This window comes from Mirounga leonina, unplaced genomic scaffold (genome assembly GCF_011800145.1).
Source record: "Mirounga leonina isolate KUSES-001 unplaced genomic scaffold, KU_Mleo_1.0 Mir_170, whole genome shotgun sequence".
Lineage (NCBI taxonomy): Eukaryota > Metazoa > Chordata > Mammalia > Carnivora > Phocidae > Mirounga > Mirounga leonina.
The window spans coordinates 19,003,908-19,146,099 of record NW_023270433.1 but is presented as its reverse complement, the minus strand read 5'-3'; the positions used below and the strand labels follow the sequence as shown (position 1 = coordinate 19,146,099).

General features: G+C 52.1%; 2 protein-coding genes across 9 annotated transcripts in view; both read right to left on the bottom strand.

Moving 5' to 3' along the window:
• The window catches only part of AKNA (AT-hook transcription factor), a 43,174-nt gene extending 21,276 nt beyond the window's left edge, over nucleotides 1-21,898 (bottom strand). For both annotated transcript variants that reach the window (XR_004681237.1, XM_035015991.1), the window contains exons 1-7: nucleotides 21,680-21,898; nucleotides 16,456-16,830; nucleotides 12,452-13,512; nucleotides 10,655-10,729; nucleotides 4,698-4,854; nucleotides 3,851-3,993; nucleotides 1,223-1,282 (exon numbers count right to left, since the gene is read on the bottom strand). Coding sequence is in view for 1 of the 2 variants with exons in the window: in XM_035015991.1 (XP_034871882.1) it covers nucleotides 1,223-1,282; nucleotides 3,851-3,993; nucleotides 4,698-4,854; nucleotides 10,655-10,729; nucleotides 12,452-13,512; nucleotides 16,456-16,717 (1,758 nt within the window). In the remaining variant the exon portion in view is untranslated. The remainder of the gene's footprint in view (nucleotides 1-1,222; nucleotides 1,283-3,850; nucleotides 3,994-4,697; nucleotides 4,855-10,654; nucleotides 10,730-12,451; nucleotides 13,513-16,455; nucleotides 16,831-21,679) is intronic.
• Nucleotides 21,899-34,945: 13,047 nt separating this feature from the next.
• On the bottom strand, nucleotides 34,946-125,028 carry WHRN (whirlin). 7 transcript variants are annotated; one of them, XM_035015986.1, is made up of 13 exons: nucleotides 124,328-125,028; nucleotides 101,464-101,682; nucleotides 89,581-89,706; nucleotides 55,542-55,744; nucleotides 54,568-54,604; nucleotides 53,151-53,363; nucleotides 52,178-52,387; nucleotides 49,700-49,732; nucleotides 40,505-40,576; nucleotides 38,687-39,209; nucleotides 36,705-36,886; nucleotides 36,027-36,149; nucleotides 34,946-35,735 (listed from the first exon to the last, which is right to left on the bottom strand). In XM_035015986.1, the coding sequence occupies exons 1-13, from the start codon at nucleotides 124,943-124,945 to the stop codon at nucleotides 35,553-35,555; spliced, it is 2,742 nt and encodes a 913-aa protein (XP_034871877.1). In that variant the 5' UTR covers nucleotides 124,946-125,028; the 3' UTR covers nucleotides 34,946-35,552. The 7 variants fall into 7 exon arrangements, with proteins under 7 accessions (XP_034871877.1, XP_034871881.1, XP_034871874.1 ...); XM_035015990.1 differs by adding an exon at nucleotides 97,702-97,768 and having other exon boundaries at nucleotides 34,946-36,149; nucleotides 124,328-124,382; XM_035015983.1 differs by having other exon boundaries at nucleotides 34,946-36,149.
• Between the last annotated feature and the right edge of the window lie 17,164 nt (nucleotides 125,029-142,192).

The following is a 142,192-nucleotide window of genomic DNA, read 5'->3' as shown; positions in this document are numbered from 1 at the left end:
TTAAGTTGGTGAAGGTCACACAGTGAGCGAGCAAGCAAACTGTAGTCGGAATTTGAACCCAGGTCCTCTAGCTCTAGAGCTCATGGGCCTAGCAATGATGCTAGGCCTCCGTAGCAAATGTGGTGAGAGCTAACAGCCAGCTAAGACTGTGGGAGGTTGGATCATCATCCCTGACTTATTATCATCCCCATCCTACTCATTCTATACAGAGGGCAGACTGAATTCAAGGGCAACCTAGAGTCTAGTTCCCGGGCAAGCTTGATCTTCCAACAGCTCTCGACCTCCCCGGATACGGGGGAATGAAGATAGAGGGGAAGAAAAGGAATGGTTTTTGATGTTCAAGGTCCTTGCTCACCCTCTCAATGAGATACTATAACACAAAGCACACATTTTGCAATTGGAAAAACGGATGACGTCTACATGCTAACACCGTCATTAGGAACATAGTAATGACACAGTGAAATACGGTATTGTTTTTACAAACCAAGTGTGCTGCATTTGCCCCTCTCCACCCCTCCTGGGCTCTTCTCCCCACCTCCTCTGTGCCTCCGGTGACACCTAGCTCCCCACCTGCTGGGAACAGTCAGTCCTGGGCTTCCTGGATGCTGCCCACAGCCCTGCTAACCGCCCCTGCCTCAACCCCCTCACTCCCAGCTTCCAGAGCCCCACCTGCTCCTTCCCAGGATCCCGGCTGATGCAGCAGAAATCTAGATTTTATACATGACTATAGTTCATCTAGAAATACCAAAGTCCAAAAGGAAATAAGCCAATAATGGTTAGATTAAGGCTCTCCTCCCCTTTTCCCCTTGGTTTTCATATATTGGGCAATTACTTTTATAATAAAGAAAAGTAAAGAAAAGAGAAAGGCTTTCTGGTGGCTGAGAAGCAGCATAGTCAGTGGGAAGCAGTGCCAGCCAGTGATGACCACGCTGGACTTGGGGTCTGGGCTGCCCCATTCCATTCCAGTTAAAGGGGGTGATGACTGTAACTGCCTTACTGGTTTTCTACGAGAAAATGAAACCATGGGCATCCGAGGCTCGCCACGGTGCCTGGCCCACCGTCATCGCCGCCTAAGGAGCGGTAATCCCGCGCTATCATGATCGTGGTCCTGGCAAGCTAAGCAGTGTGTCTGCGATTCTCTGGCCTGTCCTGGGGCAGGCAAGGCTTCGGGGACGCGTCTGTGGGAGACAGCTCCAAGGGCATCTCCCACAGTGGCCGGTACCTTGAGTTGGTCCTGGGCTGTCAGCCGTCCCGCCTGCATCAGTCCTGCAAAGGCCTCTACCTGGGCATTGGGACAAAAGGAAACACGGTCCATTAGTCCAGACCCTGGAAGATGGGCCCTGCAGGATGTCGCATTCATGCTTTGGCACCAGGAACCGGGCCCCGCCTCAGGACGTGGGTTTTCTGCCAAGCACGGAAAGGCGGATGCCAGACATTGACTCCACCATGGGCCTCGGCCCTGGCAGCGTTTGAAAAAAATCAAAGTGGAGCCTCCCAGAATTTATTGATCGCAAAGCACACTCACTCACGTGCATGAAGGCCTATGAGCCAGGAATGTTCACTGCAGCATAACTGGGGGGCAATGGGAAACGATATAAAAGCCTACCCGTGGAATAGTATGCAGCCATCAAAAAGAGGAAGGGCTCTGTGTACCTGCTCCTGTATAAAGTAAGACCTACTTTTCAGTGTCAAATCAAGGGACAGGCCAGTCTTTATAATACGCTACCATCTGTATAAAATATCCAGAGAATAAAAAAGGAAAAATATAAATACACATTTGCCTGTATATTATAAACGACCTCTAGAAGGATGCAAGAAACTAAAACATTGATTGTTTCTGGGGCAGAGAACTGGGTGGCAGGGGCAGGGTGGGGGACAGGGATGGGGGGAGGCGTTTCTACTAATCGCATCTTTTGAACTTTGAACAAAGTGAATTCATTGCCTACCCAGAAATATTCAACTTCGGGATATTAAAAAAGTCAGGGTACAGCATAGCATACAAATGTGACCATTTCTATAAACACATGTGTGTGTGTGTGTGTGGAACTTTTTTGCACAAAACAGAAGGGCAAGTACAGGAAAACAGGGTTTTTACTGAATATGCCCTTTGTACTATGTGAGGGTCTTTACCATGTACGTCTATTACCTTTACAAAAAAATTGTTAACTAGGCAAAAAAGGGCAAAGGTGATTTGGGAATTTCTGGGATTTCTAGGAAAGCTCTAGGTTAGTGCCAAAATATAATATAGAAATTTATATAATACAATGATATTACATAACATATATATAAAATAGAAGTGTAATGCAAGCTACCTATACAATTTAAAATTTTCTATAAAATAAAATTTTCTAATAACCATATTTAAAATGTAAAGAAGTAACCAGTGAATTAATTTTAATAATACATTTTATGACCCTAAACTATTATTTTGACATGTAATCAGTGAAAAAATTACCAATGAGATATTTTATATTCTTTTGTCACATTACGTCTCTGAGATCCAGCATATGTTTTCCATTGACAGAACATCTCAGTTTGGACCGGCCACCTGTCAAGTACTCAGGAGCCACATGACCTGTGGCTCCTATTCAAACAAGACAGCTCTAGATCATCAGGGGTCAGCTGGTGGCCCAGCTCCTGTTCAATGTGATGACCTTGGCTTTGCTTTAGAACACACAGGACAAGAAGCCGCATCCCTCCAGCGACGGGACTCAGAACGGTGGCGATTACACAGGATAAAGTACCTGTTCATGTTACTACGATACATGTGTAAAGACATTCGGATCAGCCAAAGAAGCCGGATACAAAAGGACAACTATTCTAGGACTCTATTTATATGTAATGTCCAGAAGAGGCAAACCCATGGAGACAAAGTAGGTGAGCAGCCGCTGGGGGCCGGGACAGGGGGAATGGGGAGTGACCCCTTCATGAACATGGAGTCTCTTATTGGGTGATGAAAATGTTCTAAGGCCGACTGTGGGGATGGCTGCATGACTGAATAGAGTAAAACCCACTGAAGCATTAACTTTAACACAGAAAATGTGTGATATGTGAATTCTATCTCAGTAAAACTGTTACCAAAAAAATAAATAAATAATGGTATTTCTCTGAAGGAATTTTTTTATGGACACGGTAATATATGTAACTGTTGCATTTCCCTTTTTGCATTGACAGCTGGGAAGCTCAAAGCATTCAGGGTCCAACAGGACATTTTGTTTATTCACTTTACGCTAAGTTCACTCTGGTTTTTTCTACCCTTACTTCCCCTTTGCCCCCAGTTTCCTTCCTTCCGTCTTCAGAAGGTGGTTATAATGCAAGTTTTTTTCTCAGCTGCTCTAAAGCCCTTTTGGCAGAAGGCCAAGTGTATAGTTATAAATAGACCTGCAAACAACTCATAGTTACTTGGACTGTTTGGTGAAAATATAAAGGCCCTTTGAGAAGGGACTGAGAATGGATGTCTGTAATGAATTAATTAAGAAAGTGGGGTGATTTATCCTGAAGAGGAACAGGTAGAGTGGAGGTTCTGTTATCCTTCCAGAATCCTTGGAAGGGCTGAGAGTCTACCCTGGCGGGGGACACAGGAGATACTTTCAAGCACAGCTGGAGAGAGTCTGATGAGACACGGTGCCAACAGAGGGAGTGAAACCCAGCGCTGAGTGACAAGGAGGAGGCTCTAGACCGAATGGTCTCTAAACCAGGGCAGAGGCTCACGTTTTCGAGATGGCCAAGTTACCTCCAGCAGGGGAGGAACAAGGGAGCCTTGTGGAGAGCTTCTTACTCAAGCAGGCAGAGGCTCTGCTTTCTCCAGGTGAGTTGTGTCTCCCCGGAGCAAAGCTGGGCTTCCCCTCACCTTGGCCATGAACCGGCTGGCCTGAGCGGCCAACTCCTGGGTCCGCTCTGCTGATGGCTGGTCCTGGGTGATGCCTGGGTTCTCCAGAAGCCACGCTGGGGCAGACGAGGAGGGATTCAGGTCTCCTTGAGCTGACGGCCACCCTAGAATGCACAACCACTCAATGCTGGGGCCAAGAACTGTCCTTCCTGGGGTGAGGGACTCAGCAAACCTCAGAACCACACCTGCCATCATCAAGCTACAACTGTCATATCGCAATCACGCTGTCCTCACATGGGCCCCAGGATGCGGGATGGGTGGTGTAGTCCCAGGTACAGGGGAGAACAAGGTCTGGCTCTGCCCTAGAACGCACAGCTGGGGCCAAGACAGGCCTCTGGTTTCCCGGTCAGTGGGTCAGGCTCTAACTCAGAAAGACTCGGGTTCAAATCCCCACCCTCTCCCTTCCCCTATAGCAGTGTGACCTTCAGCATGTCCTCGCCTCTCTGAGCCTTGGTTTCCTTGACTCTCAGTGGGACTGACGGGGAGATTAACTGGGATCATGCATGGCAAGCCTTGGCACAGAGCCTGGCCCCGTGGGGGCTCCATAGTGACAGTGCTCTCTGTTCTGCAATGGGCCCAAGATCACCCAACTGCCAAGTGCAGAGTTGGGCTTTTCCCAGGCTGCTCTGGCTCCAGGCAAGATGCTTTCCACATCTCCATTTGCCCTCTTCAACTCAAAGGTCCCAGAGAACTCATCTCCCTCCCTCCCCTGGCCTGAAGCCAGTGTCACTCCAAGGAGAACCAAGTGCCCCCAGAGCAGAATCACAGGCAGAAGGCCCTCCAGTCCCATTTCCTCTCGCAGGCTCACCTGAGGTCCCAGAGGTCTGTGGGGCTTCGGCAGGGCCCGACCACTGCAGCACAGAGTGGGGCTGTGGGATGCTGAAGGACAAGACCTTGGTCCCCTGGGGCACTGTCCCTGTGTGCATGCTGTGGCTGGGCTGGGGCTGGTCCGAGTACAGGTTCACCTGTCCGGGAGGGGAGGCATGAGCAGAGCCAAGTCAGGGATGGGGCAAGCCTCCCAACAGGCCTCCCTTTCATTCACACCATCACTTAGGCCCTCAACAAACATGCCTTGTAATAATAAATACTACCATTAGTGGAGCCCTTGGGTGGGGGCCAAACACTGGGTCAAGGACTTACAGGCCCTTTCATCCTCTCTTTATGGCAGCTCTGAAGGGGAGGCAAGGCAGGAACTATCATCCCCATTTCACAGAATAGGAAACTGAGACTCTGGTTAAGTCACTCACTCAAAATCTCCAGCTATAAATCCTTGGGCTCAGATTGTAACCTGCTGTGACCCTAAAGACTATGGTTTTCCAAATAATCATTTTTAATATTTGTTATAATTCACAATGTAACCACAATTATAATTAGTATGGTATTTAACATACAGCAAATATAAATATAGTTATATACTATTTGTTATTAATAAAAGTATTTCAATCATAATTATCACATTGATAATAATAACAGCAATTGATGGCTGTTTGAATGAGTGTGTAAACCAACAAGTGAACAAACTAATCTCTCAGCTATAGCAGGTCTCCATCCCTTGAAGGTGGATTTCAAATGGTAACCAGCCCAGTCTGGAATCAGGCCGATGGCCAAGGAAGACCATGTGAAGCACAAGATTAGAGGAGACCCATGTAGGGATGGTGGTCCAGTGCAGGGGTTGGCCAACTATGGTCTGTTTTTGTGAATACTGTTCTAGTGGACACAGCTATGCTTGCTTATGTATTATCTATGGTCTTTCATGCTACCACGGCGGCGCTGAGTCATTACCACAGAGGCTGTATGGCCCACAAAGCTAAAAATATTCACCAGTGGCCTTTACCACTGGCCACTTCTGAGTCCTAGAACAGGTGATTTAACTAAGTTCTCTGTGCACAAAATGAGTTCTCAATAAACAGAAGCCACCATCCTCATATTCATCATCACCATTATTATTGTTGTTACCATCGTTACACATCACAATTCCCAACATCACCATCACTATCATCATCACCATCACTATCACCAGCGCCATCATCATCCCCATCATCATCACTATCACCATTATCACCACCACCATCGTCACCACCATCATTGCCATCATCATCATCATGATCATCATCACAATCACCACCATCATCACCATCACCATTATCACCATCACCATCACCACCATCATCACCATCACTGTCACCAGCACCATCATCATCATCACCACCATCATCACCATCATTGCCATCATCATCATCATGATCATCATCACAATCACCACCATCATCACCATCACCATTATCACCATCACCATCACCACCATCATCACCATCACTATCACCAGCACCATCATCATCATCACCACCATCATCACCATCATTGCCATCATCATCATCACAATCATCATCACTATCACCATCATCAGCATCACCACCATCATCACCATCACCATCACCATCATCACCATCATCATCACCATCACCATCATCACCATCACCATCAACACCATCACCATCACCATCATCAGCATCACCACCATCATCACCATCACCATCACCATCATCATCACCATCATCACCATCACCATCATCACCATCATCACCATCACCATCAACACCATCACCATCACCATCATCAGCATCACCACCACCCTCACCATTATCACCATCATCACCATCACCACCATCACTATCCTTATCACCATCACCTCCATCTTCACCATCACCACCGTTATCACCATCACCATCATCACCACTATCATGGTCACCATCACCATCATCACCACCACTATCATTATATTTACCACCATTACCACCATCATCACCATCACCATCATCACCATCATCATTCTCTCCATCATCATCACATCACCCTTATCATCACCATTGTCATTTATGGGGACATCATGGAGGCAGGTCCCTGGAAAAGCTATTCCCCTGTGGTGCCTCAGTGCCCTCCAGCTGGTCAGGCAGCTTATCTTGCTGCTCCCTGCTGCCCCAGGGTCAGGAGTGGGCAGTTCAGGGTACGCCTGATAGACGGAGCTCCCTAGTCCCCAGGCAGGCAGCCTCTCCCTGCTTAAGCTGCTCTTCACGTCCTAGCTGTGGCAGAAAAATCTACTCCAAAGTGAGGGACAATGGCCCAGCATTGCCTGGCCCCCATCGCCTCCCCCTCCTTCAGACCCAGCCTCTGATGAGAACAAAGCTGGATTTTAATAATCCTCTCCGCCATCTGCTCAGACCCGCCTGTGGGGGTTTTCCCACTAGCACCCCTTTCCTCCCATGGTGACCCAAATCTGGGGAGGCCCTCCTGCATACTTCCCCTGCCCCACCCTGCCCCTCCCCCCGCCTCAGGCCCTGCCCACCAAGGCCCAACCTGGGGAGCAACAGGAAAGCACTGTTTCAGCCTAGGGGCCTAAAGCCCTTATAGGGGCCTGGGAAGGGGAAGGGGGGGGCGGTGAGGGAGGGGTGGGGGGTGGGGAGTGGGGTGCGGGGGGTGAGTACAGATAATTTGAAGCTGCTTAGGCCCCTCCCTCTCGGGGTCTGTCTCTGGACTTAGCCAGCACCCACGCCAGCGCCCCAGGGCACCCCTTTTAAGCCAGGGTGTCCTGTGGAGCTCCCTGAGGCTGGATTAGCTCCCTCAGGGGGGTTAATCAGTGAACAGTAGACCAGCAAGGGTGGGCAACACAGGGTTAAATAACTGACTAGTCTTTGCACAGATGGGTTTCTCACAGCCTTTAAAATGCTAATGGGCTTTATGAATGGGGCGAGGAGCAGGGGAGTAGAGAGAATAGGAAATGTTTCCCCCAGCTCCTCTGAAGACTAACCTCCATGCTCCCCCCCCACCGCCCCCAACATCTCTATCAGGGTCTCTGGGACCAACTAGTGGTCAGCAGAACACACATTTTAGGAAAGGCAGTTTTCTGCAACCTCCTCCCCCAACTCTTTCTGGGGTAGTTTCTGGTCTCCTCAGCCCCTCCAGATGCCCCTGCAGCTGAGCCCAGGGACAGCAGCTGGGGGGAGGTGACAGCGTGGCAGCAAATCAGTGAGATCACCATCAACTGTGGCCCTGAGCTGGGGGAGAGAAGAGAGCCCTGGCTCCCTGGCCCACCCCCAGTGCGGTTCCAGGGGTGCCCCCAGGCCAGGCCTTGGGACACCGCCCCCCCCCCCAGCTTCCCCAGCTGCAGGGCCCACCACTGCCTAGTCTGGTTCTGCTAGAGAAGGTGGGGTTAATAGTGGGCTTAGGAGCCAGACTGCTGGGCTCAAGGCCCAGCTCTTGCACCTGCTTGTTGAGCGATGGGCAAATTTCTTAGCTTCCCCGTGCCTCAGTTTCCCCAGTGGTAAATAACTCCGGACAGTGTTCAGTAAACATTGCTATCACTGCTGCTACTATAACATCGTCATTCTGCCTCATCCCTGTGCCCCTATCACATGCCCGGCACCAGAGCCCAAATCCTGCTCACCCAGGTGTGGGCAAAAGAGCGCCCATCCTGCAATCAGGCAGACATTGGTTTAATCCCCAACTTTTAATCCCTTACCAGCTGTGGGGTGTTGAACAAACCACGGCCTGGCTGTGCCTCAGTTTTCTCTTGTGCAGATCAAATGAGGTGACCCTGGTAATACTTAGCCTGGGGCCTGACAGCTTTTTACTGCTCAGTACATGCCAGTAGCTTTCCCCTAGGTCCCCACCCATTGCTGCCCACCACTGCCGGGCTGGCCTGGGTGTCCTGAGGGCAATGTCCCCAGCCTGGCTCCCTCCCACATGGGTCCACCCACACCCTTGGGCTCTGAGCAGAGTAGGGGGGGTGGCGCGCTCAGCAAGTCCCTGGGGTGTCCACTTCCACCGGCTTAGTCTGAGGGAGCAGTAACACTTCTGCCTCCATGAACTGGCCTCCCCGGCAAGGGATCTGAGCAGGAAGCCACACCGGGGTCTCCTGAGTCTTCAGGGTGGAGTCTACAGAGCTGGAGACAGGGTGAAAAGCCTGGCTGACCCATGGGACCATGCCATCCCCTCCCTGATCGGGTTCCGTGTCCTCTTCAGCCCACCGGGATGGTAAGCTTTGCCTGTACGGCCCGGCAGGGGAGACTGGGGGACCGGGAGAGAATCATCCTGCTTCTGGAAGAGTCTAGCTGACCTATGCTCACCCTTCTCTTGAGGAGAACCCCCAAACTAAGGAGTCATTTTTCCAGAAAGTGAGAGTGGGTGAGCTGGTACTGAACCATTCCCAGCCTCTCCCACCTTCCCTCCTATGCTCCTTTCGCACACAAGAGATGGGTCTGGGTCATCAGCCGGAACAAGGTGACCGCCCAGGGGGAGACTTCGGGTCCCCACCGGGCTGGGGGAGCACCCATGACAGGAGGCCCCCCGGCTATGCTCCCTTGGTGTCCACGCCTGCCCTGTCCTTGGCGCACATGGGCACCCAATAAACAGCTTCATATTAATAATATTCAAAAGAAGAGTCCCCATCTCTTTGGAAGTATTTGCCAGGCCCTGGTACATGCTTTTCATATAGTGACTCACTCGGAGGAAGCAAGGAGAAGAGGGAGGGAGGAGTTGCTCTAAGGCTCTGCCCCTGACCTTGAACTCTGGCAGCCTCTGCCCGTCCTGGGGACCCAATTCCCAATTTGTTAGCCAGGGGAGCTGAGCGTTTGGATTTAATGGCCAGTTCCTCTCTCCTTGGAACTTCTAGGAGTCTGCAGCCATGTGGGCATGGATCCCCCAGGGAGGATGCCTCACCAAGCCCCACCTGCGTCCTCCCCAACGTCCCCTGCCCTCCCACCCTGACTCTGGCTCCGGAGTTCAGAGAGCTAGAAGGAGCCTTAAGACATCGGGGGGAACCCACTGGCTCCCAGGATTTCGCCGATGTACCCAAGGAGGCCAGGATGGAAGGGACCTGCCCGCATCCTGACGGGTGTGGGGACACAGGAGAACTGCTCCCAGAACAGGACCTCTTCCGTTTTCTTATCAGGGCTGCCTCAGAGACACTTCACCGAAGTGCCTCTGGAGGCTGGACAGCAACCTGTGGCAGGGGAGGGGTCCTGGAGCACGACAGGGACAGGCCAGGTGGGGGCCTTGAGAGAGCAGGCAAGGGAGAGGGGAAGGTCTGCGTCTCTGCACCTCAGCTCCCATCCCCCCCCCACTGTGGCCTGATGCAGCAAGAGGTGGGGGAGGGGACGCAGGAAGCCATGAGGGGCTGTAAGAGGCCCCACTTCCTGCCTCACCCCCAGAAAGGGGAAGGCCCCAAGTGAGAATTCACAGCCTCCTCCCCAGGCAGGGTGGGGGCTGAGCAGGATGGGTGTGGATGGATTTCCCCCTCCTCACTCCCTCTGCTACAATACTGGACATTCAGTCAGGGTGTGAGTGGGGAGGCTGTGCATGAGACATTGGGGAAGGATCAGGCCCAGGAAATAAGCACCAGGAGCCGAGCAGAAACTCTGTGCTACTCCCTTGAGGCTCAGAGAGCCCAAGAAACTTGCTTGGGGTCACACAGCCACTCAGTAATGGAGCCAGGAGCGGAGCCCAAGTGGTATGACCCCAGAGCTGCTCTGGTGAAAATCCTGGGAACCCAGATTCTAGGATTCAAGGACATCAAAGTTCATCAATGATAAAGGAGATGGAGCCCAGAGAGGGCAAGGTCAATGCCCAAGGTCACAGAGGGACCCTGTGGTAGACTGAGGATTGGGTTCTTCTATATCCCCGGGGTCTCAGGAGGTAGGAGCAAAGACTGTGGGGGAGTGTCATCTCTCGGGGGCCAGGCCCCCACCGCCACCCTACCCCAGCCAGTACCTTGGCCCCAAGGCGCAGCTGGTCAATGGTGTTCTCAGCCTCAGCGTACTTGGTGAGGAGCTTGTGGTAATCCTCCTGCGGGAGAGGGGGAGCAACAGGGTCATGCACCCATACCCCTCACCATGAGACCCCTCAGGGGAGCCCAGCCTCCAAAGGGTTCCTCAGAGTGCAAGAGCTCAGAGGTGGGAGCTAAGCCAAGCCCGGCAGGCTCACGTGCAACCCACGCCCCCACGGCCAAATTCTGAGTGGGAGAGGCGCAGGACAGCCTGCTAACTTCGCTGACAGTAAATCAGGGATGAGGGCTTCTGGGCTGGTTTACCTTGATGCATAACCCCTGTCACCAAGGACTGCAACTACGTGCTCATCCATCCTAACTCCCTGTGCGTCTGTCAGCTCTGTGGGCTGAGGCCCACATCCGTCTTCCCCACTGCTCTATTCCCAGCGCTTGAGGAGCATGCGCTTCCTAAGTGGGATTTTAATGGTGGATGGAATGAATCATCCAAGGGTCCCATAGAAGATTTGGAAATCACAATCGCATGTACTCAGAGTCACTACTTGCCCCAGACAAAACTGAACAGCTTCATCAAACAAGTCACGGCAGGGAAAAGGCGAAAACAAATGGCACCTGCCGTCTTTGAAGGATATCGGGGAACAGATGCATTGCTCTGAAAACTGGGGAGTAGAAGGACAGATGCAAGCATTTCTCCTGTGTTTCCCACATGAACAAGACCTTGGTAACCAAACAGTCGATGAGGGAAAATTTTACTTTATAGAAGATTTCCAGCAAGTAAATGCAGAAGGAACGATAGCATTAGGATACTACCACTTTGTCACCCCAAAGGGAGGACTGCATCAAGGCCATGGCCATCGGTGGCCATAGACATCACAAATGAGAGATGAGCAAGCATCCCGTGACTAACCACCTGTGACATGCTCTTGCCAAAAAAAGAAAAAAAAAAAAAATCCTACCCGCATGGAGCTGGTGGTCTGGAGGGGAAATAAGCAGATGGTTGCAACCCAAAAAAGCTTCGAGCTCTAGACTGACAACATACAGGACAAGGAGAGGACAGTGGAACATAGGAAGAGATACGAGACGGTGTGTCGGCAAACTCCAGAATGTGGAAGCCTCTAGAGGACAGGACTGGTTTCCTCAACAAATAAACTAAAAGGAAGAAGGAGATCTGAAAAAAACGGGGGTGGGATAGGGGAGACTTGAAAGGCACATTTGGACCGTGATTAGGACCAACTGAAATAAACAAGCCGTTTATGAGACACAGGGGAGATCTGAACATGGACCGGATATTGGATAATATTAAGGAATTGGGGTTGGCTTTTAGGTATGCTAATGGGATCGTGATGTTTCAGAGAGTCCTGATCTTTAGACATACACACTAAAATATTTCTGGGTAAGACGATTTGAGGCCTGAAATTTGCTTCGAAATATTCCAGTATGGTGAGTGGGGGAAGAGGTGAGGCCACAGGTGAAAAAGGCTGCTGGGGGCGGGGTGGCGGGTACCCGGGGGTTCATTATACCATTTTCTGTCTTGCATATGTTTTGAATTTCTCACAGTAGAAGTTAAAAACAAACACACACACGCAGATTATCCTTGCGGCGTGAGTGTAAGCGCTGCTCTTCTTGAGCAAAGGGCTTAGGACTATGTTCCCAGCTCAGGTACAGCCCTCGCTCTACCAGCAGGGGATTCTTGGCCCAGTCCTAAGACTTCCTATCCAAACTGCCTCAAACTCTGGGCCAACAGGTGCCTTGGTGACATGCCTATAGACATGAGTCCAGCTTACCTGGAGCTGATGGACCAGCTTGGTGGCTTGTTCGGGCGTCTGAAATTCTTGGGGTACCCTGGTGATGGGGTGTGTAGGAGGTGGGTCCTTGGCCGGGCAGGTTTCTCCACTGCTCAACAGTACCTCCTGCACAATCTCAGCCGGTGACTTGAAGATCAGCGGCCTGGCAGGGCTCTGAGGCTGCCCGTTGTAGCTCCTGGCCTTGGGGGGGTGATAGCTCTCATCTTTGGGGAACCTTACGCGGGGTCCCACCTTGGAAAAATCAGGGAGCGGGTAGTTCAGCTGCCCCCGCCCATACTTGGAGGCATCAGAAGATGAGTGGCCAGCCAGAGTGGCTCCCTGCCTGGGTGGTAGCCTGTCTTGTCGGCCTGGCCTAGGTGGATTCAGCGGGCTGATGGAGCCAGTGAATCGAGAAGGGAGTGGCTTAGGGGATGCCCGTGTCCGTTTCCAGGCTTGGTCCCCCAACTGAGGGCAGGAGAGGTTGGTACTTTCTTTCCACTTATCTGCCGGACACTGGAGGCTCTGGGCCTGGGGTACTGAGGAGTCCTGGAATTCCGTGGGGGTTGCCGGAGCAACACTTCCTCCAGTTCTGGTGTCTGGGTTTAGGAGGTGGTGGCTGGAGCTCTGTGGTAAGGTTTCTGCCAGCGCGACGGGCTGGGGGACATCAGTTTCTCCTTCCCAGGTAGAATCAAGGTTATCATTAGGGTGGTCGAGGCTCACGGTCCCACTGCTCCAGGACCTTGCAGAGCTGAGGTCAACAGTTGGGTTGTCCTCAGAATGTTCTGGAAGTTTGTCTCCACTGGCTTGTTTGCCAGAGGCTACCCAGCCCATGTCCTGACCCCACCCCAGAGCGCTGGGGCTGGTATTTCCATTGTCCCCTGAGCTGAGACCAGTCTCATACTCCAATCTTGGGGAGCTCTCTCCAGCTCCCCCCACCTCAGGATCTCCAAGGGCTTCCTCCGGATCCTCTTCAGTCATGGCCAGGTGAGGATCCTGCTGGGGGAGCCAGTTGAGAGGCAAGTTGGAACTTTCTGGGCTGTCCACATCCTCTGCTTCAAACTCTGGAAAGACAGGTCATTGCTCAGGATATACCAGGTCTGGAGTCACTGTGTATCATTACCAGAGTCATTTCACCCCTCTGGGCTTTCATTTCCTCATCCTGTGGTGACGGCAAGAATCCCAGTGATCCCCCCCAATATGGCCAAGTACTCACCTAGCACCTCCTCTAGTTGTCTCCAGCCCTCCAAACCTGATCCTCAAACCTGGTTGCCCCTCAGTATTTCCTGTCTCAGCAAATGGAAACACCATTCCATCCAGTTGCACAAGCCAGAACCTTGGGCAGCACCTTGGCCACCACCCCACCACCCCCTCACCTCCACCCAATCCCCATTATCCATTCTGTCCCCTGATCCTGTCATGATCACCTACAGAGCTCTCAAACTCACCTAATGCTCTTAATCCTGCACTACCTTTGCTCGAGCCAGCATCCTCTCTTGCCTGGACTATTGCCTTCATCCTCTATCTGATGACTCAGCATTATCTTCCTGTTCCCAGGACAGAGTATGGTCCTAAGATCCGGGTTTCCATACCCCGTTAGCTCTCCTAAATCCATCTCTTTCCTATGGTCCCCCTCAGTCTCTCCCTGCTCTACCCATGCCACATTGCTCCAACCACAGGGCCTTTGCCCATGCTGATCTCTCTGCCAGGGTCCTCTCTCCCTCCCTTTGCCTAGTTAACTCCTAACTGTCCTTCAGGCATTAGCTCAACCTTGACTTCATCAGGGAAATCTCAGATCTCCTAACTAGGTCAGATTCTCCCTTCTACAGGTTTTCATAAGACTGAATACCTCTACTTTGAAACACTTATCATAGCCCCTGTTTTCCATTTGTTTTCATGATCATTTCATTAATATTTGTCTCCCCCACTACACTGTAATCTCCATGAGGGCAAGGATACCCTCTGTTTTTGTTTACTATTGTATATGCAGAGTAGGTGCTCAATATTTGTTGACTGAATGGAAGGAAGGAAAGAAGCAAGGGAGGGAGGACAATATGGTAAAAAAATATCCATCCACCCATCCATTCACTATCCTTCCAACCCCGTACCCATCCAACACCTGTTCACCCATTGATCCAACCATCCACCATCCATCTATCCATCCACCTGTCGACCACCCACTCACCTATCCGTCACCCACTCACCCATCTATACATCCAACTATCCACCCATCTCTCCCTTCCTCTATCTACCCACCTATCCACTCACCCACTTACCGACCTAGCCATCCATCTATCCATCCACCCATCCATCTATCTATCCACCTATTCACCACCCACTCATCTATCCATCACCCACTCACCCATCCATTACCCACCCACCCATTCATGCATATATCTATGCATCATCCATGCAGTCAATGTTTATTGAGCACCTACTTTGTCCTAGAACCTATGTCAGCCTCTGGGATAGATCCAAAGTTTCATGAGACACAGTCTGGGACCATCAAACACAGACTCTCCGCTCTGGGCAGATACACCTTTGTCATCACCCTTGTATCACTCTCTGCTCCCATGTGGCCTTTCCCCTGGCACCTCTACATCCTTCAACTCCTTCAGCAAGTCTCTCTTCTTTACAGCAGCACACGTGAAGCCCAGAGAGGTTAAGTAACTTGCCAAAGATCATGCAGTGGCTCACAGCAATCCTGGACTTGGGACCAAGGTCCCAGCCATGCTGGCGAGTTAGTCTCTGCAGCTGGGGGTCATGCAGCATGGTGAGGAAAACAGGCTTTGGAGCCAGGGATCCCTGGGTTCAATCTTGGCCCCTCTGATCCCTTCCTGGGGCCCATGGGCAAGTTGCTGCCCTCTTTGGCAACCCTTACTTGGACTGGAGGCTCACCTCTCATACCTGGCAGAAGATGGTGAGGAGAGAAGGAAACACGGCTTGCACCCTGCTCAGCCCTGCGCCTGGCACACAGTAAGGGCAAAGGACATTGGCAGTGGCTATTATGTCATAGCAAGGGGTTACCATGTGACCTTAGGAAGGGATACGTCTGCCCTCTCCTCCCAGTGTATGTCGGTCACCTCTCCCTGACAGGCTGGAAGTGGCTCCTGAGTGGGTAGCTGTGAGCAAGCAGACCCGGCATAAAGAACTTTGGGTCATGGCACAATCTGCTTCCAGTTTACTGCCTTCGCCACGATGCCCGGGGGCCTGCCCGATTCACAGAATCTGAAGTCAGGGCATTTCGTGTTCATGTTGTAAGCGTAACTGGCACCACATCACCAAGCTCGTGCTATTCTCAGTGGTATTACTGCTCCCATTTCACAGATGGGCAAACCAAGATTCAGAGACAAGGGACTTCTCAGCAAAACTAGGAATTTAGTCTGAGATGGGCTCCATGCAAAGGAAACACTCATTTTAGAAAACAAGGCATGGCCGCATTGTCATTGCTAATTGGGATTTTTAGAAAATCTTAAAACTGGGCATAACCCTGGGACCAAGCAGTTTAAATGACCAAGGTTATTATCAAATCACATGTGCAAAGATGTACTAATGATATGCATCTCTGTATTATCTATAATAGCAAGAGATTGGGCCCCAGATTACAGACTATCCACCCCATGGAATTGCTTTGCATGCATTAGGAATGACTTGTGGAGGGACATACGACGAGCTGGGAAGATGTTCATGTCTATTAAGTTACAAAAAAGCAGGTTATCCTAGCGTTTGTAGAGTACTGTTCCATATGCATATTACATTTGCATATTTATAAGGAAAAGAGCAGTTATCTGGGTAATAAGTAATTTTTCTCTTTCGCTTATATTTGCCGATTTTTCTGCAATGAACATTACAACTTATGTAATTCAAATCATTTAAAATTTTAAATTATAGGCTTTATGGATTTTAATTTTAAAAAATCGCTAAAACACCCTCCACTCCCCGCCTCCCACCAGAAGGTGGGATGGTCAGGGGGCACCCTGTGGGGTGGGGTTGGGGGTCAGTCTTACCCTCTCCTGCAGACTCTCCCGATTCAGAATCCTGGCGTTCAGCGGCCCGTGGGTCCGGGTCCCACTCCAGTGGCTGAAGGCGCTGCTGGGCCAGCCGGAAGTCCTCCAGGAGCTCGGGGCTGGTGGCATTGGGAAAGGCCACCTCTTTTCCCCCGCTCCCCTCGGCATCCTTTTCCTCTTCGGCCCAGGCCCAGCGCCGCCGCTGGGGCCCCCTCCCCAGGCCCAGCTCGGCCCAGTGCACCTCTGTCCTGGAGCTGGCCATTGGGCCTAGCCTGCCCTTCACCTGGGCCACTTCATCTTCAGGAGACAGAGCTGCCACTGTGGGCACCCAGGTCACCACCAGCTTCTCTCAGTACCAGCCATCCTGCCTGCTGCCTGTGGGGGACACAATCAAGGGACAGCCTTACTCCTCCAGTCCCCTCCCAGCTTCCGAGCAGGTTACCAGCAGGAACGCTGGAATCAGACAGGCCTGGGGCAGCTCCTGACTCCAACCCGAGGAAGCTGTGTGACCTTGGGTGAGTCACACCACCTTCATTTTCTTTAGCAAAACCAGGAGCCTAATTCTTCTCTCCCTCAAGACTCGTATAAATTACTTGAGATACAGGGTAAGGAGTAGGAGGCCGGCCCTGGCGAGAGTCCCTTGTGTGTTAGCGATTGTCACTGTGTCCCAGGCTCTGTGCATGAGCCCAGGAGGAAGCAGACAAACAGGCAGCGACTACCAACCAAGGTGAGCACGACAGGGAAGCACAGGGCGGGGGCTGGTGGGGGGCACGGCCGGCCTAAGAAGGAGGCAAGGCTTAGTCCAGGAGCTACTTCCTCTGGGAACCTTCCCTGACCCCCCTCGGGTAAGAATGCAGACTCGGGGGGGGGGGGGGGGCGGCGGATGAAAAGAACATTCCAGTCCTCCAAATAATTGAAAACAGGTACTCAAACCAACACCCATACACACGCGTTCAGAGCAGCTCTACTCGCAAAAGGCGAAAAGGGGAAACGGCCTGAATGCCGATTGACAGATGAGCGGATAAACACTGTGCGGGGTACACGCCATCGAAAGGAAAAAGGTGGTTGTACAACACTATACATATACTAAATGAATGGTTCCTTTTGAAATTGTTAATTTTATGGTATGTGAATTTCACCTAAATTAAAAAAAGAGAGAGAGGGAGGGAGAGAGAGAGCATGTCCAGGCAGGGGCGCCCCAGGCACCATGGCGGCAGGAGGGGGCGACACGGCAGTGGTGTCCCCGACGGCTGTGGGGTTGGGGCAGGGCCTGGGGGCTCTGACAGCAGAGCGTGGGCAAGGAGAGGTGGTGGCCAGAGCCAGGAGGACCTCTCGGGTCCCCTTCAGTGCATCCCACGCTCAGGACAGCACAACCAGGCTGCTGCTTAGAAGCTTCTCTCTGAAGGCTCAGGGAGAAGGAACCAGAAGAGAGAGTCTGGCTGCAGAGGGACCTTCTTCCTTCTATCCTCTCCTCCTTTCCCTCTTTTCCTTCGCTCTCTCTCATCTCCCGTCGCCTTTCTTTCCCAGCCCCGTGCCATGGCCAACACTCCCCAAGCGCCCAGCCGACAGAGCAGCGGCCTGGTCCCCCATAGTCGCTCTGGGTTAGCTCATACAAAAGCTTGACTCTGCAGGTGGGAAAACTGAGGCCCAGACAGCAGCAGGCTGGCGCCTGAAGCCACCCATCGGGCAGGACAAGGCTGGGGTGACAGGTCACCTCACAGCCCAGGCCCGGGCTCTACACCCCATGCAGTGGACACAGTGGTCTATAATCCTAGGCCTCCCTGGAGGACAGACAGGTCTGTGTCCCTGCAGCCTCGTGAGCACTCGGGGCTTGGTCAGAGCCTTGATTTATACGGTTGAGAAAAGTCAGCAGGCAACTATTTCTGGATAGAAAGTTCCCCGGGGAACTTTCATCACAAGAAAGGCTACAGCCTTCTCAAGGGCTGGGGTAGGGACAGGGGAGGAATCACATTGCACGGCTTCTGGCTGCAGCCCCTGTGCCTGCAGCAGGCCTGGGGTGCAGGGGCTCATCCCCTCCCCCATACCCCGTCTTCCTCTCTCGCCCCAGAACTGCCCCCAGATCACCCTGCGGGCCTCCCCACCACCCCCACCACAGATGCCTGCTCTGTGCCAGCCTGCGTGTTCTCCATCTGCCCTCACCCCAAACAGGGAAGCAGGTCACAGGAAAAGCCTGGCCTGGAGCAGTGACTTGGCCAAGATCACCCAGCTGGTGAGTGACAGAGCAAGATCTGAGACCATTCATTTGGGCCAGTAATCTCCCATTTTCTGTCGTAACACTCATCAGAAACATGTATTTGCTCTCATGCTCTCTCGCTCTACAGATATCTTGAGACCTTGACACAAATGCATCCTCATGCTGATGTATTAGAAAAAATACATGTATTAGGAAAAATATATCCAAAACAACTTTTTTTAAAAAGATGCAATAATAAATAAATCTTTTAAGGAGAAACTCTAATCCTTGCTTCCCATATCCTCTGGGGGGCCTGCATCCCTCTCGGGAATCCCTGCCAGTGGGCCTTTAGCTTGAGTGTTCTTAAGAATTCTCTAAGAATGCAGGGACGCCTGGGTGGCTCAGTTGGTTAAGCGTCTGCCTTCAGCTCAGGTCATGATCCCAGGGTCCTGGGATCGAGTCCTGCATCGCGCTCCTTGCTCAGCGAAGAGCATGCTTCTCGCTCTGCCTGCCATTCTCCCTGCTTGTGCTCGCTCTTTTTCTCTCTCTGACAAAGAAGTAAATAAAATCTTAAAAAAAAAAAGTTCTCTAAGAATGCAGATTCCTAGGTCGACCCAGAGAGAACTAGACTCTGTGGCCCTGGGATAGGGCTCAGGAATCTGCATTAAGCAAATGCCCCAGGCAAGCCCCACCTTCTGGGGTGGACTAGGCCTCTGGGCCCTGCTGCTTGGGGAGGTATGGGAGGTGCTAGGGGCCACTGCTTTTCTCTTCCTGAAATCACTGAGGAAGGGGCTGGGGAGGCATGCGGTTTTTTGACTTTTTAAAGGGCTTTTTTCTAGCCAGGCCGCAAAGCCGGCTGCCCAATCACAGGGGCCCCTGGGTGCACAAAGAGGAACATCCTGTCTCCTGGGATGACTCAGTCCTCGCCAAAACCCAGTGAGAGGCAGAGGCGGCTGCGGTCACCAGCTGGAGTTGTGCACATGCTCCCCAGGCCCTGAAGCCTGGGAGCCTCTCCTGAACAAGGCCTCTGTCTTCTGTGCAAGCCACAGCCCTTAGGGCCACTGAGCCCGGGCCCAGCCAGCCAGTCAGCGGGTCAGTCAACAAACACACTCAGGTGCCAACCTCAGGACACGCCCTCGCTGGGCGGCCGAGAAAGAGAGGTCACTGGGTATGTAGAGACCAGGTTCCAGGTTTGGTGTTCTTGTTTCATCGTCAACGGCTGTGCTGAACCTCCCCTCACCGGAAGATGGGGGAAGCACGACCTGCTCTGGCTTCTGCAAGGAGTTACTGTCCCGTGAGCGTGGCCTGGGTGGTAGCTGAATGAACTTTGAGGTTCCTGGTTGACCATGGCTCCCGAGGGCAACAGCTTCACAACTGTTAACTCCCTCCTCCATCCTGAGGACCCACCACAGAGTCACAAAGATGTATATTGAACACCCAGTGGGTGCAAATTAACTTTAAAACACCTATGACTTTCTGCTGTGTGCCAAGCACTCTAGAAGACACAAGGAATACTGAAATGGGCCAAAGTGTCCCAAAGTTTCAACTTGGGGAGGTCAGTAACAATATACAGGGTTATATGAAGGAAGCATTGAGCTGGGCAAAGAGGATTTGGGGGAGAAGAATGGGGAAAGGCAAAGGGAAGAGCATAGGCAAAGGCACGGAGGTCTGAACCTATGAACAGAACTTGACGAACAGCTACGGGCAGGGGCTCTTGAATGGCAGTCAAAGGCTGGGTTTCTCCTGAAAGGCAGTGGGGTTGGGTGAAGGCTCTAGCCATATGAACTGGGGGCTGAACCCAAAGAAGTCCTGTGAGCACTAAATTCCCCCAGGCACTGGATTGTCAGGTTCAGGGTCCCTGCCTTGAGGAACCCGCCCAGGGAAGCACCGACTACTCCCTCCTCCTTTTGTATGGCTCCTCTCTCCCCACCATTGGCCCTGTCCCCGGCTCTCTCAAGGGACTACGAGCCCCTTCTGGTCTCTTTCTCCGGTTCCCGAGTGGGTCTGCCCCCCGCCCCCTAGGGCTTCTCTGCCCCCCTCAGCCACTCCAAAATGAGGACCCTTGTCTTTGTGGCTCCATCTCTCAGGTTGTCCTATGCCAACTACAGCCATGGAGCCTGGCTTCGTCTCCCCAGGCCTTCTGAAGCCAGGGCTGTGCAGGGGGCCCCCCTCCCCGCTCCCGCCTTGACCCTGACATCTCCCAGATGAGAAAACGGAGTCGTAGAGAGGTGGCTGGCTCTCGCAAGACCTGGTGGACAGGAAGTGCGGCCCGGGGATTCAAACCCAGGGACCATGACTCTGAAACCAAGTCCATCAGACTTATGGGAAGGACGTGAGGAAGGGGAAGGAAGACTCCCCATAGCAAGTGTCTGGGCCCCTCCAAAAAGGCTGAGCTCAGAGCCCCAAACTCGGCCGCCCTCCCTGAGCAGCTGGCTGGGCACAGACCTAACTGTGCTCAAGGGGTTCCCGCCAAAAACTAGTCCTTTGAGGAGGCCCCAGCTGCTCCCCCCTCCGGATGTGCCCCCTCCTGCCCCCAGCTGTCTCCCAACATCAGAGGCCGAGGAGAAGGAGGGCAGGTGCCCTGGCTGCTGCGGGCTCTAGTCCTGCTGGCCTGAAGAGCTCCCCTCAGGGCCCTTACATGTGGCAGAGGGGGCCGCTCTTTAGTGGGGACCCCCCCCCCGCTGCCTCCTGGCCTGCCCCTCATCCGAGCATCATCTCGATGCAGTCTGAGGACCAACTCTCTGTGTGCTGAGGAGGACGCCGCAGGCCCAGAGAGGGACCAGCGCGTGCCCAGCTTCATAGAGATCAGAATCAGAGCTCGGACTGGCATCCAGCGCCCGGAAGCTCGACGAAATCCCCCGAAAAATCCACCCATGGCCCCGGGGGGCCAGACTCCCTAAGAGAAGTAGGAACAGCTGCTGAAGCTGGAACTTCCTGGCTGGGGGGCTCTAGGTGCCCTGACCGTCCCGGAGAGTCTGACAGGCCAGCCCAGAGGGCCAGCGGCCTCCCCTGCCCGCCTCGCTCCCTTACCTCTCTTGGGCTCCAGCACCAGCCCGCCGGCCCAGGCTCAGGGTACCTGCCTGTGAGGTCTTTGTTCCAAACCTGGGCAGCCCCCTGCCTCCATGGCGCCCTGGCCCGCCTCCAGGCCGCTCTGCCGGCCCGAGCTCTTGCTCACACACAAGCATCGCTCCCCACTTCTCCCCGCCCCTGCTGCGGCTGAGGCCGCCTCGCCTGGGCAGGAAGCGCCCAGCCTGATTTCCTACAAGTGTGTGTCAGAAGGAGGGGGTTTGTCTGCGAGCAGCCTGAGAGTCAGCAGGAGGAGCTTAACCCCTTGCAGGCGCTCTGTGGGTCTGGCTGCGCAGGGAAGGACTCGCAGGGACTCCCAAACGTCAAGGATCGGGACCATCTGGGCCGAAGTACTGATTGAGGAGACTGAAGTCCAGGGAAGGTCAGAGGCTTGGCCAAAGTCACACAGCATGCTGAGCCTGGAAGGAGGCCTCCAGCAGCTTCGACCTTCTAGGAGCTTTTTTCTGCAGACTCTACCCTCTAAGGCATGGCCTGGGCTGAGGCCCCCTCCCTCACCAGGCCTGGGTGCCCATCTGCACAATGGGAGCTCAGACCGGATGCTTCCAGCTCTTTCTATCCTGTCTGCCATCGTGAAACCCAACATCTTAGGGAGGCTGCAGTAATCCCTGCCGTCCCACCCACTGTCCTCACCCCAAGCTGGTCCTGTAGCTCCTGGGGGGATTTTGTAGGCACCACCGGAGCTGGGGGTGAATGCCTGAGGAGCTGAATTTCTCCTCTTGTCCCCAGGACTTATCAGAGGGCAAGCTAGCTTTTCCCAAGCTTCCCTCATCCCATTCATTCACTGGACAGGTACTTGCTGACTACTCTGCTGGGTGCTTGTCAAGGTGTTGGGAACATGGCAAGGTACAAGATAGGCCGAGTCCTTGCTCCACTCTCAACAGAACACAGGACAATAAAACAAACGTGGAGAGAGGTAGGGACAAGACCCACAAAGGTGGGATGGAGTGGTGATCCATATCCCAGGCTGCTTTTTGTGATCCTGACGCCTGAGGCTCACCCAGACCAACAATCTCTGGGCATTAGCAACTTTAAAGTATCCCAGGTGACTGGGATGTGTGGCCCAGGTCGAGAATCTGTGGGTCAGAGAGTAGCAGGTTGGGGAGGAGGGTTTGGGGATGGCTAGGAAGGTCTCTGTGGGAAGGTGACATTCGAACAAGGGACAGAAGGAAGAGAGGGGCAGGAGCAAGCCCCAGCAAGAGCTGGCAGCAGTCTTCTGGAAAGGCAAGTGCAAAGGGCAAGGTGGGAACCTACTGGGCCTTCCCTGAGAACAGCAAGGCTGTGTACCCAGAGCAGAGTGAGCCAAAGGGAAGAGGCAGGAGCAGGGGTGGAGGGGCAGGCTCAGGGTCTGGGTCCCCTTCTCCCGCCCATGTATGCAACTCCTCGCATTGGTCCTGTGGGGGATCCAGGGGATCTGATTCAGGAAACAAAAAGAAAAAGGAAAAACTCTGGCCTCTGTATTGTCCAAAAAGCCCTCCAGGCAATTCTGACGAGCAGCCAGGTTTGGGAACCAGCAGTGTAGGAGAAGAAAATGGATCCTGAGTCAGTGTAGACCTGGGTCCCAATCCCAGCCCCACCTCTTGCTAGCTCTGTGGCCTTGGAGGCTTCACGGCTCTAAGGCTTTCTTCATCTGTAACACGGGGTAAGAAGGGTAGCCATCCCACAGGGCTGCTGTCTGATTCCATGAGGTCACACCTGCACCGTGCAGAGCTGGGGGCCCGGAACATGCGTGAGCGAGTGAACAGTTTTTCTCAAGGTCAGCTTGTGAGTATCTGTCAAAGCCAGGGCTGGAACCAGGTGCCCTCATCAAACTGTCAACTCATCCCCCCCGCCGCCACCTCCCTGCCTTCTACCCACATCTGGATGGCGAGGCTCTACCCACAGCCCACAGCCCAATGTGGAGCAGAGCCAAATCCTGAGGAGGCCCTTCCCTGCCAGCTCTGGTGACCATGTGGGCCATTGTGCAAGGGGCGGGCTCCCCTGATGGGCCTGTCACTCACTCACCCTCCCTCCCTGGTCATTAACCCAGGCAGCACCACCATCAACCCGTCAACGCCAGGTGGCTGCCACTGCCAGGCACGCCCCACGGCCACTGGATCACCCCAAACCCATCTTAGGGGCAGCCACCTAACACCAAGGAAGACAGCCTCCCAAGCATCTCCTTGCCCCCTGCCCCCCAAGCCTTACCAACCCTACTTAACCAAAGCAAGGCGTCCCAAAGTGACCGCAGGACATCGCCGCCCTCCAAACCCACCCCTCCATAGTTTGGCCCATCTCTTGCCCAGGTGTGCAAGCCACAAGCGACCGTCATTCTGGACCTTTCCCTCTCCCTTACACCCCACAACAATCCATCACCAACTCCTCAATCTCACCAGAACCTGCCCCACCTCTGCATCCACGCATGGCTCCTGCAACAGCCTCTCCTGAGAAGCTCTGAGGTCCCTCCAGTCCATTCCTCACACTGCCCCACAAGGATGGTACCAAAACAGAAGCGTGCAAACATGGTCCACCTGGGCTTAACACCCTCCGATCCTGCCCACTGCTCTGAGAAGGACAGTGAAGAAGGCGCTGCTCCAGCTTCTCCCCCACTCTCCACCCTCCTCAGGGTGCTCCCTGCTGTTCCTAGGACAAATGCATGGTGCTCCTCTCATTACCCAACCCCACTTCTCCTTGGGAACTTCCAGGCGACCTGTAGATCTCACCCCAAGGGCCCTCCTCGGGGATCGTTTGGGAATTAGACCTTGGGTCTTTCTGGCAATTGGGAGCTCTAAAGCATTCACCATTATACTCCCAGTGCCCAGCAACAGCGCTTGCTACACCGTAGAAGCACAGTAAATACATGCTGGATCATCTACTGATGCTAGCCAGTCACCCAAGCCTGGCTGGGTGACAGGCAGGCTCGTGTGACGTCCCCATTTTACAGGTGGGTAAACAGAGGCCCTGAGAGCCCGAGAGACTTGCGCAGTCACAAAGCTGGGGAGTGCCAGTGGAGACTGAAGCATGCAAAGATCCGCCTCTTAACCACAATGCTCACACCATGGCGGCCTGCAGAGATAATTAATACCTGTGCATGATAAAATTGGGAGTGGAGCTTATTACCAACTAATTGCAAGTCACTAAGCCAATGTTCTACCTCGATAATGAAGCTCCGGTTCCACACAGAGCCTTTCAGGGGCTTTTCTAAACTGCTTGCTTGTCCTTGCACCAGATGCTTTAAGAATAGCCTTGGGAAGTGGGCAGGACAGGAGTGTGATCGCGTTTACAGGTAAGGAAACTGAGGCCCAGAGATGCGGAAGGGATTAGTTCCCGGTCACCCGACAAAATGAAAACAAACAACAACAAAACCCAGGTTTGAGTACTTTTACCAGAAACACGCCCACATCCTGCTGCCTTCGCAAACCCTGCCTTTCTGACCGCAGAGGCCCTGTGAGCCTCCGGCCACTCGTTCTCTCTAGCCCCTGGGTCCTGACGCTCCCGCACGGTAACAGCATCCTCACCCTCTCTCCCTCTGCCCACCACTCAGCCATCCCCTCCGGCCTCCCTCCACATTCCCTCTTGAGCCCCACCTAAGTGCCCGGCATGGTAACCAGAATGGAAGGTAGGTCAGCCTTTCTTCAAGCCTTCTGGTGCAGCCCAGCACATGGGCCGGGACCGAGGATGGGCACTGCTTTTTGGCATGATGTGCCCTGAACACAACATCCTGGGGCCCAGGGGTCAAAGGGGCCCATGAGGCTACCCAGCCATCAGGGGAGAGAATAGCAGCTCCCTTCCTTGGGAAAAGAAATGAAAACCCTCTCTAAGGTCACCCACTCCTTCTGGCCCATGTTGCTGATTTTACCCTGTAGTTAAAATCCACAGGGAATCTGGGGGCAGGGGGGCAGGTGAGGATTGCAGAGCCGGCCAAGAAGAACTGGGGAAGTGGAGACCCAAGTTATAGCCTGAGTGATAATGAACACGTGCCTTCCCCGCTCTTAGCTTGGGAACCTTGGGGCTTAATGAGATGATCTCTGAGGTTATCAGAAATGACCTTCTAGCACTAAATCTCCTGGGTTCTTGGATTCCACTTGCCAACACAGGTAGAAATGCCAGGGTGATGGGAGGCTACAGGGTACAGGGGTTTATGGAACGTATGCTTCGTGGGCAGAGACCTCCAGGTTCTCTTTGAAAGCTGTGTGGCCTTGGGCAAGCAACTTAACCTCTCTGAACCCAGATTTTTTTCCCCATAAAATGAGGGGTAATACTGACTTCACAGAATCATTGGGATGATAAATGAGACTACGTACCTGAAGTCCTGGCCCATGGCCCAGCTGGCTCACAGCTCATGAATAAATGACTTTGGCCAGATCTGTGAAACACCCATATGGCCTTCTCCCTGAAGGACCGAGTTTAATTTTCCTGGCTCTGGAGCCTCCCTAATATCAGTCACAGCCCTCGCTCTGGGTCTTGCACAGAAAAAGAGATGGCTAGCTCTCCCAAGTGGAGAGAAATGCTGCCATTTCCCTGTGACCCTCTTCCCTGTGGCCTCCAAACGATTCCAGGGGTCACCAATCCAGATTGACATCGTGTCTGCAGCCTGAATAGGGAAGGAGGGGAGGAGGCAGGCCTTCCTCAGCCAACCAAAACATGGGTCACGAGGAGAATGTGGCCATATGGAGGAAAACACACACATGCACACACACTTGCCCACAGACACCCACACTCTTAAATTCATGCTCCATGAAAAGAGTCCAATGACAAAAAAAATGCCTATGTGCCAGGAATGCACTGCTAACATTAAAGTAAATTTTATTGTGCACCTATTACGTAAGGCCTTTCCATGGATTCGGATGTCATTATTTAATCCCTGTGCCAATCCAAGGATGCAGGATTTAGTATCCCCATTTCACAGGAGAGGAAGCTGGCTTTGAACCAAGCTGTCTGAATCCAGACAGTACGGTCTTCATCATTTGCGACTGAACCTTGCAGTACGTGAAAAGATTGAAAGCAATCTCAGTGTCCAGTAACAGGAGATCATGGAAATAAATCATGATAGTTCCACTCAAAGGCATTTACTTATTTATGCAGCTATTGTTAGTCTTACTGTGGCAGAAGATGCCGTCATGTAAAAAAGGGTGATATGCTGAGTGAACAAGCCAGTTATAAAATATCTCTAGCCAGTTTGAACCCCTTCAAGAAGAAATGAAACAGTAAAATAGGGAGGAAGAGAAGGAACTGAGGGAGGAAGGGAGAAGGGAGGCGAGAGATGCTCCCAAATGTTTACAGTAATTAGTAGCAAGCAGTACAATTATAGCAAGTTTACTTTTTTGTTACAGTGTATTTTCTAAAAATAACAGTTGCTCTACAAAAAAGAGTAAAATGAATATCTACTGTTCTTTTTTTTAAGATCCTGATTTTTTAAAAAGATTTTATTTATTTATTTGAGAAGCGGTGAGAGCACATGAGCAGGGGGAAGGGCAGAGGGAATCTCAAGCAGAATCTCAAGCAGACTCCTAACTGAGCTTGGAGCCCGACAGGAGGCTCAATCTCACCACCCTGAGATCATGACCTGAGCTGAAATTATGAGTCAGCAGCTTAACTAACTGAGCCACCCAGGAGCCCCAAGTATTTACTATTCTTAAAAAAAACAACAACAAGCAAAATAAACAAAAGCCCCCACTGCACACCCGTGTAGTGTTTCGTTCTGATGAGACCTTGGGCATGCCCTGCCTCAGTTTCCCTGCCTGTGCAAGTCAGGAAGAGTGGGTAGGCCCTTTGAGGCCCTTTGGAGCGCTGACACTCTGTGACATTCTGTAATTCCTTTCCCACGCTTTCTCTCTTCCTCTTTCCAAACTCTGATACTATGTGCTCTTTTCTGCACATATAGCCATTATGCAACATGTGGGAACATACGAAAAATCACAAAAGGGAAAGGAAGTGATCTTAGCCTTAGCCACGCTTCACATTTTGGGGTACAGCATGTGTTGTCTGCTTGGATCCTCATAATCAGGCATTTAACAAATGAGGAAAGGCCCAGAGAGGTTATACAACTTGCCCAGAGTCACACAGCACATTACCGGCAGAGTTGGATCTGCACCCACAAGTAAAGCATTATCCTCCAAATGAATCCTTGACCTAGGGGGGCTGAGTGCAGCCTCCTGGCCCCTGAGGCCCTTCCTGGTCCTTGGTCCTTGGCTGTGGACTCCAGACTCCGAGAAGACTGCCTCTCCCCCAGAACAGGGAATGCTGGGAAGCATCCAGGGGCTGGTGGGGGGACCAGGCCTGGGAGCCAGGGGTCGCTCTTGACAACCGAACTGGCATTTGGCCGGCACTTGGCCGGCACTTGGCCAGGAGTCGGGATTGGAATGAAGGAGGGACCCAGGAATTAAAACTGTAAGGGGTTGAGGCAGAAAGGCCTGGGTCCCGATCTGGTAGCTCGTCTAAACCCCTCTGATAGCCTCATCACCAGAGGGTAACACTTTCCTCAGGGGTGTGCCTGTAAAGTAAGGGGACAATGTGCCCACACCGCGCACTTGCGCGCATGCGCGCACACAGGAGGTACTCAAAAAACACAGGAGGGGCGCTGTGAGCCTCCTCCTGGCTCCCAGGTCATCCTGTGCCTCTTCCCAGCCGCTCCGCCCCTGGCTCAGCCTCCCCTCCCTTGGGCACAAGCTGCTGGATAAATCTTCCCAGAGCATCATTCTGGTCAAGCCTTTCCCTGCTTAAAGAACACTGATGGCTGTTGTCACTTTCAGGTTCAAGGCCGGACACTTTGGCCCGGAATTCAGGCTCACACTGATCTGCTCCCAAGTCTGACAGCAGCTGCACTGCACGATTCACATGACGGACTAGGAGCCTCCTCTCACAAGGGTTTCCTTCCCCAAATCCCACACTTCGGGGGAGCTACCGTGGGGTGTGGGCCTTCTGGCCTGGCACCCCTGGGGCCTCCTGCACTGTCAGAAACCCTCTACCTCCTGCTGCCATGCACAGCAATGCTGGCCTTCCAGGCCAGCAACACCCTTCACATGCAGCTCTCTTAAAAAAAAAAAAGAAAAGAAAAGAAAAGGAAAGGAAAGGAAATGCCCGACTTGTGGCTTGATTTGCTGATTTCCATAGTGTAAATAGCCGTCTGATGGCCAATTTCAAGCTACCAATGTGATATTCACTAGCACAGCCCTGGAAAGAGATGCACACAATCAGCTCTCACAAGATGACGCACCCCAAAGTAAGGACCAACTAACCCCCATGAAAAGCTGTGTGGCCTCAGGTGAGTGACTTAAACTCTCTGAACCTCGGGCTTCTCTGTAAAATGAGGACAATAACAGCACCCACTTCGTGGCAACAATGTGAACACTAAGTGCTAGGACCTAGGAGATCAAGGACAGTGCACGGAACACCTGCTATGTGCAGGGCTCTGTACTGGGCACCCGGAAGGTGACTGGTGACAAAAACTCCTGCCCTCCCAGACCTCAGTCACTGCAGTAAAACCCTGGGCGCCGTGGCTAGAATACAGCAAGCAACAACCAATAACTGGTGTCAATGTTATTGAAACTTCCTTTCTCTGGGCCTGAGATTCCTCCTCTCCAAATTTGGAATGTGGGCTGAATGAAACTTTCTATGATTCCACGTCACTTCAGCCTTAAAGCCGCACTTGAGTGGGTGTTACCACGCCCATTTTACGGAGGGGAAAACTGAGGAGTTCAGAACGCACGCTGGGCTGGGGATTCAAACCAAGGTCTTCTAACTCCCGAACCCCAGATCTGTCCCACCCTCAGGACTGAGGAAACATAAAAAGGACCCGGCATTTGCCTGGTGATTCAGCTGGATGCTTTAAAAAGACTTTCTTTCCCCCCTCCTGGGGGTAAATTGAAATGTCCTTGGCAGGCACCAGTTTCCAAAATACGCTCTCAGCATGACAGCACCAGTGCCCGGGAGCATCCCCAGCCTCCCTGCTAACCCCAACCATGGTGCCTCTCTGGCAGGATGTGCGGGCTGGTGGGAGCTGATGAAATCCCCTCGCAAGAACGGCTCACATCACATGTTTCAAATGCAAACCAACTGGACTTTGGGAGGCGAAGTCCCCACGTGGGCACCTTCTCCCTCCTGCAGAAGAACTGAGACCGCCTGTGAGAATAAACTCAAAAAGCACCCAAAACACCATGGGATCCATCCTCCTAAGCCAGACTTAGGCCCCCTCAAACAGAGGGGCAGAGATTCTGTTTTCTTGACAAAACAAAAGCAACAGCCAAAAATTAAAACCCACCAACTCCAAAGGTGGTGCCTGGAAAATTCTCTTGGGAAGTCCCTGTTAGGTGTCTAACCTCAGTCCTTCACGCTTTGGTTTCCACAATTTCTTCTCCTTCTGTTCTAGAGGACAGAAACAATGTCTCTTTTCTCTGCAACCTGTCCCAGCAACTCTTCGCCGCTCCAAAATAGCCCGGGTTTGTTATCAACAACCTTCCTTTCCAACTTTATCACTGAGAAGTACAAGCTTTTGAAACGTAGGTAATGATCCTCTCCAACCGGTCACGGCTTTCAACAAAAGCCGGCGAAAGGAACCGGGAAGAGTCTCGTCCAAGATCGCCCACCGCCCGCGCCAGCCCCATCACACTGGGGAGAGGCCCGCTCTGCGCCTGCCTTGCTGTGCGCTTCGGGCAAGACGCGCCCCTTCTCTGGGCCTCGGTCTCCCCATCTGTGTACCAAGAAAGGCTGGCCTGATTTCTCAGTCCATTCCAGTTCCTACCACTGTCGGAGCTGCCCACCCTCACTGCTGGCCCTTGCTCGACCTCCGTCCCCTTGCCAAAAAGAGGAAAAGAAACTTGCGGTAGGCGTACGGGGAGGCTGTGCGGCTCGGAGTTGTCAGGCTACGCGGGTTGTTGCCGGGTGAACGAACCTCGCACAAATCCCAGGACAGAGAAGTCCCACCTCCCCGGTAACCACAGCTACCCGGGCCACACCTCCAACCCAAACACAGCCCGAGGCCCCGCCAAGGACCACCCCCGGATTCCCTCGGGACCCCTCCCCGCCCAGAGACCAGCCCCAGCTGGAGAGAGAGAGAGAGGGAGAGAGAAAGCCAACGCCCCCATTGTGCGGAGGTGGAGACTGAGGCCGAAGGTGGGGACTGCGGCACCCCGCAGCCGGCGGGGTTAGGACTGGACCCTAATCGCCGGTCCAGGGCTCCCTCCCATTCCGGGAGTGGCGGGTCTCCTTCCCGCGCGCGTGGGGTTTCCACGTGGGAGAGGCCGAAAGCAGCGCAGTCCCTGTGGATCGGAGCCCGCCGGCGCTGTCCACTCTCCTCCCCATTCCCCAGACCGAGAAACTGAGACCCAGCGAGGGGCCGGCACCCGCCCGGGACCCACCGCGAGCCCCTCCCCGCGCCTCACCTGCTGGCTGTCGCCGCGCGCCGGTGGTTTCCTGGAGTTGAGCGGCAAACAAAGGCCTCCAATCCCGGCGCGGGGCGGGGCGGTGACTTTTTGCTTAATCCCCGAGGCGGGCCTGTGACGGGCGGGGAGGGCCCCGGGAGGCGGGGCCTCGGGAAGCTCCACCAATCACAGAGAGGCGGCCGCGGGCGGCCCGCCCTCAGGGACTCGGACTCGGCCCCGGCGCTGAGAAGCTCACATCTGGGAGGTTCGTGTCCCTCCTGGAACCCGCCCCGGTGCATAAAGGGGTCTGAGGCCCAGAGCTAGGACATTTGTGCAAGGTCGCATGGAGCCACAGTGAGGAAGAAACCACAAACGTTCGTCGCTGAAACGGGCTGCTCCGCAACAGTAATAAGAACCTTAATAATAAACTTTTCTTGAGTTCCGATGGGTCAAGAACTGTCGTAAGCTCTTCCTATGCTCTGTCGTCTCCTGTGAGGTAGGTAGGTGTGGGCGCTGCCCTCCAAGTCTGTTCGAGTCCAAACCCCCATTAGCAAGCGGGAAAACCCAGGTCTCCAGAGGGACAAGAACTTGCCCGGGGTGCCGCGGGGAGTGCAGGACAGAAGATCCGTCGTCCGCTGAGAGCTCACCCTGAAGGAAGGCGGTGTAAAGTGTCAACCTGACCTCGGCTCCCGCCCCAGTTCTGCCACTGAACTTCGGGTAAATGGGATCCCTGAGGCCAGCCTCACAGAGCTGCAGAGGGGAGGGGTAAAATAAACACAGAGCCAAGCCCAGAAGAAAGAAATCAATGGCCCTCACTTCAAGAGCTCCTCCACCAACCCTATTTCACAAGGGGGTTGATAGGCCCCAAGACAGGAAGACTTTTCCCCCAGGGACCCGCGCCCCGTTGTGTTGCAGCCAGTTCTCTGTCCTCCCGGCAGAATGCTCTTCCGCTTCCCCAGGGGGCCCGAGGCTCCTACAGGCACCCAGTAATAATCACAGGGGCACTTCTGTGCACTGGACGTGTCATCTGTACCAGCAGCGAACATTTTAGCAAATCCTTATAATAACCTACAAGCTAGACGAATACTGTGCCCTCCATTTCAAAAATGGTGAAACTGAGGCTCAGAGAAGTTAAGTGACTTGCCCCAGATCACACAGCCAGGAAATAGTAGAGGTGGAATTTGATTGCAGATGTCAGACTCTGAAGCGTGGCCCCCTTGAGCGGGGTCTTGTTCTCTATGCTTGTACTCCTCACATGGGGCTCTTCTATCCCTCACCCTGTTTTCTCCCAAGCAGAGCGAGCTCCAGGTAATCTGAAGGCCAACTCAGCCCTTGCTTGGGCAGGCCCTGGCTCAGGCCAAAAACACACGCTCTTCCTGCCTTCTTGTCTAGCAACAGACCCTGAGATTCTCTAGCAATACCGTCCCCTCACCACCCTCTGCCCTAATTCTGGCATCATGAATAAAGTCGTGAGGGCCACAGGTATGTGTGGCCAGGGTGGACCTCTGACCCCTCCCTCCTCCATTATTCAAAGTTGCCTTAACCCATGGTATGGGGTCCCTTCAGAAGACAGCAGGACACAATGCTTGTCCTTGGCTTTATGATGTGGACTTCAAGCAGCCATGGGTCCAAATTTGGCCTCTACTACCCACTAGCTATGCAACTTTGGGCAAGAAACTTGACCTTTCTCAGCCCACTGGCAAAGGAATATTTTTAAAGTTTGTTTAAAATTCCACTGGGAGGGGGACCCTAACGCCCAATGGGCCACAGCCCAGAGTAGGGCCCAAGAATTCTAGAAACGACAGCTCCAGAAACTCATTCTTGCCCTGCTTTTTCAGAGTTCAAACCTGGAGCAGTGGGCAGCAGCTGCTGGGAGCTTTCTAGTCTCCTGGAGTTGGACCCTGTGGAGAGTTGGCTGGTTCAAGGCACGGATGGTCACGAGGTCACGACCTGCCCAGAGTTCATAGAGTGGGTCAGCAGCTGGGCTGAAATTCACTGTGGGCTGGTGATAGACGAAAACCTCTCAGTTCAGAACAAGATGCATGAGGACTTGAGACTGCAAAAGGTGTGGCATTTCTAAGGCCAGAGGGCCCTTGGTTCACCATCACCATCATCCTGACTGCCATGGTCTTCCCCGGGGCTGACTCTAAGCCTGACTCTGAGCCTGGTGTGGGGGGCCCATGCCCAGCATCCCAGCCTCCATCAGAGGCAAGTAGTCGTGGCCCCACTCCATTTGTTTCCTGGGGTGGTTGTAACAGATTATCCCCAGTTCTTGGCTTCAAACAGCCCTCATTTGTTCTCTTACAAAGAGAGGTCGAAGTCCAAAGTCAGTCTGTCCTCATGGTGTCAGGAGGGCGGGTTCCTTCTGCAGGCTCTGAGGGGAGAATCTCTTTCCCTGACTTTTTCAGCATCTAGTAGCTGCCTGTATTCCTGGTCTGGTAGGTCCCTCCCTCCATCTTCAGAGCACATCCCAACCTCTACTTCCTTACCCGCAACACCAACACTTCCCTCCTCCCATCAAGTCTCCCTCTGTCTCCCTCTTACAAGGACCCTTGGGATTACATGGGGCCCGCCCACAAAATCCAGCTCAAACTCCCCATCTAAATGCCTTAATCCCATAGGCCAAGTCCCTTCGCCACAAAAGGGAACATCCACACATCGCAGGAACCTGGATACCTTTGAGGTCATTATTCAGTTTACCACAGCCATTTTCCCTGACTCCTCCCATGCCAGGAGATCTGGGGCCTGACAGCCAGGTGGGAGTTATTCCCTGCAGGGGTATTAGGACTGGGAAGGGGCATACAGAGTTCCTGCAGGAGAGGCTGGGGTTTCAGAGATAATGGCTGCTTCAGAGGTCAAGTGGAATCCTGGGCCCTGGCCTCAGGTCGTCTCCTTGGGCTGGGGAGAGGGCAGGGGCAGCTAAAAGCAAGATCTGGTGCAGGTCTGTGGAATCAGCTGCCCTAACCCACCTCTGGCTGACCTCTGAACACAGGGGCTGCACAAAGCAGGACTTCTCAGAGTCTTCTTGTCCCAGAGAAACCCTGGGGTTGAAGGAAATGGGCCTGGGGGCTGTGCAGAAGACCATTTTTTGCCCCCCTCCCCTCTCTGCAACCCCCCCCCCCATGTGTTTTTGCCTCTAACACCCCCTGCCCTTGGCTCCTGGAACAGCTTGGCCTGCACAGGTGAAGAATGGGAATGTGATTGGGAATTTACTGCCTCTCTCCCCCTTCTCCTCCCCAGGCCTTATCCAAAGACTGACAGCACGAAAGCCCTGTCCCCTTGCCCTGAGTGGGGATGACTCTGGGCTCAATTAGACTCCAGAGCCCCCTGTGGGATCAGGTCGCTGCCACCCTCCAGGGACTTGCCCTGAAATCCCCCCCTGCTTGGCTTCCTCCCTTTCCCCATCCGGATTTCTCCACTCCCTACGGGTCTAACTAAAGCGCTGCCTTCATGAATCACCTGCATACGGTGACTCATCACAGAGTCCGATTCTGGGATCCCCCTGAGGCAGGCCACCTCCCTGTGTCTGAAAACCTCCCTGCACATTGTGCATTCGGTCCCACGACACACCTGTGTGTTTTAATTTAAAAGTATTTTCTGTGAACGACCTTCAAGTAAGGCGCTCCAAGATGTGGGTGTGGCTCGGGTGCCCCCACATACCTGCTGTGTGTCCCACACGGAGCCGTGGGGGGCGGGGGAGAGGCCGGTGGTGTGTGTTGCTCTGTTCTAACCCCCCTCCTCAGGTGGAGCAATCAAAACCCAGCCACAAAGGCAGGCCACACAGCACGCTGGACCCTAACCTTGTTCAGGTTTCTTTATTGAAAAATTAAAGACATAAGCTCTGTATATAAATACACTGACATCACTCGTCCCCTGCAAGGCCTCTGGGTTAGGCTGGGCACGGGGTGGGAAGCTGGGGTCTTGGGGTCCCCAGGGGTGAGGAGAGGGAAATAAATAATAAATACTATGGGGGGATGAGGAGCCAGGAAGAATGGGGGTGTGAATAGGGGGGGTGCTTGATGCTTATTTGTGGCACTATAGGTCCTTCGAAATGCCCCCTGGGTTGGGGGCCGTGTCCACGAATTCTCGCGTGGCCTCACTCCACATAAAGGCTCAGACATCTGGAGGATGGGCCAGGTCCTAGCTGGCGGGGTAACGGGGACCAGTGCCCCTCCCCAACCCAGGGGAACAGGCCCTAGCAGGCCTCAGGTGGACTTTCTCTCCTTCCTGACACCCGCTGCTTATACTGAGCGCCTACCGTGTACCCCACGCATGGCACCAGATCCCGACCTGACCTTCTGTTTGCCTCCCCCGGCTTTCTTCTCCTGGTTCCGGGCCAGTGGGCCGGGAAAGAGTGGGGGGACGTCTTCTTGCTCCCTGGCTATGCAGCTCGGGCCCTCAAGGAGCTTAACAGTGCCAGGAGGGAGGAGGGGCCGGGGCCGGGGACTGGGCAACAGTGGGAGGCCTCCGGGCCTCCGCCTCTAGAGCATCACATTGAACTCGGTGACCAGAAAGTCGACGTAGTCTCGCTCCTTGGTCTTGAAGGCCTCCGCGATGACGCGCGCCGCCTCCCGATGCTCCTTGCCCCGAAGTGTCCGCCCGTTCACTTCCAGGATCACGTGGCCCACCTTGAGCTGCCCACAGTTGTGGGCTGAACCACCTCGCTGCAGGGGCGAGACACAGGGCAGGGGCACTCGGGGCAGCTGAGGGCGAGGCTGGCCTGCCTTAAACACCCGCCAGGTCAGGCCCAACACCGCCAAGCAGGCTACAATCTGGGTGTCCGCTGCCCTGACGAGGAAAACAGGCTCAGGGAGGGCAAAGGGCCTGGGTCTGCCTTTGGCGGCCGGGTCATCCCCGGGGGGTGGGGGTGGGCGTCTGTGGCAGAACCCTGGGGATGCTGAGAGAGGGGCCCTCAGGGGTAGGGAGAGATGGTCGAGTGGGGCCCACGGAGGTACCTGAATCGTGACGATCCGAGGCAGGGGCTGGCGGGTGTTGGCACCACCCTCGATGGCAATGCCCAGGGTGGCCGCGCTTTTCTTCACGCGGACCAGGGTGGACGTGGGCTCCAGGAGTCCAGGCTGTGCGTGTGAGCAAGGAGACCAGTGCTGAGGCCTTCTCAGTGGACAGGCCTGGCTGGGGGCGGGGGGAGGGGGCTGGGCTGGCCATGACATGCCACTGGGTCAAAAGGGCTCAGACTCCAGCCCCGGGCTGGGAGCGCCAGAATGCGAGCACTAAGCTAAGAACTGGTGTTCCCAGCTCTCTGATTGCTACAATAACCCCCGAGGCTCGGGAGGTTAAGGGGAAGGCCCAAGGCTGCCTGGTGGTGGTACTAGGACTCGGACCCAGGCCTGACTGCCTTAGCCAGCACGCCAACTCAGACCCGAGCTGGAAGACCCTCAAGGCCAAATTTTAGTGCTTGGCTTGTCAATGTCAGTGGCCAAAGTGGGACCTAAACTGGGCCTCCAGACTCCTGATCCAGTGTTTGCTCTGGGGACCCACATCCTTCTGGTGATGGGGGCTCACTTCCTCCCCATGGTGGTCACTTGTCAAGCTGAATCCTGCTCGGGGACCTGCTGTTCCCCACCTGGGGCTGCCCTCCCCTCAGTCCTCTGCATCCCCTCCTCCTCACTCACCGGTTTGGCAGCCCCCTCTGTGGTCCTCTCGTCCCGAGGTGGCTCCTTGCTACTCCTACTCTTGGTGGGTGCCGTCTGTCTGCCTCGGCCCGGGGCGCTGGCTTCTGCCTCACCGGCGTCCACACCGCTGTCCTCGCTCAGGGTCTGCCCGCTGTCCGAGAGCTGGGAGAGTGTGGAGCCTGCTGGGAGGGGGAACGGGAGGAGAGTGGCAGTTTATACCGCTGGGGTCAGGGAGGGTTTCCTGGAGGAGGTGATGGGGCTGCAGGCTGGAAGGCTGTGGGGATTCCCCAGGCATGGACTAGGGAGGAATGAAGGGATCACAGGGCCGGAGGGAGGCGAGACTCCCCACCACCTTTCCACCACTGAGATCTGCCCTTCCACTCGGGGCTGGTCCCGAGGCTGCCAAGACTTCTGCTCTGACCACCCAGTTCTCAGCCCATGGCATAGTGATGAAAACAGAGGTCAGGAGGCAAACCCAGCCTACAGATGTGGGTTATTATTATTTTTTTTAACTTGCACAATGCTGTCAAATTTTAATAATGAACCAACACATTCAAATTAGGGTATTTCACAGAAAAAAAAATTTCTAGCTTCTCAATAAAACAAGGGAAGGTTTGTCATGCCTAGTCTGTACCCTCCACAACCCCACTGGCCTGAGCTGAGTGGTGGGCACATACCCTCATTCACCAGTCAAACCCCAGCTGCTTTGCTGTGTGTGTGACGGCTGGGCCCCTGAATCTGAGACAGTCTAGAGACCAGCAGGTCAGGTCTGAATCCTCTGTGCCCAGCTCGAGCAACGCCAGGTGAGTTACATAGCTTCTCTGAGCCTCCCTGGTTTTGTTCCAACATAGGAGCAATGATGCCCATCTAGAAGCATTATCATAAGGACTTAATTAGATACGATGTATAGAGTGAAGCCTGCAAGAGAACAGACTTGCGCAAGACTGCCCCACAGTTAACTTTCTGTGACTCAGCTTTTTCATCTGTAAAATGGGGACAACAGTACCAGCCTCACAGGGCTGCTGAGAGGGTTAGGCGAGTTGCTAACAGAGGCAGGGCCCCCAGAACCGTATCTGGTGCCCAGGAAACCCTGCACAACAGGCGGATTTTATTATCGTGTGTTGGGCTCAGGGCCAGGTGATACCTCCGGTTTGTCTCATCACATCCTGCCTGCTGTCCCCTCAGCTGCCTTCCCTCACCGAGCTCCTGAGCCCAGGGACCCTGCACTCTGCATCCTAGTGTGCCCACTGTTTGGCATACAGCAGGCACTCAGTTCACAGCCCCTGGCCACGGCTGGACCTATACATCCCATTAGCCACAAGATGGCAGCAGAATCCAGCAAAACGCACACAACTTGCTAAGGGGAGGGAGGCGATCTAGAGCCAGATCTAGGGCCTGCCAAGGTTTCCGGCTTTCTGTGAGGGAAAAACCGGCCTTATACTGCTGTCCACCTCCTCAGCTGGACACCCTCTGGAAACTCTGGGGCCGCAGCCTCGTCCCAGGTGTCTGCAAGGCCGAGCCTGCACTCTGACCCTGCAGCCCCCCGGATCTGGAGACCTCTGGGGGTCCAGGGACAGTACTTTCCATACCTGCTTTTCTCCCAGCCCTCGCCTTATGCCAGGTCCTGGGAACAGAGATCACAGAGGCCACCCCTGTCCTCAAGGAGCCCAGTCTCACTGGGGAGATGGAGACTGCAGGGTGGCCAGGACTGGGGGCGCTGGAAGAGGAGCCCAACCCTCCCAGACACCCGGCGGGGCTGTCACCGAATCTCCATCCCATGGCTTGTCCGTGGTCACACAATTCTTAAGTGGCAGAGCTAGGGCTCACACCCACATCCACACGGGCTCAGGACCCTGTTCCCGGGGCACTCTGACCCTGCGCACACTTCCACTCTATGCGGATGGGCAGATCGGCCTGGATGGCCCCGGGACGGCTCAGGGGGCGCCCCGAGCCCAGCCCCCGCGGGGGCGGCCAGTACTCACTGCGCGCCTGGGGCAGCGCCCTCACTTCGTTCACGTCCGGCTCGCTGTCGGGCTGGTGCACCTCCACCATGACAAAGTGCTGGTTTGTGCCCGCCGCGTCGGGCTGGCCGGAGGGGGAGGGTGGCGGGAGGCAGCCACCCTCTGCAGGGGGGCTCTTCAGGTGCGGGGGCGACTGGACTCGCGGGAAGGGGCCGATGCGGTGCTGGCTGACCAGGGCCAGGTGGGCGTCCAGCGGTCTCTTAGAGCCGGGCTTGGCAGGGGGCACAGAGGCATAGATGGGGGAGGAGGGCGAGTCTTGTGCTGAGGCGGCCCCCGGGGCAGGCGCGGTGCCCGCCGCTGGGCTGCGGTTCCTGGGGGCCGAGAAGACGATGCCCGAGTGGGAAGACGCGGAGGACGGTGGCTGGAGGTCCTCTTTCCCCGGCTTCCTCGGCTGGGCGGGCGGCCTGTTGTGGCCTTGGGACAGAGGCGGTGGGGGAGGCGGCGGCTTGGAGCTCGGCAGCGCCTCGGAGGCTTTCACATCGTCCTGCCAAAAGACCCAACAGGAGTGGAAGGAGTCAGAGCCCATTGCAGCTGGTGGAGGGGAGCCCCGAGTGGCCCAGGCCGCGGCTGGAATGCTGTCCCGCTCTATCAGCTCTTGGCCACGCTACTCTGAATAATGCAACACCCCAATGGAAAACTGCTCCCCCCATCTCGGCAGCTGATAAGCGTCGGCATCTTGGCGTGCATCTCCCTGGATGGCAACGTTACCTGTGGGAACTGAAGCTCTTGGCATCAGCCAGGCCTTGTCACAGGGAACAAGACTTAATTAGAGGTAGATGCGGAGAATGGGAAAAAACAAAACAAAACAAAACAGAAAAAGCATTTCTTTGGCTTTTCTTTTGGGAAGATTATCGTGGCTCCTAGAGACAGGAGATGCACGGGGCTGGAGGGAGAGAGAATGGACGGAAGGGGACAGTCACATGGGCTCGGGGGGCTGTGTGGCCCTGGGCAAGGCACAGAGCCTCTCGGAGCGCCTCTCTGGGCAGTGGGGAACCTGCACCTGCGCAGCGGGAGTGTGGGGACGTGAGAAGCCCCGTGCGCCACGGGTTTGCAGGTGCCTGCCGTCCAGCAGGTGCACGGTGAGCAGCAGTGGCGGAGACGGGCATTGCCATTTTCCCTCTGCCTAGGCCAACATCCAGCACTTGAAAGCTCTGACATCAGAGCAGGCACTGTCCCAAACGCTTTACTTAAATGGACTCATTTACCCCTGGCCACAAACTGTGGGGCGGGTACACAATTATTATCCCCATGTTACAGAGGGGAAAACTAAGGCACCGAGAGGTTAAGAAACTTGCCCGAAGTCACAGAGTCAGTGGCAGAGGTGGGATATGAACCCAGGCAGCTGGTTCCAGAGTCCAGGCCATTCAGAAGTTATTTGGGTCAGAATCAGAGTGATGCTGCCCAGGCTGTGGATGTGCACACAGGGGTCCAAGGTCACATTTAACTTCCCTTTCCGGTGTGGTGTGGTCACATGGCCTCTTCAGGGAGTTCACACACTCCGTGTGTCAGTTATGATAACATTCAGATAACACATCAAAAGTAACACCTACTTGGCAAACAAACAGCCTGACTCCCTGCCTGAAATCCCCAGAAAGGGATGAGAGTAGTCCTGGCTCCCGCCGCCGGAGAGGGCTGAGCGACGCCCTTGTGCACAGGCCTGGGGCCGGGTCTGAGAGCCTCTGTCCCCTCCCCATGGCTCTCACTGAGGAGCCAGCCCCCCAGGGCCTCAGGCAGACCAGGGAGGGCAAAACTCAGGGAAAGAGCCAGAGAGGGCCTTACCAGGGAAACATCTGGGAGGGTGTTCATATTGCCCTGGACAACCTCACCAGTTTCCTCCAGGTCCAGAGTGTTCTAGAAATGAAGAAAGCAATCTGAGCAAATATAAACTGAGAGGGAGAAAGCAGTTTTGCCCTCCGAGATACCACAACCCATGATGGGCCCCGTGACACCTTCTTGTGGTTCTGCTTGTCCTGACATGCCCCGCTCTTGGGAAATTTACACATTAAAATTAATGTCAATTTTCCTGCCGGTCATTTTGAAATCAATTTTTCTTTGAGGCTTTCCAGGCCTCCCCTGAACTATCTGTGGGGTGGCTCTGGCCTGGGCTGGGAACTCCCGGAGCTGGGCCCCAGGTGCCACACTCCACACGCTCAGAGCCTTCCAAAATCCAAAGGTGCTCGCAGACAGAAGCCCAGGAAGGTGTGACAATGGCAGGATGCAAGTGAGAGGTAGAGTCTCTCTCTTTTTTAATTTTAATGGTTTTAATTGTGAGGCAGGTAGTTAAGGTTTAAACATACCTTATTTTGCAAAAATGCCCATTTCTTGCTTCCTTCTCTAACTCACCGGAAGAAGCCTCACGCTCCCTCAAGTGACACTGAGCTGCCGTTAGGTCATGTGCAGGCCGTCCCTGGGAGGCTGAGCAGCACCCCTCTCTAAAGTAGCTCTCTTGAGGGCTCAGGGGAGCCATTTCTCCACCCCACAGAGCCCAGGATGGCAACGAGCCTCCGCCACCAACACCTGGTTCACGTCTCAAGTGCAGCCATCAACGCTGGACTGATGAGGGCCTGGGGCCACAGAGGAGGGGAGACACCACCCCTGCCTTCAGGAGCCTCGAGGAAGTGGGTTCAACACAAGCAAGCAAGGAGGAGACTGTGCACAGAGTGAGGAGTTACAGGCATATAAACAGCTGGGGAGGGGTTATCAAGGAAGGCTTCCTGGAGTAGGGAGCATGGCTTAAAGTTGATTCTTGTGGGTGAGTTGGGCAGGGGAGGCAATGATGGTGTTTCAGAGGGTAGGGCATGCATAAAGCAGGAAGGAGGTATGAGAATCTTCGAGCTGTTCCACATGACTCAAGCATGGAGCTGCTGGGACTTGAGGCTGAGGGCAGTGGGTTGCCATGGCGACATGGTCAATTTGTCTTCTGTGAAGATTCCCTTTACTCACTCCCTCTCCAGCCACACGGGAACAATGCAGGCACGTCAGGGCCTTCACACTGCCTGTCCCCTCTGCCTGGAACATGCTCCCACTCAGCTATCCACAAGGCACACTCCGTTCTTACCTCCTTCAAGACCTTCCCCAAATATCTCCTCCTCCAAGAAGTCTACCCTGACGACCCCACCTAAAATCACAACCCCTACGCCCCGCCCTGGTTTATTTTTCTCCTTTACACGTCCTTCACCCAACAGCCAGGATGCAATCCTTGAAACATCAGTCAGATAATATCTCGCCCCAGCTCCTAACCCTCCAGGGTCTTTCCATTTTCCCTGGAGAAAATTCCAAAGCCTGCACTCATTGTGCCTCGTGACGGGGCCTTTTCTTGCTACTCCTCCAACAGGATGGGATGGTTCCTACCCCAGGGCCTTGGCACTCACTGCTCTCCCTGCCCCCACAGACTCATTCCCTCACTTCATTTAGCTCTGACCTCAGTGAGGCCTTCCTGGACCAGCCCTGTCTAAAACAGCACCCCTCCACACCCCCACACCCCCGTCTAACCCCTGACCCTGCTTCACTTCTCTGTATAAGATTTACCACCACCTGAGGTTATATTATTGATTTGCTTCTTGTTTGTCTCTCCTATTAGGGTAAAAACTCTTCAAAGGCAGGACTTGTGACTACCTGGTCCCTACTCTATCCTCAGTGTTTAGCACTGTGGCTGCTTGATAAATATTTACTAAGTAAATGAATCGTGAATGAATTGATGGGTGAATGAATCCATCAATCACTCAGGCTGGCATGAAGGGGGCCCCAGCAGGCAGAGAATTAGGCAAGGCAGCTACTGCAGACCATCGTGGAGAGCAGTCATGGTGGCTCGGATTAGGGTGAAGGCAGTGGGTAGCGAGGGAGGGGTCCCCTGACACCATACTCCCTGGGACACAGGCTGCCAGGTCACTCCACACTGATCCCCATCTCGAATGATGCTCCTGGAGCCTTGAACATCCTGGGCAGGCAAAGGACACGTAATCACGAAGACCAGTCATGGGAACCCTCCAACCCTCCCGGCTTAGAGCCTTTTGTACCCAGGCCTCTTCATCTGGTCCTGTGATGTCAGGCTGGGACACCTGCCTCATTTTACCAACAAAGCTGAGGCTTCCATGCAAACTTCAGCGTCCCGACTATCTCCAACCCTGTCCCCTGTATACTGGCTCACGGGAAGGTGCTGCCGGCAGCCTCAGGGATGCAAAGACAGGAGGGGATCCTCGGGAGGGGCAGTGATAGGGCTGCCCTCCCATGCACTGCGTAAGCGGCACCACTCCTGGCTTCTCTGAGATCACCCCCAGCTCTGCCCCTCACAGCCAGGGGACGGAGGGCAAATCCCTGGTCCGCTCCATGCTGGTTTCCTCATCTGCAGAATGGGCTCACGGCAGTCCCTCTCGCGTGGGCCTGACGTATTAACACCTAAGGAGCGCTCAGGCAGGAGGGGCCTCTGCCACACTCAGATGCAGCCACTGCCGCCTGTCCCTGGGCTCAACCTGCAGGCACCCGGGGGGGCTCAGGGGACAGTCCACGGTGGGCCCAAAGACACAGCATTCTGTCCTGTTCTGGTACATTCAGAGCTTTGGGCACTTATTTAGTCAACAAGCATTTACCAGGCAGCCCTGGCTCACGGGGGTAAATGATGGGCAGGTCACTGCATCCCCAACAGCCTGCAGAGGGCCATGCACACAGCAGGTGCCCACACACTGTTGTTCAGGATCACTGATGTGGCCGACAGTGGCAACTGGGCCCCTGGGAGAGAGAGAGGAAGGATCCAGAGCCCTGACAGCACAAGCATGTCTTTGCCACAGACCACAGAGCAGGTGTGACTTTCGCTTAGAGGTACGGCAGAGAACTAACCACCAACTGGGGAGCACCAGGCCTCGGCCGGGCGTTTTACTTACAGGATCTCATTTGATTCTCCTTGTGAGGCAGGCCCTGGCATCCTCCCCGGTTCACAGCTTCTACATTTAAGCTCAGAGAGGGAAGTGACCTGTCCAAGACCACACAGACGTTCTACAGTGGATCAGGTTTCTAACCCGGGTGGGGGTAGCCCCAAAGCCCGTGCAGCACTACCCTGACCCCAGAATGAGATAGGGCCCCGATATCGTAGGAGCCAGAAGGCCCTGGGAGTCAGCTCCTTGCTGACCCGAAACAATATAGCCATCACTGGCCCCTGGCCTCAGCCTGTCCTTGCTATTAATAGCATCCTGGAGCCGACTCAGAAGGCAGGGATGGAAAGTCTGGAGGGTGAGGATGGAGGGGCGGGGAGGAGCGGGGAGAAATCTCCAGCCCTGGGAGGAAGGCCTGAAGTGGAGCAAATAGCAGACGGGTCAGAGCCAGGCCCTGCCAGACCCCATCTGCCAGATCCAGACGCTCAGGAGCCCCGAGTCCCCGAGCCATGTTCCTTGTGCATCTGAAATAGCTACAGACAGCAGGCTAAGAACCCTGGGGATGCGTCAGCAGAAACGCTCGAGGAACAGGCTTCGAGAGGAGGATCAAGGTCAGAGCTCACGCAGGAGCCAGCCTGTGCATCCTGGCCTCCTCATCGTGCCCCCCCACAAAAGCCAGCTGGTTGGGGCCCCCCTCTTCCTTCACCCACTGAGGCCAGAGACCGGCTGAGGGTTTAGACTCAGTGGCTCAATGAGTCCTGCTAGAGGGAGCCCTTCATCCGTTCTACAGCTGAGGTCACTGAGGCTCAGAGAGGGAAGGCCACCTGCCCAAGGTCACACAGCAAGGATGAGGCGGGAAGCAGAGCCATATTCAAGGTCTGACTCTGCTATTCAGACTGCTTGCTGCAAGAGCCAGGACGCCCTCAGGACCAGCTGCTCCCTCCATCTCCTTCCTCCGCAAATCAGTGATGGTTCAGAAAATCCCTTCCTCTCAGAGAAAAAAACTTCTTTTTGTCTGAGCTGGCCCAGTCTGGACCCGGATATCCCAGGAGTCTGGTCTGAGGGAACTATGGGGCCAAAATAAAATGAAATGATGGAGGGCAGCCACCCATGCTGACCTCTGCCAGGGGGACTCGTGATTCTGGAAGTGGTGATGCTTCCAGGTGATTGCTGGCCCAGGTGTCACCTCAGCAAAACGAGGCCCTCCTCTTCCTTCCCCCCTGCTCCAGCCCAGTTCCCTGGTATCTCCTCCTTCATCCCCTCATTACACAGGGAAGGCTCTTATATAAAGGTGCTATTTTCAGCTCTTTGTTCTTCTGGCTTCTTTACTCTGATGTCAGGACAACAGGCTCCCCCCCAACTCTGCTCCTAAATGCACCAGAGGCCTGAGGCTAATGGGCCTCCCCTCTCTGTAGATGGGAAATGGAGACCCTGTCACAGAAGTTCTTGGAAGGTCATCATGGGGTTGAGATTTCTGCCCGAGGCCAGGTGGATGGACAGAGGAGGGGAAAGCAGAGAGGGGTGTGGGAGTAAGAGAGAAGGAAGACAGGAGGGGGAGGTAGAGAGGGAGAAAGAGGAAAGAGCTGGAGCTGGGGGACAAGACCATCACCCCAGGAAGGTCCGGGTGGGGGAGGGGACCAGCTAGGTAGAGCCAGAGTCCTGGCATTCCTGGGGGGGGGGGTGGCAGTGGGGCTGCTTGGAGTGAAGGGGACAGGACTGGGATCCAAAAGGATCATGGAGCCAGATCCTGGGCTGATGGCCATGCTGGTGAAGACTGGACGGTCTTGCTCCCGAGCTCCCCAAGCATGGGGTGGGGCCGGAAGTCTGGAAGCTCACAGGGAAGGGCAGAGGGGTGGACCGGGAGAGACAGGGTCCCCAAACAGAGGGCTGAACCCACACCCACTCGCGTGGCCGAGACCATGGGAACTGCGCCGGCTCCTGGCTGGCTCTGGGCACTTTTACCAGCTGTCCACTCCTGCCATCATGTTTGCTCACCAAAGCACAGAAGTCCCCCGTAGGCCTGTGCGGCGCAGACAGACCGTGCTACCTTCTGCCCCCATGCATCTCCCTCCCAGCGGTCTCAGGAAACGGACTTCATTCAGTGGACAGAGCGCATGACCCAGAATCTCCAGGTCAGGGCTGGAAGGGCCCTCAGGACAGGCGCAGGAGAGCAGGGCTCCAGGAGGGGTGCGGTGACCCAAGAACCCAGCTGAGGGAAAACACTGCCTCTCTCTTTTCGTGAACCTCCAGCCCATACGTGACATTTCCTTCCTTATAAACGGAGGCGACGCCGCCCAGCAGAATCAGCAGCGCCGGAAACACTGTCGCCGGCAGAAGTCCTAGGTCTTTCCCATCACATCCCGGCTGCTGCAGATTCCACCAAACCCCACTTGGGCTCAGCCCGGCTTCACAGTAACAGGCTCGCTGACCCGGTCAGACCTTGCTACTGCGCGGGCTCATCAGGAAGCGCCCGGTTTCCAATCGGTTTGGTATTCCGAAAACGGCGTTCTGCTATATGATTTGGTTTTTTTTTTGGTAACCCTTATGTATTTTCTTTTAAACACTTAAGACTGTTCTTTTGAGAAGGGGTGCCAGGGCTTGCCAGCCTGCCAGAGGGGGTTCATGGCACAGGAAAGGTAAAAACCCCCGTCTTAGGTCAATGCCTGGTCTGACCCGTTTTATACCCCGGGGACTGCAGGCTCCGGAGGAGCAGGGCTGGCCTCTGTGGACTTGGTTCTGTTTGCTGGAAACAGCTTCCAGCACTCCCCCAAGTCCCCACACGGGGAGGCAGATGCACCGCAAAGGGCTGGCAGCGAGGACTGTTGCTTATTTCAGACACCCTGAGGCTCACTGAAGCCTCTGAGGAATTTATGGTTCTGAGGATGCGGGGCGCTCGTGCTGAGGCCTCTTAGGGGGGGAATGGGCTGTTCTACTCAAGCAGAAAAACGAACTCCAGCCGTGCCGTGCCCCGATCTGGGCACCGAGCAGCTTCCTGGGACAGGGGCTGCAGGGCCAGTCTGCCCGACGACAGACCTGCATGCCCGGACCGCAGCAGTGGCCCCGCCGAGTCACCCCATCCACCCGCGCCCCTGAGCTCTCTCCACACACAGGGGAAGCATCTTAAAAGATGCAGACAAGATCATGTCACTTCCTGCCTGAAGACCCTCAGTGGCGTTCCACGGTTTCAGGATTAATGCCCGAGTCCCCGGTGCCTCCTGCTACTAATCCTGTACCCTCTCCCTTTCACCCCTGGCATTCTGGCCCTCCTGACCTCCCACGGTTCCTTCCAGGGTCCACAAACCTTGAGCTCAGGGCCTTTGCAGATGCCGATCTGGCCCCCTCAGCTCCTTGCCTTGTGGATTGCCCGGTTGATGCCAATGACTTTAGATCTCAGCTCAAGCATCTCCTCCCTGACGGCCTGCATTGGTCAGGGCCTGAGTCCTCGACCCACTTCTCAGGGCGTGATTTATGTAGGTGATTTGATCTGAGGCTGCCCTCCCGACAGGACTTGCTAAGCCTCCTGGCAGCAGGTGCGGTCATCTCAGAGCCCGGGATAGGGGGGTGGGGGTGTTTGGGGTGCTCAGTGAGTGCTTGTCACAGGACTGGCTGATGAATGAGCCAATAGTTGGGCTCCTTCCTGCTCCCCCACTGCGGGAGGGCTCGCCCAGCAGAGGACTCTCTAAACCCATCCAGTCACAACACGGGAGGTGGGAAAAGGTCCTCTGATCGTTTGCTCCCTGTTTCTGGGAAGAGCTACCTTCACTAGGGGTCCCTGCAGCCGGAAGGGCCTGAGGCAGGCCTGAGCTTCTCCACCCTCCTTTCGTCCCAGATTTTTCCCTCCTCAGATGAGGAGGAAAGCATAGAGGCCATAGGGGAGCAAAGCGCTGACAGCCATGCTGGGCCAGCACCCACTTCTCACCTTACGGCCTGGGGACAGGGACAGTAAGGCTTTTAGAGGCAGGGCCCCGGGCCCAGCATCCTTTGGTGGGCCCAGGGTGCCCCTTTCCAGACACACGAGAGGCTTGGAGTGCAAACCTCTCTATTCCAGGTGGAAAGGGGCTGAGGTGAAGGTGGGGCCGTCCCAGCAGTCACCCCTGACCTCAACGACACCTGCTTCGTAGGTAGAAGGCTGGCCTTGGCCTCTACAACCCCCTTTCCCCCGCAATCCCCCGCAGTGCCCTATGCCAGCCTTTAGTGTCAGAAGAATAGGCTCCCAAGTACTCCACGCCTGCAAGTCCACTCCCGAGCTCACTGAATTTTCACGACAACCCACAGATGACTGGTCTTATCGGCTAGTGTACAGATGTGGAAACTGAGGTTCCAAAATCTTCAGTCACCTGCCCAAGGTGACAGGGCTAGCACTTGGGGAGAGCCAGCCCCGGTCTGCGGGACTCCCCAGCCTGTGCACTCAAGCCCCTCTGCCCCCGGCTGGCTTGTACCACCTGAAGAACTCAAGAAATGGCAGGCAGGCCGTGCTTCTGCTAAGCTCTCCCAGCTGACATCCATATGGGAAGGAATGACATTGTTGGGAGGCAGGAAAAATTCCCAGGGCTGGCTCTCATTAGACAAATGGAAAAGAAACACAATTTGTCAATGGCGGAAGGCTGCATCTGATCTCCTCTGATCGATTCTGTCTGGTTTAAGGGAAAACGGCTGCAGAATGAGCCACGCTTAACCTGTGATCGCTAACTGCACAGCGTGGCCCGCCGAATTTGGGCTAAATGGAAACTGGCTCCATTTGGGGCCACTGTCTGGGGCATCTGGATCACGTGAGCCAGCTGCCTGCCGCTCTGCCCGTCTGAACGCCAGAGCAAAGGACATTTGCCTACCATGTGGGAGGTAGAGGGTTAGAAGGCTGGGATGTTAGAAGATAATCCTGAGTAGCCAGGGCGGGCGGATTCATTTCAGTTTCTGCTCCACATTTCCTGGGCCCCAAGTCACTTCCAGAGCCTGGGCAGGCACTGGGCATACAGATGGGAGAAAGACGTTGTCCCTGCCTGGTCCCCGGTCCCTCCTGTTTACCAGGGAAGACAAACCCAGGAAGAGGTGAGAGCCAGGTGACAGGCGTTTGAGCAGAGACAGGAAAGCAGGTGAGCTCCATGAGGGACAGGATTTGGGTCACAAGAAAGAAATGCTTTGGATTATTGTCCATCCAGATTTGGGGGTCCAGCATCATTGCAGTGAAAGCTCATGGACCCGTGCTGGGGCCGCAGACCAGTGCCTGGCACTTGGTGGTGAGCAGATGAATACCGAATCCTGACTCCACCACTCACTAGTTGAGTGACCTGGACCAAGTCGCTTCTCTCTCTGACTTTGGTTTTCTCCTCTGTGCAGTGGGGATCGTGGCGGTACCTGCCACTCCTAGCTACTGGGAAGGTCAAAGAAGACACAACTGGAAAGCATTATCACAATGCCACGAAGACCTCTTGACAAATGCCAACAATGATGATTATTAGGAAAGGCCCCAGTTGCTCCTATGGGCCAGGCTCTGGGCCAGACACTAGGGACTGGAGAGTCATTGGTGACTCTAGACACAATCGCTGCTGTGGTCAGGGGAGTAGCTAGCCAGGCTGGTACATGTTATTAGAATATAATGAGACAAGAGTCAGGACAATGGGACACCCAGGGGGCTAGAGGAGCATAGGGAAGTCAGAGAATCAGGGAAGCCTTCTGGGAAGAGGTGGCATGTGAGCGTAGGGCTGATGCACACGTAGGAGACAGCCAGGCCATGTGAAGTGGGAAAGAGAACACTCCAGACAGAGTTTATAGCATGTGAAAAGACAAGAGGTCTCTCAACAGCTCCACAGTGCAGAAATTGTCATCCTCATCTGTCAGATCCTAAAACTGAGCTGAGAGAGGTAAAATCCCTTTCTGAGGTCACACAGCAAGGAAGTGGTAGGGCTGAGGGTTAAGCGGAGAGAATTCTCACCCCAGAGCCTGAGGAAATCTGATGGACTGGCCAACAGGAGGGACAGTGAGCACCAAGAAGCATCCCAGTTCCCACCAGGGCTGGGCGCAGACATAAGGGGGTGGCAGGAAGGCCACGGCCCCCTACCTCCACCCTGGCTAAGGGACTCCCAACGGCCCCGCCCGGCAGGAAGGACGGTACCTCCATCAGGTCTATAAGCCACAGCAGCCGCTCCTGGGGAGGAAGGGTGGGCAAAAGGCAAAAAGAAAAATACATCGAATAAATATTAGGGATGGGGCGGGTGTAGCAGCCACCCCTCTGCCAAACATGCACGCATGCACACACACACAGAAAGGCAAAGTGAGCACGATTCTCCAAGATCCCTTTTCTGTTTCCTCTAGACGCTTGGGGCGAGCATAAAGGAGGGATGAAGTAAAGGTCCTGTTGCCACAACCAGCCGTCCTTCATGATGACTGCCTCCTTGAAGGAAAGCCTGGGACTTGCCAGCAGGCGAGGCTGGGATCGTCACTCCCATTTGGCAGATGGAAAAATGGGAGGCCCGGGGAAGAGAAGTGACTTGTCCAAGGTCACACCTGCTAATGGAAGGCAGAGCCTGAAGGAGGACCTTGTTCAAAAGACTGGATCAGAGAAAACCTGCATTAAAGAGAGGCCCAAGCCTTGTGCCGACAGCGAAGCTCTGAGTCTGAGGGATGGAGCCCCAGGCTGTGCGTGTGAGGGTGCCAGAGGCAGGAAAAGAGTGAAGGAGGGTAGCAAAGCCTCAACCTAGTGCTTTCCAGAAGCCTCCAGGTGTCTGCAAGGCCCCGGCTGCAAATCCTCAAGGTGGTTTTCTCCAGCCAGGTTCGGGGAAGTCAGTGAGAGCAGAGGCTTCACCTGCCCTCGGGGTCTGGACGGTATTTCTGGGATGCTGGCACCAATAGGCAGGTTACTCCTCATTTAATTCTCCCAACAAGCTGGGCATAGCAGCACCGCTGCCCAAGTGCAGGTGGGGAAACTGAGGCACTGGCCAGTGAAGCATAGGGCCGAGACTGGTGGGGGCCAGCACTTCTCAGGTTTGGGGGAGATCCCTGGGCTGGGCAAGGTCACGGCAGGCCAGTGCTGGGCTGGACATAATCATTACCCTGACTGCCATCAGAACCTCGGGCAAAGACTTTGGGCCATTCTACTCACGGGGAAACTGAGGCCCAGAGAAGCCAGGGGTTAAACATAAAGGTCCTGCCTCCCAGGCTAAAACACACCCCATCCCCCCCACCGGCTCTCTCATCCCCCATTCTAAAGGGACCTGCAGTCCCCCAGGTCTCAGAGCAGTGGCTCACGGCTCCTGCAGCCCCACATGGGCATTACCAAGGCCAATCTCAGTGAAGCCGGACCCAGAGAGAACTGGCCCCTTGGGCCAGGTCCCTGCAACCCAAGTCAGCTCACCACCTGCGTGCCACATCAGAGCACATGCACAGAGCCAAACACGCAGGCCCAGGTGGGCAACGCCCTCTTCCCTGCCCCAGAAGGGACCTGCTCGTCCCGAAGTGTCACATTACCTCTACCACAGCCAGAGCCCTAGAGGACTGCCTGGCCGCTGCCCGACCCCCCCGACTCCCGCCCCAAGGCGGGGACAAGGACTCCTGGGGAGGACGGTGACTCAGAATGGTAGGGGTGGAAGGCAGAGGCATAGAAGTGCCCCAGAAACTCAGATCCCCAGAGCTAAGAAGAAACCAAAGCAGACGGCAAAGGAAAGGGCACTGCCCCAGGGCTGTCTCCTGCTGGTCGTGACTATCTGTGCCCACTAACCACCGGCCTGCAACCGTGGACGTCGCCACAGCCCCGGAGCTCTGCTCCTCCAGCAGGACAACTGACTGCATCTGTCCCAAGTCTACTGAGATTCCACGTGTAAGATCGCCCAATTCAGCGTCTGGGAGCAGCAGGGCTTGACAAATGCGGCTCTCCCCCGCCCTTTCCACAGGAGAGTGGAGATGAGTGATCTAAAGACAGGAGAGGAGAGCGTGAGCCACGCCAGCTCTCCTGACCTCCAGCCCCGGCTCTTCCTGCCACACGGACGGGGTAACAGGTTCCCATACCAAGCAGCAAGGCATTTCCTTTGCTCCTTCCTTGCAAAGGTCCCCTGGGGTTAATGTGCCTCTGAGCATCTGAGGGGCAAAACCCAGGATGGACCGCATGGGGAGGCTGGGGAGGCTGGGAGAAAGTCCAGGTGGACTCCAAAGACAAGAGGGTGTGTCTCGGCTAAGAGCCCATCACGGTGACGCCCATGAAGGCAGGGCCATGGCTTCTGGTGGGATCCTGCCACGGAATGTTACTATGTTTTCTATTTGTCTCATTACCTGTATTTTTCACCTTTCTTCCTGAGCCTGCCCACCCCCCCCCCCCCCCCCCCCCCCCCCCCCCCCCCCCGCAGACTGCGAGCCCAAGAGGCAGGGCCACATCCGTCTTGGTCACTAGCTGTCTCCTAGTGCCTTGCTGGGCACGCATCAGGCCTGCAACGCCGATGAGGTTTTTCCAAGGGAAGAACTGGAAGCTCAGAAAGGCGAGGGACAGAGCTGGTAAGGGGTGGGGCTGAGGTTCACGCCTAGATCCGTCTCACTGCAAAGCCACGATCTTGACGCCCCACCCCCTGGCCATCAAGCCAGGGATGGGGCAGGGGCAGCTCACCCTGGCCGAGCTCACGGTGGTGGAGGTGCCATGGCTGCCTGTCGATGAGCCCATGTCGCTGTAGGAGACCATGGAGTAGGTGTCCCCGGCCCTGGGGCCTGGGGGCTGCCGTGCCTTCATGGACTCGATCTCCCGCCTCAGCACCAGGTGGTCGAAGCGGTCCAGGTCTTGGGGGAAGATGGTGCCTCTCACCTCAGACAGGAGCGAGAACTGGGGATGGGGACAAACAGGGCACTCAGGGGGGAGACCCATCCCCTGCTACTCCAAATGACCTGCATGCAAACTTGACCGCTGGCCTCTCCCTCCTTAACCCCCTGTGGCTCCCCACTGTCCTAGGAGGAGTCCAAGCACCATGGCCTGGACGCTGGGCCAGCCTCATCTGACACCAGCTTCCCTCTCACCTCACTGGCATCTTAGCAAGCACGCACAACATGCCAGGAAGCCCGCGGCTGTCCCTCCCACCTGGAATGCCCTTCCCTACTTCTCTCCAAATCGCGTCTCGTCTGTTAAACCTCCCCACACGCAACCACTCCTCTGGGGGTTTAATCACGTCTTTCTTTATGCAGCTTCTGGACCCCAGACCTCCTCTAGAGCAGGGTTCTCAAAGCTGGCAGCACCTGGGGGCTTGGGGCAGGCTCCCATCCACAGATGTGTGTGGAGTTAACCAGCCTGGGGCGGGGCCCGGGCATCGCTTTTGAAGAGCAATCCAGATGATTCTAAATGCATGCTCAGCATCAACAGCTACTTCGTTAGGGCCCGCATCACAGGGGACTTTAACCGACTATTTCCCCAGCAGTCTGTGGGCTGCCTTCCCTGGGACAAGGGGCGCCACCTCGGTCACTAGTCTCTCCCCAGGGCCATTCCACCTGATTTCTTTGCCGGTTCTCAGGAAAGGAGTGGGGGACAGAGGGAGGCAGGGAGGAGGCAGAGCCCTCGGGAGCCGCTGCCTTGCCGGACGAGGGGCTCCGGTCACCTTGCCGTGGGTGTTGAGCAGCTCAAACAGGGCCATGGCCAGGGCCTCCACAGAGATGCTGCCGCCGCGGTATTCCTCCAGGTAGTAGGCCATGGTGGCGCACTCCTGCTCCGTCAGCAGGTGGCGCGCCTTCTCCTCCAGCAGCAGGCGTGTCTGGTTCCCCAGGCTGCTCAGCGTCACCTGGGAGCCCGCGGGCCCCTTGTAGAACCCCAGCTGAAAGACAGGAAGACAGGGGGCCGGGAATTCTGAACAGCTCTGGGGCCACGTGGCCGGGCCACGCCAGTGACCACAGTGCGGGGGCGGGGGGGGGATCCTCTGTGGCCTCGGCCTGCACGGTGCACCTGCAGGAGAGGTTATGGGTCCCTTCTCAGACTGTGCGGCCTCGTGCGGTTGTAAAGGGCTCCATGCCCTACACAGCACCGGTCCATGTCATCTCAGCTCTAATTGTTCAGAGTTGAGCGGTTTTATTACGGTTTCCAATTTATTCTCCGGGTTTCAGGATCTCCCTCGGTAAATCGGGGATAATGGTAACTTTACTTCTGAGATAGGGCGCAGATGTGCCTACAGCCCCTTCCCCTCTCTGCCACTGCCTCTGGCATCATCCGGAGCTGTGGCTAAGATGCCACCGGTGTCCCCTCTTATCCCCTCTGCCTCCCCCATCACCTACGCAGAGCTGCTGAAATGATCTTGTAAAAACAGACATCCCCTCTTCTTGCTCCCCTGATTAAGCCCTTCCATGGTATCCCACTATTTTCAGTTAGAAGCCAAACCTCTTCGGCGGCCGACAAAGCCCCGTGTGATCCAGTGACTGGGCTTGTTGTCACTCTGTTCCCACCTCCTGTTCGCTCACCACACCCCCTCGTGCTCTCCTTGCCACTGTGGGGCTCTGGCACGGGCTGCGCCCTCCGACTAGACCATCCCGTCCTGCCCCTGCACCAGACGCCGATGTGGCTACTTCTATTTAACATTCAGTGCACAGCCCAAGCATCGTGTCACCAACTCAGAGAGCCTTCGCCCTCCCCTCTGCCTCTCACCCCGCCTAAATCAGATGTCCCATCTGTTCCTCTCTCTCATGCTACCCAGCACCTGGCCCGATGGCACTGAACATCTTCTGTGATTAGATATATGGGCAGGTTTTTTTTCTGTGTGTCTCCTTCACTTGGTATAATCTCCATGAGGGCAGGGATCTGATCGGTCTGTTCAGCGCCATCTTCCCTGGGCCCTGGGGTGTCGCCCAGAACCTGGTGGTGCTCACAGACATGTGCGGAAGGGAGGATGGACGGACAGTCAGCAGACTGCCCAAATGAAATGAGAGCATGCATGTGGATGGCTGCACACCCTGCCAGGCCTGGAGCACCCCACCCCCCAAGGGATGCATGAAGAAGCCAAAGATAGCCATGGATGGGGAGCGCCCTACCTTGTTTGTCCCTTCCGTGGGAAGATCCCCAGGAAACCTATGGAGAAAGACAACTGTGTTCAGCTGCCTGACTGAGCAGTTCGGATAGGCACGAGCAAGGAAGAGGCTGATTTGGAGCGGGAGGAGGGAGCCCTGGCCTCCACCCGCTGGGGCTGCTCAAGGGGACGTGACCCCCTGGACAGCCGAGCAGCTCTGGCCTCCCAATCGACCCTGTGGGCAGCGCTTCTCAGCCGAGCAAGGTGGACTCATTTCCAACCCTACAGGACCAGGCAGGTAACACAAGGACAGGAGACAACCCATGGCCTCAGGGTCAGGCCAACCCTAGGGAGGGGGGAAGACAGGGGCAAACTGGAGACCCAGAGAGGCAACTCACAGGTGCAGCTCAGTTCCAGCCTAATCTCATGAAAAAACATGCGCTCAAGCCACCAGAACTCCTTATTTTAAAGAAGCAGCCAGAAATCGAGTTGTTTTTTTTTTTTTCCATGGGAAACCTGATGCTTTTTAAAAAGTTGGTAGCTAACTAATTTATGATACTGCGCTGGCGAAAAGGAAGGGAGGCAGGAGAGGAGGAGGAAAGGAAGGGAGAGAGATGCTGTGAGTGGATCTGGCCTGGGAGGCCACAGCCAGGCTGAGACTCCTGTTGGAAATCCAAAGGCAACACGTGACACTATCAGCAACTATAGTCACTTTATGACTTCCAAGACCCTTTTCCTCAGGTAACTCACAGGGTCCTCATTCCCAGAGGTGGATGGAGGCAGGGGTGATGATCCCCACTTTTCAGACAAAGCAACTAAGGGCCCAAGATTAAGTTAAGTGATTTGCCCGAGATGATGCAGTTTGGCTTTCCACGGGAAACAGGCCAGGAGAGGAGAAGGGATGTGCCCAAGGTCATGCCCGCAACTGCAAAGGACCCTGGGATGGGGAACCCAGACTCTCAGGATTGTTACAGATCAGAGTGAGGAGTGCAATCAGACCCTGCCGAGTTCGTGCTGGTGTCCCCAATCCGGGAACTGGCAATCCACTTGGTCTCGTCCACAGTGGTGCGGGCGTGGGGCAGCCTCCCGACGTCCTTCACCGTCAGGGTGAGGTGCTGCGAAGACTTGAGCAGCTTGACCGCCTCGTCGTGCAGGATGTTGAGAAAGCTCCGCCCATTCACCTCCAGAATCTGGTCCCCAACCTGCCGAGACCACCAAATGACACAGTCACCTGGGCTGCTTGCAGGACACCGACTCATGCCCGGGGCTTCAGAGCCCTGATCCCAGCCTGCTCAGGAGGTCACTGAGGCTCAGAGAGGTTATGTGGATGCCTGAGGGTCACACAGCAAGTCAATGGTAGAGCCAACCTTCCAATCCTAAACCTGAGCTCATGCTCCTGTTACTAAAAAGGGCCACCTCCCCTCAACCTAGCAGTGGTTTAGAGAGGTGTGTCTACAATAAGATTCCCCAAGGGTCCCCTTATCTAGGCTACAACAGCAATCCCAGAGGCCTGGTTAGGGGTGGCAGAGGGGGGGGACGAGGTGAGAGACGTGAAGGCATGCTTCCATTATTTCCCTTTTACCCTTCTACAGGGTTGAAATTTTTACCTCAAGCATGCACGTATTTCCTTAAAATACAAATAACATATTAATTTACTCAAGAAAGAAGCAATAAGTGAGAAAACTAGCCTCCCATTAAAGCAATAACATATCGCCTGGATTCTTGCAACAAGTAGGCAGTTTTGTTATGTAAAAATATTTTTTTTTTTTTTAGTGAAAGGATTAAAAAACAAAAGGAAAAAAGTAGCCTTCCCATAAAAATAAACCTGTGACAGAATCCAAGAGGCGAGAAGGACGATGCCTCAGAGTGGGATGGGGCCTCTGACAGACTCCCATTGCAGTTCCACTCGGAGGGTCCACTGCTTCTCTTCCTTGCTCTTCCTGGAGGGGGCGCTAAGCCCGCGGCGGGGAAGGGGCTGCCCAGGGCTGTTCCCCACCACGGCCTTGCAGGGCACCCTCAAAATGCCAATCGTCCCTGCCTGCTTTTCCTTCTCCCCAGCTTCCCAGCCTGCTGATGGCTCAGGATCAAGCCCCAGGGGGTTTTCCCAGCATTTTTCAAAGCAGAACTTGGAAAAGGTGAGCTACGGAGGAATTTGGAAGAAAGAGAAGATAAAAGAAGATGTGTTGATGAGATGGAGAATCAGAACCCTGGTCCCCACTTTCTCGTCTTTCCTTTAAGGCCTGGCCTGCAGGTGGGGGAGTTTCCAGGACAGAAAGCAGATGCAGACACAGACTTTGCGTCTCCCCTCTGCACCAGTTTGGATGTGCTCTGAGAAGTCCCGCGGCATCTTTGCCTCCATGAGCCCGTACAACATGGACTGCACACCTAGCAGGTGCCTCGCTCTGTGCCAGGATGCCATGCTGGGCGAGACAGCCCCGCTCCGCTCTCATGCCGCCTGTACTCGAGAGTGGGCTCCAGTTTGCGCTGTAATTGGGTTTTCCCACACTGTGTCTCCAGGGCCTGGCACACAGTGGGAATTCAACAAAAATCCCTCACATGAATGAAAAGTCAGACACCTGGTCCTTGCACCAGGACCATCTCCGCTGCAGCCCACTGGGGACCAGAACATGACACCAGCCTGGGGCCCCAAATTTCAAGCCGCCTTTTACCGGACGCTGTGTGCCAAGTACCTTGTTCATTCCTTTACACATATTTTTTCCTTATTTGATATCCTCAACATCCTGCAAAGGAGGTATCCTTGCTCTCCACTCCACCAGAGAGAAAACAGAGGTTCAGAGAGGTTAATAGTTGGCGGTCACAGAGCCAGTGAAGAGGACAGCCAGGAGACAGACCCAGGTCAGCATGGCCCCAAGGCCCTCCTGCTTTCTCCTACTGAGCTGTCTTCAGGAGCTCTGCCTGGGGACACATGGCATTGCTTCAAACCCAGCATGTTCAAAGCCATCATCCTGCCATCACTCCCTAGCCCTGCCCGCAGCACCCACATCTGAAAACTCGCCCCATCATCAACTCCGTCTTTATTCCCCGGGTAACACTTCAACAGGTCTCACCCAATCTTCTCCTCCCTCCACCCCCAGGGGCCCCCCAAACTGGGTCTCCTCCTCCTCACACGGAGGTTCCTGAGAGAGCATCTCCTCCTTGCATTAACTTCTAAACCGGCCTCAGACCTGGCACCTGATTAACTTTCCCTCAACTTCTTGTTTACATGACATCCTTTCCTGCTTCAAAACCTCAATGACACGCCCCGCCCCCAACAATCCAGGAGGTTAAGGGTTTCAAAGACATCAGACCTGGGTTCAAGTCCTGACTCTGCTACTTCTGTGCCATGTGAGCTCAAGTGAACCCCCCAAAAGCTTTTGTGCCTCAGTTTCCTCAGGTGTAAAAATAGGGTGCTGGCCCAGGATTGTCCTCCTCCAAATGTCTCCAGTCATCAGCATCTGTTTCCCAGTGCTACCAGCAATACCTACAGTTCTGTCTCCTTCCGCCTCTTTGAGCCCCCTTGTTGAGAACCCAGGCTCCTGGGAACTTCAGCGGCCCCAGCTGGCCTCCTTGGGAAGAGCCTGAGACGAGCCCCAACCCCCTGGTTCTGGGCCTGGCACACAGCCAGGGCTCCATAACTGCTTATGCATTAAGGTATGGATTTTGCCACTTCTCATCTTGCCTCGGCAGCCCCGTCCTGGCCTCTCTCCGGGTTGGCTTTCCCCGGTGTGGAGCAGCAGGGCCATGCATGACACAGGAGAACTTCCGTGGGCACGTGGGCCTCCCTGAGGGTGGAGGGTACCTCCTGCCGGGCCCCCTTGCACCCACGTCACGATACGGCCTCCACCCCTGCCCTCTGCCCGGCACAAGCCCGCTCCGCCACCCCCACCCCGCGGCCCCCACAGCTCCGGGTTGTAGCCCAGCCTGCACTCCCTGTCTGCTCAAGGGCTCCGCTTCCTTAAGTATCTCTCTCAAGAGCTCTGGCTTTTGTTAAGCTAAGGGAATCAATTTTAATCTACCCCACACACTTTATTTCCATCTCAGCAGTTTAATTAAAGGAACTAGCATCTGAGAGACCTGATCTGCCAGGGCATCGTTTTGGGCGTGAGCCTCTCCTCCAGGTCCTGGGGGCTGGGGAGGCGGGGGGAAGCCAGGGGATGGACAACCCAATTCCACCAGCAGCCACCTGGCCCTCCGGAGAGGCTTGGCGGGGAACATCTCAAATACCACACGGCACGTGGGTACCCTAAAATAAGTATCCGTTGTTTATCTGGAACTTAAAAAGGACATCCTGTATTTTGATTGGCTAAATCTGACAATCCTGGGGTGCGGTGTCAGAAACCATGGGGGGCAATGGGGTTTGTTTTGGGGGGGGCACTGATTTAGCACAGTGGTTTCCAAACTCCAGTTCCTCTCCCTGGGTCCGGAGCCGGGCACCTGTCATTTACACAATCACGTGAGTTACCCACGTGCCACTTACTCCAGCCCCGTGCTCAGCAGTAACGGCCCTGAAGTCCCAAGGCTGCTGTGCTCCTCATAGTTTCCCTTCACGCCTGCTGCATAAATACATCTCTACTGCATTTGTGGGGGGCAGCGTGGGGCTCGTGTGCAGCCCACCTGCGGAACGGGCGTGCAACGGGAGTCATGCTTGGGAACCCCCCGAGTGGGGGTACGTGCGCCCGTCTTCTCAATCTCCTTCCAATCTTCTTCTGTCTTTCTTCTTCTTCCAGCGTCTGTTTTAAAACCCAGGGTCCAGGGACGCCTGGGTGGCTCAGTCGGTTAAGCGTCTGCCTTCAGCTCAGGTCATGATCCCAGGGTCCTGGGATCGAGTCCCGCATCGGGCTCCTTGTTCCGCGGGGAGCCTGCTTCTCTCTCTGCCTCTGCCTCTCTCTCTCTCTATCTCTCATGAATAAATAAATAAAATCTTTAAAAAAATAAAATAAAATAAAAAATAAAACCCAGGGTCCAGACACGGCTGGCTTCGGGCCCCCACACAGCTGCCCACAGCATCAGGCTTGGTCTGAGATGCTCCCGCGTCTCCGAGTCCGGTCCTCTCCCCTGCTCGCCGGAACAGGGGTCTGAACGCTCACCGCCACTGAGAGTCCACAAGCCCCTTCAAACAAGCCCGGCGTCTCCCCGGCTGCTCAGAGCCCCGTGTGGCCCGCGGGGTTGTGGAGTCCCGTCCCTACAGTGCAGCAGCAAAGAAGCCCCCCGGTTCCGAAGCCAGGCAACCGTAAAATAGTAGTGGTGTGGCCCTGCACTGCTCTTGAGCACACTCTGGGTCTCAGTGTTGTCTCTGCAAAATGGGCTCGATGCTACCAACAGGGCCCAGGAGGCCACGAGAATCCAACGGGACCACCGGCACATGAGAGGCTTCTGACAGCTTTTCATTCGCCTCCCTTCCAAACGGAGGGGACTGGTTCTGAGATGTCAAGCGACTCACTCAAGGTCACACAGGATGGGAAAAACAGAGCCAGCATTTGAGCCCAGCTGTTTGCACAACCTTCCCGCTGTTGCCACCTTTATCCGGGCATGTGCTGGCTCACAGGAGACATTCAGTAAATGGTGAAGGCAAGGGAGACACCCATCCTCCCCACCTCCCACCTGCCCCCTTCCCCGGGTCTGGGCAATGTGCAGCTGGAGGTGGCAATGTTCACAGGCCTTGATTGGGCTCTTTCCCCCAAGACGAAGAGTTCGATGTGTTTGTTCCTTTCTCTGAAGCTAGCCCTGAGTTAGACGATGTGGGTAAACAAGGCAACAAGTAGGAAGGCAATGAAGCTATGACCGCCAGGGTCTTCCCTAGTCTCCTACAGATGGGGATACTGAGGCCCAGGCTGCACGGGGACGTGTCTAGGGCCACAGAGCAAGGCCACGGCAAAGCCCAGCCTCTGAGGCTAGCTGAGCAAGAAGACAGCCACGCCACCCAGAGCTCACAGGACACGAACCCCTGGAGAAAGGAGAGACAGACGCAGCGTGATCGAGTGTCTGATGGTGCTCAGCTTGCAAACAGGATGCCGGTGGGGAGGACACAGAAGGATAAACGAATAAAGGTGGCTTTATTTTATTTGTCACCACGGGCACCCTATTTATTACCAGCGATGGAGGAGCTGGGGGCGGACCACAGGAACGCCCTTTACTTTAAGGGAGAGGAAAGACTCCTCCATCATCCACAGCCCATCAAGTGACAGACTCAGATGTGGGACACTCTGAGGAGGGCACAAAAGACACCTCAACAAGGACAGGACACTGGTTTCCCCTGAACTTGGCCAACCACCAGGAAGCAGGAGTTCCCGCCCTCTGGGTCTGAGGCGGGTACAGGAGCACCGAGGGGAAGGCCCCTTGGACAGCCCAAAGGGCTTGGCAGGCTTGGGAGTGACCCACCTCGATGGGTGGTCCCCTCTTCCTCCCTGAGAGGCCCAAGGAAAACAAGTTTACTGTTCTAAACATTTCTTCCTTCAAAACAGGAATAAGGCCACCAAGTGCTATAGAATGACACAGGGCATGCTATAAGTGACAGGGCATGAGGCGTGCGGTCAGGAGAACAGACAGAGGAGTCTGCCCGCTGGGTCTAATCCCAGCTGTGTGACCTTGGGTAACTGCCCTACCCTCTCTGTGCCTCAGTTACCTTCCCTGGAAAATGGGGACAGCATCAGTGCCTACCCTTGTGGGTTTCAGGATTGAATGACTTAATAAGCTCTCCTAACCCTAAAACAGCATCTGGCACATAGTAGGTGCTCAATGAACACTTACTGAATGGACACATATAAAGCAGGGAAAACTGTATCTATAGCATCCAGTAAGTGCTCAATAAATGTTAGCTGCCATTTTTGAGAAACCATGCTTACATGGCTGAAGTGACCCCCTCCTCTGAGACTCTCAAAACTATACCCTACCTTTTCACCTGCCTCCTCCCTGGGCCCTGCCTTCAGCTTCCACTGAGTCACATTTTGACCACATCTATGAGGTACATACTTTTACCCCATTTTACAGATGAGGAGACTGAGGCCAGGAAGTGAAGCGACCAGAGCTGGGATTTAGCCCTCTTTCTCTCAGCCTGCAAAGCCCCTGCTCGAGCCAGTCACAGCTCCTTTAAGAAAGACCAGTCTATCCTTCTGTCTTCCATCTCTCAGCCCCGGGCTTCATGTCATGCACGCAGTAGGTGATCTGTTCCTGCCTGGGGAAGGGAACCGAAAACAAATGAGCCAAAAGAACCCGTGGCAGGATGGCAGGAGCTCTGAGCTCCCTTCCCAGAGTCACTCAGGAGAGAATCCTGCCAACAACTTGATCCGCGCACTGAGCTGGGAGACCATCACCTCGGGACGTGCGCCCCAGTGCCAACCGCTGGGCAAGGACCCCCCTCCATGGAAGCACTTTCAGGGCCTTCTTCACCACCTTCCCCAGCCTTTATTGAAATGGCTTTTGTAGCTTCAAACGAGGACCCCCCTGACTGTAGCATTACCACCATGAAAATTCAAATTCTACTAAAGGATTTTATTGCAATTATGAATCTTTAATAGTCTTCCATGTCAGGTATGAAACTTTAATAGGCTTTTGGGGGGTTTTTTGGGTACAAGTGAGCAATGCAATTTTAATGAGACAACATTAGTTTTTTCCAACAGTTCAGAAGTCAGTAAACCTTGTCCATATTAAAAAAAAAAAAAAAAAAAAAAAAAAGGACCAAGATAAATGGTAAGAAGGTTTCTGAAGCAAGCTGGGGGAACGGGCCGGGCCGGGCCAGGGGTGGGCTCTTCACATCAGCCTCTGGTTAGCGCTCTCACAAGGCAGGACCCCACCAGAAATACCACGGACAGCACTGGCAAAGCCGATGTACGCTGACTTCTGGTAGGTCCCCCTGCCTCCTTCTGGTGCCTTCTTCAGACACTAGCTCAGCTGCTGTCAGCACTTGCTTACTCTCTTCAGGACATGGGCCAGCCCTTAGGGAGGGGCTGCTCTAACAGCCACATCACCAGTGGGAAAACTGAGGCCAGAAAGGAGAAAGGACCTGCACAAGGTCCTACTCTGCATCAAAGTCAGAGCTAGGGTGGAGAAGCCGCTCCGGAGTTCTTTCGCCCAAGTAAACACATCAGAGCAATTACAAAGGTCAGACCCAGGGGGAGTACCAGGGATCCACCCCCACTGAGTGCCTCTCAGGGCCAGCTACCCCCCACAATTGAGCTCTAGGCTTACGCAGCACCACACAAGGCATGGAATGCAATATCCTATTTTCTAGGTAAGGGTAGTGAGACTTGGAGAGGTGAAGTCACTTGTCCAAGGACACCCAGCAAGCAAGCTGCACAGCAGGATTTGAACCTAGCCCAGCTGCTATTCTGTGCCCTAGACTTACATTTGTCCACCTAACATTTCCACTGAGATACTTAAAGGCATTTGAAACCAGCGCTGTCCAAAAGAACTTCCTGCAATAAGGCAAATATTCTCTATCTGTACTGTTTGATATAGTAACCACTGTCATTTAAATCTAAATTAACTGAGGGCGCCTGGGTGGCTCAGTTGGTTAAGCGACTGCCTTCGGCTCAGGTCATGATCCTGGAGTCCTGGGATCGAGTCCCGCATCGGGCTCCCTGCTCGGCAGGGAGCCTGCTTCTGCCTCTGACCCTCCCCCCTCTCATGTGCTCTCTCTCTCTCATTCTCTCTGTCTCAAATAAATAAATAAAACAAAATCTTTAAAAAAAAAAAATCTAAATTAACTGAATGTAGAATTTACATAAAATTAAAAATGCATTTCTCTACTCACACTAGCTTCATTTCCATAGGCACCTGAGCGTGGTGGCTGCCATATTGCACAGGACAGCTCTCCACGCTGGTGCTGACCTTCTCCAGGGCTCCCATCCCAGGGCTCAATCCCCAAACCTCCGAACCTACTAGGCCCATCATCTTCCCCTTCAAAATATTCTCTAATCCATTCACTCCCCTCCATCTCCACTCCTGCGCCCAGGTCCTGGCCGCCGAAGACCCTCGCCTGGACCACTGTCATGGCTGCTAACCCGCCTCCCTGCTCCCACCCTCAGCATCCCCTCCAACACACTCCTCTGATGGGTAATTGGGTATTTTTATGTGTCAGCTTGACTGGGCTAACAGATGCCCACATAGCTGGGAAATCATTCTTTCTGGGTGTGTCTGGGAGGGTGTTCAGGAAAAGATTAGCATCTGAATTGGTTGGCTGAGTAATAATGAAGTTTGCCCTCAGCAATGTGGGCAACAGTGTCCAATCCACTGAGGGCCTGAGGAGGACAAGAAGGCATAGGAAGGCTGAATCCACTCTCTGCTGAAGTGGAGATAGCGATCTTCTCCTGCCCCTGGAAGGCGGAGCTGCTGGTTCTCAGGCCTTAGGACTCAGACCAAGATTTACATCACCAGCCCCTGATTTTTGAGCCTTCAGACTTGGACTTACATAATCGACTCCCCTGGATCAGGCCTTTGGACTTGAACTGAATTACACCACCAGATTTCCTGGGTCTCCAGCTTGCAGATGGCAGATGGTAGGACTTCTCTGTCTCCAGAATCACATGGGTCAACTCTTATAATAAATTACATCTCTACCTACCTACCTACCTACCTACCTACCTACCCACCTCTCTCTCTCTCCTCTTGGTTCTGTTTCTCTAGAGAACCCTAACTAATATACCTCCCTATGTAGCAAAGGGATCATTTAAATTGTATTTTTTTTTTCAAGACTGTATTTATTTGAGAGAAAGTGAGATAGAGAGAGAACATGAGCAGAGGGGAGGGGCAGAGGGAGAGGGAAAAGCAGACTCCCAGTGGAGCAGGGAGCCCAATGTGGGACTTGATCCCAGGACCCTGGGATCATGACCTGAGTGGAAGGCAGATGCTTAACCAACTGAGCCACCCGGGCGCCCACAAAGTTATCAATTTAAACTGCAAATCTGATCTTGTCATACCTTCCTTAAAACTCCTCACTGACTTCTAAGATCCTTTATCTAGCCTGAGAGGGGTCTTACCTTGCTAATCCATCTCACACTTCTCTGCCCCAGCATTTTCTGATCCATCTGCACTTGTTATCTCTCAGTTCTATGAACAGAGGGAGCCTCTGGCCACCTCAGGGCCTTTCCATATGCTGTTTCTCTGCCCAAAAGATTTTTCCCTCCATTCCCTACCTGGATAACTCCTATTCGACCTTCAGATCTCAGCTCAATTCACACTTCCTCCAAGAAGCCTTCTTTGACCACCCCCTCCAAGGCAGGTATACCTGGTCCCCACCGAGAGAGCCAGGAGGCACGCCCCACAGCTCTTACCATGGCTTGCGGTCGTACTGAGCCGAAAGCATTGAGTTCAAGGCCTGTGAGCTGCATCTGCCTTGCATGGCATGGGAGAGGCACCCAATAAATGCCTGACAGCCTCAGGGAACAAATAGGTAAACAGTTCAGTGAACGATGAGCAAATACACACAAGGAGGCTCGTCCCCTTGCCCTTTCCGGTTTCTGCAGGCAGGCAGAAGACATTTCCCATTTCTGTAAAGGTTGAGTTTGACAAGGCCAGGGCATGTAGGGAGCTGGGTGCTTGCAGCAGGCCCTGTACCCTGCAGCAGGGAAAGAACGTCCATTTTTTTTTCAATCAAATGGAAGGCAAAGAGGTAAAAACACCAATCACAACTTGGTTTCGGCTGGAATTACACTCTGGGAAATGGTGCACACTTATTCAGTCCCTCATTTTGGAAGAGAGAACATGGGGTGAGGACTCGAGATGTCACAGGCCCAAGGCCTCGCAGGACCCAGCCCCATCACCTGCTTTGGGCCACTCCGCAGACCTGCAAGAATCAGAGTTATCAAGTTCAAGCCCACAGCCTTCACACACATGAGCAGTGACCAGCCAGAAGATGTGCCGGCAGGAGAAGCCCCATTTATAGTAACAACAGAAGAGAGGAGATACTTAAAAACAAACGTAACAAGAAGTGTGAAACACCTAGGTGATGAGAACTTGAAACACTCAAAATGAACTTGACAGAGAGAAAAAAATTCTCCTGTTCCTGGAAATGATTCAGCATCCCTAGGATGTCAGTTCTCGCTCAGTTGAAAGTTGAATATTATCCCAATGAAGATGCCAACAAGCTTTTGTTGGGTAAGCTGATATAAAAGTCCATGTGAAAAAATAAGTCTGCAGGAATCTTCAGTGAGTATAACTACGTGTGAAAAGGCTACGCACTGTACATTCCAACTCTAGAACATTCCAGAAAAGGCTAACTATGGAGACAGAATAAAGATCAGAGTTGCCAGGGGTCCGGAGAAGGAGGGAGGGATGATAAGGGAAGCGTGGGGGATTTTCCGGGCAGTGGAACTCTTCTGGTATGAGACTCTGATGGTGGATGAGTAACATCAGACCTTTGTTAAAACCCATAAAATGTGTACAACGCCAAGAGTGCACCCTAAAGTAAACTAGGAATTTAAATAGCAACGCATCAATATTGGTCTCAGCATGGTAATAAGTGTGCCACACCTAAGATGTTAATAATAGGGGGACTGGTTGTGGGAAGGGCTGCGGGGGAAAGACGCATACGGGAGCTCCATACTTTCTGCTCGGTCTTTCTGTTAATCTGAAATTGCTCTAAAGATGAGTCTATTAACTTTTACAGTAAAAAAAAATCAAAATGCAAAAATGTCTATGAAAACCCTGATACACAATGGCTATGAGAAGACGTGCCAGATACTAAAGTCTGCTCTAAGCCTCTATAATTCAGATGGTGGGGCATGGACTCATGAATAGAGAAACAGACAGGAGAACAAATCAGAAATAGTCCCACGGACACATGGGATGGAGTATATGATAAAAGTGACATTGCATACCTCCGTGGCAAAGCTGGGTCTTTTAATACGTAGTACAGGGATAACTATGTTGCCATTGGGAAAGAGATAAAACTGAATCTGTATCTCATACCCTACACAAGAATAAATGCCAAACAGATCAGAGATCTACAGGGAAAAATGTACTTAGGGGTATTAGAGGGGGAAAAAATGGGTACAATCCTCTCTATTTTGGGATTAAGGAAAAGTTTTCTAAAGAGAACTCAGATTTCACAAAAAAAAAGGATTGATAGGTAAGCCAAATGATGATTTAAAAAAAGCCCTTTACACTGAAAAAATGCTTTAAAAGCGAAGTAAAAAAAAAATGACAACCAGGGAGAAAAAAACATCTGTAATATAGATCATAGATAAAGGGCTAATTAGCCCTAATATATAAAGAATTCTTAAATTTTAGGGGGAAAAAATCCGAAACTCTGATCGCAAAAGGATAATGAAAGACATGAACAAGTTACAGATATTAAAAGTGGTCCTTAGTCCTATGTAAAAAAGATGTTTAACATCACTTATAAAGAAAACTGCAAGGCAAAGCTACATCAAGGTACCATCTCTTGGGGGAGCCTGGATGGCTCAGTCAGTTAAGCATCTGCCTTCGGCTCAGGTCATGATCCCAGGGTCCTGGGATCGAACCCCGCATCGGGCTCCCTGCTCCACGGGGAGCTTGCTTTTCCTTCTCCCTCTGCCTGCCGCTCCCCCTGACCTCTCTCTTGGTCAAATAAATAAATAAAATAAAAATCTTTAAAAAAAAAACAAAACGCCATCTCTCCCTTATCGGACTGGAAACAGTTAAAAACCTGACAGCACCTGCCCGGTGAGCTGTGGGGAACCCTGGGGAGCAACACTTACGGAGTGCAACTGAGCACCAGTCAACAAACTATCGATGTATTTACCACTTGACCCAGAAATCCCACTTCTAGAAATTTACCCTGAAGGTACACTTCCAAGAGTAAGAAAATACATATGTGCATAGTTATTCTTGCAGCGTTGTTTGTCATTGTGAAACACTGAAAACAGCCTAAGTGCAGGTACAGAGGACAGGGGCTGCATGAGGCACTGGTGCAGCTGCGCAGGGGTGGGGCGGGGCGGGGAGGCTACGCAGCCGTGGAAAACAATGACCGAGATTTCTGGGCACTGACAGGCAGGGATTGCCAGGACAAGCGATTCTGGAAAAACTTAAGTGCAAAAGAATCTCTGTAGCATCCTACCTTTCAGATAAGAAAGGAAGTATGTAGGTATCTGCCTATTTTTGCACAAAGACACAAGGACAGAACACAGCCTGGTTGAGTTAGTGACTTCCCAGGAGCAGGTGGGAACAGGTAGGAAGGAAGTGGCGGGGAGAAGCGGTACCCTGAGTATACCTCTTTGGGTATAGCTTTGATGTTTCAGTTACTCAAAAAGTAAAATTAAATCAACAGAGATGGGGGAAACCCTACTGAATGCCAGCAGAAACAAATGAACCCATGTCGAATGGATAACAGAACCCAGCAGCAGAAGAAAAACAGGGGAGCGTGGGTGACTCAGGTGGTTAAGCGTCTGTCTTCAGCTCAGGTCATGATCCCAGGGTCCTGGGATCAAGTCCTGAATCAGGATCGCTGCTCAGTGGGGAGTCTGCTTCTCCCTCTCCCTCCACCCTTCTTCCCTGCTCGTGCTCTCTCTCTCAAATAAATAAAAATCTTAAAAAAAGAAAAAGAAATCACCCAAGTAACACAGTCCTTTGCCTACAAGCCCTCAGTTTAGAGATAAAAGGAACTGCAAACATAGCAAAAACTCCACCTAGGAGGTTTGCTTTGCACAGGGGCACACATGGGGGCAATGCTAAGACCACTTTTTGTGTCTTGTAAGATTGGGCAAATGAGTAAACACTGAACCATCTGGATGGGAATGAAGCAACTCCTAAGGTTCAGCACGATGCTGGGTGTCAGGGATATAGTATGCACCGTATTCGTTTCCTTTACAAATTATAGGTGAAAAAATTACCCCCAAGTTAATGGCTTAAAAGCACACGAATTTATTATCCTACAGTTCTCGTGAAGTCTGACATGGATTTCACTGGGCTAAGATCAAGATGTCAGCAGGGCTGCATTCCTTCCTGGACGCTCAAGGGCACAATCCATTTCCTTGCCTTTTCCAGCTTCTGGAGGCCACCCCCATTCCTTGGCTGGTGTCCCCATTCCTCCATCTCCAGAGCCAGCCTCTTCCAGCCTAGTCCTCCTCTCACGGCCATCTCTCTGGTTCTCTCTTCTGATTTCCTCCCCAACTTTTAAGAACGCTTGTGACTCCATCGGGCCCACCTGGATAATCCAGGATCCCTCCCCCTTCTAGCTGAAGGTCAGCTGATGAACAATCTTAATTCCCCTTTGTCATATAACCCAACATAGTCACAGGCTCTGGGGATTAGGATGCAGACATCCTTGGGGCCCTTTATTCTGCCTACTACACGGATGGTACTCGAAACAGGGCAGGCACTCAGCCAAAGAGAACTGAACACTAAAGAGGTTCCTAGCATCTCAGCTGGGTGAGGAAGGGTTAACAGGGCTTCTGGCACTTTGCCAGCTGGAGGCACCTTGGGTTCAAACTTGCTAAGAAATATTTGACCAAACGGTGCAAAACCTTTGCAGCTTTACGTCTAGGAATTAACCCCAAGAAAGTCATCGTGGCTACGCAAAACAAAAAAATTACCAAAAATAATAACAGTAATTTAGATTCCCTCCTAAATGTCCAGGAATCCATCAAATACTATATGGCATATCTATACAGTGAGAGCATAAAACCATAAAGAACAGTGTTGTAGAATATTTTCAATTTTTTCCAATGAAACTTTTTAAAAATTACAAAACCAATGTAAAAAACATAGTGGAAACAAACAGTAAAAAAAAAAAAGCGGGGGGGGGGGAGGTATATAAAAACTGTACAAATTATGCTCCCTAAAGCCCCCTACTCTTAAAACCCCATCTCAGGCCCTCAGACAGAGACTAAAAAGTAATCATCAATGACAGTGTCTTGTGCATTCTCCCAGGACTTCTCTCCATCTATGTAACTGGGGATCGATGAATATGTTTCCCTTCTCCTAAAAAAAACAAAAACGAGATCCTGTAAACACCACTCTGTGCCTACTGTTCTGCAAAGGTCTTCTTGACACGGAAGAATCTTAATGCTCCACCGTCACGGAGGGTGAGGAAAAGCAAATAATCTGATCCCGGTTTTGTGGAACTACTTTTATCTGTGTGAGCGGAACGCTCCGGAAGGGTGTAAACCAAAATTGTTGCAGTGGTTTTTCCTTACGTGCGGGATTTTCTACATCTTCTCCAGTGGATGTGCTTTACTTTTGAATCCAGGTGTTAAGCTATTATCTTAACATTGCCATCTCTTGGGGTCTTCAACTGTATTAAAGGAGCAGGGAAGGAATTTGCCAAAATGTTCAAAGGAGCTGCCTCTGAGTCGTGAAGTCCAGGCGAGTTTATTATTTTTTTTTCCTAAAACATTGTACACCTTAAACGTACGCAATGTTATATGTCAGTTACATCTCAATGAAAAAGTGTTTTCCCTTTTATTTGGGTGATGCCCAAAGAAAATGTCCTAGGAAAGGCCAAACTCTAAGGTTTTCTGCTAATTCGAGAAATTAAGTTGCCAAAGAATAAAACCTGATTGCGTTAACCAGACCGTATTCAGAGATTAAAAACAAGTCCTTGATATTCTGGAATCATTCTCAGGTTAGATAAGGCAGGCAATTTTCATTTCAAGCTCTTTATTCGCTTTCTGTGCTTTCAAGATTGTATGTGCAGGCCATATTGTTGAGGAAAGAAAGAAAAACAATCCTAAAAAGAAAAGTAAAAATTATGGGGTGGGGGGGCATGGCATAACATCTCCCTCGGCATCTGGGGGTCTGGGGAAGAATGCGTTGGGCCCTTGGCAAGCCTGCTCTACCACTCTGGAGAAGAATCTTCATTTTACCACCCAGTCCAACCCATGTCTCTTAGTAATTCGGGATAAATCATTCCCATTCCCCCACTGAGCTCAGCAGCCTGCTGGCACAGATAGGCTTGGAGGCAGTTTAAGCTTTTCTGGAAAAATCCTCTGAGGTTTCTCTCATTTGTTGCTCCTTTAAAAACCTTATTTCTATTGGAAACAACTAAACAGCTGACTTCAAGGGAATAGTTAGGTAAATTATAATTCAGCCACAGGATGGAATATTATCATGCAGCTATTACAAATTGTGCTTCTGGGAAGTTCCTAATTGCGTGGGGGAAATGCAAGTGAAAAATATGGGATGCACAATAGTACATGCCGTGTAATATCGATCGTGTAGAAGCATACAGAGAAAGGGATGAAAGAGGCTGCATCGAGGGGCGCCTGGGTGGCTCAGTCGTTAAGCGTCTGCCTTCGGCTCAGGTCATGGTCCCGGGGTCCTGGGATCGAGCCCCACATTGGGCTCCCTGCTCGGCGGGAAGCCTGCTTCTCCCTCTCCCACTCCCCCTGCTTGTGTTCCTGCTCTCGCTGTCTCTCTGTCAAATAAATAAACAAAAACTTAAAAAAAAAAAAAAAGAGGCTGCATCGAGATGTAAACAGATGGAGACAACCCGAGTGTCCACTGACCAGCGCATGGACAGACAAATGTGCTTTAGCCACACATCAGAATATTATTCAGCCATAAAAAGGCATTTACTGAGATATGCTACAACATTATGCTAAGTGAACCAGACACAAAGGCCACGTCATTATGATTCATTGATATGAAATGTCCCAAATAGGCAAATCAGAGTCAGAAATGGGGAATGACTGCTTAATGGGTATAGGATTTTTTTAAGATTTTATTTATTTACTTGAGAGAGAGAAGAGAGAGCGAGTGAGCACAGAGGGAGAGGGAGAAGCAGACTCCCCGCTGAGCAGAGAGCCTGATGTGGGGCTCGATTCCAGGACCCTGAGATCATCACCTGAGCCGAAGGCAGACACTTAACCGACTGAGCCACCCAGGAGCCCCAGGATTTTTTTTTTTTTGGTGAGGGGGATGATGGAAACTTCTGGAATTGGACAGTGGTGATCGTTGCACAACCTCGGAATATACTAAAACCCACAGCTTTGTACACTTTAAAAGGGTGGAATTTATGGTATGTGAATTATATTTAAAGAAATAAAAGGTGCTGGGGCGCCTGGGTGGCTCAGTCGCTTAAGCGGCTGCCTTCAGTTCAGGTCATAATCCCAGGATCCTGGGATCGAGCCCCGCATCCGGCTCCCTGCTCGGCGGGAAGCCTGCTTCTCCCTCTCCCACTCCCCCTGCTTGTGTTCCCTCTCTCGCTGTGTCTCTGTCAAATAAATAAATAAAATCTTAAAAAAAAAAAAAGAAATAAAAGGTGCTAGTAAAGGCTGTCTTTAGGAGGTAGGACATCTGGTCCTACTTTCCGCATCTGTTTGTGTGCGTGTCATGTATTAAATCTATTACTCCAGTAGCTGGAGAAAAAAAAAGAAAAACTAAAAAAAAAACCAACACAGTTCCCCAAAGGATTTGGGGTAATATCTCCAGCACACAGCCCCACCGGGTCTGGGGACACCCAACCCTCTTGAAAGCTTGGGTCTTCTGTCTCCCTTACAGCAAAGAGCTCCTTGACTTTGGATTTAACACACTCAATCCAAGTGCTATGTGAACCTCTAGGTTTGTCTAGCCAACTGCTGAGGTCTGCGAAAAGCTGTTGGAAACTTACCCCGTGGCCCCCTCACCCCGCCTCTCCTTTCTGTCAGCTCCTCCTTCCCCCCAGCACACGAGCCCACGTCTCTGTGCCTTGCTCCTTCCAGTCCCTCCACGAAGATCCCTTCCTTCACTTGTCTGCCTGGCCTAATCTCCCGCAGTCAACACCCTGGCCAGACCACACACTCTGCAAGGGCAGAAAGCCTGGGTCTTTGGGTTTCTGCTTGCGTGTCAGGTGCACGCACACGCACTTAGCAAGTCAATGCTGACCTAGTGAATGCCCAGCAGGACCCAGCTAGAGTGGGAGTGTTCTCTCTGCAGCCACAACTGGTCCTCCTCCCTGGACTAACGGTCCCCTCCCCGGCTCCCAGTGCAGGGAGGGTAGCGCGGTGTTACCTGCGAGGACTCTGAGTCAGCCTGCCTGGGTTCAAGTCCTGGCTTCACCATTTCCTGGCTGTGTGACCTTGGGCAAGTCATTTAACCTCTCTGAGCCTCACATCTGTGAGCAAGGATAAGAATCCTTATCATAAGGTTGCTGTGAGGGTGAAAGGAGCTCATACATGCAAGGTGCCCAGAGCGGAGTATGGGTCGTGTTCTTCTAGTGTGGGGTAGTCTCAGTCTTCGGAGTACGGTAGCTAGTTTGCTATTTACCCTTCCTTCTTCCTCACTAGCCTGTCAGCAATTTTAGAGCAGCACTCTGCATCTCTGCACTCCGTGTGTCAGCCGTGGATCCATACAACCTAGGATAGGAGCTTGTGAGGAATGCAGCATCTCAGGCTCCCCCCAAATCTGCTGGGGCAGACTGCAGTTCCCCCCGATGACCGCAGCAATATCCACATCCCGTGTCCTCTCTCAGAACCTTGCCCCTCCCTATCAGGAGGCTGGCGTGGACGGTACCCCCAAAAGACATGCCCAGGCCTTAACCCCTAGTATTTGTGAACATGTCACCTTATCTGGAAAAAGGGTCTCTGCGATGTGATTAAGTTAAGGATCTCAAGATGAGATATTTTTGGACTTGGGGTGGGCCCCAAATCTGATGACTGGGACCCTTAAAAGGGGAAGCAGAGGGATAGCTAGGACACAGAGACCCAGGGCCACCTGCAGGAAGACCATGTGAAGACGGAGGCAGACCCTGGAGGGGTGCAGCCACAAACCAAGGAGGCCAGGACTCCCCCCTCCCCCAGAAGCTGCAAAAGGCAAGGGAGGGTTCTCCCCGGAGCCTCGGGAAGCAGGCGACTCTGCTGACACACCTCGATCTGCAACTTCTGGCCTCCAGAACTGCGAGAGAAAAAGTTTCTGCTGTTTTAAGGCACCAAGTCTGTGCTCCTGTATTCGAGCAGCCCTAGGCAACCCATCAGGAAGTGAGAGTGACCGCCCTCCCCCGTGAACTTGCATGGGCTCGTGCCGCCCTGAACAACAGAGCCCAGCTGAGCGCGGCTTGCTGCCTTCTGAGGTTGGGGCGTAAAAAGAGGACAGCTCGGCCTGCCTCTCTCCCAGGACCTGTGCCCCCAGACGCCCCGCGTAAGCCACCATGCTCGGAGGAAGCCCGAATTAGCTCTGTGGGAAGACGGCGTGGGGAGGCCCCCGCAGGGAAGGATGGGGACCCCAGCCAGAAGCCAACACCAACCTCCAGACACAAAAGGAAAAGAGCCTCCTAATGGCTCCAGTGCCCCGACTCTGAGCGTTCTGGCTGTGGTCTGCGACATCTTGGGGCACAGGTGAGCCGCCCCGCTGTGCCCTGTCCACCTCCTGGCCCTCAGTGGGGTGAGCTCAGTGGGGTGAGCAGCGCTGTGGTCAGTGCACGCCCCTCCCGGTTCTGCGTAGTTCTGCAGCCATAATAATCGCAACCCTTGCTGAATCATATTCTGCACTTGACAAAGACCCTGATGATTCGTGTGCATGGTCAAGTGCCCAAAGCACCGCGCAGTATGGTTACTGACCTCTCTGCAAGCCTTTCCCCTGTGCCCTATTCCACAGCAGGGGCTGAGGAGGTGCCCACTGATAATGACTTCCTTAATGAAATGGGGGAGCATGCTGACCTCAGAGTCAGCAAACCATGCACATCCTCCAGGTGCAGGCACTGAACTTGGCACAGCATGTGGGAAGCCAGAAGGGCCACGGATGCCCCTCCCCTGCCAGTCAGCTGCCACTCAGCAACTCCAGGCCCTTCCCTCAGCCACCAGGAAATGAGGGATTAGGAGACCTGCAGCCAGACCCTGTTGGCCATCTCCACCCGGTGGACAGGACAGTTTGGGGTGGGGGGGTGGCTGGGCACTTGAATGAACGCTCTCGCCTTATCCTGCGACCAGGGCAAGCCGCAGCCGGGCTCCTGCCCTGACAGGCCTCCCTGAAGAAACTAAGTGTTTCCCTTTTTGACAGTAGCCTGCCTGGGAGCAATCATTGCCCTAGCAGGGGCCCCTTTAAAGGCCAGGCAACTTCAACGTTTGCAATTCATTAACCACCCCTTCGGAGGCCAGGTCACAAACCCTGCTAAGAGAGCATCCTAAGGGAGGGTGGAGAATGTGGCACTGGCGGGGGAGGCTAAAACAGCCACCTGGTATGTGCTGGGTTTCCTGGGAAAGCAATCACCTTCCGGCTCCCTGGGAAAGATGTGCATCAGCCCGGGTTCATCAGCTGCCGGAGAGTTTCAGAGGCCAGCAAAGCCTAGTCTCACCCATCAGCAACCACACCTGGAGCGAGTGAAAATCACCCACACAATTAGAGCTACTGTTTTTGGGGTGCTTATCATGTGCCAGGCACTGGGCTTTACACACATTAGCTCATTGCATCCTGACAATACAGTATTAAGGACACAGGTGCTGGTGGTATTATTATTATTATTATTATTTTTTTTATTTATTTACTTATTTATTTACTTATTTATTTACTTACTTATTTACTTATTTACTTACTTATTTACTTATTTACTTATTTACTTATTTACTTATTTATTTATTTATTTATTTATTTATTAATTAATTAATTATCGGGAGAGGGTGTGCACTCGCCAGGGCTGGCATGCCTGTGAGGAACCGGAAGGAACACCCTTGGGGTTATTCCATCGCGGAGAGGCCATGCAGGATCCGTCCTTCGCCTGGGAGGCAGCCCACGGTGGACATCGCCTCGCTGGGGGTCAGAGGAGAGGGCCGGACCCATGGCCTTGGCCGGCCCCTTCCTGGCAAATCACTCCCACTCTCTGAGCCTCATTTTTCTCATCCACAAACAGAACTAATGCAGGCCTAGACTGAAAACCAGAAATAATGTTTAAAGTCAGTGTTTATTGAATACTTTTATTTGTGTTAAGTGCTTTATAAAGATTCTCTGGCTCTGTCCTCGCAACGGTCCAAGAGATATTATCCCAGCTTCACAGACGAAGGCGCCGAGTCCAGGGAGAGAGTGACACAGCCAGTAACTCTGACTCCAGAGTGGCTGCGTCGAGCCACCATGTGACTCGGCTTGGTAATGATGTCACAGAGCCTGGCGCACAGGGGGCCTGAGAGTGTTTGCTATTGCTAGGATTAATTTCCCCTCAAATCACACCTTCGTGCTGAAGTATGGCTGTAGCCATAAGTTCTTTTTTTTTTTTTTAAAGATTTTATTTATTCATTTGAGACACAGAGATACAGAGAGAAAGAGAGCATGAGCAGTGGGAGAGGCAGAGGGAGAGGGAGAAGCAGACTCCCTGCTAAGCCAGGAGCCCGATGTGGGGCTCGATTCCAGGACCCTGGGATCATGACCTGAGCTGAAGGCAGACGCTTAACCATCTGAGCCACCCAGGCGCCCCTGTAGCCATAAGTTCTTATTTAAATAATCTTACAAGTTGAGCTAGGCCTATGGCCTCACACGGGGACAGCATGCATCCAACCATCTGGGCCACAGGTCCCCCTTCCTGACCCACGGCAGACACCGCTCAGCAATCCTCAGCTCAGCTGAGTATTCTTTCTTGCCGAGCTGGGTTAGAACCACACGAATACAAACACGGCGCAGCCATGCTCGTGAAACGGCACTAGGATGCAAGACACCGATCATGTGCTGTCCTTGGGAGCAGAAAGAGCCGTCCGTCAGCAGATCAGTGACAGAGAATCTGGAGGCAGGGAAACGTGACAAAGCCCTTCCCAACATCAAATCAAACCTGCACTGCCGATCCCAGACCTTCGGGCTTCTGGGCTCGGCCAGGCTGTTGGCGACAGTGTGCAGAGGGGAGCACGTGGCCTCCGTGGGCCCCGCGCCTGGAATCGCCCATCCTCTGCCAATTGAGAGCATGGTATGGGGCGGGCCGCTTAATCTCACCGAGCCTCGGGTTCCTTCGTGCATAAAACGGGGATGATGACCATCAGTGCCCCTCGTGGGGCGGTGATGAAGACAGAACAGCAGGATTCAGAAAGCACCTAGGTGGGACTGTGAGTGGTCAATAGGCAGCTTCTCTCACGCCATGGTTGTTGGGCAGACTGCAGAAATATTCCTGTCTGTGCTCCTCCCTCAGTTTGCCTGAGAACCACTCCGCAAGGGGACAATCTCTGGAAGTTCTGTAAGAGCTCCCGGGTTGGCCGGAGGGGAGGGGAGGGTGGGAATGGGCCTTCTGTGACTAAGCCCCAGTCCTGCCTGAGTTCCAACACCAGCTCCTTCACCTCCTAGCTGTGTGACCTTGGGCATGTCACGTAACCTCTCTGGGCCTCGGCTGCCCGTCTCTAAAATGTGCCTCCTACAGGGTCGCTGGGAGGACTAAGTGACTCAGCGTGGGCACAGCGCTCACGGTGCACCCTGGCTGGCCCAGAGAGGGCACTCCCCAAATGCTGGTGATCACTATTATTATTACTGTCGAGTAGAAAGAGCTAGAAGACTGCTCTGCCCTAACTTCCTTCCATTATTATTGTCCCGTTATGATTATTACTAACCTCACGCTGCCGTACCTCCTGCCATTTTCACCACGCTTTTACTTAAACGCATTCTGAATGGCCAGAAGACTCCCCCAGGTTCCGAGTCCCGAGCAGGGAGGGCTGAGTGCCTGGCCCCCATCACACAGATTCAGGGTTGAAGGGTGGAGTAGTTAACAGGGGAGTCCTGGAGCCAATCCCAGCCCAGCTCTACCACTTCCTTGCTGTGTGACCTGGAGCAAGTGACAACCGCCCTGAGCCTCAGTTTGCTCATCTTTCTGTGAAGGATGATACAGCGTGGACTTACTGCAGGGACCGCCTCGGGATTCGTTAAGGTGGAACATGAAAGTCACTTTGGGGGGTGCTGGGCCCAGAATAATCACTCAGTGGATGCCGGCTGTCACCATTTCCCGCCCCAACACCTCTATTTCTCTCCCGTGGGCACCGGGAGTCTCCACTGTCGGCTGTCTCTCACGTCTATTCTGCCCGCTCAGCACAGTTTCCGTGCAATGCACGCAGGGGCCCCAAAGGCAGGTGCTATGTCACACACACCTCACTGTGTTCCCCAGACCGCCAGCACCTGGCGCCCACCTTATTGCCGGCAGTGCTCCAACAACAGGAGAGACCCACGGGGCCCTGGGGTGCTGGGGGGGTGGGGGAGGGGGGCAGGACCCAGCCAACGGGGCTCTCTCCAGACCCCACTGAAGGAAGACGAGAAAACAGGCGCACTCAGGAGACATTCTGCCCTTTTCTCCTTGGCATGTTTTCCCTCTCTCTGACTGACAGAAGAGAGAACACTGGAGGTATTCAATTACAGTACTGAACAGCGATCCTAACGAGGGTGCTAAAATACACCTTTGGGCTTTGATTTTGGGGGAGGCCCATCTCAATGCTCAGAAGCGGCGATAACTGACCCGAAGTCTGATAAATCAGAGATGTCAGGTTTTGAACCTGGGAAAGGGAAGCAATTTTCTAAGAAGCTGATGGTTGGGTCATAAAAGGAACAGAAGGAAAAGAAGAGTCGCTCGCTGAGACATTGTGGGTGCAACAGGCCAGACAGAGAAAGGTCTGGAAAGACAAGCCAGCTGCTGACAGTCGTCACGTTCTGGGGCTGGACGAAGGGAGGGCAGGCTGTCACCACAACCCGAGTCGGGGTATGACTTGACTTTTCTACAACTATCTTTACAAGTAGAAAAAGTAAAGATTTTTTTAAAATACGTATTGCACACGTAGCCGAGCTGCTATCTGCCAGGACTCTCCACGGTAGACGTATTATTTTTCCTTTTACAATTAGGAAATATTCTGGTAGAGGTATTTTCACACTATGCAAGAGAAAGAATCCTGTCTCTGCCTAAATCTCTGCCCGCCGTTTAACACCCCCTGGTGCATCTTGCCTGTGGCAACTGTTAGTATAATGTAATGTTTTAATGGCGATTTCCTCCTCCCTCATTCCTTCTGTGTTTATTAATGGGAATTTTTCCTTAGGGAAGAGTTGTTGCTTCTCCCTCATCTATTTATTCGTTCTTTATGTAATTACATTAGGACGGACTCATGGCTATCTCCTGCATTCTCCGGCCACGGGGAGCTCTTCTGATACTCTGGTGGGTTCAGCGACCGAACTTGCAGCATGTCCTTACTTTGTGGGACCTACCAGAGGATGCCCCGGGCTCCTACCTTCCCTGCCCAAGACCTGGAATCACCATTTCTACAGAGACCCCCAGCTCCTTTTTTTTTTTTATTTTAAGATTTTATTTATTTGGGGGCCTGGGTGGCTCAGTTGGTTAAGCAACTGCCTTCGGCTCAGGTCATGATCCTGGAGTCCCGGGATCGAGTCCCGCATCGGGCTCCCTGCTCAGCGGGGAGCCTGCTTCTCCCTCTGACCCTCCCCCCTCTCATGTACTCTCTCTCATTCTCACTCTCTCAAATAAATAAATAAAATCTTAAAAAAAAGATTTTATTTATTTATTAGAGAGAGTGAGCACAAGCAGGGGTGAGAGGAGAGAGAGGGAGAGCGGGGCTCGATCCCAGGACCCTGGGATCATGACCTGAGCCAAAGGCAGACGTGTAACCGACTGAGCCACCCAGGCACCACCCCCAGCCCCCAGCTCCTTTTATTTAGAAAATAGTATTTAGAAACTAAGATCTGGGCACTAGGTGTACCTATTTTTATTGGGGTTTCCCTGCTTCCAGCCCTTCTCCGTGACTAGAGCAAAGAACTATGCATAGGCGTTTGAAATCACCCATACACACACACAGCTATGTTTCCGTATCTGCATGTGTCCACATTTACATTTTGTCTCTTTTTTTGATAAATGTGTCCATATTGATACCTTTGAGTCAGTCTCACAAGGTTTATTTCCTACTTTCCTTACTTGTAATGTTTTCTGAAAGTGAGAACTTGGCTTTCATTATCTAAAACATAGTTACTTAGTTTTTCAACCCTAGAGTACAAATGAGGTAGTTTCAGAATTCCTAATCTATGTGCTTTTTTTTTTTCTTTTTTGGCGGGGAGGGGCAGAAGGAGAGGGGGAGAGAGAGAGAGAGAGAGAGAGAGAGAGAAACTCAAGGAGGCTCCACACTCAGTGCTGAGCCTGACTCGGGGCTCGATCTCATGACACTGAGATCACGACCTGAGCCAAAATCAAGAGTCAGACACTTAACCAACTGAGCCATCCAGGCGCCCCATACGCTTTTTTTTTTTTTTTAAGATTATATATTTATTTGACAGAGAGAGAGAGAGAGAGAGAGAGGGAGACAGCAAGAGAGGGAACACAAGCAGGGGGAGTGGGAGAGGGAGAAGCAGGCTTCCTGCCGAGCAGGGAGCCTTATGTGGGGCTCGATCCCAGGACCCTGGGATCATGACCTGAACCGAAGGCAGACGCTTAACGACTGAGTCACCCAGGCGCCCCCCCCATACGCTTTTGAGGAAAAAAAAAAACAAACCAAAACTGCCAACTGGAATACAGTGTTTGCGTATAGTTCTCCTTGTCTTTTGCTTTACAACATCAGTCAAAACAATGTTTCCAAAATTACTTACACGAGTGCCTTTCTTCTCCATTCTCTCAGTGTGGTGGTGTGACTCATCGGTAATAGTTAGATTCCTTTGTCTTCATGTGGCTCAGTCTGCACTCTGTCTATACCCCCCACAGCCTAGCTGATTTTTAAAAATTTACATACAGTAAAATCCACCCTTCAATGTAGGGTTCTGTGGGTTTCGACAAGTGCACGGAGTCACGCGTCCACCGCTGTTCATACAAAACTGTTTCCCAGATCTGCTGCCCATTCTGAAAGTCCTTCACAAATTCTTGAGGCAAGTCCTGGTCAAAAACCGCAGTTAGAACCCATTTCCTTCTCCAACTTCATGGCTTGTCTTTCCGTTCTCTTGAAAGTGTCTCCCGCAAAGCAGAAGTTTTTAATTTTGATAAAATCCCATTTGTCAAATTTTTCTTTTATGCAGCTTGCTTCTGATGTTGTATCTAGAAACTCTGACTTGAGGTCACACAGATCTTCTCCTGCCTTTTCCCCTAGAGGTAGTCTGGCTTTATCTTCTCCGTTTTGAGTTCATTTTCATGGAAGGTGTTGAGGTTTGGGTAAAGGTTCATTTGTTTGCCCACAGACATCCAACTGCTCCAGCACCATTTGTTGAAAGGACTATCCTTTCTCCACTGAATTACCTTTGCGCTTCTTGCCAAAAATCAGCTAAGTCTATTTGTGGAGGTTTATTTCTGGACTCACTCCTCTGGTCCGCTGAGCGATGTGTCTGTCCTCCACTAATACCGCCCGCTCTATCTTGCTTAATGCAGCCCTACAGTAAGTCCCAAAGTCAGGTAGTGAGTTCTCCAACAGTGCTCTTCTGTTTGAGAATTGTTTTGGCTTTCCTAGTTTCTCTGTCTGTCCATTTAAATGCTTAGAATCAGCTTGTAAGTATCTACAAAAAAGCCTACTAGACTTGGAAATGGGGATTGCACTGAATCCAGATCAAATTAGGGAGACCTGACATCTCAATCACACTGAGCCTTCCTGTCCACAAACACAGTGTGTCTCTCCATTTATTTACTTTTTTGTTTTATACTTGTCAGCATACAAATACGACACATATTTTGTTATTTATACCTAAGGACTTTTGGGTGCTACTCTAAATTGTATTTATGAGTTCTGAATTCCAGTAATTCATAGCCAGCCTAAAGAAATACAATTGATTTTTGTAGGCTTTGTTATCATTCCACCTTGCTAAATTCATTTATTGGTTCTAGGGGCTTTTTTGGAGATTCTTTGGAAATTTCCATGTAGACGATCAGTCTTTATAAATAGGGTCTCATTTCTTCTTTTCGTATCTGTGTGCCTTTTATTTCTTTTTATTGACTCACTGCACTGATGACAACTTCTCGAATGATACTGAACAGGAGTGGTGAGAGAAGACATTTTTGCCTCATTTCAATCTTAGAAGAAAGCACTTAGTAAAAAGCCTTTTTATTTCTTAGAAGATAGCTTTGTTGTAAATGTTTACAAGCTGATTCTGAACGTTTTTCACCATTAAGTATGTTTAGCTGGAGGTTTGTGTGGGTGCCCGTTATCGAGTCAAGGAAGTTCCCTTTGATTCCTAGTGTGCTGAGAGTTTTTATCATAACTGGACATTGAACCTTATTAAATGCTTTTTCCATTCATATGTTTTTTTTTTCCCTTTAGTCTGCTAATGACAGTGGTTTTCGCATGTTGATCCAGCCTTGCATTCCTTGGATAAAGGAATCCCCACTTGGTCACAGTATATATATCCCTTTTATAGACTGAAAGATTTGATTTGCTAATATTTTGTTGAGTATTTTTGCACTGAATATCCTGAAGGGTAGCAGTCAGTGGTCTTCTTGCAATGTATGTATTTGGTTATGGTATTACATGATGCTGGCCTCATAAAATGGGCTGGGAAGCACAGCCTTATCTTTTTTTTTTTTTTTTAAGATTTATTTATTTATTTTAGAGGAGAGACAGAGAGAGAGAGAGAGAGAGCAAGGGGGGAGGGGCAGAGGGACAGGGAGAGAGAATCTCAAGCAGACTCTCTGCTGGGCGCAGAGCCCAATCCAGGGTTTGATCTCACGACCCTGAGACCATGACCTGAGCTGAAACCAAGAGCTGGACACCCAACCGACTGAGCCACGTAGGCGCCCCGCATTGTCTCATCTTTTATTTCCAGGAAAAGATGGCATAGTATTTCTTTTCCTTAACTGTTCAAAAAGGTTCATTAGTGGGGCGCCTGGGTGGCTCAGTCGTTAAGCGTCTGCCTTCAGCTCAGGTCATGATCCTGGGGTCCTGGGATCGAGCCCCGCATCGGGCTCCCTGCTCTGCGGGAAGCCCGCTTCTCCCTCTCCCACTCCCCCTGCTTGTGTTCCCTCTCTTGCTGTCTCTCTCTGTCAAATAAATAAAATCTTTAAAAAAAAAAAAAAGTTCATTAGTGAAAGCATCCACTTTCACTAATGCGGACCTGAGTTTTCTTTTTTGGACGGTTTTTGAATACAAATTCAATTTCTCTGACACATACACAGAACTCCAGGTTCTTCTAGTTTTCTTTCTTGAGTGTTCATAGTTTACATCTTTTAAGAAATTGGTCTATTCATCTAAGTTGTAGAATTTATAGGCTGCGTATTGTTTGTAACATGCCTTAATTATCTAAGGTTTTTTTCAGCTGTCAGGCATTACATAAATATGAATATTGAATTTTTGCTATCTCATTAGGACTGCCATAAAAATCAGCCACAATCACAAATAAAAATACCCTTAGACGGTCCTCATTAAACAGGTGATACGTGGTAGCCTCACCCCTTCCCCCACCAAGAATAAGCAGGAAGCAGCCTTAGAGAGTTTGCCAAGCTCCTTCTCTCCCAGCAGAACTATTTCGGGAAAGCATGGGGACACAGTCAGCTGGCAAGGTCAAAATCCCTGATGATGCAGGTAGGGGCTCTGTGCGAGGGGTTCCGGCCCACTTCTCCATGACCCTCAGCCAGTCCCTTCCCCTCCTGCTGGCTCTTAGCACCCCCATGTATAAAATGGGAGGTTGGGGGCTGGGATCTGTCCTCACAGATGGATTTCCACCACCTACCCTCCATCAGGGAAGAGCTGGGGGTGGCACCTGAGGCCCACAGGGCCCCTGTGATGAGCAGACCTCACCGTGGGCCATGGCTGTCTCTCAGCTCCTTTCAACACAAAGGCAAGCATCCCTGAGGGAAAGGGTCTGATTGCTCAGCTCATATCCTAAGCAAGTATGACGATCACTAACACTTCTTAGTGGGATTTGATCCTTAAAAAAAGAAAAAAAAAATGCAGGCTCTGTGCTGTGTTCAGGCCAGAACGCAAATCAAACAGTGGTCAAGATCGGAGCTTTAGGGTCAAAAGACCTGGTTTGGGGCCTGCCTCGGCCAGACTCACTCCTTCATTGAAGAAATATTTCCTGAACACCTACTGTGTGCCAGGCTCTGTCGTGGGCAGGGAGATGAAGTGTTTAAAGAACCACCAGGCTCTGCCAAACAGAGACAGTCATGAAATAAATACTCCCAATTTACAATGGAATGAAAGAGTTCTCCCCCACCCCCCAGCTGTGGCGAGGGTTCAGGGGTGACGCAGGTAGATCACCTGCTATTGGTGGGTGCTCATCAAAGGGGTGTTGCCTAGGCTCAGTTTAGAGAGGGAGAGTCGGGAGAAGAGACACTGGCAAAGCCCATCCAAGGAGGGGTCAGGCTCAGCCCATCTGGCTTCACCAACGAAGCCGACACACAGTGTGGGCTCCAGCGAAGCCCAGCAAACAGGGCAGATCTGCAAGCAGCAGGCTGTCCCCAGCCACATGTCCCACAGCTGCAAGCAGCAGACTGATAACCCAAAACGTGGGACACTCTTGGGAACAGAGATCTTGCTTAGAGGGACCCCAGCCAGGATGGCAGCCTACTCCTACTAGCGGAAGCAAAATGGGCCTCCCACCCTGGCATGACCTCAGGGGTGAAGGCTGTGTGGCCGGGCAGGATCCGGACAACCGCGCTGTGCTTGAGAAGCTTGGTGACTTCTAAGAAGAACACATGTCCTTCATTTCCTCTCTCTGCATTCCTCTGTTATCTGGTCAAGTTAGGGTACTAGGGAGGTGACAGCAAAGCACGTGGCCTTTGGAGGGCCTGAGGGGCCAGGGCCCCAGATCCCTGTGTGATCCCAAGCAAGTTATTGCACCTCTCTGAGCCTCAGTTGCTCATCTATGAAACTGCACTACTGATGCCCAGCAGGGGGCTATTGGGAGGATTACGTAGGAGTGTACCCTACAGGGTTGAGCACAGTGCCTGATTTATAATAACTAGTTAATAAATAGCAACTGCCATCATTATTATCATTTTTAAATGCCAGTTGATCTGACTGTCCTCAAAGGAACAAGTAAGGTTTTATGATCCATTCTGTGACTGGGGCTAGAAGCTGGGGCGGGCGGGGGGCAGGTGCAAAGGAACAAGAGAGGTCTAAAGGTAAATGCTGAAGGAGAGTTAGCCCCTCCTGGGAGGGTGGGAACAGCTCCACGCTCCACCCCGGCCACCCCCAGGCTAAGTGCTGGGAAGTGCCTGACCTCCTCCCGAGAGCTTCTCCCCCAGTACTTGACTTGCCCTCCCCTGGACTCAGAAGCGAAGTGAGCAGCTGGAGGCCAGGCAGAAGGCAGCGTTTCCACCCCGGGAAAGCTCTGCCCAGCGGCAAGGAGCCCCACTGACAAATAAAGCCTGTTCTTGGCTCCGCCACCCACCCAGCCAAGCCCCTTTATTCCGTTTCAATATGCCTGATTCCACTGACAGCGCATTGGCAATGAACGGAATTAATCAGTCCTGGATGCCCGAGTGAGTGTGGGCAGGTGTTAGCACATTCGAGGGAACTTGGAGGGGGGACGTGAGATAGTGGCAGGGAATGTAAAGTGCTTTCCTGCGGCGGGGACCGAAGAAGGAAAGGCCTCTTCCGGGGGCGGGCATTTGATGAGCAAATAAAGCCTTTGACTGCCTGCCACTGGGTAGCAAGCCAAAATGACCGGGAAACTTCCATGGAATGTTTTTCTGCGGCCTTGTTTCAAAACGGGCACAGTTCTACTGTTGCTGCTTTCATGCTTATAAAAGTAACATTCACTCCATTCAGACCCTGCGCAGGGACGTGAAGAATAGTGAAAGTCGTCTGTCATCCTACCGCCTTCCGATAACCAGGCTGACATGTTGGTACAGGTCGGTGTGGCTGTTTCTCCGTGTTCTCTGCGCATATTTTTACACACATCTACAGTCTGAGTGAGATCCTGTTAGGTCAGCGGTTTTGCAGCCTGTGTTCCCCACTTAATAACAGACCTTGGACATCCTTCCCTATTACTAACTGCGGATCCTGAGCATCATCTTTTCACGGCTGCACGGTCTTGGGTGAACTACACACCCTGTGTGAGCGGGCTCTGTTCACTTTGTCCGCATCATCTGGCACCTTCTCCCCACCCGGCTCCCTGCATTCAGCCACACTGGCCTTCCTCTGCATCTGGGAACATTTCACTCCCATTGACTTAAGCGTTTGCTATTCTTTCTGCCTGGAATTCTCATTTCCTCCTTTACATCATTAATTTTCTTCTCTTCTTTTAAATTTCAACTGAAATGTTTCTTCCTCCAGGAAGCCTTCCCAGATATCCAAGATCAGAGCCGGTCTCCCCTGTTATATATACCCACATGGTTCCATGTGCTTTGCCCTCTTATTATTTATCCTGATTGTAATTACACAATTGAGTAATTCCACCCCTGACCCGCCCTGTCTTCCCAATAGAAAGTAAGCTCCTGGAGGTCAGAAACTCTGTCTTGCTCAGCTCAGAAGCCACAGGGCAAGCACTGTGTCTGGCACGCAGGAGTCCTCAGTATATACCTGCTGATTAAAAGGAAGGTAGAGAAGGAGGGGCAGCCATGGACACTCACTGCCTTCATATAATGTCCCCTCTCTCCCGCCCTCCCATTCTCCCTTCCTCCCTTCCTTCCTCATAAAACACCTGCCAGAAGGCTACCTGTTTCGCCATCTCTCTGTGGCTATGGGGACCCGCAGGGTTCCCCTGAAGGGGAACGGAGTATGTTCCTGGCGTCTGGGCACCCTCTGGCTCTCTCGGGCCGGGAAAATGTACAAATCCAGGCGAAAGCCTCCAAAATCATCCAGCCCAACTATTCAGCTACTTGCTGTCCATGCAGGGAGACCGAGGCCCAGTGAGGGGAAGGACACAGCCATCCTCACACAGCTGGTCGGCAGCAGGTCCTAGGGCTCCTGTCCTCCCCTACACAAGGCAAGCCCAGGCTCTGTGAGGCCTGGGTTCAAATCCCAGCTCTGACATTAGAAAGAGTTTGACCTGCAATTCCATGAGCCTCTGTCTCTTCAGCTGTAAACTGGAGACTGCGACACCTATTACCACCAGGAGGGGAGGCAGTGGAGCCTAGTGGTTAAGAACATGGAACGGAGGGGGTGGGAGGTGGGGTAACCGGGTGATGGGCATTAAGGAGGGCGCGTGATGGAATGAGCCCTGGGTGTTATGTACTACTGATCAATCACTGAACTCTGTTTCTGAAACTAATAGTGCACTATATGTTAATTGAGTTTAAATAAAATAAAATTATAAAGAAAAAACAAGGAAAAAAAAAAGAACACAGACTTAGAGTGTGCTGGGTGGGCACAGACCTAGCACGTCTCAGCTGGGTGACCTTGGGCAAGTTGCTCAACACTGCTCCCAAATCTGCCACCTGTAAAATGGGGACGAGAATATTCCTTTCTCACACCTTGTTCTAAAAATCACGTAACACTGTGAGGTGTTTAGCACAGTTCCTGGCACGGTGACTCCTCAGTAAGTGGACAACATGATAATAAAACCTGCCATCTGTCAGTGATGAGAGAGACAGATGCAGAGACAGAGACCGGGAACGTGCCCAGGGCTCTCAGGCCAGACCCTAACATGTCCTCTCCCACGCTCCCTCTCTCTTTCTTTTAACGTGGATTCAGTCAGAATGCATCTGCCACCAACAAAGTATAGAATGTGCTCATATGTTTCCTGTCACGGAGGACACGGCTCACGTCATCACAAGCATTCTCTCTATGAGAGACTAGAGGAAAATTGCTCTCAGGCCTCAGGAAGAGGAATAACTGCGCTTCTCAAGCACAGGTGGTCTGTTTTCACCTCACAGACGTCTCTGACCTGCTTCCGTCTTTGAACTGGCTGCCAGGAATCTCAGAGCCAAATCTGCGGCCTGCCTGAAGCGAGTGCTCTGGGAAAAGACCCTCACCCTGGCTTCATCCCTTTCTCTAAGCCCCCGTATTTCTTCTCCCTAATCTTCTCACTCATTTATTTAATAAAAAAAAAAAAATCCTTATTCGGTGCCGAGAAACTGCCACTCATCTTTTTTGAAATTGGGGGTGGGTGAGAAATAAATGGAATTAAAACTGCACACAGGCCAAATGCAACGTGGTCGGCTGAAGCAGACGACATTAGTGGAAAAACTGTTGACCTTGAAGAAAGTGTGTGGTTTGTCGAATAGCATCGTACCAACGTCAGTTTCTTGGCCTTGGCGGACATACCGTGGTTATTATATAAGATGTTGACGTTAGGGGAAGCTGGATGAAGGATAAACGGGAAATCCCTTTGTGACTTCTCAGTAAATCTAAAATTATCCCAAAATAACGAACTTCTTAAACAAAATGTATGCACGGGCTACTGGGAGATTGCTTCCTCTTGGGAGTCCCCCTCTCATTACCTGAGAACACGGCATGCGCTCTGGGGACCCAGGGGCATTTCAGAATCAACCAGACCCAACCAACGTTCGTGGAGCCTCTACCGCCAGCCCAGCTGGCCAGGTGCCGAGCACGGTTCTAGAACCAGAATCCCCATCCCCACGTGGGAGTCCCACTAGCTGCGCGACACTCTGAGTCTCAGCGGCTGCACCTGTAAAATGGGCTAACCCGAGAAGCTGCTCTTACGGGGGTGTTGCGGGTACGTGACTTAATGGCAGAAAGCACGGGAGAAACAGGAGCCTGTCTCAGGCTGCTGGGGCTGCTGTGACAAAGCATGGCACACTGGGTGGCTTAAAACCAGCAGACATTTATTTCTCGCAGTTCTGGAGGCTGGGAGTCTGGGATCAGGGGCCAGCACGGTCGGGTTCTGGTGGGGACCCTCTTCCCGGCTGCAGACTGCCCATTTCTTGTGGCAAGGGAGCTCCGTGGGACACGAATCCCATTCGCGAGGCTCCACCCTCATGACCTAAGCTCCTCCCAAAGGCTCCCCCTTCCTAATACCGTCATGTTGGGGGGTAGAGATTCCACAGATGAATGTAGGGGACACATGGATTCAGTCCCTAACAGCGACACTCAATAAATTTAATCTTCCTTATTAATGTCATCGTCAGCTCGTACCTCCTCTCGTCTTTTTAACAATCCTGAGAAAGAGGTGTCATTTTTGATGCTTATCTGGGAAAGGGAAGGGAAGCACAGACAGGTGGAGGGGCTCTTCAGGGTCACCCAGCTATTCAAGCTAAAACAGCAAAGCTGGGATTCGAACCCAATCTTCCGGACTCCAAGCCCAGAGCTCTTCCAACTGCATCGTACGTCCAAAAAGAAGCTGAGATTGTGAAGACACAGTCTCATCTCGTGTTCCGTTCCCCAGCCACCTGGTTACCCACGGTCAAACCTTCTGGCTCCCTCAGGGACACCCCTTTCCTCCCCAGCCCCTCTACCCCCAACCTGTCTCATTCTGCAAAGCGGGCTCAGACGCCACCTGTGCCCAAGGTCACTGCTCCCATTGCTGCTGCCTTGGCTTCCCTGGCATCAGGATTTAGCCCAAACACAGCCGCCATTTATTTAGGTGATCTGTCTCCTGGGCCCGGCGTCCTTGTCCCTGCCTCGCTCACTATCTCCACTCCGCCAAGCCCTGAGCAAGCTCTGGCAGCGGGGATGGGGCGGCGTAGCGGCTAAGGCCACGGGCTGTGGACCAGACAGTCCTGCTCTGCAACCTGTCGGCGGCGTGACCTTGGAGGTCGGTGTCACCTTCTTTACGTGTCCGCCTCCCCCACTGGAAAACGTGAGGGTCGGAGCCACCTCGCCCGAGCGGCAGCCTGAGGGTTCAATGAGATCTGCGTGAAGTCCATCACCAGTACCTGGCCCACAGTCAGCCTTCTCCAAAGCGTGAGCTAACGATACTATTTCAGCCGTTGCCGGCTGCCCTGATGGCCCGGCAGCCGGGAGCCGCTGGGTGCAAGCCCAGCCCAGCTCCCGCTTTCTCCGCTCTCCCCTCTCCACGCTCCGCGACGAACCTGAGGTCAGGGCCACGGCAGCTGCCGGCGGCGTTTGCAAACGCGGTCACGAACTCAGCTGGCCTGCCGCCCAGCTGCATGTGGGGGAGGCTGCCCTGCTCCGAGGACTGCTGGGAGGTGGGCTCAGGAGGTAGGGGCAGGCCCCTGCTGCCTGCTCTGGGCACGCAGCCAGGGGGGCTCCCGGCTGCGACCAGTCCTCAGCGGGGGCGGGGGGGGCCGGGGGTCCTGACTGCCCCGCTGCAGGTCTGACCAAAAATCAGCTGCAAAGAGCTCCACACACAGCTCCTTCCCTCCCTCAGCCCCGCGCATGCAGCCCTGGCGCCCATCCCCGCCCGTGGGAGTCCAGCTGCTCACCTTGAGTCCACTGCTTTCTGCTTCTGAGCCCAGGTCCACGCCGGTGACGTAAATGCCCAGGCCGTACTCGGCTCCCCCGCGGATTGTGAGACCCAGGGACCGGCCGTCCCCCAGCACCAGGTTCACCTGCAGGAGGGACAGATCGCTATTCGAGGGCCTGGAGGGTGACATGAACGTCATGGGAGGCGGCACAGCAGGCTCTGGAGTCCTTGGCCTACCCCAAAGGGCACGTGGGTTCAGGCCTGGAACATTCCAGATCCTCTGCTCCAGCTCTGCCTCCAACTTGCTGAGTGACCTTGAGGGAAGTCCCTCTCCCTCCTGGGGCCACAGCTGTTAAGTGCAGAAAAAGAAAGGCGATGAAGGAGGTGACCTCTTGAGATCCCCAGAGAGATGTAACATTTCAGGTTCTTACATGTTCCCCACACTGTGGGGGCCACAGACCCCCCAGCTGCCCTTCACCACACCCTTCAGCCAGGGAGAGCCTACTCTGACCCCAGGCTCCTTCACCTTCCATCCTCCTTAGGATCAAGGCTAAGTCCACTCCGCCTCCCTGGAGATCTCCCACCGGCCAGGGGTCCCCTGCCTCCCCCAGGAGTCTCCTGCTCTGCCACCCATTCCAGTGGCCCACAGCAGTGAGGCCCCCAGCTGCCCTTCCTTCTACAAACACAGGAGCACCTGCCGAGTGCAGACCCAGTGCTGGGCCAGGGGACCAAGAGACAGCACAGACCCAGTCCTGCTCCCAAGGGTCTCAGCAGAAGGGCACAGAGACCAGGAAGCAGGCCTTCACAGCACGGTGTGATCAGAGCATGATGGGGTGGCTCAGGGGCCATGACGATGCAGAGAAGATGCAAGGTCCTGACTGGGGGTGAGGGTACTGGTTGGGGGGCTTCCCGGAGAAGGTGACATCACTGATGAGATTGGAGGGTGAGCAGGTCAACTGGGCAGGGGCAGGGCAGGGGTGCAGGTACGGGCCAGCATGTGTCACTGCTTGGCCATAGGGGAGCATGCTTTGCTCAGGATAGGATGGTAGAGGTGGGTTGCTGTGGCCAAGGCGGGGAGTGCTGAGGGGTAGTTGGTGGGGGGGGGCGGCTAGGGAGGACAGGCAGGAGAGGCTGGGGGCAGATTCAGGAAGGCCCCATAATCCATGAAGGTGTCTGCAGGTTAAATGTGCCTTGAGTACGAAAGAGGAATTATGGAAAAGGAGAAGTTGCACCCAAAGAGCTGAAACCTACCCCAAAAGGACAGAAAATATCCCTCAACAGGTTAAGCCCCAGGGACATGGAAGGGACCCAAAGAGAACACAGTCTGCCCGCAGGACAGTGGGGGGCATGGGTACCTGTCAGCGTCACGGGAGGATGGAGGTCATGGAGTTACAGAAGCCACCCAATCAGCTTTCTGTTTCTGAAGTTACTCATCTACGAGTTACCAAGGGCTTGGTGCCATCATCTGAAGCCTTTTACATATATTATCCCATGTAATTTTTCAACCACCCTGGGTGGAGGTGGTGAAGAAGACAGACTCAGGTCCAAACTGCCCGATGGGGGGAACCGCGGTGTGACCTTGGGCAAGTTACTTAATCTCTCTGTGCCTCAGCCTCCTCACCTACAAAAGGAGGATGAAAATAGCCTTATAAAATAGCCTTATAGCCTTATTCTACGGAAAGGGTCACATTAAGAGACAAACACAGGCTAGTTTCTGGCCCACGGTGAATGCTTCATTAGCCACTGTTGGTTCCACTTTGCACATGACAAAACCAGACAAGGTCACATAGCCACAGCAGACTCCTGCAGGCTGACACACATCAGGAGAGAGCCTAACAGATGGGAGTGCCTCTGGGGCGTTTGCTTCTAGGACCGCAGGCTCTGGGGGTGGCCCCAGCCCCTTTAGGCTGGAGTCAGCTCCCCGGTTTGCTCCTCAGGCAGGAAGACCACATCAGAAAGGAGAACATCTGTGAGGCCCACGTTGCTCTCAGGGGGCAATGGGATTGGCCACCTGGAAGTGTCAGAGAGATGGATGTTCTGCAAGCGGCAGGCTCTGAGGACGGGCTTGACAACCCAGCCCTTGTGATCTGCCCCTCCCGGCCCAGTACAGCACCGCGGCTGGGAGAGCTTCGAGGTGACGTGGGTTCGAGGCCCGCCCTGTCTGCGATCACGCGCAGGCCTGGGCCCCCAGGGGGTGACGGTGTGTTGGTTACGGGTGCAGGCTCCGAAGCCAAACCGCTGGGGTTCATCCTGGCAGCAACACTTGCTGGGTGTGTTACCCTGAGTGGATGCCACCGCTTTCTCCTCTCTAAAGACGAGACTTTACTGGATTGTTGTTAGGGAGGAGTGGGTCCCCACATTGGGAGCATTTAGCATCGTGCCCGGCACAGCGGAGACTCTCGCTGTTGTTCTTATCTTCCCGGTGGCCCTCGCCGGCCAGCCACGGGGCTCGCTTGCACAGACAGGGTGTCCTGGAAAGAAGGCCGAGGTGTCCCCCCCGATGCTGCTGCCTCAGAGGCCGGGACGGGGTGTGCACTTGGGCTGTGGCTCGCGTTCGCTCCACTCGCTCACCCAGCCTCCCAAGTCTGGGCCTCGTGCTGGGCGCAGGATCACAGGAGTGGTGGGGACTGGTGGCTCACAGCGGAGTCCCTGCCAGGAGTTGCCTCCTCCCAGAGCAGCTCCCATCCAGGGACCGGGAGAAGACAGCAGGCGACAGCCCCACCCCTGCCTCAATTCAGGACAACCCTGCGGGCCCACTGCACCCCCAGTGCTCCCACGGGACCGGCTGAGGCCTGGGCGGGGCTCATGTCCCAGCCACTGCGCCCCCAGCCCAGCCCCGTGTCCCGTTACCAGCGTCGAACCCAGGGCACTGCCCTGCTGTGATGATAAATGACCACACACTTAGCAGCTTCAAACAGCACAGATTTATTACCTTACAAGTTCTGGAGGTCAGAAGTCTAAAGGGAGTAGACAAGACTGCATTCCTTCTAGAGGCTCTTAGCGGGGACTGTTTCCTTGCCTTTCCTAGCTTCCAGAGACCCCCTGCTTTCTTTGGCTCATGACCCATTCCTCTGTCTTCAAAGCCAGCAGGGTAGCACCTCCCACCTCTCTCTGCTCCAGGCAGCACACCCCCTTTTTCTGACTCGGACCCTCCTGCCTCCTTCTCAGGCACCTGTGATTGCACTGGGCCCACCCAGAGAATACAGGAGACTCTCCCCATCTTAAGAGCCTTAACTTACCCACCTCTGCAAAGTGTCTTTGGCCGTGGAAGGGGACCTCTTCCCAGGCTCCAGGGAAGAGGTGGTGGGTGTCTTGGATCGTCATTCTGTCGACCACAGACACTCCCCTAGAAACCTCCTTAGGGAAATCTTGGTCTCAGAGTCCATTCTGGGGAGCCTGATCTCCGTCAGAGTATCCCAGAAATATGACCTCCGAGCCGTGAAGACCTAGGGGGTCAGCCAGGGAAAGGGGGAGGGAAGACAAGTATTCCGGGGGCAGGAAGGTGTGCAAAAGCTCAGGACCCGGACACAGCACAGCCCCCAGGAATCCCGCAGGGTTCTGTTTGGCTAAAGCAAGACAGGGAAGGAGGGAAGGGACAAGATTAGCCAGTGGGGGGGCCATGAGCCAGGCCGAGAAGACTGGGCTTTAGGTGGAAGAGAGACCTGCTCAGATTCATTCGGATTTTAGGAAGACTACCGGCCAGCAGAGCGGGCCGCTTCCTGGAGATCCTTCAGGAGAGGGTGTGCACCTTGAGACAGTGGCGGGGTGGGAGTGGGGGAGGCGGGGCTCAGATCTGGGGGAGCTCAGTGAGACCGGCTGAGGACGGAGTGTGCAGCTCCCACCCGATCCCCTGCCATGCCCGCACAATGCACCCCTTCCTCCATGCTCTGCCTTCAGGGCCTGGGGTCCACACACCAAGGCTCCAGCCCAGCTCCGTCCCTCCCCTCCCCCACCTGGGCTCTCCAGCTCTAAGCGCAAAAGATTCCGGGAGGAGAGAGCCAAGAGGAGCCCACGACAGCCAGATGGCAGCGACTGTCTGCCCCCTCTGAATGCCGAGGATGGGAACACACCTCCCCACCTCCCCACTACCTCCCCGTAAATCCGTTACGCGGGAATAAAACGGAGCCCGTATCACAGGGCTGTAATAACAGTCCTATCAACCACAGCGTAATCTGCCTCAATCACTGGCTGGAATTCAACCAGTGTTTGGCAGGAAAAAAATTCACCTATGGGAAGGACACTGAGCTGCACAGCAAGAAGAACGCCACCCCCACCGATAATATGAATAACTCATTAAACTAATTATTTGCGAAACGTACTATTTCCTGAATCCCAGGCACTGGTTGCATTACCCCCATTTAATCCTTTCTCTTCCTCTGTGGTTTCTATTATTACGCCCATTTTCCCGATGAGGACACTGAGGCGGGAGGGGTGAATTGACGTGGCCAAGGCCAGACGGTCGGCAGCTGGCCAGCCTAAGGCATTTAACCAAAACGCTGCGCTGCCTCCCACAGTGCTGAGAGTTCAAGTCCTGAGTCTGCCCTTTACTCCTGGGGAACCAGGGGGCAGGGTCCACTTTGTCTCTGATTTTCACAGTTTTCCCCATCAGTAAACTGAGAATCGAACAATGTACCTGGGATAGGCACTGCCGCCACTCCCCTTCCTGCCTTGCCCTAGCACCCTGACCCTGTCCAGGAAGCAACAGAGCAGCCCCCAAAGATGAAGTCAGTCTGGGCCAAGGCTGTTCCCCTCTGCCAGGGATGTGGGTAGTCTGGGCCAGTTCTGGCCAATGGACATGATGGAGGATGTCTGCTGGCGGATGCTGGGAGCAATTCTCCCCTCAGAGAAGAAAGACACATAGGCCCAGGATGAGAAGGGCCTTCTGCGTGCCTGCCCAGCTTCCACTCTGCTTTGGACACAGCTGTGATGGCAGGAGCAGTGGCTACCATTCTGCAACTGTGAAGCAATAAGCCAAAGACAAAAGCCAACAAGAGGAAGGACAGACTCACCAACAAACCACACCTGAGGCCACCTAGCCCCACACTCCTCAAGGCATCCTATAGCCTGGAGATCCAGCCCTGGGCAGGGTGGATATATGCATGATGACTCCTTCATGGACCTCAGATCTTATGTCACCTTCTCAGGGCCCCTCCCTAGAATTATCCCACTAATATACTGCCCCCATGCCCTTTTCTTCTTTTCTTGTTTATCCCATTTACTATATACTATACATCACTATTTAAACACACACACACACACACACACACACACAGGAACATAAGCTTTTGAAGGTAGTCATCCTTGGCTATTCCCTGCTCTATTCCCAATACTCAAAACAGTTTTTGGCCCACTGGAGGTACTCAATAAACATTTCAGGGTAAAAAGATATGAAAGGTACCTAGCACCTACACCTAGTTGGCATTTGATACACGATGGTGGTTACTGGACTTAATGACCATACCCCAGGCACTATGCTCTGCACTTCTGCACGTGGTTGTCAACCCCTGAAACAATCCCACATGGCCACCATGACTATCCCTATATCGTGGAGAGGGAAGCTTAAGTGACTAACCCAAGGGCAAGTGACTTGTCTAAGGTCACACGGTCAGGAAGTTCAGGAACCAGGCTTCAAACCCAGGCCCAAAGTCCCTGCTCCCTCTGTACGAGGTTGGGCCTCAGCCTGAGCCAAGGGGCAGATCGCATCTTGTCTCTGTGGCTGATGTAGTGAGTCTGGGGCAGTTGCCACTCCCCGAGCGGGGTCTGATCACTCAGCCTGGAGTGGGGGCCGAGGGCCAAAGACACCATGGTAGCCTAGGACTTGCCCACTTGCTCAGGGAAAAATGCCCTGGGTGGGTGACCCTTGAGCCTTACGGTTGGCTGCTCCTGACCCATCGTTCTCCTAAGCGAATCCCAGGTGCTGAGCAGCCAGGCCCTGCTGTGAGTCCAGCCAGAGGGGGCCTCTCCTGAGGCTGTGTGCAGACCAGGCCTGAAGAGCCAGAGCCAGAGGACACTGGAAGAGGCGGGGGGAGAGGGGGGAGGCTCTTCCCCCTCAGGCACCAGAAGGTAAGGACGACAGAACTTAGGATCCTAGGACAACTTGGCACCACCACTCATAGGCTGTGTGGCCTGGAGCAATTCATTCAGCCTTTCTGCACCTCCATTTTCTCATCTGGAAAATGGGAATATTGCTACCATCTGCAACTACTCTCAGATTTGGCTTCAGAGTCGAATGATTCTATGCAATCGCATTGAAATCTGAAAATGGGAAGCCGCTGGGAGTCTGGGGTTCTCTTGCGCTGGTTGCCGGCATGCATCACCCAATTCATAACCCCTCTCCAAGAAAAGAGGATGACAACATATGTGTGGCCTGTGGAAACAACAGAAGCGGGAGAAAGAGCCTCTTCTGAAAGCCCTTCTCCATTTCTGTAGGGTGTTCTGCACGTGCCTTCCCAGAGCGACTGCCCCTTCGAACTAAGAACCCAAGAACAGTGCTTGTGCCCAGAAGGTTAGAATCAGTGGCAGGTCGGTAGGGAGGCGCCGACCTAGAAACACTACGCTCATTCCCTCCACCCTGAAGATGGCCCGCGACCCACCTCGCTCTTCCTTCCTTCTCTCCCACCACATCCCAGCCCCGTAAGCACGTTCAAACCACCCTCTGCTTCAAGCCATGTGAAATAATGAGCTTGCCCCCTGCCCCCCCAGCTCAAGAACAATCTTACTCTGAACAGCTCACAGAGAGAAGGCCGTCAGAGCCCTGGAAACTTCCCCAAGACCTATTTCCCACCTTTGAAATTCATCTTCTAGAACCAGAAACATCATGATTGGCTCCAGGGGCTCTTTTGGTTTTATCTTTACTACAACCAGTCCCACTTCCCTTGAAGGTGAGCTTATAGCACCCCTTTTTCCTCCCACTTTTGTAAAGGTCTTTGCAGACCTCTCATGGATGTTGCCCCTGTTCCCCTGCTGGCCAGGAGAACACTGAGTCCCTGCCGCCTACAGGAAAATGTCTCTGAGGCACACACACTCCTAGCCCACCACCCCAGCCCTGCACTCTGTGCCCCAACTGTAACTCTCACGTGACACCAGCGGGGGGGGTCCCCAGACCCACCTGGTTCTTCCTAACCTCCCTCCCCCACTGCCACACCTTTCCCTCTGCCTGGACCACCGTTCCTGCCACTGCCATGTAGCCAAACTCCAAAGGCTACCTCCTCCAGGAAGCCTTCCCAAATCTCTAGCTGGCAGGATCTCCCTCCTCTGCACACCATAGCACCCACCCTGTCCCTTTTTTTTTTTTTTTTTGAGAGAGAGAGAGAGAGAATGAGAGAGAGCACATGAGAGAGAGAAACAGACTCACTGCTGAGCAGGGAGCCCGATGCGGGACTCGATCCAGGGACTCCAGGATCATGACCTGAGCCGAAGGCAGTTGCTTAACCAACTGAGCCACCCAGGCGCCCCCTCCCTGTCCCTTTTACAGAGCATGCATCACACCGGACCTTGGGGCACCTCGGCTTGCCTCCTCTGGGCTCCTCACGCTGGGAAGGCTGCCAAGGGTGATGTCGGGACAGAGGGCTTGGAAAGAGACAGATCTGGCCTTGCCCCTGAACTCCACCCCTCCCAGGCAGGTGCTTTCGGGCACTGCCATGCTCTGCTGTGGCACCAAGGTCCGACGTGAAGACTGGGGAAGAACTCATACCAGCTCACACGCATTAGCATGGCTGCTATCGAAACAAACAAACCCCAGAAAATACCAAGTGTTGACAAGGCTGTGGAGAAACTGGAACCCTCGTGCCCTGTACGGGGGGATGTAAATTGGGCAGCCGCTGTGGAAAAACAGTATGGAGCTTCCTCAAAGCATTAAAAATACAATTACCACATGCTCCAGCCACGTCATTTCTAGGTATTTCCCTGAAAGGATTGAAAGCAGGGTCTCCGAGAAATACTTGCCCACCCACAAATAGCAGCGTTATCCACAAGAGCCAAAAGGATGACACCACCCAGGTGAACAAAATGCGGTCCCTCCGTACAGGGGAATGTTATCGGCCTTAAAAGGGAAAGAAATCTCATCACGTGCTACAACCGGGATGAACTCGGGGGTCGTGAAGGCAAAGTGAAATAAATGAGTCAGAAAAAGACAAAATACCGTCTCATGCGAGGTGCCCGGAGTGGTCCAATTCAGAGACATACAGGAGACTGGTGGCTGGCAGGGGCTGAAGAGAGAGGAAGGGCGACTGTCCTCTAACAGGTTTGAGTTTGGTTAGAGTAAAAGCATCCTAGAGATGGGGTCACACAGCAGTGCGCACGCACCTCATGCCACTGAATTTGGTACCATTTAGAATGGTGAAGAAGATACAATATATGTTACGTGTGTTCTGCCACAATTTAAAAGAAACCCCAGAGCACTGGGATTCTATCACCCTGCCCCTAAGCCACTGTTCAAGGTTTCCCAGCAGGGAGGGCCCCAGTGGGCTCCACCCCATTGGCCCCAGCTAACCAGGAAAGAACCCCAAAGAGGAAGGCCTGACACCTGCTGAGCTCGGATGAGCGTCACCTCCCTTGTGGGTAAAGGAGAGGTGACAGAGACAGAGAACGTGCCTTTCCTCCTTGGACAGTGACGGGTTGGGCAGCAGTCCCCAAGGGCACACGGTGGCAGGTGTTCACGCCCACACAACAATGCCAACTGGGGAAACAGATGGCCACATCCTCCTCTGTGACTTTGCAAAGAACAGTGTGTGAGGGTCTGATCACGCAGGACTCAGATTCACACCCAGCAAGCATTTAACGAGCTGCTACCATGCCCCGGGCTGTTGGCAAGGTGTTTTCGTTTTAATTCAGTTATTCATGTAATAAATACTGAGCGCTTACACGGTGCCAGGCACTGATCCAGGCACTGTGAGTTTGCCAGGGCACAGAATCAACATCCGTACTGCCGTGACACGTACACAGTGCTGGGGAGAGTAGCCCCACCATTGTGTCCATCTTGCAGAGGAGACCGAGGCTCAGAGCAGTTAGGCAACTTGTCCAGCGTCACACAGCTGGCAAGCGGCGGAGCCTGGCTCCGGTGTCTTACCCGCCCTGTCGTACTGACAGTATCCCGTGTAAATAAGCACGTTCCAGTTTATTGCAGCCGTGGAGGCTGAGGGATATTCTGGACTGGGAACCCGGAGTGATGAGCCCTGCTGCACCCTGCCCCTCTTTGCCTCCGAGGATGTGACCGTAACCTGAGAGCTGATGGGTCTGATTCCCAGAGATTTACATCTGTTCTTCCCTTCTGTTCCTTCCTTCAGCCTCACGGGACGGCTCTCACACTTCCGTGTGGAGAACAGCCTTACTATGAACGGCCGTAACGCTAGAACCAGCTTCAGTGGACAGCGTCAGGTGCTTTTCCCAAGTTGCTTTACGACATGTGGGATTTTTACATCCACTGTTGCCCTGGGCACTCTGTCCCTAGAAGGTGTGCGTCCACTGGGGTCGGGCTAGGAGTGTTGAAGGTTGGCACAGGAAGTCTGGGAGTCTGGTTGTGGGGATCTGGAATATTAGACAATTCCAGGACACCAGAGAGAAGAGAGTCAGAGCCCGCCAAGCTCTGGGCCCAGGGAACAGAAGTGCAGGCCCCAGAGACTTCCCCACAACCCTCACAACAGGAAATGGGGGTTTCCAGGCTGCATCCAGCGAGAAGAGGAACAGAAGGGAGGGCAGGGGCTTGTCTGGAGCTGTGAGATCTGTGAAGGCCACTCTGGTGTGGTCCAAGGTATTTCCTGCCTCCTGAGGTCTCTGGTCCTCCCCGGAGCACGATTCTCTAAGTCTCTGCCTTCCACGTTCCTACCTAGGTTATTCTAAGACTTCTAGAGGGCACCTTATCTCCTCCCAGCCCGCCCACCCACTCAATTCCAGCGACAGGGCCCTTCTTGCTAAGCCTTGAGGACGTGAGCTGGTTCCCACCTCAGGGCCTTTGCCCATGCTGTCCTTGCTGCCTGGGATTTTCCGAGTGCATGGCAGCTCCTTCTTCCTCCCCAGGTCTCAGCTCAGAAGTCATCCCCTCAGAGAGGCCCTCCTTGACCACCTCATCCGAAGCAGTGCCTCCCTCTCCGTCACTCTCCACCCCTCCCTCTCTGGATTTTACTTCCTTTCATCACTCTTCACCACCTTAATGATCTTGCTCACTCATGCTCCTTTTTGGATTACGGTCTCACGCCTCCCATGACCTCCAAACTCACTAGAAGCTTCTCCACAGCAGGACCTCATTCTCCTATCCGTTTCTCTGTTCCTCCCCCCTACCACAGCATCAAGCGCACTGCAGGTGCTCACTAAGTACTAAGTACGGGGTGACCAGGGGGGCCTGTGGAATGGGTCCTAGTTGCCACAGTCCTCTGAGTCTCTCTCGGATTCCTGCGCTTTGAAATGTAGACGAGGACAGCTACTCAGCCGGGTGGCCATGAGGATTCACTAAGACGCTGTAAGCACAGCGCCCAACACCCATCAGCGCCATGCCCTCCGCAGGAAAGGGGCTCAAGGGAAAGATAAAGCCAGTTCCCTGCCCAGTTCTGGAAGGCTGGCCTTGAAAACGACTCCACGCCTCAGGCAGCCTTGCTGGCTCAAGACCACTGCGGAGCAACATGGATCGCCTGGCGGGGAGGGGGTCCGAGCCCACCTCTGCCCCACCCAGCGGGGCCACTACAAAGAGGCCCAGGCGGCTCCGGCGGAGGGGCCTACCGCCCGGCTTCCCCGCCACTTCTCGCCCGCCACCTGCACAAAGAACACAAAGCACGCTAAATGGACGGGCGGCCTTATGGACGGGAAAGGGGAGCTGAGCAAGGGTCTCCAGAGGGCAGGCCTTGGCCTGGAACCCCAAGCCACGTGGCCCCCGGGCTGTGGGTGTCCAGGTCCTAGCACACCGGGAGAACTGCACGCAGGACTTACATTCCTGGTCTCCGGAGCAACCAGGGGGGGCGGTACAAACAGCCCCCACAGCAACGCTCAGAAACTCGGGGGAATCATCTCCCGGTGGGTGGTTTTTGTTTGTTTGGTTGTTTTTTTTATTGAAACAGTCACGATATGAGGGGAGGAGGGCTTCGATGCCCCCCCTCCCCGCCCCACCGTCTTCAGGTGACCACACCCCCTGGTGCTCGTGGGCCACAAGCCTGCCTCTGGAAAGAGGCAGAGAGCTGACACGGTGGAAATCCCTTTGCCCTGGGAGGCGCACGCTGAGCTCCTTCCTCCGCTTCGGTTCTGGAACTGCCCACCCCGCCCCGTGAATTCTCACTTGGTACAAGGTGACCAGCACCAGTTCCTGCTCTTGACAACCCGAGACGCCCAGCTGCAGGGGGTTCCCTGTGGAGCCTGGAGTCCGGGCAGCCGCGTGTGGCCGTGCACCTGGGTCCTGACCACTGAGAAGCTGAATCATGCTGAATTTGAAGGGGGGCCCTGAGCTGTCTCTTCTCCCTTTCCCACTCCAGAGGCTAGAATGGGGGACCTGGCATGGCGCAGCTTTAAACATCAGAAGGGGCAAGGGCCCAGGGGATGACGATGGGGGTGAGGGTGGGTCCCAGAGTAAGATGGGGAGCAGAGCTGCCACTCCAGCCCCCACCATCCCCTCTGTTCTGTGTCAGGCAGAAATAAATGATCTGATTTAAGTCACAGTCTTCAGGCTCTTTGGTTGGTAGGACCTTAGGCTGTATCAGAATATACATTGCATGGGTCAAAAAGAAAAGAAGACAAGATGAAACCCTTCGGTAGGGCCTTGAGAGAAGAACAGAACCCTGAAAGAACCAAGCCTCTTTGTCCAGCCTCTAAGAAGTGTCCCTGTTCTGGGTGTGGCAGGGAGAACGGGGTCTCGGGGGACCAGTCTCCCCAACCAGCCCTCTGCCCCTAGCCGGCCTGCTGAGGCCGAGGCCAGGCAGCTCACCTTTTTCTCATCCCCGCCTTGCAGGAGATGCAGGGTGCTCCTCGGGTCCCCCTCGCGCTGCCTCAGGGTGTTGCCGTGGGTCTGGGGCAGGCCTGAGGGCGGGGAGATGCTGCGGCCCTGTGGGTCCACCCAGGTGTAGATGTGGTTGGTGACGTAGCCCCTAGGGATGCGCCCTGCTGAGCACACAGACAGCACCAGCTTCTTTGAGCCCTTCAGAGCCTAGAGAGGGAGAGAGAGAGAGGGATACAGGGGTTAGTAGGAAGGGGGCAGTGAGGGACAACCCTCCCAGTACCCAGAACTTACTTCCCACACCGGGAGCAGGAGGCCAGTCCCTGAATCACCCCCCATTTTTTTTCTCTAGCCCTCAATTTTTATCCTATGGAAACGAGGACATCCGTCCCACCCTATCTTGAAGTGGATCAAACGTAAGAAATCCGATCTCTCAGCACAGCTGTGCAGAGAAGAGTTAACACAGCAGGCCTAAGACTGCATCCTCAAGAAGGCCTGCTTGGCTGGCACCTAGGAACCTGGATTCTGAGTGTTCCTCCCATTCCCTAATTGGGAAGGGTGGCTCACCGTGCCTAGGTTCCTTGTGCAAACTATGTTGGGGTCTGGAATGTGGGTCCAGGCAGAGAGGACCTATGTGACCATACCCCAATAAAAGCCCTGGCACTGATTCTCTAAGGAGCATCCCTGGTGGACAATATTTCCCAGCTCATCCTGGGCTCATCCTGCAGCAAAGGGAGACTCAGAGGCTTGCGCCTGGTTTCCTACAGACTTTGTCCCCTGCACCTGTTCCCTGTGCTCATTTTGCTGGGTATCCTTTTGCTGTCATAAATCTTAAAAAAAAATTTTTTTTTATTTATTTGAGAGAAACAGAGAGCACGCGTGAGAGCACGAGGGACAGGGGGCAGAGGGAGAGGGAGAGGCAGGCTCCCCACCGAGCAGGGAGCTCGACGCGGGACTCGATCCTAGGACCCCGGGATCGTGACCTGAGCCGAAGACAGATGCTCAACCCACTGAGCCGCCCAGGTGCCCCTTGCTGTCATCAATCTGAGCCAAAGTACAACTATATGCTGAACCTGTGAGCCCTCGCAGAACCCAGGGGTGGTCTTAGTGGCCCCGACAAGAGAGTCAAGAGATGAAATGACTGATAATGATGGCCGGACGTTTATAAAGAGCCTGCCTGTGTCACTCAGCCCTGCACCTGGCATGCTTTGTCTCCTCCTGAAATCCTCATGGAATCCAATCTTGTCGGGAGAGAGGTCCATTATCCAGATGAAGAAATAGAGGGAAATCGTCTGCCTACATTAGAAGGGAGGGGTTCCTTTTCCATAGTAACTAATTTTGAGTGTAGACACCACCTTCATTCTACGTTTTCCAGTCTGGGGATGGAAGCACCTCGAGGAGAGAGGAGTCCAAACTCTCTGCCCCGGGGTGGATGCTGAGATCGGCCATACTGCTTTCCTACGGGGCACCTGGAGCTGAATGACGCCGTTTATTGAGGGACAGTCACTTAGCGCGAGGATTAATAGCAAACCCTGCAACTGGGGGGCCGGAGGCTGCTCACACGAAGTCCACGCTGCTGCTAAAATCACATTTATAAATGATTACGAAGAGTACCTAACGCCGTGGATCCGTGATACGCTCTACCGCACAGTGGGGTCAGAGGACACCCATTGAATCTTACAGTATGATCTCAGTGATGACGTTAAGATAAAAATCACACAGGAAAAACAAAACAAAACTGAGGAGCGATGTGCCAACATGCCAACAGTGCAGGATTATGGGTGATTATTATTTTGTTCTTCCTGTGTCTCAGTATTTTCCAAGTGTTCCAGAATGAGGATACATTGCTTTTGATCTCAGAAAACAAGAATATGCCTCAAAAAGGGGGAAGGAAGTACCTAGCTCTCTGCCTCCCCCAAGCTTGCCTGGATGTGCCCCGGACTGCATTCTCCTGACTCCCCAGGACTCTGGACAGACCAAAGGGACCAAGGGAGGAGCTTTCCCCCATAGGGGAGAACCCCGGCTGCATGTCTGAGCCTCTTCCAGAGGAGAAAGGGTAAGCCGGGAGGTGCCGGGGCCCCTCAATTCCACAGCTAAATGCCAGTCCCCGGTGGAGGGATAATGAGAATCTGGCAGCTCTCCAAAAGGCTGCTTTTACAAAAGATTTCTGAGAAGATGAGCAGGGAGAGAGTTGGTGCCCTTTTAGCAAGTCCCCCGGACTCCCCCGATAGGACAGCTGGGAAGATAAAATCTGTGCAAAGTTTGAGGGGCAGGATGGAGAGGCTAGTGAGCAAGGAGGCCTCTGGGGGAGCAAACAGGGAAGGGGGGCGTCACAGGGCGGAAGCAACCTCAGCAGATACCTGTGAGGCCCTCTGCCTTCCTGACCCTTCCTCCCCGCCCAGGGCTCCGCTCCCTCCCCCGTGAGGGCACTGCTGGCTGGAGGCGGTCCCACTGGCCGGCTTCTTCCCCGCTCCCTCCCTCGACAGACTGTGAGGCCCGAGCCCGCCACTTACTCGACAAGGGCTGACTTGAGGGCCTACTGCGTGCCGGGCCCAGAGAGAACAGGTGGGCACATCCTCGTGGCACCTGCAGCCGGTTAGAGATGCTACTTCCCCTGGCAGGTCCTCGGAAAAGTCTGGCAACGCCAGAATCAGGAACAGAGGAATGCAAGTGGTAAGAACAGAAACGGTGGACGGAGGCAGAACTGCATTTAAGCCGTACTTCTGTCCCTTATGAGTCATGAGTCCCGGGGCCGGCGCTTCCTGCCTGAAAGCAGCACCATGAAAGGACAATACCCACTTCTCAGCGCGGTGGGGATTCCAGGAGACCATGCGCAGGAGGTCCAGAGCCTGTGCACACAGGAGGAGCTCAGCGGGGCTGAGCCCACTCGCCGCTCTTCCAGGAGTGTCTGCACTGAGAAGGGAAACCAGATGCAGAAAAGCCTCGTCCAAGGAGCTACACAAGCAAGCAGGTGGGGGAGAGCACGCTTTGTATTCTGTAGGCTGGCCAGAGTGGAACTCTCTTGGTCAGTTCTATAAATAGGCAGGCAGCAACCTTGAGAACGGAGAGGAGGTTAGTGCCTTTGATGAGAAGACCATGGAGACCGGGCACTGGGGAGGGCCTGGGAGCGCAACGAGTCCCCCACGTGCTGCCTGCCTCCAGTATCTTACAGAAGGGGACTGTGGGAGCCCGACATGGGAAGGGACAGAGAGGGAACGAGTATGAAAAGGACAGCCAAGGACACACAGGAGGCCAGCCCTGGGCAGGCCCCCTCCCCTGTGCACCTCGGTTTCCCCATCACAAGACTGAGGGGCCAGAATATCTGACGGCCACTCAAGTGGAGACCCTTCCAGAACCTCTGATGTTGGCGTTTTTGGTAACTGGGGGCTTCCAGTGGGGTCTTGGAGAGCAAGAACATCACCATCCAAAACTGAACGAGCCCAAGAACAAACCCGAGATTCCTGAGACAGCGCTTGCCACCCCAGAGCAGGCTTTCAGGATAGGCCTGGGTGCAGGGGCCGGGAGACGCCGCTTGAATGCCCACTGCCCTTTTCAACTAAATATGTGTCACGCACGGAAGGCAAGGAGGCGGGGGATGGTCTAAGAAGCTGGTTTCTGTCTTCTTACTGCCTTTTTGTCTCCAGTTTCCCAGACAGCCGCTTGCTTGTTGGAAAGAGTGGCTCTGAACGGAGAAGTGAATTCCTAGAGAGGGCTGGCCGGTGCCCCCAGCCCGGCACACAGAAGGCTACCCCCGGGCTCGGGCGCCGACTGCGCCTCAGGTGCACCTGGCCATTCATTTCTCAGAACCAGCAGCTTCTCTGGCCGGAGCGAGCCTCCATATAGCACGCAGCTTAGGCGGCAGAGGAACCTAGAAGGAACTCCCACTGTGAAACAGCGGGCCAAGCACGTCCCCGTTGCGCCACTGGCTCGCTGGGTGGCCGGGGGCTATGCCCTTCTCTCGCTGGGCCTCGGTTTTGCCAACCGGCAATGAGCAGCTTGAACTCACTAACAGCGGAGGTCCTGCCCCCATAGGAAACTTCAATGTCTTCTGGTTAGTGGTTCCATCCAGAAGGAAAGGCTGTATTTACCCATGACAGTCATGAGTCATGGCAGCAAAGAGATCAGGGGCTTTGAGATACACAGGGACAGAGTCCAGGCAGCTCTCAGGGAGTGAGTCCTCGAGATTGTGCGGGCTGAGGCTGCTACCAGGTCCTTGAACCAGATCCTGAGCCTGGGGGCTCCGAGGCTCCCTGTCAGCCGGAAGGGACCAACAGCCAGAAGGACAGACGGAGCATCCGAGGTGTGGCAGGATGCACGCGGCAACTCAGCTTTATCGTCGGCAGCAGGGGACCTCCCAAGGGACCCGAGGGCCGGGGAAACAGACATTCCTCCAATGGGACTGCAGCTGTGCAGCTCTGTTCCTTGCAGCCTGTGGGTGGAAAACCACATCCAATACCCACCTTAAAGCAACGTGGATGCTCTGCTTGTGCAAGCTGGTGACTGTCACCCATGCCTGTCTCCTGCGTGGCGGCCCGCACAGCCGGTCTCCTGAACCAACTGTTTATTAGCTGTGCCACCTCACACAGGTTACTGACCCTCTCTGTTCATCTCTTTCTCTCCTGTAAAACGAAGATCATAATTCCACTCTCTCTCTGGATAGAGGGGCCCTATATGGCACAGTGCCTATCACTGGAGAATTCAATGAGCTGTGGCTTAAAAAGGGCACAATGTGAGACCCAGGGAGAGTCCACTATAGACGGAGCGGTCATCAGAGCACTACTCCCACGCTGTTACCATGGGTTTGCTGCTAAAACCTGACCTAGGGCTCGCGTGCGTTCCACGGAGTCAGATCCTTGAAATCTCGATCTGACCCAGCAGACAGCATGGTTCAGATACCATCCAGCAGCAGATGACTGTTGAGGCAGCGTGTTATGGTTACAGAAATGTAAATTATATGTGTATGTCTTCACACTTAATAACTTGCTACTTGGATTAATGCTCTCAGGAGGCAAATTTGCGTCACTCAGCTCTTCAGAGCCGACTGGATTCACAGCCCAGGCGACGGGATTCTCTGCTCAGCAGAGGACAGAGAAAGCCATGGGAGATGGCCACAGCATAAAGGGGACGGGGCGTTGTGTGTTCACACGGCAGATGCACAGATGCTCCTATGTTCAAGAACACACACCAAAGCGCAAGTGTGAAGTGAACCACAAGGTCACAGGATGATGAGACTACTGTCCTCAGGGGCATGGAGGACACATTGCGAAGTCTCAAGGAAGGGCACATCATGGTGACTCATCCAGCCTATTTCAGGACACAGACCTTGAAGGGCGAGGTTTTCTCTTCTCCGGAACAGAGATGCTTAGCCTCAGGAAGGGGAGCCCGTCTAAGAGCCAGGTTCAGGTTAGTGATCAGGAAGAGAGGAAAGAAGGATGAGCGCTTGCTCTTCCTGACCCCACCCTGCCCAGCTGGGGCTCACTGGGCACCAATCCTGACTCTGCTGTTGACTTGCTGTGTCACACAGTGAATTACTTAACCTCTCTGTGTCTGTTTCTGCATTTAAGATGCAACTGTTGTAAACATTATTAAGATAACATAGGGGTGCCCAACTGGCTCAGTCAGAGAAGTGTGCAACTCTTGATCTCAGGGTCGTGAGTTCGAGCCCCACACTGGGTGCAGAGTTTACTTAAACAAACTCAAAAAAAAAAAAAAAAAAGTAGACTGCCTATACATAGTATCTAGCATCTGGCACATAGTAGGTACTAAATGTGAATTTCCTTCCTGAGTCTACCAGCTCCTTCTCCCAAACCCAAGCCCCAGAATTCCCTAAAGCTCTAATCTACATGGACACAAATACAGAGGCAGCTCTAGCCTCTCTCTTATGACTTTCCTCATCTCCAGAAACATCCTTCCTTCCTTTAATCCACACTTCCTCACATCTGCCCTGCCTTTGACATTCAGCCCATGCCCGCCACCTCCAGGAAGCCTTCCTGGATTGCGACTGACCCTCCATCTCCAAGAACACCCAGCACGCTTCTATATTTTCATTACCATGTATACTAGAGTCTCTGCATCAGCTTCATACATCCTGCCTCTAGAACTACAAGATATGTTCCTTGAGACACAGTGCATGTTCGGTTTTCTTTATAACCTCTTCCAACAAAATATTTATTGAGCTCTCTAAATGCCAGGCAGCCCCCAGGGAATCTGTTCAAATGAGGCTGCAGAAAGATCAGTGCCCTAGACTAGGGCTCAGGCAGCCTTAGGTCAGCACCCCATGCTTCTCCACACTCATGGGAGACATCACCTCAGGCATGCATGGGATTTGGTGAGAAAAGCAAGAGTGGCCGGGGGGCTACAGCTCTGGAGCCAGGCTACCGAGATTCCCATCCCAGCTCTGCCAGCTGCCAATGGCAACCTTGGGCAAGTTACCAATCCGTGCCCCAGTTTCACAGGCATAAGACAGGTTAGGAGCGGTATTATATCACAGGGTGGTTGTGAGGATTAAATTAGTTTACATGCATAAAATGTTTAATGCCTGGAACACAGGTAAGAGCTGCAAAAGGGTTAGGTATGATTATAATAGGGAACCCAGAGTAGAAGTCTCAACCCACCATCCATGATAACCACTGTCTGTCCTTCCAGAATGTTCTGTGCATTTTATAAATATGTGGATGCACATATACAAAACTACTGTTGTCGGGGCGCCTGGGTGGCTCAGTCGTTAAGCATCTGCCTTCAGCTCAGGTCATGATCCCAGGGTCCTGGGATCGAGCCCCGCATCGGGCTCCCTGCTCGGTGGGAAGCCTGCTTCTCCCTCTTCCACTCTCCCTGCTTGTGTTCCCTCTCTCGTTGTGTCTCTCTCTGTCAAATAAATAAAACCTTAAAAAAAAAAAAAAAAAACTACTGTTGTCTGATCTTCATAGAAATTGACTCACACTTAACATTTTCATCACCATGTTTTTTCCAGCTGAAAAGATGTATTTTGAAGATCTTTGCTCACCAGTTCAATGACATTAAGCTCATGTCTTTGTGCATGCACTAGGGCCTGCTCCCTGGCAGAGATGCTCCACCACTGAATTCTCACTCTATTGTCGGACATGTAGGTGGTTTCTCGGTTTTTGCCACTGCAAACAAAGCTACGATAACAAACCTTTTCATGCATCTTGAAGCACACACGGGTCTAATTCTCTAGATCAGAGATAAGTGGAACTCCTAAGGCAGCGGGCAAAATTAATGCATCTTTTTTCATATGCAACCTTGTCCCTCCCTGTTGTAGTTCCTACAACCGCCTGCAGGGGGCAGCACCATGACATCCGTGCCTACAGAAGGCGCTGTGGATGGGACTGGGTGCGGGCTTTCCAATGCCTTTTCCCAAAGCAGAGCTCACTCTGGTGCAGGGATCCATCCTCTTTTATGCTTTCTTCCACAGGCTCCAGAAATCTAGTTATAGGCAAACCTTGGCTCTATTTTCCAACCGCATCTGGAAACTAGAGAATTGCCAAGCACCAAAATAAAAAGGTATCTTAGGGTGAGGATTCCCCCCCGCCCCGAGAGTTTTTCAGTGAAAGGTATATTCACTAGAAAGCCATTCCCAAACAAAGTTCTATCTCTTCCTGGCTAAGATACTTTAGACAAGTTGCCTCAGCTTTATCACCTGTTAAATGGGGCTACTAATGCCTACTCTTACAGAGTTACTGTGGGGACAAAGTGAGGACTGACGAGATAATGTACACAAAGCACCTTGCGCTAAGTACGGTGCATAGCGGGTGCCCAACCATGGTGGCTAATATTATTGGTAACAGCAAAGTTATAGGGATGACCACACATTTTATTCTTCCCATTGCCCAGATGAGTAAAGAGACTCTAGGTGGTGGCATGTCTTAAGCAAGGTCAGAAAAAGGATAAGAGGCAGGGTTTGGATTTGAATCTTGGACTTTCCAAACTCATGCTTCTTTCACTAGTAGTGAAAGGGGGTTCAGATACCCAAGGGTAACCCCTCTGTCTTGGCCTCACAAGATGGACAAGGAGAAGGTCTGAAGAGGGGATGTGGGACTTACAGACCATAAACAAGTGAGAGCCCCCCGAACTCTTGAACCCTGAGCTGGTGCTGGGTTCAGCCACATGGGCTAGAAAGACCCTCCCCATTCAGCCCCACTTTGAGGGAGGACAGAAATTAATGGCGTGTGCTCTCTGCCCCAGGGGTGTATTTTAATATCATGAAAAAGTAAAGCCCTAATTAGTCCTGTCTTCAGAGCTCCTTTCCTCTGCATCACATTTTTATCTGTGTTAATTACCTCTTACAGAGACCACTAACTGCAACAGCCTCTAAAATCAGTCTCTGCTGCGCAGCCAGGACATCCTTTTAAGATGCAGGTGGACCCTGTCCCCTCCCCGCCGAAACGGTCCCACTGCTTCTGATGTAAAATGCGAAGACCTCACAGTGTGTCTCAGGCCTGTGCGGCTGGCCCTAGAGCCTGCCTGGTCAGCCTCTTTGCCAGCCTCATCGTCTGTCCCTGCCACTGGCCTTTCTTACAGTATCAAACGCTCCAAGTTCTTTGCATGTGCTGCTCCCTATCCCTGAAGGTACATACATCAACATATGTATACAGTGATTATTTTATTTATATCCTTCTCAGTAGATAGAGAAGTCAGGGAATTCTTCTGTTTTGGGCACAGATGTGTCAATAAATATGAAAGACTGGAAATCGTGGGTGATTCCACATAAAATGAAAGACAATGAAGAAATGCAATTGTAATTGCCTTCCTCCTGAAATTGATTGCCTTCCTTTTAAAACTGACCGCCAATGAAGAATTTTACCTCTCTTGAAATACCAATGAATTCTCTAGTAGAATGTAAACAATGCATGAATTTCCCTTTTTGCCTTGGTTGCTAGGAAGCTCACAACTCCACTTAAATATGAAATATTATTCTTATTAAAGGCAACACACACACACACTTTCCAATATGGTTTCTGAGCTCTGTGACTTTTTCATGATGTCCTTTCTAGGTTAAGTCATTCAATTATTTCTGAAGTAGGAAGAAATATTAATCACAAATATATTAACAAGTAAGTAAATAGGACATGTGGAGTTCAAAGAGGATGTTCAATCACACCAATCATATAGGAAGAGCTCAGGAAAACAGCTGCCGAGTGAATGAATGAATGCTGAAGTACATCTCAAGGATCAGACACCTTATACACAGAGTTGGAGGCAGAGATATTTTCATAGATGCTTGGGCAATAACTCTGCTTTCTCATCCTACTCTCTCCTTCCACTCCCCAGAAATACTTTACTGCTGCTGACTTTGGTCTCAGAATCATGTCATTTAAAAACATTCCCTTAAATAAAAGTCCAAAAACTGTTAGTTTATATTCTACTGGAACGTTGACATAAGCGGGTAGTGGTATGCTGAGAAAGTCACTGGGTCTCAAAGAACGGTGGCTTCATGTTGGTGTCCCTCACAGCTGTGTGCCCGTCAGGAGGCCAGGATCTGGGGCAAAGCTTACCACACCTGCTCTGGCTCTTTGTGGCCACCTCACCTCTTCAAGGGGCTACATCCTCAGGGAAATCAATATGGACTGCAGAGCAGTCCCCCCTTCCACGAGATGCAGCTCAACATATGCATGAAGCAAAAATAAACAGAAGCACGTGATCCAACCATCAAGGAATGTGAATGCACAGAAATAAAGGCCAGGGGAGAGGGCAGAGAAACGACAGCTAGTTAGGAAGGTGGAATAATCAACATCTTCTTTTCCCCTTTTGAGTTGTTTTTTTTTTTTTAATGTTGTTTCAGTTTGCCTTTAATTGGAGCCTTACAAAGTAGAGTTCAAGAAATCAACTCTTCATCCCCTCCACTGTTCTTTCTTTATGAGTTTGACCTTCTCCAAAGGCTTGGGGTGAAGAAGGCAGCCCTTGTTCCAGTACTGGGAACACCAGGATCCCGGAGGCTGGAACAGGGACCTGACATTTCAAAGCCCCTGATCCCTGGTATCTTTGCTCCTAAATGTCTCAGTGAGTTAAGGCTGTAGGAAAAGGAAAAACATGAAGGATCAAAAGAGAGAGAGAAAATGTTGTCCTTGGGGACAATGCCATGAGAAATTTGTAAGACAGTGACAGAGTCGCCATCCCCTTGCAGAAGAACTCAGAAGATGAGGACAGAGCAGATTCCAGAAAGATATTGATTCCCTTTTAATGCAATTCTTCAATTATCCACTAAGCCTGGCTTTTAGTCTCTTACAATTTAAGTAAATTGCTTTACAAATGTTCTTTTAAATTTGGTCTCTTTATTCTTTTCGTTTTTCTTTTGGGAAGAACGAACAAGATTCTAGGAGTCATAAACATAATCACTCAAGGTGAGCCTCGATGGGTTTCCAATGGCGTTGTTGTGATCTAGAACCAATGTCCACAGCACCACCATCAGAAAAATCTGATTATATATCAACATTTTCTTGGCCCAAGAGCGGATACATGGATGGGGTGTATTGTCCTGGAGGACACTTAACATTCCTGTCCCTCATCACTTTCGGTGCACTCCGTTAACAAGGGATAGGCCTCCAATTTAACTCACCCTCGAACTGAAAGATCTGAATTCCAGGTGGATGAATCAACCACCTAACAGCTACTCCTAATAACCATCTCTTAAAGAAAAAGGCTGATAGATCTGAGGAGCTGGAAATGTAACATTCTTGTGGTTAAATGGGCATAGGACATCAATAAGTTACACACCAAAAATAAATAAATGTATATATATCACATACATACATAATAATGTACGTATATGCAGCTATACAAATAATAAACATGCAAAGGAGTTCAACTTCACTATTTAAATTATGCAAATTAAAATGGGATACTTTTTTGTCTGTCTGATAAGCAAAAACGGAAAAGAAATATAATATCCGGTGTTGGCAAGGCTGGGGGAAAACGAGGCTTCGCATACACGGCTAACACTGGTAGAGCGGACTGTAAAATAACAAACTCTGCTTCCCCAAGAACAATCTGGCAACAGTTACCCAAGTCTTAAAATTCTGCCTATGCCCAGAGCCAATGCCACTTCTAGAAAGACAGCCCAAGGAATTTTTAGAGACATGCTTCCAGATTAACATGCCAGGACACATTGTCTAAAGCGGCAATGTGGGTAACGTTTAAAAAACAACCTGTCCAACAAGAAGAAATTAGTCCAATAAATCACGCACCTCTTTGCTATGACGTAATCATTAAAAACCATGTTCTAGAAACATTTATTGGGGTCAAAAAAGAGTCATGATCCACTGTTTGGTGAGATAGGCTCAAAAACTATGTTCAGAAAGGCAGTTTTGTAGAAAATTCCCAATAGGGATTTACACACGTAGGCATGCGGGGGACTGGAAAGATGACAATCAAATTGTCAATAGTGATTATTTCTGGGTGGAGCGGATTATCGATGATTGGGGGGGTCCTTTTCCTTTGTGTTTTCCTGGGGTTTCCGAGCTCTCTAAACTGAACCCATCTCTCTCGGGTCATTAACGCACACACATATTTTATTTTAAATGCGCAGGCGGACTCCTCTGCTCCTCATGTCTCCTATGAACCAAACAAAATGGCCCTTCCTTTGTCCAGTCTGTGATGGTGTTGACGACCACCGGCCTCTTACAAGAGGCCCAGGGACCCCTGTTCGCGCCGTGCCCACGAAGCAGGCAACACAGATTCGCAGCCTCCGCCAATCAATGAGATGATCTCCGAAGTCACGGGTTTATCCTAATGGGGCTGGAGGTGAGGTCACAGTTAATCTGTTTAGGGAATTTCCACAGACAAGGCACAAAATAAAATCCTGACAAAGGTCGGGGCATGGCAAGAGAGCTAAGAGGGGGAGAAGGGGGGCGGATAAAAAGGCCAAGAGTGCGCAGGGCCGCCTGGGTACCTGACGTCTAGTCAATTAAGATGCACAGAGCTCGCCCAGGAAAGGGCAGGGCGGCCGTGGCCTGGGCTGTCTGCTCACTCCTGGGTTTTCTGATCAAAAGGCTGCAACACCGTTTCAATAAGGAAAAAAACATCAGAGAGGAAATGTACATTTACTGAAATGGGGCTCCGGCCAGCGCGGTGCTAGGCTGGACACCCACCAGAAGGTGGCAAGGAGCACACACGTGGGAGGCAAGAAGATCAGGAGTTCAAATCCCAGCCCTGCCACCTCCTACGTGTGTACTGGTGGCCAGGCCCTTCCTCTTCCCAGTGCTCGGCCTCCTGTCCCTGGGGGCTGCGCCCAAGGGTTGGTGCGGACATTTGCGGCAAGCCCTCGCAGAACTCCAGGTGGCACAGAGACGCCCGTCCCTGGGGGCCGTAGTTATTCGTGGGCTCAGTATTACAAGTTCATAAGCACGTTAGGTGCTATGTATTTTATACCAGGAAGAGTGTTACCTGGTAGGGAAAAGCCCTATGTTCACCCCAGCACAACGGGGTGAACATAACAGGTAATCATGAAATGCTCAAATCGACAGATAACCCCAGTGCTTTCACGGTTACCCGCATGGCCATTGGTATCCCCATTTTAGAGACGAGGAACTTGAATAGGGAAGTTAAGAAACTTGCCTACCATTTGGCTATTATTCGCATTACGACGTTATCAAAGAGGCATGTGAGAATCAGAGAGGTCAAGGAATTTGTTCAAGGCCCCACGGGTGCACAGAGCCCCTGGCTCCAGAGCCCAGGCTGAAGCATCACGGGAGGCCACCTCTCCCTGGCTCTGGAGCGACAGATACATCCCCTCAAGTCAACAAAACCTGGTTTTAATTCCTGGCTCTGCCTTCCTGTCCATCTTTGTGACAACAGGCAAGTGACAAACTCTGCAATTTTTTTGCCCAACGAAGCAATAAAAGCGGTACCTCCTTTGAACCTATTGGGCTAGTGTGAGGTTCAAGTGAGTTCATACACAGAAAGTCCTGAGAACGCCGTCCGGATTACTGTAAGCCCTCAGTACAGAAGTTATTACTGGCCACAGAGCAATTCAAGGAAACCCTGGGGGGTGTATAATCTGTGTCCCAACAAGTGAAACAGGGTCACTAGGCTGATGGAGCCGCAGGGGAGGGGTTCCTGCAGATGGGGTAGCTGCAGGTGGGCAGGGCGATCCACTGGGGCTGGCTTCACGGGGACTGTGTGTGTGGACAGGTGCAGGGACACAGAGCCGCCTTTCAGAGGAGGGCGTGCTGCCCGATGGCACTCGGGGAACAGCCAGAGAAAAGGACTGTCTGCAGACAGAAGGGGATCAGATCATGGGCAGCCTGAACATCAGGTTCAGGAGCTCAGCTTCTGCCCTGAAAGCTCTCAGCACCAGTGCAAGGCGCTAGGCAGGGCACCACTTGATGAGAGACAAATTTCGAAAGCGTGCCCTGCCTCCGGGATGCTGAATGGACTGGATGAGCAAGACCGGAGACAGCCAGCCAGCCAGGGGGCCGCTGCACTTCGGTCTCCAATGGCAGAGAATTCGGCCTCCAATGGCAGTGTGGTCTGGGATGTGCTGGGGAGGGATCGGGCCTGGAGGGTCTGAGCTCGCCAGAGCTCATGCAATCCCCAACAGGGAGACTGCAGAGAGGATAGCAGGTCAAGGTTACTAACTTGGGGAATGTCCATGATTTGTGGGCAAGAGGATGAGGTGCCTTCAGAGGGTCAGACAGGAGCCTTGACTTCCAAGGCAAATAAATGCTTTTCCTAATACTGGGGAAGAGCTGAAAATATAAATTAAAAAAATAAAGATACCAAAAGGAGGCCCAGGTCCTGTTCAGAGAAAGCACGGCAGAGAGGAAGGGATCTAGGGACAAACTGAACATCTTGACTTAAACCCTCAGGACTGGAAGAACTCGTGGAGGGAGAAGAGGGTTTAAGAGAGTTTGGGAGAACCTGGGATAGGCCTGGGGCCCCCGGAGGAAAAAGAGGAAGTGGCAGGAGAGATGGAGCAAGGATGAAGGTCCCACTGGCCTCAGACACACCGCAGGACACCACATCCTCCACGGCCCACAGGATGGAAACGGCAGAAGGAAGACATCCCCCAGACTTCCCCCCTTCCCCACCTGCATGGGAGGGTAACTTCTGAAAGCTGGACCACTCTTCTTCTCTTTTCTTAATCAGAAACCCCTTGATGAAGCCTCACACACCATTTCAGATGTGGTTCAAATACATTCCAGGGTTTGTTGTTGTTGTTTTTTTTTTTAAGTCCAGATGCCATATTGTCAAATCACCACTTTCAACCTGCATTAATTGCTTTAATGGGTTCTGGAAAAACAGCTACCTTCTCTCCCTTCTCATCAGGGCCCCGGGGGAGCCCAGCAGGGAAGGATGCTGGGGAACAAGGCCGGAGATGCAGCTGATCTGGGAAGCACACTGTCACTCACCGGCCTCTGAGCCATGCACCTGCCCCACGTTTTTAAGGGAGGTTGGGACACGCAATTCCATCCGATCCCTGGGCTTTATTGCCACTGAAAAACGAAAGAAAATGCAGATGCCAAAACCCGAACAGGAGCAGTTACGTTTTTAAGGAAACTCTATGTGGGAATATTGACCACATTTAGTAAATGACTCTGCAATTCAAGCAGCTACCATGCATCAAGAAGGCCCTGAGCCCCAGTCTTTTCTTCCAAAGGCACCTTTTTTTCTTTTTTTGGACTAAGCAGGCGCAACAGAAGACTTTCAAAGCCAAGAGGATGCAGTCGATAACATTTTTCATTACAATACTGCAGTAAGACCTCCGTGGCCGTATTTCTCAAACTTGTGATGTGCGACAGCAACAATAAACTGTGAGGGCTAGGGGCCAAGTTCAAGGGTGAGGGGGTCTGCATCACAGAGAGGCCAAGGGAGCTGCTCGAGGTCACGGCCAAGTAACCCAGTCAGATGAACCCAGGTCCATCTCCAAAAGCCATCTCTAACCTCTCTTCCCTGGATTGTCCAACTTATCAGCTGACCTTGCACCTCTGGAGTCCTGCTCCAAAACAGCTCAGGATGGGTCCACCTCTCTGGTCAAGTCTTCCTGTGGATAAATGTTGGGGATGGGGACAGATCCCAAAGGAAGGTGGTGCTTCCTAAACCTCAGTATGATGAAGACTTGCCTAGGGAGCTTGTTAATTCTTGGGCAAGCTACATTTCTGAACCACTACTTCTAGAGTATTTAGAAATACCCTTTTAGATGTCACTTTGCCATGTTCTTCCCTGTAACCTGCAGCTTTAGAATCTGGTGAAGAAGACATTTTGGGACTTGTTTATGGGAGGTTGAAATATTTGCTTTGCATTCAAAGTTGAGAGGATGCTGATATTATGAAAATTCAGGTAGAGAGGAAAAATAACTATAAAACTGGCTGCCAGCTGAAGCAAAACCACAGCCAATTTAGCATAAGGAACAAAAATTCTCAAAGGGGAAGGAGGTAAAGGGGTTGGGACCGGAAAAGGAGAAAAAAATAAATTCACTTGTGCATTCTCGATAGAGAATAAAGCAGCTTTTAAACATACATGTGATTAGCAGGAACTTGGCCTCTACCTGAAATGCTGGGGCTTCTTAAAACCTGAACTGTGCTGGGTTTTGTTTCTGTTTTTTTTTTTTTAAACAAAAAGCCAGAAGATATATCTCACCCAAAATTGGTTCATTGATTGCTTCAGAATGCACAAATGATTCTATTTTGGAATCACAGACACAGGCTGCAGAAATAACCCACTTCTGGGAATGTGGTTTTAAAATTAAGAGCAAAGCAACAAATGAACTAACCAAAGAGGTCTCGTAGGGTGGGCTGGGCTGCAGAGGGTGGGAAAAGCTCCTGCCCACCCAGGCACAGACGTTTGGTTTTTTTTAAAGGTCTTTCACTAAAAAGTAGTAGTATAGGGTTTCCTATTTACCAAATGTTTTTGTACCTATTAAGTCATACGATTCCATACCCATCCCGGAAAGGCAAGTAGGATATGGCTACGCCCATTTCATAGCTCCAAAGACTGAGGCATCCAGAGATGTCACGTGATCTGCTCACAGCCACACCATCAGCTTCTTGGTAAAGCATACATTAGAGTCTAGGGCATTCCTCGACATTTTTCTCCAAGCACCCACTGCCTTGCAACACATAGATTTTCTTCGGATATCCCACTCAGGAACCAAGGGATCCTGAACTCACCAGCATTGCACTGGATGCGAGATCATTCTATTCATTCAGCAAATATTCATTTACTAAAGTACCTACTGTGTTCCAGGCGCTGGGGTAGGTGAGGGAGCGACAGAGACCAAATCTTGGTTTTTGTGGAGCTTATTTGTAGTGGGGCAGGCACATGACCAACAAACACGGTGAAATGTCCTTCTCATAGTGACCGGTGTGCTGAAGGAAATTCCAGCGGGATGAGGGGATGGCGTGGGCGCCTGCTTTGGAGAGAGGGTGGCAGGGATGTGGAGGCACGTGGATGTTACAGTTTTTTGTTTTTTTTTAAAGATTTTATTTATTTATTTGAGAGAGAGAATGAGATAGAGAGAGAGCATGAGAAGGGGGAGGGTCAGAAGGAGAAGCAGACTCCCTGCTGAGCAGGGAGCCTGATGTGGGACTCGATCCTGGGACTCCAGGATCATGACCTGAACCGAAGGCAGTCGCTTAACCAACTGAGCCACCCAGGCGCCCTGGATGTTACAGTTCTTAAAACCGTTGGTGACCCGTGGCCCTGGGTGGGTCCATGCCCCCCCAGCCCCAGGGCTCCCCGAGGGCAGGGGCCATTGACCATCCATCTCTGAATTCCAAGGACCAGCCACAGCCCTGGGGGAGCTAAGTGCCCCCCTCAGAGCTTGCATGGATAAAGGGCTCCCACGGGCACAGGTGGGGCTCAAATACGCCGCCTGCCCTTGAAGCATGGGCATCAGAATCCCCACTTAATAAAATGAAGTCTGTGGATGGTTCCTCAAAGGCTCCCAAACGTCAGGCACAAAGTATGCCGGCTGCCTGCCTTCCAGCGGGGGGCCTGGCCGTGTCTTCCAGGAGGCTGGCTGCATAACGACCAGGGCTGGCTTCCAGGCGGGAAGGTAGGGCAGAAGGGCCACCTCGTTTCTAATCCCCATGGTGACCCTGGACTGGTCAATTTCTCCTCCTGGAGCCTGACCTGCCTGGCCTCCCTGCCTCCCCTGGGAAGGAGAAAGCACCTGGCACAGAGGAGGGGCTCACTCACTGACACCAGCCTCCTCTCTTCCCGGCGGCGTTCCAGTAAAGCGAAGTTCAAACACAAGTGCACCCGCCCCATGGTGCTGCCTCCTGCAGAGGACGCCAGGAGTGCACAGGAAACAAATGGTCTGATTCCTGTTCGCGGCACCCTTTGCCACCTGCCATGTGCTATAAAAGTCAAATGAAATGTTTGCAGCACAGGAAATCTTTAAAAAGCAGCCCCCCCACCCTGGGGCACAACTAGAAGCCTGTGTGAGCTCCCTGTTAACGTCAGATTCTTGCTTGGGGGTTTAAAAAAAAAAAAAAAAAGGAAGAAAAAGAATAGGTTTCGAAAGATTTGTATTTCAACCTCCAACCACCTCCAGCCGTTAAATGTCATTCCTTCTAATCAAATTCTCTGGTCCTTGCTGGGCACTAGTTTGGGGTCCCTGAGCAGCAGAGACCAAATGCTGCTCTTCCAGGTCATAAAAGAACCTTGCTGGAAAGCCAGTTGGAGCCTAATCCCCCACGGATGCCTGCTTCAGCGCAAAGCCTTCTGCAGGGCAGAGGGGGGTGGGGGTGGGGGGTGGATTATGACTCGGAGGAGATGCACATGTGCTGGGCGCATGAGCAGACAGGGTGTGAGGGGCGGCGCGCACTTGACAGGTGCGTACAGGCTGTGTGCAGTGTGGCAGAGGTGGAAAGCAACAACACACCCAAAATCCAATTAGTCGGGGGTTACAGGATCATACGTATCTTTGCAGCCCCATCCAGATGATGAATCTATGGCAGGTAATAAACAACGCCAGGTTTGTGGCAAGAGGAAGGTGACAGCAAACCAAGAAGCTAGTGCCGGGGTAATTCTCTATCTCTTTCGTGTCCAGCTGAAAGCCAAGAGGCAGGAATCTTCTAATAATAATATCATTCCCCCCCTCCAAAAAAAATAAGGGCATTCTCTTCCAGCCTACAAAATGCTTCCCTCATTTGAAGAGGAAATAACCAGTTGCAAGAAGATTTTTGTCCTACCCTGGGCACTGTCATTGTCTAAAACCTTGAGTATCAGCTTGGGCCACATAAATAAGTAAGATTAAATTAAAGAAATGGACCCTCTCAATGCACTGCATCAGACTCTGGATCCAGCAAGCAAACATCTATTCAATAAAGAGTTTATTAATAGTGAGCTTTCAACATGTCATTGCTGGCAAGACCCGCAGGACCCAAGAAAGAGGACGGGGCCAGAAGAAAGTGTGCGCGTCCCCATGAACACATTACCCACGGTTTCCAAATTGGAAAACAGTAATCACACCAATGGGAGAAGCTGCATTTCAGATACAAAGGTGGAAGTGGTAATAATTTATAATGGCTTCAGCTAACCATGTACAATGGGAAAATGACAAATGTGTCGTTTAGAATGTGCTGGACTAAACACAGTGATTTATGTTAACATGGACAGATTTTTTGTGGGTTATTATGCAGAGAAAGGGAGGGTGTGATGACTCTAATTAAATGAAAGGGCCGGCCGCTGTTTGTATCTTCTGGAACGTTTCAAATTCTAATATGCCCCTTGGAGGTACTCCGGGTGGGGGGATGCTGAGATGGTAATGAAGCCATTTCATTTTTATCTAGATGAAACACAAACATCCACACACACATCCCGGCAGCACCCGGCTACCCCGTGTCCTGCTACCCGCAGAATTAGGGACTCGGAGGGCAAGCCGGAAAGTGAACGTGGTTTTGAGAGCTCCCAGGGCAATGCTGTACACGCCACAATCCTATGGTCATCTTCTCATTTACTCTGGAACAACACCGGGGTTGGTGTTCTTGGGTCAAGGGAGAGCAGGCAAGTTCTCATCAGTACAGTGTGTAACCCGTCAATTTCCTGAATTAGTAGGAGGCTACACAAGAGTGCCAAGATTCTCATCTCCCAATCCTTAGCCAACTTTCTTAACTCTGCCTTAAATGAAATCAATTCCAAAAGAACAAGAAAACACCGGATTAGACATTCTAAACGCCTTCTGTGTAGCACATACTGAGCAAATCGCAGATTGTCTGAGCCCGGAAGGGACCCTGGGCAGCCACTGGCCCATCCACCCTAGGACATAGAGAGGGTCAGTGACTGGCCCCATGGTCACAAAGCAAGCATGTGGCAGAGCCCAGTGCAGCATCCCTGGTCTGTGGGCCCCTTGGCTAATTTACCAACGCTTTCTGGCCGAAAACCTCTGAAAGGTCTACTTTTTTATTATTATTAGTTTGGCTCCTGTTCATTCAAGATAGATTTTTCAAAAATCAAACATTTCAACATAATTGCAAATAGTAAATGGCTTGCCTTATCTGGACCTGTCACTGATAATTTAGCAAATAGGCTTCAAGAGAGGAATGGGAGCCCCCTGGAGAGAGGAACAGAATCCTTGCTGAAACACTCTGAGCAACAATGGATACTTGATTTGTGAGAGAGAGAAGTGGAAAAAACTTTGTATGTTCAATCTCTCCTCTGTTCCCTGGGAGGAGGTGACCCTCTCTGATTCATGAACTCTTAAGTAACTTGATTCCTAAAATTTAATCTTCTTTTTATTATACACACACACAACACACACACAGTATCTCTCCTTCAGGATGCTCAGAGGATCTTTTCCCCCTCTTTCTACCTGCAGGAGAAAAATAAAGGTTTTAAGATTGAAAACACATCTCAAGAGCCAAAACACAGAAACAACCTAAGTGTATATTGACAGATGAACAGAAAAAAAGTATACACACACACACACACACACACACAGAGGAATATTATTCGGCCACAAAAAAAAGAAGGCAATTCTGCCCTTTGTGACAACATGGATCAACCTGGAGGACATTATACTAAGTGAAATAAGCCAGACCCATAAAAACAAATGTTGGATGATCTCACTTATATGTGGAATCTAAAATAGTCTAATTCACAGAAGCAAAGAGCTGAACAGTGGTTGCCAGAGGCTGGGGCGGGGAAGGAAACGGGAAAATATTGGTCAAAGGGTACAGACTTCCAGTTATAAAATGAGTAATTGATAATTCTATATTGTATGCTTGAAATTTGCTAAAAGAGTACATCCTAAATGTTCTTACCACAAAAATAAAATAACTCTGTGAGGTGATGGATAATTAGCTTGATTGTGGTAATCCTCTTACCATGTATCACAAATCATCACATTGTACACCTTAATTATATACAATTTTCATTTGCCAGTTCTACTTCCAGAAAGCTGGGGGAGGAAATAACAAATGAATAAATGAACAAATAAAATAACATTGAAGGAGAAATAAAACAGGTCTTGTACTAAATGCAGTGTGGTATATGGTACAGAAAATGCAGAAAAACTGGTGATATTTGACTAAAGCCTGAAGTTCAGTTAAAAGGAATGTACCTACACCATAAAAATCCCTGACACGGTGCCCTCCAGCACTGAAGCTCATAAAGAGGGGCTGAAAGTGGAGAAAAATCCTGGTTTCGGGCAGTTTGTAACTAGTGGAGAAGCTGGGGCCTCTTTTGGCTCTCAGTTCAGGGACTTAATGCCCTTAATTTTGTGGAGATGTGTCAATAGACCCCAGGGGTTCTTCTAAAGTGTCCTGAAACCGCCTGCCCATCCTGCAACCACAGAGCCAGGTTCCGCCTCCTCCGTTTTAAATTCCACCCACACGGAAAGTCTGGTCCCCTTTCCCCCTGGAGTTAAGGTGACACAAAGCCGTATTCATTTTGCCTGTTGCTTCTGAAGGTTCCAAAGGGGTGTGTCCCGGGCCGGTTGTGTCTGGCGTTGGCCAGAAAAGGGGCACCCCAAGGCAGGAGCTCATTTGGCCTTAGCCGACCCCTCCATAGGGAAAGTGACAGTCAGGGACCCGGGTGGCTGCTCAGCTCACAGGGCTCCCACACACATCCGAAGGCAGTTCTGCTCCTTTGGGTGCTCAAAAACCACACCACGGAGAGTTTAGGTTTTACTAGATGAGCTAAGGCCCACCCCAAGTCACAGAGTAACGGGACTGAGGCGTAAGTCAGGAAGGGTGCAGACACGACATGCAGAGCGACTCCCATGAAATACAGGAGGGCCGAGCCGAAGCTCAGAGCCAGGCAGCTCCAGCCTCTGGACATGCCTGACACTGGGATGCAGACCGACAGGAGGGCCTGTGCTTTTAATGTCCAGGTTACCGGAGGCCTTTCCAAAGTCTGTCACCTTGTGATGACAGAATTACACAAGTCTTTTAAAATTGCCACTAAAATTGAATCCACAATTATAATCGACCATTTGGATCAAGTATCTTTTCAGTATAAATTTATCATCTGGGAACTCCAGACCTTTTAGGGCCAAAGGCTAATGGGCTATTTCTTTATAAATATATGGAATGTCAGAGAAGGGGGAAAGACTGATGTGGGGGGAGGAGACAGAGAGGAGGGCAGGTGCATGGAAATCCAGAACCATTGTCTGCTACACCCCCCTCCAACAATATAAACCCATCGGGCTTTTCCCAGAAACAGCAGAGAAGTGTCTGAAATCCTCAAGGGGCAGGGGGCAGAAGAGTTGGCAACCAAACAAGGAAAGCGAGAGTCAGGGAGGAGATGGTTGTGCCCTAAGTGAACAGTCAGGAAATGGGCTCAATACACACCTGACCACGGGTCACTGAAGAGGACACGGAAGTAGCCCAGCAGGCCCTTAACCGGTGTTCCAATCACCTGCGCTGGGGAGGACCCAAGGCAGGGACAAAAGGTGTGGTGGTGAGAAGCTGGGTCACAGGGCACCCTAAACCTCTAGGAAGCATTCCCCTGCCCCACCCCGCCCACAAGCTGAGTAGGTCACTGTTTTTTCCTCAAACTTCTCCACTTCCTGTTCAAAGGTGGGCAAAGGTGGTGTGTGCGTGTGTGTGTGTGTGTGTGTAAACACCTTCAAGGGATTCTCCAATCCACATGTATACCAAACACTACCCATCTCAAACTCCAACTGGTTTTCAACAGCCCTAGGTGTGAGATTAGCAAACACGAAACTGCTTTAAACAGCTTGATTAAATCCCTAGGAGATTGCTGTCATGAGGTTATTTTTCTCAATTAACAGATGCAAAAAGTGCAGCTACTCTCAAGGGGGTGGAGGATTTATTTCTGACATTCAGGCAGGGGCCTCCTTTCCAACAAGGTTAGGGACACTTAGCAGGTCCAGTTGCCCCATTTTCCTAGTGGAGATCCAGAGGTTTGGAGAGGAAAAGCGTCTGGTCCCAGGATACACAGCCAGGTACATAAACAGCAGAGTCAGGTTAGAGCTTTGTGGATCACCAGAATGGCCTCCTTGGGCCACGTTGGTGCTAACAAAACTTTCTTTCAGGGTCAAAACCCGACTGAACAATGAGAATAGCAACAGCAGAAGCGAGACCACCCACTGATTACTAACCATATGCCAAGAGGGGACCTTTCCTTTTCTTTTTTTAATGCTCATAAGAATCCCTACGCCTTTTCACACTTTGTAGTCATACATTTGCCGGTGTATTTGATGTCTGTCTCCCACACGCTGCTAGCCTTTATGCAGGGTCCAAGTCTGTTTTGCCCACCACCTTATCCGCAGTGCCTGGCATCTATCTGCTAAAACAAAACTAGATGTTCCTGTTTTAAAGAAACATTTTTTAAGAAAAACGGAGCCCAGAAAGATTAGGTAAATTTGCCTTAAGGACGCACACCGGCAGAGCTCCTGTCACTCTGTCCTGTCCCCAAACCACATCCTTACCTTGACAGCCTCAGCGTGGGTCACCCGGGCCAGGGATTTGTCGTTGACACGCAGAATCTGGTCCCCGACTCGCAGCCCTTCCTTCTCGGCCAGAGAGCCTGGCTCCACCAGCGACACATAGATGCCCACGCCATGCTCCGAGCCCCCGCGGATGCTGAAGCCCAAGCCCTCGTGGGCCTTGGCGCGCCGCAGGCTCACCAGGCGCACCTCCCCGGGCCCCGCGCCGTCGGGGCCGCCCCAGGCGGGCTGCCGGTAGGGGGTGGTGGCGGGCAGGTAGAGGCCCTCGGCCGTGTACTGGTCGAAGAGCAGCTGGTCGGAGCGCGGGATGACCAGGCGCAGCATGGGCAGCAGGCGCCGCTTGACCGGGCTGTCCAGCAGCACGCGCAGGGTGCGCACCAGGTCGAAGACGTTGCGGCGCGCGTGGTAGGCGTTCAGGCAGTGCGTGAACTGCTCCCGCTCCGCCTCGCTCAGCAGCGCCGTCAGCGCCTGGTGCAGCTGGCGCACGTTGGCCGACAGCAGCCGCAGCCCCGTGCCCCCGCCGCCGCCCGCCCCGGCCGCCAAGCCCAGCGAGCCGGTGGAGGACGAGCTCACCGACAGGCCGTCCAGCTGCGCGTTCATCTCCCCGCCGAGGCCCGGGGCGCGCGGAGGGGCAGCTGCTGCGCTCGCCGGCACTGGCGCGACAGCCGGAGTCCGGGGGGGGCGGGGGGGCGCGGAGACCGCGGCCGGAGTCTGGGGTTGGGGGGGGGCGAGGAAACAGTGGCAGAATCTCGGGGGAGGGGGGTGGATCGTGGAGACCGCCGCCGGAGTCCCGGGCGCGGGAAGACGGAGGGGTCGCGATCCTGGAGTCCGAGGGGCGCAGAGACGGCGGCTGGAGTCGGGAGGACACGGAGACGGCGGCCGGAGTCCGGGCAAAGCGGAGACGGCGACAGGGTCCTGGGGGACAAGGAGTTGGCGGCTGGAGCCCGGAGGTCGCGGAGACTGCGGCTGGAGTCCGGGGGGGAGGGGAGGGACGCGGAGAGAGCCGCTACATTCTGGACGGCACAGACACGGCGGGTGTCCGGAGTGGGGGGCGCAGCAAAGCTGACCGCCCCGTCACACCATGCCCGGGGCTCCCCCAGCCGGGCCGCCCGTTCCTCTCGGGCTGGGGGACCCCAAAGTCATAAGCTGGGGTGGGGGGCGCTCTAGTCCCAGAGCCCCCCGAACCGCAGCCGGTGGAGCCGCGCGGGCGTCCGCGAGGGGCTGCGGGGCATGTCCGGGGCTGCAGCAGTCCGGGGCCCGCCGCGCTCCTGCGCCGCCCGAGCTCAGACGGAGCCGCGCCGCCGCGAGCCGGGACTTTGCGAACTGTTGAGCTGCCCGGGGCCGATCTTCCAGCGAGTTCCGACGCCGCCGCCGCCGCCTGCCCAGACTTGGCCCCGCCCCCTGCCCCTCCCCCTCTCTCACCCCTTCCCCCCACGGGCTCTTCAGGAAATGACGTCCCGCCTCGCGCCTGGCGGTTGCCTGGAGACGGGGTGAAACAGTCCAGCCCAGGGGAAGAAAGGGGTGAAAGTGGGGGTTGGGGTGGGAGGAGCTCCGGGGGCACTGCGAGCCCCCCCTCCCCCACTTCTCCAGCCCCAAGTTGAGATGAGGTGGGCTGCAAACCTGTGCTCCTTTGGGATCGAAGCCTAAGCCTCAGGACCGCTTTGGAGCAATTAGCCGGCTAGCTAATTCACAATTATGGGGGAAAATAGCCAACTTTTTGCCTCTAAAATACCAAACGCTCCAGGCTCGGTTTTCTACCTTAAAACGTTGCGCTCCCCTCTTGCACGCCCTGACATACGAGTTCAAGTGTTTATGTGGACGATCGTTGGGCACCTACTGTGTCCAAGAGTATATACAAGCGTATACTGGTGCCTGCCTACTGGACCACTGCCTGGTAGGCGGGGAAGCCGCTTTCAGAAATAAAAGTGTACACAACCCGCGTACACACATACACAAATGGGTGAGTGCAAAACTGGTGAAATCTGAACAAGGTGGGTGGATTGTATATCAATGTTAATGTACTGGTTGTGATCTTGTAAACACAGGGGAAAACATGGGATGTCTCTGTATTATTTCTTACAACTTCAAGTGAATCTACAATTATCTCAAAATAAAAATTTTAAAAATTTATATAAGGGATTGGGAAGAAAAGTATTCTGCGTCTTCCCATCCCAAGACGAAATGGGAAGATATTCCAAGGTGTGGCCTAGAGCCCTCCTGTCCCACCCCACTCCCCCAAATGTGATCTAAATTCAAAGGTGACTTTCTAAGGATCACACACACACACACACACACACACACCTTCCAATCAATTGACTCTCCTAAATTGTTCTCCAATAGAAAGCTTTATTTTCCCTAAAAACAGCGTGGAATTGCCAGTGAAAACTTATGTCCGTGGGAGAGATCGAATATCACCTAACAGAGTAGTTTGAGCTAGCCCCAGAAAGATGGAGCATCCATTTATTTATTCACTTACTTATTTGGTCACTCTTTATTCAGTGTTTTCCAAGCACCTATTCTGTATTGGGTCATGTACTGGGTGTTGGAGACAGTGGTTAAAAAAATGAAATCGAGGGGCACCTGGGTGGCTCAGTCGTTAAGCGTCTGCCTTCGGCTCCGGTCATGATCCCAGGGTCCTGGGATCGAGCCCCGCATCGGGCTCCCTGCTTGGCGGGAAGCCTGCTTCTCCTTCTCCCACTCCCCCTGCTTGTGTTCCCTCTCTCGCTCTCTCTCTCTCTCTCTGTCAAATAAATAAATAAAATCTTTTTTAAAAAAAATGAAATCGAGGGACACCTGGGTGGCTCCGTCGTGTAAGCATCTGCCTTTGGCTCAGGTCACGATCCTGGGATCAAGTCCCGTGTCGGGCTCCTTGCTTGGCGGGGAACCTGCTTTTCCCTCTGCCTGCCGTTCCCCCTGCTTGCGCGCTCTCTCTGTCTCTCTGACAAGTAAATAAATAAAATTTTAAAAAAACAATGAAATCGCTGGCCTCAAGGAAGTCACTGTTTCGCAGGGGAGAAAGACCACATGAATAAATAAAGTTAAAAAGCAGTATGGTAAGTGTTGTGATGGCTGAGAGAGCCCAGGTTTAGAGGAGGGGAATATTTGAAGGACTTTATCAAAGAGGTGACACCTGAACAAGGTCTCCCTAAGGAGAATGGGCTTTCTTTTCTGGGCATTGGGTAATCACAGAAGGATTTTCAGCACTGTTAGGTCAGTGCATGCCCAAAGCTGAGGCTGGGAATCGAAGCTAAATTCCCCCTCACCCCCAATCTTCAGGTGTCTTATTCACTTCCCTAAGACAGATCTAGGTTAAATTAATACCCAATGAACGGGTATTTGACGGAGTGTTTTAAATAACCTATTAAGCTACCTTTGGACATATCTCTCACGGCCCTAAGTTTAGCAGTTTATGATGTGTATCATTCTTCCCCTTTTAACTGCCATTGAAGCCTTTGATGCAACAAGCCAAAGGTATTTAGATAAAAAAAAAAATCAATCTCCCCCACCCCCCCCAAGTATATTAATGACATATCTCAAAATGACACCAAGCAGGGCTTAATAATAGGCAGTCCAGGTTTTCTGCAAATGTATTTCATGCTCGGCTTTCACTTAGTTTGTGGTTCTAATTACAATTACTGTGATTGGCTTGATAAATGCACCTAGGAGCTAAGATTCCCCATTCCCAACACTTTATCTCGGTGCAAGGATGCTTGCGAAAAGGTATTTTGCTTCAAGCAGTAGAAACTACATCACACACACGTCTGAGTATAGAAAGAAACACTTTCCTCCGCAAACATCAGAGACCATCTGGGATGCCATGCTATCGTTTAATTTCATAGAGGCCAGTTTCGAGGTGGGGGGGGCAGACAAGTACAAGAGCATGGAAAAAGAACTCGTTGGGGCTTCTTCCATCCATCTTGCATAACCGCCTTAGTATCAGTTTGCACTGTGTACCCTCTGATGAGAGGCAGTGTGTAACTGTGCTCAAACCTCAAGAATCCTATTTCATGTCGGAAGATGTGTTTGTCCTTCAGAAATAAGCTCTTGGAAACCCAAGATGCCTGGGCTCCTGAGGGCTACACTGCCTCAGGGCTTCCAGACCTGGAAGGAAGCCCTGACTCCGGGAGCCGAGCTAGCCTTGGTTGCATACTGCCCTCTTCAGAAGAAAAGCATTATTCTCTCACATATGCTGCAGCTTCCCTTGGCTGACTTCACCAAAGTCACTTTCGGTAGTGCATTATTGTGCCCCAACTCTGGCGAATCAATGCCCTTCTCCTATGGATGTTTCTGGAACCTTGAAGACACTGGAGCAGTTGAAACACAGAGGGAAGAGTGAATTGTATTCAAGTCCAAAGTGCTTTGTGTCAAACTGGACGTTTGGTTGTTTGTTTATGTTTTTGTTCTAATGAGGAGAGAGCATACTGAGTTGCACTCTGGACATCAGGAAAGAAACCATTATTCCAGGCCAGAACGTCCCTTTACTAGTGGAGTGCCCCATAACAAATGGCTTCCCTTCTCATCTGGAGAGTTTCTAAACCTTTCCTGTGTCCCCAAAAGGCCACGTCCTGTCCAGCAAAACAGCAAGCAGCAGCTCGTGGAATAGCATGAAGGTGTCGGTTCTTTTTTCCTCTTTTTTTATGGCAATCTTAAAAAGCCTTTTTCTGTTGCATAGTCATTTGGAACTCCTCCTCTTTCTTCTTATCCACTGGAATGTATCTGTAGAAGACAATAGAGATTAATTTAATTTAAGATGCCTTTCCTGTGGGACATAAAGAAAAATACAGCTAATGTTTATTGAGTGCCAGACACGGTTTTGAACACTCAATCCTCCCAACTATTCTGTAAAGAGAGATACAACCACTACCATCACCATCATCATCCTGCTAAAACAGACAGAAAAATCAGGACATAGGGATGTAACTGTCCCCAAGATTGCAGAGGTAGTTAATGGAAGGGTTAGGATTTGAACCCAGGCAGTCTGGCTCCAGAGTTCTTACTCAACCACTATGATGCGCAGCCTCCCAAATGCTTGGTTCAAAGATGCTAAAAGGTCCCAGATGGGAATGGTATGAAGACCATATTTCCTTGAAAGTTGGGCTGAAACGTCAGAGGTTAAACACAAGCCACATACTAATGATTCCCAGTTGGTAAGCTGACATTTGGTGGAGGGGAGAACGTGTGGGGGTGTGTTTAATAAGGAACACCTCATTTTTTTTTTTTTCTAAATTTTTATTTACTTGAGACAGAGAGAATGAGAGAGAGAGAGCACATGAGAGGGGGGAGGGTCAGAGGCAGAAGCAGGCTCCCTGCCGAGCAGGGAGCCCGATGCGGGACTCGATCCCGGGACTCCAGGATCATGACCTGAGCCGAAGGCAGTCGCTTAACCAACTGAGCCACCCAGGCGCCCTAAGGAACACCTCATTGAGAGAGATGGGAGTAGAGAGGATTGGGATCCAGGCTGGATACGGAGAGAGAGGCTCAAAGCAATCTGATGCAAGGTGTCGTAGGGAGTATCTCCCAGCTTTGGAATTATCACATCCACTCCGGGAGGTTGCCACAATGTCAAAAACCCCACAATGTCAGTCGGGATGGTATCAGCAGAGAAAAGGGAAATGTTTACCTCTATGACTGGTAGACAATGCAGACAATATTGATGGAAGTGCAGGGAGATAAGAGAGAGGCGAGAAAAAGAGAAAGAACAAAACATCAGGAAAAGAGGATACAGGTACAGCAGCCCCCCCCCCCCCATCCAAAAGTAGAGTGTTTTCTGATGAAAACTTTTGGAAGCTGAAATGAAGCAAAGAAAGAATTAACATTCATTGTTATGGAAAAACTTTTGAGCGTCCTCAGACGCCAAAAATAACCTTTCTCAGGCTGTTCTGATACCTTAGGACACATCTTGCTAACGGATGCACAAAGTAAGTCAAGATCCAGCACAGATGCTCACAGACACAGCTCAGAGCTATGGTGGCCTGATGCTGAGTGTGGTTTCTGGGGAAGGAGCTTGGGGGGCCACTTTCGCTGGTGGGAGGGATTGCACTGCCTTTGTGACAGCTCACTGCAACACAAACCCTGAATGCTATTTTTGCTTTTGCCTTTTTTCCCCCCTAAAAGCAAAAATCCTCTTCGAATTTCTTTGGGTTAGCAAAAACAGATACCAGCGGAGGTCTTTTGTGAAAGTGAGGTGACGTGAAGCAACCTTTTGAAAAGCGGGGGATACCTGCATTTATCTTGGCCTTGGCAAGATCTCCAAAGAGTCTGTCTCATGGTCATAAAGAATTAGGTGATATTTGTGCTAGAAGGGTGAGAGAGCTTAGAACTGATCTCCAGGTTTCAAACCCATCTCTGACATTCACTGTGTGACCTTGGGCAAGTCATGGAGGTCTTACGTGCCTCAGGGCCCTTTGCCTGTGAAATGGGGACAGTGCCATTGTCATCAGCATTATGATTGCCTGAGTTCATGGATGTGCAGTGCTTGGTAAGGACCAGGTGTTCCCACGAGGCTTGCATCCATCGTGGTTAAAGTTCTTACCACACAGGAGCCCCCCAAGAATAGAGCCATGGGCTTCTTTATCTCTCTGTGTCTCTCTGTGCATCCTTGACTCTCCCTCTCCCACTCTTGCACTACAGATAGGACAATCAAGGGCCAGAGAAGGTTGCTGTCTTATCCACTGTCCCACGGGGCGCCAGTGGTGCCTGTCTCAAGGTCTCATGAGCAGCTAAAAGGAAAATGTACTGAGAACTTGCAATGAAAGGGCTAAGCACTGTAAAGGCATCCTGTCTGTAATCCTCACAATAATCCTATGACCCGACTTTACAGTTAAGAAAACTGTGTCCAGGCGCTGAGGCGGTTCCCCCAAAGTCTGTACCGTTAATCGCCCCCCCGTACGAACCCACAATGCGCCCTCTCTGCACCTGGCATCAAGATAGATGGGATTGATGCTGACTTCTCTCATATAGCTTTGGGGAAAACAACAAATGATAATGATGGCAATAATAAATTGCTGGGAGCCAGTTTGTGGCTAAAAAGAGGCAGAGCCGTGGAAGTGACCTTATCAGGCATGCTGTGTTGTAATCCGATTGCTACGTAGAGAAGAGCTTCTTTAATCAGAGGATTATATATTGGTTACCCCCAGGTACTCACTCCACATATCAGCTTGGCTCAGATTAGGGAAGCCCCCAGAGGACACATCTTTACCATGTACACATCAGCATAGTTAACTGGGGCATCCATTCATGCCTTCACTCCGTTCGTTCATTCATCATTCCAACTTTACTTAGCTCCTCCTCCATTCTGCCAGGCAACGTTCTGGACATTTAGCAGGAACAAGACCAGCAGGGTTCCTGCCCTCCTGGAGCTGACGGTCAGGAGCTATTGTGTTGTGAGCCTCAAACATGCTAATGGTGACCTCTGATGTCAGGGTCCCAGGCAATGCTCCCCGGCTGGCATCCCCTTCTCTGAGCCTCAGCTTCCCAGGCTGTTTGGCATCTTAGGAAAGTGCTATCCGTACTGCAGGCAGACTTGGTGAAATAATTCCTGGTTATGTAACCTTGGAGGAATCGTGTCATCTCTCTGAGCCTCAGTTTCTTTATTTATTAAAAAAAAAAAGGACTATAAAAAGGGCTATAAAAGAGTAATGGTTGGAAAGTTAACGGAAATAATGCAGGTAAAGCACTTAGCATGGTGCCTGGGACCAGCGCAGCTCTAGGCTGCTCTAAGAATTGCTTTGAGGGGCACCTGGGTGGCGCAGTCAGTTGGGCATCTGAGTCTTGGTTTCGGTTCAGGATGTGATCTCAGGGTCCTGAGATGGAGCCCCACATCGGGCTCTGTGCTCAGCATGGAGTCTGCTGGAGATTCTCTTTCCCTCTGCCCCTCCCGTTGGTGCGCGCTCTCTCTCTCTCTAAAATGAATAAATCTTAAAAAAAAAAAAAAAAGAAAAAGAATTGCTTTGAGAAAATAACTCTTAGTTTCGCTTATCTGTGTGGATCCTGTAAGACTTTTTCTTTTTTTTTTTTTTAATAATGAGGTGGCTAAATTTCTGGTTAATTGCTTCATGTCCTCACTGATCCTCAAGGAGACTTTTTGTTTTGTTTTGTTTTGTTTATTTTTAACTTCAGTCTTCAGGGGATTCTGAAAAAGAATACTGTTCCCGGGGCTTTCTGTATACTGTCGGCCAAGTCCTTCCTCTCTGGGCCTCAGTCTTCCCATCTGTACAATGAGGGACGTGGAGGCAATGATCTGGAGGCCTTTCTGGCTCTGAGAACCGTGTTTTTGTTTTTATGGCAGAGGAGGAGGTGGGAGGGGAAGGCAAGGATGAGGGGGAAGCAGGAAGAGCTTTCTGGGGTTCTAGGCAGACTTAGATTTAGAATTCTGTCCCTGGCTCCCTGGCTGACTGATGACTCTTCCTCTGACTGGTTTGAAGCTCATAATGTCTCTTTGCCTCCGGGTTTCCAATAGCAGCTAATGGTCCTAGCTGCCTTTCATCAGGTTTTGTGATTTTGCCTTTGACTTTGACCATCTTTAAAGACCCTCGGCAGACATCATTATTACATTTACAGGGCCCGGTGTGCCCAACTGCTTGGCAAATTGTGTCAAAGAATCTATAACTGTTACAGAAGAATGCTTGCTCTCTGAATTCTTCTTTATTCCTTGGAGATTTGATATCCTCGTTGACCTTCTATGAAGGTAACAATAAATGGAGTTTCAACACCTTGGAATCGTAGTGACGTTTTTTAAAGCCGGGTAGAACCTTAAAGATCATATTCATTTATTCATTCAACAAACATGTTTCGAGTGCTTACTGTGTGTCAGGGCACTGTGTGGGAGCTGAAAGAGTTGACCTCTTGTCCTTGTTCTCATGCCTCCCATCTAGTTGGGAATAACATGTGACAAGTAATGCTGACTCTGTGTTATAATAGAGTATATTAGTTATATATTGCTCTGTAATGAATTACTACAAACTTGGTGGCTTTAACAATACACATTTATTACCTCATAGTTTCCATGGGTCCGGAGTCTGGGCATGGATTGGCTGGTTCCACTGGCTCAGTATTTCACAAGACTGCAATTGAGGTATTGGCAGGGCTGTGTTCTCATGTGAAGGCTTGACTAGGGAAGGATTCACTTCCAAACTCATTCAGCCAACGGCAGAGTTCATTTCTTGTGACAGTATGACTGAAGGTCCCGCCTTTTCGCGGGCTGTTGGCTAGGGGGCCATTTTCTCATCCTGGAAGCCAGGCACAGTTTTTTTGCCATGTGGTCCCCACATGGCAGCTGACTTCTTCAAAGCCAGCAAGGGCATCTCTCTCTCCAGTCTACTAAGATGGAGTCTTCTATAATGTGAAATAATCTTAAGAGTGCCATCCCATCATCTCTGTCATATAAAGTAACCTAATCAAGGGAGTTGCATCCCATCACTTTTGCCTTATACCATAGTTAGAAGCAAGTCCCTGGTTCTGCCCAAATGGAAGGGGAGGAGATTATGCAAAGATGTGACTCATTGCACGGGTCACTGTAGGGTGTGTGTGCCACGCAGGAAAAAGGGTAACAGGTGTGCAGAGGAGGAAGCCCCTGCTTCTTCTAGGGGGAGGTCAAGAAGGCTTCCTGAAAGGGGCGCCTGGGGGACTCAGTCGTTAAGCGTCTGCCTTCGGCTCAGGTCATGATCCCAGGGTCCTGGGATCGAGCCCCGCATCGGGCTCCCTGCTCCACGGGAAGCCTGCTTCTCCCTCTCCCACTCCCCCTGCTTGTTTTCCCTCTCTCGCTGTCTCTCTCTCTCAGTCAAATAAATAAATAAAATCTTTAAAAAAAAAAAAGGTTTCCTGAAAGAGGGGACATTTGAAGGGTGACAACTGAAGGATGAGTGGGGGGGCACCTGTTGGACAAAGTGGAAAGGACACTCTGGGCAGAAGGAACAGCGTCGACAAAGACACGAAGGCAGGAAAGACTACAAATTGTTCAGGGAACTGCAAGGAAGTTCTGCATAGTTGGATCCAGCAAGCATGTAGCCAGAATATAGCTGGAGAGAAGGCGGGCAGCAGTGACTCATGAAAGACATGGAATGGTGGGCTAAGCACTTTTGACTGTATTCTACAAGCAACAGAGAGCCATCAGTTTGCAGGTGCGGATTCGGATTCTTGGCACCTTTTCTAACAGTTCTCGAAGATTGATAGAAGATTCATAAAGAATCCTCAGGGAGAGTGGCACCCTTTTAAGAGTATGATAGACACCAGAGCCTGCTAAAAATATGTCTGAGCCTCCACGGCGTACCAAGCCACAAACTGTTTATGTAGGAAGGAACTTTTAAACTTCCTGCCAGCCAGTGACTGTCTTTTCTCCTCGCCTCAGTTTGTGCAGCTCGGTTGTGTGTGGCAGGCCTCAGAATCAGATCGACCTGGGTTCAAATCCTGATTCTGCCACTTGCCGGCTGGTAAGACCTTGCACAAGTAAGTGTAGTGAGAACCAAACGCAGTTATACACACCAAGCGCTCCTCTGGTATGAGCGTGTTAGTCTGTTAGGGCTGCCCAAACAGAGGACCACAGGGGGCTTAAACAACAGAAATTTATTCTCTCACGGTCCTGGGGGCTGGAAGTCTGAGATCAAGATGTCGGCAGGGTTAGTTTCTTCTGAGTCCTCTCTCCTGGGTTTGCAGATGGCCACCTTCTCCCTCTGTATCTACATGGTCTTCCCTTTGCCAAATTTCCTCTTCTTCCAAGGGCACAAGTCATATTGGATTAGGGTTCATCCTTTTAACTTAATTACCTCTTTAAAGACCTATTCTCAAATATGGTTTGTCTGAGGTGCTGGGGATTGGGACTTCAACATAGGAATTTGGGGGGGGGGGGACAACTCAGCGCACAATACTATATTCTTTAACTAACTAACGTCAGGTACATCTTCCTCCACCTCCGATGGTGAAAATTTTCATGCTCCAGTTGCAGGCATGATTTCTCAGCCTCTCATATTCTAGCTCTTCCATAAGAACTGATTTGTCTCGTCAATCACCTTCCAGAAGGACGTGCGTTCACGCCTCGCTCTGTAACTAATAGTACCAGCAACACATGTCCTGATGGGACCCCAATCCCACTGAAATATGCCTAACAAAGCAGCTGAATAACCTTTCTTTAATTTAATCCAATGGCAGTAATTTTCCAGAACACACCATTACAAGGGAGCAGGATGATCTCCAGGGCTTTTGATGCCTAATTAAAAGGCACTGTAGCAAGAAGGAGATTGCAGTTATGTCTCAGAATCACATCGTTCTGGTTTTGGAGTTGTAGGAAATGAGGAGTTTTTACCCAGCTGTGAGGAGGTTGGGCAGGGTGGCTCAGGGAAACTGTGGGGGCCTCTGCTGGTCACATGGAGAAGGATTTGTGGCATTGTTTCTGAACAATGTCAGAATAAGCCAAGGTCATTCCTCTTTCTTGTAGGTGATGGGGCCAGGAAGACCTGACCATGGGCCGAAATGGTCGTTGGCGGAGGAATCTCAGGGATAGCTGATCCATTTTCAACATTAGCTTATCCAGCAGCACCTTCTTATTGAGCATGCATTAGGCGCTGTTGATGGTGGGCATGATCATCAAGATAACTGACACAAATATCTCAAAATCATGGATTTGTAACTTGGGGCTCAGGCTCCAGCACATTTGTGAATTCTGATCTCCAAAACTGTGCAAGAATCAATATCTGTTGTTCTAAGCCACCCAGTTTGCAGCCCTAGGAAATTAATACCCATGGTTAATAATAATTACCCGAGGTTGATGTATTTCAAGTATTACGTTAATTGACTCTTCCTATTTTTGTGGTTGTTTTGAGACTTCAGTGAGATAATGCATATAATGTGCTAAGCATGGTTTGTCCTCCGTAAACTCCATATAAATATAAAATTAATTTAATTATTAATACCATATTTATCTTTTTAAAAAGATTTTAGTTTTAAGTAATCTCTTCACTCAACATGGGGCTCAAACTCGCAACCCCAAGATCAAGAGCTGTACACTGGCTTCTTTCACTTAGCATAACGTTTTCAAGGTTCTTCCAGGTGATAGCATGTATTAGTTCTCCATTCCTCTTCACGGCCAAATAATATTCCACAGTGTGGCTACACGACACTTTGTTTGTCCATGCATCAGTTGAGGTACATTTGGGTTGTTTCCACTCTTGGCTATCGTGAACAACGCTGCTTTGAGCATTCATGTACAGGCTTTTGTGTGGATATAAGTTTTCATTTCTTTCAGGAGTAGAATTCCTGGGTCCCTTTCCAAGAGCTGCTAGGTTGTTTCCAAAGTGGCTACATGGAGCCTTGGAGTTTTACAGCCTTGGGGGCCTTCTAAGCTAACATTTATACATGTAACTTTTAGTTCCCTCTTTGCTGTTGTTGTTTGCTTTGTTCCTTTGCTGGCTTTTTATAGACCAGGATTCAGATGAGATGTGGCTTCAGGCCCAGTGAAGCCGACAGGGTTTGGGCAAGCTCTGCCTGGGCCTCCTGCAAGCCTCTGAGGCTCTGGCAGGATTTATGGCCGGTGGCTCCCTCACCTACCTGCTTACCTCGGACTTGTGCAGAAGCTTTACTGTTCTTTGTTCTATTTCATTCCCGTTTTCCTCTTCTGTAGAGACTTCCATGCCTCCCCTCCTCCACCAGGCCACTGGGGAAGGTTCTGGGGGTCATCTCACCAGCCCCTCACTTTTTCTGGGGACTGAGGCAGGAGGGCGGTGCTGGGGTTGTAGGGGCCCAGATCAGCAAATAAGTTGATGGCAGAACTGAAATAGAAAACCAGGGTTTCCCCCCCCTTATTACAGTTATAATGCATGTTTATTGTATAAAAATGAGAAAATAGTTATAATTCAAAAACAAAAACAGTTTAAAAAAACCATCACCCATAATTTCACCACCTACAGAAGACTAACGTTAACATTTTGGTTTATAACTTTTATTCATTTAATTATTCATTAATTTATTTAATAGATGTTTTTACGGTGTCTACCAATTGCCAAGTACTTTACCAAACCCTGCATATGTATATATGTGAAAATATATACATCATTTCCTACAAAAACCAGGATCATCTTACATATGTGTTTTATCATTTAAATTTGTCTATCATTCCAATGATTTGTTATACATCCCTTTTTATGAAGCTACATATAAATCTACACTCTCATTCTTAATGGCTGCATAGAATATGCAATGAGTTATTTTAGCAATCCCCCGTTGTTGTACACACAATTATTTTAACTTGCCTGGATATAATAATTTCCTTGATAATTACAGCTATTATCAATATAGCTGTAATCATCTTTTTGTCTTCTCGGTTCTTCAGATAAATTTGTAGAACTATAACTGCCACGTCCAAAAGGCATATAAATATTTTTAAGGCTGCTATTGATACATTTTGCCAACTGACTCATCAAAAATAACTGGACAAGTCTGGTCTCCCTTCAGCCATGCATAAGAATGCCTGCGCCTCACCCCTCATCAACATTTTACCAAGCCTTGGGTAATTTATTCTTTTCCAATAGGAAAAATAACAAATGGTTTTATCAGTTTCTTAGGGCTGTTCTTGCGAAGTACCTCAAACGGTACAGCTGAAAATAGCAGAAATTTATGGTGTCACAGTTCTGAAGGCTAATGTCCCAAATCAAGGTGTTGGCGGGACCGTCTTCCCTCTGAAGAGTGCAGAGGGATCCTTCCTCCTCTTCCTGGCTTCTGGTAGTCTTCTGTGTTCCTTGGCTTGCACAGCATAACTCCAATCTCTACCCTCATCATCACATGGCTTTCTCCCTGGGTCTCTGTCTTTACACGGTCGTCTTATTATACAGACACCAGTCATAGTGGATCAGGGACCCAGTCCTAGAGCAGTAAGACCTCATCTTAGCTAACTACATCTGCAATGACTCTATTTGCAAATAAAATCATATTCTAAAGTACCGGGGGTTAGGGTTTCAGTATACCTTCTGTTGCCGGGTTGCGAAGGGGGCACCATTCAACTTAGAACGATGGCATTACATACTTGAATTTTTGACTGATTGGCAGTTTTTGATTACATACTTGAAATTTTGATTCATTACTGGTAAAATTGAGCATTTTCCCATATGTACCTTAGGTCCTTTTTCCACAGGGGTATTTGTCTCTTCCTTATTTGTTTCTAAAACTTTTTATATAATAAAAATATTCACGCTTAGACTCCAGGCTTTTCTCTTTGACTGAGTTTCAAACACAGCAAATCTGCGCAGACTTTGGGGCATTTGTAAAATTGGCAGAGTGTGTAGCTTGCTGTGGGTGCAGTTCTCTGCCCACCGGCGCTATGAGAGGATCCTCCCCTAGGAGCCCGGCCAGAGGACGATGTGACTTCGCGGCTTCTGTGTTAGTCAGGATAGGCTAGACTGTGCTGCCTAAAAGAATGACCCCAGAAGTCTTGACGGGCTGCAGCACCCAGGTTTATTTCTCACTCAGACCATGTGTCTACTGCAGGTTGGCCGAGACTCTGCCACATCATCATTGCTGGATCGAGGCTCCCAGAGCAGCTCCCATATGGGACATCACAGTCAGGGAGACAGAAACAGCTCTGCTGTTTGAACAGAGAATTTTTTTTTAAATTATTTATTTGAGAAAGAGAGAGAGAGTGACAGAGAATACAGGTGGGGAGGAGAGGGAGAAGCAGGATTCCCACGGAGCAGGGAGCCCGACTTGGGGCTCAATATCAGGACCCCGAGATCATGACCTGAGCCGAAGGCAGAGGCTTAACCTACTGAGCCGCCCAGGTGTCCCCTAACAGAGAGAATTTAATACAGGGAGTTCTCATGAGCGCTGGAGGACTGACAAGTCAAAGGGAAGCAGGAGGTTTTGCAGAGAGCCCTGCAGGCAGCAAAGACCACTCTGGGTCTGGGGGACCAAACGGAAGACTTGCTCTGAAGCCAAGTGCACAGAGCTGGTGCGCAGAGAGTGGATGCGGCCGCCGCCGACTGGTGCCTCACCGTGGGCGCAATGAGCCTGGCTCTGGGAGGGCTAGAACACCTGGAAACTGGGAGCAGTGGCTTGTGCAGGACAAAGGGCTGCTGCTGTGGCAGCAGACAGATCAGCAGGCAAACAGGCACAAGGAGAAGCCTTCTCCCCTCCTCCGGCCTTGTAGCCTCCCCCAGTGCCCACTGCTGTTGGCTTCGCCGGGGCTGCGATTACCTAATGCCCTGGACCAGGCGGCTCAGACCTCAGAATTGTACTTCTTGCAGTTCTGGAGGCTGGAAGGCTGAGATCATCAGGGTGCCGGTGTGGTTGGGTTCTTGGCGAGGGCCACCTCCCTGCTGTGTCCTCACACGGCAGAGAAAGCCAGATCTTGTTTCTCTTCCTGTTTTTATAAGGAGGCCCCACTCTCAGAACCTAATCTAACCCTAGTTACGTCCCAAAGACCCCCCCCCCCACCTCCCAGTTTCATCACATTGGGGGTTAAGGTTTCAACATACGAATTTGGGCGAGGACACAAACATTCAATCCAGAGTAAATGGCGGAACCAAAAGGAACCATTCGCTAAAGAGCCAGCACTGAAGAGCAGAGTAGAGCCGCGTGGGTCTGGGATTAGCAAGCGGCACAGCCAACCGTTCAGCAGAGGGACAAGGGAGCATGCGATGCTCTGAAAGCCTTGATCAGCCTTGACCACCACCACCCTCAGCACCCTGGCCGGAGCGAGTCATGGGGCAGGACGGTAGCATTCTCCTGCACGAAGGGCCATCCGATATTGTGGACAGTAAATACGGAACAGTCGACCACAACTTCAGTTCAGCTGCCGGGGTCCAGCAGGCCTTCCCTGGTGAGCAGCCCATCAGGGGTGATTGGATCTTCCTCCCAGGCCCAGTGCCTCGTTCTAACACAGCCTCAAGCCTTGTTATCCAGGCGTGGTCCGGCTGTGTCAGCATCACCAGGAAGCTCCTTGGAGATGCAGAACCTCAGCCTCACCCCAGACCCGCTGCATCAGAATCTGCATTTTAACAGGATCCCCCAGTTGGAGAAGCTCTTCTCTGTGGCGCACCATACCTGGCTGTCTCTCTCTTACCTCGACTGAAAGGAGGGTACACCTTGCAGCTAAGCCTGGGTAGGCTTGCCCCAGCTCCCCTGCGCTAGTATCCTCAAATTAGTGTCAGTTCCTCGCAGACTCTGGCCTTAATTTGAAGGCCCATCTTAGTTCCCCACATGGGTGGGAACTTTATGTCTCTTTTTTCCTGCCTCGTCATAAAGATTTAGTGAGAGACCGGCAGGGACCCCATCCGGCTTGCGAGTCAGTTGTCACTTTGTGCGATTTCTTGATGCCCAGTCAGTGGTTTTGACTTGCTTCTCAGGTTCCAGGTAGACAAGGACTTGGGGGACACCATTCCACCCACTACAAGGGTGAATTTGGGGGGCTCCCTGAGGCTTACCCCGAGACTGGAATCCCTGTGCTGACTCCATGGTTCCTCTGCACAGAGGCCTCAAAACACCTTAGCTTCGTGCCCGATCTCTACACGAAGGCACTCTGGGGACAAGAGGCACATGTCCCCCCTGCGGCTGGGATTGTGCTCAACCTCAAATCCAAATACTGCAAGATAATTTCATTAAGAACAAATCTCTTTGCCTTTAAAGCATGCAAATCCGTGGATGTCCTCAGCAATTGACTGTACAAAGCCAATTTTTTTTTTAAAGATTTTATTTATTTATTTGACAGAGAGAGACACAGCGAGAGAGGGAACACAAGCAGGGGGAATGGGAAAGAGAGAAGCAGGCTTCCCGCCGAGCAGGGAGCCCGATGCGGGGCTTGATCCCAGGACTCTGGGATCTTGACCCAAGCCGAAGGCAGACGCTTAACGACTGAGCCACCCAGGCGCCCCCAGAGCCAATTATTTTTTAAAAAGTGTTTTAATTTTTCATATGCTATGATCCCCCTCAAAGCAGCAGGCTGGGGCAGCTTTAAGTGACAAGGCAGTTGAAGCCGGTAAATGGAGCGCTTGGGCTGAGCTTCTCCCGTCCTCAGGACTACACCCAGAGGCGGCACGGTTCTTTGCGGAGAGAGGGCCTTGCACCATGTGGTCCCTGCAGAACGTGAGCCCTGCGAGGGCAGAGACCAGGTCACATGCCTTTTTGTGTGTATCGGACCATTTCCAGCACATAGCACTTAGTCAACTTTGGTCAGGCTTCCATAAACAGACCCTGAGAGGAAGATGTGCAGACAAGTGGGTATCATGGAAATGCTCCCCCAGGAAGTCCGTAAAGGAGTAGGGGATGCAGACCGGAAGAGGAGGAGGGCCAGCAAGCAGGGCAAGGGCGGGCGGAGCTGAGGGAGGCACAAGGGATGCAAAAACGTGAAGGTTGGTGCACGGATCTCAGGGTGAGTGTCCCCTTAAAATCTGTGCCCCAGTACGTCACTTGCTTCATCCTAGTCCCGGCCTCCTGGGCAGGAATGTGATTTCAGACAAAATCCCTCCCAAGCAGCTTCAGTCTGATCCCGTGGGGCCGCTAGAATATAAATTGCATCCACGGTTTTCTTGATTAGGGTCAGGATCTGGGGCTTTCTGACTCCTGAACTCTGCAGTCACTGGTTAAGGGCACCCTGGGAATGGGGAGGATGAATATTCCCCAGGACAGGCCTGGCAAGAGTCACAGGTGTGGGCTGTTGGAAGGGAAGGCCCATCTAAGGAGGGGGAGTAGGGCACAGAAGCAGTAAGAAGGGATCTGGGTGCAGCATTAATAATACACCTCACCAATGTTTGTTGGGTGAATGAAGGAAGAAGGAAATTTATGAGTGAATTAACAATCAAACAAAAAATGAATTCACTGAAAATTGAGAATGCTCATAAAAATCCTGTTCTACAACCAACTCTGAGCTCC

What these genes read in the sequence shown, in the direction of transcription:
- WHRN (XM_035015983.1), bottom strand. Translation starts at nt 124,945, where the DNA reads ATGAACGCGCAGCTGGACGGCCTGTCGGTGAGCTCGTCCTCCACCGGC. An exon ending in CAGAAAGCAGTGGACTCAAG is followed by an intron (nt 55,745 to 89,580) that starts GTGAGCAGCTGG and finishes TGGTCTCGGCAG; the next exon opens with GTTGGGGACCAGATTCTGGA. An exon ending in CAGAGGGGGCTGCCAAACCG is followed by an intron (nt 36,150 to 36,704) that starts GTGAGTGAGGAG and finishes TCACACGCACAG; the next exon opens with CCTGGACTCCTGGAGCCCAC.